Source organism: Netta rufina, assembly GCF_964035555.1.
Source record: "Netta rufina genome assembly, chromosome: 5".
Lineage (NCBI taxonomy): Eukaryota > Metazoa > Chordata > Aves > Anseriformes > Anatidae > Netta > Netta rufina.
Window position 1 is genome coordinate 39,316,619 of NC_140128.1, and position 144,179 is coordinate 39,460,797.

Genomic DNA, 144,179 nt, shown 5'->3' on the forward strand with positions numbered 1-144,179 from the left:
TGGGGACATGGCATTAACAGCTAAATGGATTTTTTTTAGGTGACAATGAGAGTGGGTTACTTGGTTCCAAGGAAACACACACCGGGGAGTTACCTTGTTTCAGAGCAGCAGGCTTCGTTCTTTCACGTGTGGAATAAATGGTATTATCTTTGCAAACTACCTATTGCCTGGAGCTGTCTCCTTCCAAGCTGTGATCTCATCTGATTGCAAAAGCAAAGTAGGTTGGGCCTGGTCAGCCCTTGGCTGGGATTCCTCAAGGGAAAAAGAGGTGCTAGAAGAAGCAGTGGTGGCAGTTTAATCGGTGATGCTGTTTCCTCCAAGTCAATACAGAGGTGATGTCCCAGGGGAAAGGTTAAACTAGCACAGGATGGCTGGAGGCTGCTGGATGAAATGTAAAGCACATCTCCTGACAATGTGTGGCACCTGTTGTGGGCAGATGATGATCTTGATGTCCTAGGCAAACAAATTGTATCAACCTAAGTTCCTCTGATAGCTATCACAGAAAACCACACTCCATTCATGGTCCCCCAGAAAGGCTGAAATTTTGGTTGAAGAAAGATTGACTGCTGCAGTTATCTGCAAAGGTGCTGCAGTGAGGTGGAAATGACTGCTCATAAGTAAATATTTTGTCGTGTTTGGAATTCTTCATCTCTTTGGAGAACAAAGAGTCTCATTACAAAATATCCAAAACTCCTCCTGAGCCCGGTTTTCCTATGGAGCAAGCTCCTATTTATTTCCAGTCTGAAATTAATTCTCAAATACAAACAAATGAATAGAAAATTAAAGTGATAAAATATTTACAGTGAACATGTGTAAGAGGAGATGTCTGGTGTGCCAGTGCTCTAGGGCAGACTGATGTGGTCCTCTCTCTCAGACTGTCCCAGCTCCCACTCAGTCACTAGTTCTGAGGATACCTCCGTGAAGAGATGGTCCCAATCCCAGGTGACATCATCCTACCAGGAGGAAAACGATTAAACATGCTGTAACATTACTGGTGACTCCCAAACTAGTGACTCGCTCTGAATGATGCCCCTGCCATGGAAGGCAAAGACTTTGTTGGCTATGATATGAACCTTAGTGAGAATGAAAGGTAAATCCATGCTACAATTTAAAGATTTTGACAGAATGATGCATGTTCTCAAATCCAGTAAAGGACACATTTTTGGTATTGTTAATCTTAGATACTCTCAGGCAGAGTACAAGGAGGAGCCATAAAAATCTTCCACCCTTCTACATGCCTACTGAAGCATCTGCAGTTCTGGGCTGCAGAAATCCTTTGTTTCACGTCCCAAGCTTCTGCCTGTCCATTTGTTCCAAGGTTCTTCTGTCCTGATTTAAAATTGCCCTCTGCCCCAACCCTAAATGCTGTCTGCCTGGTTCTTCTGTACCACTCTGCAGAACCACCTGGAGAACATGGTGGCTACCAAGACCATACAACAAAGCACTGTTTCTCTAGGGATCTGTGGCAGTACTAGGCTCTTCACATGCTCCTTACTAGCTCTTTCAGACTGAAGGAGGTCAATCACACACACAGAAACACCTATAAACCTTTAAAATAATCTGCTGGGGAAATCAGACCTCCATCAACTTTAACAAGCTTCTTTTCACAGGCTCCTCCTCACATCTCTCTCCCCCATCGCACCAACAGAGGCCTAATTTCAGAGTACAACCTGAGAAATATAAGAAGCTTTTATCTTACTGGTGTTTACAGAAAAGTCTCACCTCTCGTAGTTCATGTTCTGGAGCCAAAACTTTGGTGAGAAGCTTCAGGTCAACCTCGCCATCCTATGAAAACACACACAGTCAGTCTTACAGACACAGAGAAAGCATCATTTCACCTGAGATGGTGTTGCTAGAGATACAGACACAATATTTTGCCCCATAAGCGATATAAGCCTTATCTAGAACAGGACCTCATACAAGGTGCCTCATATGAGCAACAGATACTATACCCACACCATCTGCAGGCACTAAGAAACCTGAAAAGCACCTTGCAGAAAGAAAAAGACTTACAGGCAGACCAGAAGGTGTTTGGATCATAAGCTGTGCATTTTATGCAGCTGAGTATCACTGTTGAGGATGAAGGAGAACTGAAGGAGAGGAAGTTGCACTGGTCACCCCACAGCAACAACCACTTACCAGAGTCTGAAAGGCTGCAAACTTCATCAGATCTTTGTCCAGGTCATGGTAGGTCATCACTCGGTTCACCTGCACACTGCAATCAGAAATAGGCAAAACACAAGCCTGGGTAAGTGTGGAATCACATTTGAGGAGAACGGTGGCTTGAACAGGAGTCTGGGGACACCCGTCTCAAGCACCCATATTCATCACCCAACGTGGACACTTGTGCTTCTGTCTGTGGACATTGACCTCATCTCATTCAGCAAATGAATGGTCATTGACAAATCGGTGTGCTGGGTTGTATAGATGCATAAAAAAGGGTGTGAGGATTCCTTTCGAGAAGCCGGCATGCCAGAGAGGAAATCCACAAACTAGCTGCAAGGACCAAAAGGAAAACAGGAAGGTACAAAACATTCAAACATACATACCCAGAAAATAACAGCCAAAATGACTCTCCTAGCTTCCCAGCATGTAAAGCATCCCCTAAGAGCCTCACCATACAAGCTTTGGAACAGTAGGGACTTTGAAATTTCCACGTCTGAGCTAAGTAACAGCTATCAAATACAATTTCTTAAAATGTAGGCTCCAAAGATGGTCAGGGGGTAGGAAGGCAATATACTGGCATGCCATGCTTCCCTTTGCAGGTTATGCAATCCTGAGACCTGTATTAATTTATCTTCTGTTCATGTTTGTCCCTGAAAATTGCTTGTCTTCTATTGCAGAGTGACTGTGGATACAGGAAGAACAGATGGGATTATACAAAAGCGAGAAAACAAATAAATGAACTCTGGTGAGAGAAAAAGTCATTTTTGATTCACTATTGTAAAGCATCGTTTAATTATATTAACAGCTATTTAATTACAATACCCACTCCATACTTGTAAGAGAGGCATCTGTGGTCAGGAGGAAGATATCCACCTCTCCAGACAAGGCTCAACAGAAATCCTAGGCCATGATTTTGGCCATAGGCCCAATAGAAGAAAGAAGAATTTCATGATACTTTTAAATAAAAAACGCCAAACTTCCATTTATTTTTTTTTTTAACTGACTGGTCTCTTAAGAGCTAATCCCAAGACTACTGTGATAATACCTTCAAACAGGATTGCACTTTGCAAATTAACCAGGCACTTGAGTGAGAAGGCTATCGTGTGGAGGGCAAAACAGTGTGTAATCAAAATGTGCGTGAAAATACGTGTGTACCGGAGGCATTTGTTATACACGCAACCTTAAATCAAGCAACTCCTAACTTTTCAGTTACATTTTGCAATATCAAATGTGTTGCTCTAATGTATTTTTTGTATATAGAGAGAGAACATGCAGTAATTTCTATCTCTGTGTAGTAGGAACGAAGTTTCCCCTGTTCAGCCTGGAGCCCCACTGTCACAACACATGGCATCGATTGCTGCTGAATGGCCATGCCACCGACATCCACAGCACATGAGATGAAATGGAGTTTAATTTCAACCAGCCATTTCGCACTGCAGATGAGAGCCTCCAGAGCACCTGGCAGTGCTTTTACCTGGGGGGAGCTGCCACTTGCATGGCCAGATCTTCCTCCTGGACTTCCTCCAAGTCGGGGATCACAGGAATGTCTGCAACAAGAGAAAGCAGCAGCTGTAAGTGGGAAGTGTTGTGCTCTCCTCTCACTAGACAAAGGCTCCCTTGCTTCACAGATATCAAACAGCCTGTCTCTTGTTAGAGGAAAACATGAGGCAGTTATTTAGCAATGATTAAAAATATATTGTTTAATATTAAAAAGAAGGTAATAAAGCTTTAATGCTTGGAGTCAAAAGAAATCTGACCAGAGAAGCAAATTCAGGCTGGGTAGAACTCAATAGCCATGGACTGAATTTGAAGACAACCTTAAAGCTGAAAAAAGCTGGCTGCCTACCTGCCATCATCCTAAGACTGGCAACAACTTGCCTCCTATGCATGATTGTTTGCTCAGCTCAGCCACCAGTTTCCTAGAATCTGTTAGGAATGAAACATGGGACAGAAACTGGGAGAAGCCATGTGAACCTGCATGTTGAAGGGGATGCTGGCGGGGTCTCAGACTGTGCAGTGGACTTTGATCTTTCTGATAGCTGAGGAAGGAAGTGCAGGTGGTCCAGCTGATACAAAGCCTAGGGAAGATGCACTGTGTTGTAATGTCAGAAATCTTTTCATTTTTTCCAGTGTGAATCCGGAATAGCTGATAAAGGTCACTAGATATTCCCAGCTTGAGGACTGTGGCTACTCCACCTAAAAAAGGATGCTAGAAACAAAAGAAGGGAGGAGAGCAGAAAAAAAACGGGTGCACAGTGAATCCTGCTAAAAGAGCAAGGCTCGGGGAACACTGGATGCTTTTTGGTCTAAGTTCTGTAAACATTTGGAGATAGAGCAAAAAGGGAGAGGGGCAAAAAAAGTAACTGGAGGAGCAAATATGCTAGCACAGAGCTTCTTTCAAGAGTGAAGGCTATTAAGTTCTCCGTGGTCCCTGAGCACTCAGACTGTGGAGATGGTCAGCTCTGGGAAGAGGTTTCCCTCACACACGGTGGGGACAAAGCTGACCCCTCAGAGTGCTGGGGCAGGCAGGCTGCTCCTTCCTCTGCCAGCAGCGTGGGGCCGTGTTACTGCCGGGCCACAGCAGGCGGCCGGGCCTGCCTTTGCCCAGTTCTGCAGCCCAGGCTGCGATGAATATTCAGGAGCTGGAGAGATGTCCCCACCTGTGGCGCTCTGGGCAGGGTCTTGCTGAAGAGCCCCTTGTCCGGCCGCCTGTCAGAGCTCTGCAGGCTCTCAGCTGCCCTCTCCTGCCTGCCGTCCCCTCCCGGGCTCACCGGGGTGGGAGGCAGCCGTGGCCCAGCTGCACGGGGCATGGGTCAGCCCGGGCTTCATCGCCGTGGCCGTTCGGTGCCGCCACACAGTGGGATTTCTCACTAATTGGCTGCCGGGTGGAGGGGCTGAGCGGGACGGCGGCTGCAGCGAGAGCCAGGCCGAGGCGAACGGCGGTGACAGCTTGGACGATCTCAGCAGAGCTGTGCCTTCGAGCTCCCCAGCCACCCGAGGAACAGGTGCCTGCAAAGCGGCTTTCTGGCTACGGCGAACTTGCCAAAGACGTTTAAAGGAAAACTGCAGCAACAGGCCTCCAGGATGGTGCGTGCAAGAAATGCCTCGCCACGGTGAGAAACAGCCCAGTCTCTCCAGATCTATTTCACCCCTTTCATCGGGAGATTGCGAAGGCTGCTCAGCAAACAAAAGGAAATGAAGAGCTACCTGGGAGCAGAGCTACCCCCAGCCACCAGGCAGCATTTCCTATAGGAGAGGGTCAGATCCTTCTCCTCTTTTGGCAGCACAAGGGTGGAAGGTGTTCAGAGCAAACTGAATTTCTTCACTCAGTGCTCTTTTTGGGGTCCCTTCTTCCTGTTTTTTGCCTTTGTTGATCTCTTTTTGAACTAGAGAAAACTGTAAAGTTCGTGTTCTCATCTGTGATGCACCCTCCATTTTTGCAGGTTCCTGAAGAGTCCTGGATTTGCCAGAACTGATTTTATCTCATTGCTGTCAAATTCCATGGAGAGATTCCTAAGCACCCTGCCCAGTATCCTCTACTCTGTATTTCCAAAATGCAGGCAATCACATAGAAATTCTTTCCAAAAGAAATTCAAGGCTCCAATATTTTATAGGTGCTTTGAAAATACTACAGACAGAAAAAGTAGAAATGCTTTGGGGGCTCCTTCCAGCCCCTCCAACAAAGGCAACTGCACGATTGTTCTTACTGCAAAGTGCAGGTGATTTTGTCCATTTCTAGGCTGAGGCAATGCCCTTTAGGACTGTCAGACTGACAGGAAACAGAACAAAAACATGGCAAATTATAAGAAAATATCAGCTCCCTAAGCTAACTGCTATCAGTAGCAAATCAGGCCTGAAATATCTGGGTCTTAATTTCACTTGTTGCTCATAACCTCCCCTTCCCTCTGCCAATTCCTGTGGTGCCACATCTCCACAATCCCTCTCCTTTCTGTCTCCTTACAGTTCTCAAAGTATCTCCTTTCTCACCTTATTAGCAAGTAGCCAACTTGCCCCCTCACTCGGTCTCCAGCCCCCTAATCACTCTTGTTACTCTTCTTAGGGTTTACATCTTTTTTTTTTTTCCAGTAAGCGTTTTCTCATAACACAGCCAAGTCATGGCACTATGTCAGCTGTACCACACGGGCTACAGTGCTGCAAGAATATAGGCATATTATTTAATATTCCCATTAGGTGTAGTGAGACTACATATATGTAATAGTAGTACCTACAGAAATTTCACAGGACCATGTTCTCACAGCCTTGCAGTGCAGCACACATTCAGCTGGAAAAGGTTTTAGGTTTTTCCAACAACAAGGCCCCATTACAAACTCTCATTCTGTGTTCTTTGCCCTGTGACCCACTGTTTTCCCTCCTGTTGAGTGTGTGGGTTTCAGCTCATTCCCCAGAACACTGACAAGCCTGTGTTTTTGGTGGGGAATCTTACCACATAATTTACTGCCAGGCTCCCATGCCTGGATTCAGTCCCCATGTACATAAGCTTTAGAAATAATTTCACAACATACCTACATGCCAAGGAGCTGCCTGTGTGCAAAAGGGAACACTTTCATGGCTATCACGTCTCTGCAAGCAAGTGAACTCATGGCCTGGGCATTACGAAAACAAAATGTTTTGAACATGAAAAGAAGGGATAGCCTCAAAACCTGGAAACAAAAGGTGATTCTCTGCAGACTAGCTTTAGGTTTTTCTTTTTTCTTTTTCTTTCTGCATAATTTGGCTGCATTTGGAAAAGAGAGAAGACTCCATATCATTTTTAAACAACTATTTTTTATCAAAACTGTAGGCAAATCTCAGAAACCACATGAAAATCTCACAGCTTCAGCTTTTCTTCCCCCACTTTCACATTATTTCCTGCAGACTTTGAAATCAGAACAAACTGATATGATAATAATAGTAAGAAACGTTAAAATAAAACTTGAACTACTAGTGAAGAATTTAAAATAGGGCAACAAACTGGGTACAAAACACATTACTGACCTTGGTTTTCCAGCTGGCCTACGAGCCCTGTGCTATAGAGGAATGCTTCCTATGCAGCCCCCCTCAGATGGTCTTCCCCAGGCAGAACTCCTCTGAATCCCCATTTCATATGACAGATAACGGGGAGAACATTCCTACAAATAGCACTCAACTCCCCCTGAGTATCCTAGTTTCATTTGAGCTGAAGGGAAGGGAGAACAGGCGGGCACACCTGCCAGGTAGTGCTTTAGAAGCAGAAGAGATGTGTATGCAATAGAAAGTGGAGGGGGTAACAAAAAACAATCAGTGTGTACAGTCACCTTAAAGAGAAATGGATGAGGCTTCTCTTTATTGCTCAAAATAACTGGGAACACAATAAAACAAAGCCTTCCCCCATAGATTTCTCAGACCCAAAAAAAGAAACAAGATATTAGCTTCAGCAACAGCTCATGGTGGAGATGTAAAATACTGAGCACTAAATGCTGGATGACCATTGCAGACTCCCCTCTATCTCCTAGGTGATGGTGAACAATAGCGAACCGTCAAAAAATGAAACCAAAATCAGTGCATCCACAAAGACTTAGGAGACACCAGGACCAATTATTGGCTAACAGGGGAGTTGCAATGTACTGCACCAAACAATAAACAAGGAATAGCCATTTTTAAAGTCATACATAAAGCAGGGCTCTGCATGTTCATGTCAGAGTGCATGCAGTACCAGCACCTTTTTGCCCCTTACCAAATGACTTACTGACAGCTGAGGACAGCAATGGAAGAAGGTGACAAGCAGGAGAGGGAAGAGCCTGCACCACCCTACAGCCCCATTGCTCCTGCAGGTTGTGGAGTTGCACTTCCCCTCCCAGGCAGAGCTGATTTTTGGTTTAGTAGCAACACCTGCAGGCTGGGTCCCTCAAAGTGCTGCAAGCTCACGGTAAGATCTGGTCCTGGCCCCACAGAACCAAATTCGTTGTTAGAGACAAAGTGGGGACAGGCAGAATCTGTTCAAGGGCAGGCAATAAATCAGTGTATGTAAAAAGCATGTCCCAGGTCAGGCCTGCAGTTATTCAGCTGTGTGGCTGCCACTTACTTGCTCACCGAGCTGCTTGAAGAGCCAAAACCCTGCCACACCTCAAAATGCCTCCAAAAGAATGCCTCCATCACACTTCATCTGATCCAGCTTCTTCCAGCCAGGTGAGCCTTCCAGAGGCCAGCACAGAGCAGGCATTCCAGCAGCAGGGACTGAGCTGTCCTCTCTGTTCATTGCCACATCCAGAGAACAAAAAGGGCAGCGGCTTCTGGAGCTTGCAGTCCCCTGCCGCTAAGCAGGCATGAGAATGAAACTAACTTTAGTTTAAGTTACTCGCTCCTAAAATGTAAAAACGAGATAATTACAATATCTCTGTTGCTGCAAAACTTTGTTTTACTGAACGCTGTTACCTTCTGCATCACGTTTGGGGAATTTTAAACAGGCAAATGGAAGAAGGTCTGATTGAAGATGAAGTTAAGTGAAAGAAATTGGTCTCATTTAGCACATGACAGGATTCATCTGTGTTCTCAAGTCCACTGAGGTAGCATCATGGGCGTTTCATATTCATGAGCTGCTGCGACACTGTGTCCCCTCATTTACAAAGCACCGTGTTCAGCAAATTCTGTCCCTGTGGACACTCCGTGCATTTCATGGTCTTGTCAGAGAGACATCAAACACTTCAGTAACCAAATACCAGAAAATGGCTTTAATTAGCGCATCTCAATGCAATAAATAATTTTTCTCTCTAAGTGGAATAATGGAGAATTAAAAAAAAAAAAAAAAAAAAAGGATTTTTTAAAGAAAAAAGTGGAAAGCAACAGGCAAAAAAAATCTTCAAAAAAACATAAGGAACAAGGGACACATACAGCTTCTGCTGAACACACAAACAAGCTTGAAGCCTCTTGGAAGCTTTCTCAAGAGAGCAGCAGGCAAATGGAGAAGATAAAGAATACATCTTTGGACGCTGGGACATTAATTTCATAGGGATACCTTTCCCTGATTGAAACTGCCCTAGCAGCGGGCTGATACTGAACAGCGTACGTGCCTGATCAGCCAGCAGGGAGATGAAAACAGCAGGGTAAAAAAGCAGGCGGTACCACAGCTGCTACGGCGCTGCCTTAAAAGCTGAGACAAGCAGAGGATAACCTGCCTGTCCCATGCCCCAAAACGCCCTTTAGAGAAGAGAATGGTAACAGCACAACCTAGGCAGCTGAAGGGAAAAGTCACCCAGTGGGCAGTTGTCAGGGGAGGCACAGGATGTGTGTGGGTCATGCAGTAGATGCAGTGACGACCCTCCAGCCTTACCTTACAGAGGCACCAGACAAAATCATTTTTAAGTCAGCCACAATGCTCTGACGATACTGCCAGCTAGATGGAGGGCTGCCTGGGAGGTCGGGTGGTTCACCGAGACATCCCGCTTGCTTTGATAAAGCACCTTGCTGTCTCAGACTGCTCAGCACAGTGTGACTCGCGCCTCACGTGACACTTTGCTGGGGCAGGCGTCAGGCACATTTGCTGCTGCCACAAAGCCTCTGCTCGGTTTCAGTCCCTGGGAAGCATGAAGAGAGATAGAGAGACATTGCTGCAATGCCAGGAGCAAACCAAGGAACGGTTTGCTGCGATGCAAACCAAGGAACAGTGTCAGATGAGTCTCTGAGCTCTGTGCTGGGCTTCACCAGGCAGTAGCCTGTGCTGTATTGTGCAAGAAGACCAGGCACCAGCAGCTTGAAAAGACGAGGAACCTCATAATGTGCGGGGTTTTCACCAGCAGCAGAAGACAAGTGGACTGGAGGTCAGGCTCAGGACCCAGCATCCAACATATTCCTGAGGTTATCAGCATCTGCAGTGGCCAGACACCTCCTAGCCTCACCAGCAGCCCACTGACAGCGTACTGTCCCTGCCCTCCTTTCTGTAACATCTGTTTTCCTCATTTCAAAGCTGTTCCCAGCTCCTTTGCAGTATTCCCCCACTGAGACGCACTTAGGAGGTGGTGGGGCAGCAAACCAGAAGGCACGAGGTACCAAGGGAGGGTCTGTTGAACTCAGGAGCACAAAATCCTCCCCAATAACACCGGAGATGAGTGATTTTGTGTTAGAGCTTTAGTGTGGCAGAGAAAGAAGCTTCTCAAATGCTCCTGTGGAAGTATGTTCAGGAGCAGCCGTTTCTGATTCTATTTCATCCTCTTCATGTAACGCTGGAAAAACAAGACAAACTACATTTCTTTTATGCTAAATCCTTCAGTTTTTTATTTTTTCTTATATATATTTATTAAAAAATGCCTCTTTGATCGGCGGCACCCATGACATTTCCACATCCAGCAACTCCTCAGAAGCCTCCCTCCCTCCACACAAGGCCACCGCTGCTGACAGCCAGCTGGGTTTGATCAGAGCCACTCAGAATCGGATTTTCATAAGACAGATGAGGAATCTTACTGCTGCTCTCTCTCATATCAGATGAGAAACTAAGGGGGAGGGGGAACGGGTCCTGAGGGAACGACACTACAATCAAGGGCTACGCGGTTCTCTCTCTGTCCCTCCACTGCTGCAATTTTCAAAGAAGTTTGCCTTAGGCAGTTTTAAATGATGGTGTCTCAATTCTGTAATCATCTTTCAAGAGCTTTTTCTTAAAGGGTATTTTAGGTAAACCTAGTCCGTCAACGACACTTATGGACTCAGCAATCACAGGACCAATATGGCTCTGTACCTACCATGTCGCAGAATTTAGTGGAGGAAGATGCTTAGCCAGAGGATTTTTTCAGCCCCAAACAAGCTGTGCTTCCTCCCTTGCAATTAAACTGCCCACTGTCCCCTGACAAGTGGTTAGTCACTCCAAACAGCACTTCAGCCACATCCCCTGGGGATATGTTATCTGCTCCACCCCATCCACTCTGCCTGCCAAGACAGAGACTTCCTCGAACACCAGAGGCTCTAGATCCCCATGTTGTCAGCAGTCCCTGAAGGACTTCAGGCTGGACCAGTGGTAGAGGGGAAACCTTCAGGTTGGTCTGAGTTTGACCTTCACTGCCCTTGCGCAGAGATTCAGGGCAGTGCTGTAGGGGAGCAGCCAAGGGGAGCAGCCGGTGTGCTCACAGCACCACACACAGTCACGGTGCAGAATCCAGGAAACTCAGCCGTTTCTGTCACCCTGCCCCAGGCTCCTCTCAGCCCACTCACACAACGTCCCAAACACCTTGTTTTCCTCTCGGTCTCCATTGCACTGATGCTCAGCACGTTGAGTCCATTCAGCTCTGCCCAAACTGTTCCCAGTGCCGTCTCCTGAGCCTCTGAAGCTCCCGCTCACCATCTCCCTGACAGTTCCTGCAGTTCCTCTCACGCTTCTGCCTAATGCTTGGTCAGTAGAGCTGCTTCCTCTGTCACAAACTCCTTGCAGCCACAGTCCCTGGAATCCACCAGCATTTGGTGGATTAAAACAGCAGCTCTCCAGGGAAGCAACCACCAAACTTTGTCAGGAGTGATGCAGGCAGCAATAACCCACGCCCTGCTCTTACTCTCAGTTCTGTTTAGAGCAATTTCATCGTTGGTGCGTATCTGCATGCAGTTTGTGAGGTGTTTGGTTTTTTTATGGCTGTGTTTATTCCAGGTGCCAGATATCCTGTGAGGGCCGCCTCCCACCTGACAGGCAGATGTCACTTCCCAGGAAGATGCAGGGACCACGGCATGTGCCCATTTCTTTCTCTATTTTTTTTTTCTTTCTTTCTCTCTCTCTTTTTCTTTTTTTTTTTTTTTTTTTCATCCTGTTCAAATGCAAAGGAGCTACTGCCACATGCTAGAAGGGTAAGAAGTCCTTCTAAAGGTTTGACATTGTATAAAGAGGTCTCACCGTTAGCTCTGCTTCCTTCAGGAGGCTTCCCAGCAGGCAGGAAGGGGTTTTGCCTTGAGGGCACAGATCTAGTGACTGCCTCCCTGCAGCTTACCTCACCTGCAGGTCAGGTTCAGGTCGTCTGCATAGCACAGGCAAGCTTTCATTTCAATCAGCTCTCTCATTCACACACACTATCTGCTTTAAAATAACAAGCTGTTGTTCCCACAGACAGAGAATCGCACGTGTCACAGCCCAGTCCTCCAAGGGAAGCCCTGTACTGGGAGCTGTGCATCCCCCGAGTAAGAGAAAGAAAAGGGGAAGGGACTTCTGAAGGAAACAGTCCGTGCAGAAAGGGGAGCTTGCAGAGAGGTGCCGATCTTAGCTAACAAGCCCACACTGCAGTGCCGAGGGGAAAAGTCCAAGGGTGATGTAGTGAAGAGACAGGCGTTGAGGGAGTGCAACCCAGCAGTGCAGAACAGGTGGACGAGAATGGAACAAAGGGGAAGCTTGTAGCCAGCATGATGAAGTAGTTTGCTGACGGAGAGCTAGAAAGAAATGCCAATACTTCTCACCCCAACAGGAAACAGCCCATTGTAGCTGCATGTCAGAATGAGACACACAAACCGAGTTAAGCCAAATGAAATACCCAAGCAAAGCAGAAGCGGTGTCTCTACTATCCTGCTGGAGAAAGGAGCAAAGGGAGGGAAAAGCCCTCTGACGTGAACTCAGTCATCCTGTCCTCCTCCCACTTTATGACAAAGAATAGTTTATACTGGGGAGAAGCAGATCTTGGATGCCACTGAAAAGGAAATGGCGCTCTGCAGATAGCACTTCTTAAATTCTGCTGATAGTCTCCCATCTCACACAGTTTCCCTGCTGCTCAGCGCTCAGTCACTGCTGCCCATTTTCCCTGTTGACATGGACAGAAAATTGAGCAATTACCCTTAAACTCCTCTCTCTCAGATTGCCCAGATTGCTACATACATAGCATTAAGCCCTCAATTGCCCCTGGCCAAAACTGACTCAACTGGGCCTGTCCTCTAGGAATTAAACACCTTTTTGTTGCTTATGAAGGTTTATTATTCCTCAAGTTGTGCTGCATTAAATCCTGTTAAAGCAGGAGCCCATGGTGCCGAGGAGCTGGGCCCCACCATGCCAGGGTTTAGCTGGACACACATCAGCCTAGCAAAAATAGGTTATCCATTTTCTGTGCCTACGTACTAACAGGTCCCAGTGTCTGTTCAGGAGGATGGGCACTGAGCTCAGAGCAGGAGCTGTAGGAAACCCAAACACCCACCAACTAGACACACCAGAACTAGTGCTGGAGAGACACTGCACTTTTTCAAATCAGTCTTTCCAGATTGGAGTTTTACAGGAGCATATGGTGCTGTTTTTAGTCAAACACATTTATTTGTTTCCTATAAACTCAAACCTGGCTCCTTTTTAAAATGGTTCTCTTGTCCTGGGCAAGAAGAATTCCTACATTAATTCCTATCTTCCTATATGAAGAAAAAAAATGGATTAAAGAAAATGGATTCTGAGCAAAGCCTGAACCAAGGTACTTACTTCATTTGTAGGATTTTGACAGTCTGTATTGTGCATTATGGATGACTTGCACCTTCTGGGTTTTCCTGTGCACCTGCAAGGAGTGGCCAGAACTGCACATGGTTCCGTGCTTGTCCCTGTCTGGACCACCCACTTACCTTCCAGGTTATTTTAGCTTTTCCCCAGCCTTCCCACAGCCTGTGAAGCAACCGTCCTCTCCCCAGATTCCATGGAGATGAGTACTCAGATGCTATTTGATGCACAGTGTGAATGGTAGTGAGAGAATTCTAGTTTTACTTCTGAAACTACAAGGCATAATAAAACCAAGTCTCCACTTGGCTGTGTGACCTTCCCTCTGTTCTCCACACGCCGAACTGTAGGCTCTCTCCAGGGCCTCTGCTTTTTTAATGCTTCCTCCAAAAGACTCCAAATTCCGAGCCTCTGGTCATTAGTGCCATACAAATGATCACAACCGAGCACACTTCAGATACGTAGGGCTATCTTTTTAAGTGCATGCAGTTTTGTCTTTGTTTCTTTCAATAAAAAGGTTGGACAGGGGGCAAGCAATGTTAATGGAATGGTAGAGCTAACCTTTCTAACGGGTTAAAGGAAGGCAATCCAAACGTCTTGGTTGTCAGCAGCAATCAGCAGGCAACCACACCTGTTCACATTAAGGCGTACAAGCTAACACATTATGCAGCACAAAATAACCATGACCCATCCTTGAGGACCCACACGCCAGGAAGGGCTGTGTGAAGGGGAGGCCTCCATGGCTCAGTTTACAGCACAACTGCACAGTGCTGCTCCCTGCCTTCTACACTGGGCAGTTATTTATATCTCTCAGCTTATTCACAAAATTAGTTTTAATTAGGTTCTGGAGTTCGTTTGTACGTCAGTTTTCTTCAGTGCAATTACTAAGCCCACACGGAGAGCAGCTCTCCCAGAATTAGGCTGTTTGCAGTCCCTGTAGATATAGGACCACAAGCATGCAATGCACTGATCATTTAGAGATTTTCCATATGGAAATTAGATCTACAACCCAGTGTACCTGACTACTAGAAACTGCCTGGGTAAGAACCACAATAAGATTAGCAGGATCCTTCTTCTAACCCATACATATCATCTAAAAATGAATTTTGATTAGCAAACAATCCAAAATCAACCATTAACTATAGGTTAGGTACAGCTAAATAAGTGTAGTATGACTTACTGTGTCTTCACAGCACACTCTGTATCAGTTCTAGTCTGTGCTTATTACCCAAGGTTTGGGAGCACTAAAAATCACATGCTGCTACCATGTAGCAAGCATTTTTACATTTAGTAAATAAAGTTGTACTCTGAATATAAGCCCAAGTTTCAACAAGAAGGACAGCAGGTATGCAAACAGCCAAACAGCTATTTAGAACAGACTATCAGCCTCACTGGTATACGCTGAAGTCTATGAAGCCCAAGAAACTTCCCAGGGGGAAATCAAGTCTATTCTGAAGATGCCAGTGCTGTAAAGGTGCCACTTGTGGCAGTCATATGTTGTAATGCTTAATTTGTCTGGAAGACCCAAATAAGCCTTCTACTTAGTCTCATTAACAATACTGATGTCTGATCATTTGTGACTCCTACTAATACCTCAAATACTTGGAGATATTTTACAGATGCAACGTTTTATAGACAGTATAAAATCCTTAGTCCTTGAAAATTTAGGTAGCTCCGAGAAACTTCAAAGAATTTCTACGTCTTACGGGCTTATATCTCTGGAGCTTCATACTGTGGATTTTTCCTGAGCATTTTCTTGGTTTATCCAGTTCTAAAAGAGTAAACGATATAAGCTATAAAGAAAACTAGTATTAAGGCAGGAGTCCAGTAGATTTCATAGCAGCCTGTAGAGGGATGGGGTGGAATAACCTACCAGTACATACGTTTAGCTTATGACCTCAGATATTGCATTTGGCAAGTGGATTCTTTAAATGAAGAATTCTCTCATGACAGAGGCCCCAAGAGAACTGTGCAGGCACTCGTCCTGACTGGCACAAGACTGGGGTGTTACCATAAAACACAAGAGGGACTTTAAGTAGAGCCTGCTCTCACCTAAACTAGGGGACAGCAGTACTTTCTATCCCTGCCCTGAATCTTTTATTGGTCCCTCTTCTTACCCCAGTGCACTATTCTCCATATGGAGGTAATCACAGAGAAAAGTGTTCCCTTGACGCTTTCCTTCTTCCCCAAGGCTTTTTATTATTCTGTTTTAATGAAGAACCAGACTTAGACTACAGACTCACTTCCTCATCCTCCTCTCTATCTCTTTTGCTCTCTCTCCCCCTTTCAGCAGCTGGGGAACTTCAGCAGCTACCACATGTTTCCCCTCCAGGGTGGTTCATTCCCTTGCCATTTCTAACCAGATGCCTCTGCTCACTTTACTGGAGAACCCCCAGACATGCATGAAGGCAATTCTTGCAGTCAAGTAGGTAATACCTTACCTCCTCCATCACTTGATACCTCCAGGCTCTGCTGCCTGAGACGATGGCTGCAGCAAAACACAAGGAAATAATTTCAAATGCAAGGCCAGAAAAGCACCTGCGTTCCCTTTTTCCCCACTAGCCTTGTACCTGATACAAACCCCTAGGTTACTACACATGGCTTAGACAGCAGTGGCTGGGGTGAGTCTGCTGGGAAAGCAGATGCTTCTCCCTCTTTCCATCATATGGGAGTGACAGAGCCATCACCTTCCTCCACACCCAGGGAACTACAGAGTGACAAGTACTGACCCACACTGGGACACACAACATGAATTCATCCCAAGTAGTTCCAGATCTTGGTGTACATGAATTTAGAGTTTCATGCCCCTTCTCCGTGAAACCAGATGTAGAAGTTGTAAAGGAAGTCTTAGCAACAACGGGAACTTACTCTTCTACTTCTTCCGCATGCTTTTTTCCTAACCTGTAAGACAAGGAAAGGTTTATGTTTAGAAAAGGCTAGAAAAAAACTTATAAAAAGCACACCTTTCCCTATATAAGTCTTACTGTGCAAAACAGTTCCTGTACCCAGGTCTGATATCACACATCCCACATTTCAAAAATTCTGAGTAACCACTGAGCCAAAGTCCCTGAATGCATCAGGTTAATGCTGAATCATTTAGATCCCAAAGACAGCCAGATATCCCAGATACAGTGAGAGCCACACAAACTTGTTTTTTGTTTTTGTTTTTGTTTTTGTTTTGAGTTTCTCAGATCCTTTTTCATCCTCTCTGCCATCAGCTGTGGGTAAAGTTTGCCTTACCTGAGTACAGAGGTCAGCACATCAGCAATGAAGAAGGCATACTTTTTTTTTTTATCTACCCCTGAGAGATCAACAGGTTCTTCCTGCCCCTGGTTGTGCTTAAAGATTATCTGGTTGCCTTTGTAGGCTAGGAGCCCCACTTGAGCTGGCCAAGTTGAGGTCAGACACGCTGTCGCTGCAGTAAATCAGGGTTGATCCAGCTGAGTTAACAGGAGTTCATAATAATAACGTGGAGGGGGAGAGGCACTGGCAAATGGCAGCTCCCTTGCTCTCCACCCCAGCAAGCCCAGAAGTAATTCAGTTCCGATTAGGGACGCTTGTTCAATATTCAAAATGTAAAACATGGAGATTGCTGAACCAGCACTTTGAAAAGTTAATTAAATGCCAGGTTTCTTTTTAGCAGATACTCCATCACTCGCTGATTGCTTTGGCCATTTTGCAGAGTGAAGTTTCATCTCTATGCGTTGGGAATAAATATTCTCCCCTCCCTTAAGTCAGGGCACCATGACAAGGGATACAAGGGGCTCTCCCCTACCACATACACTGTCCCAAGACACGCCAAGATGCAAGAGAAGCTGCTTCATTGCCTGGCACGGCTCCTTTCAAAGCAGTTGCATGATATGGAGCAGACTTTTCATCAGTTCTCTGTTCCAGCAGGCCACCATCCTCTTCTAGTTCTCCTGTGAATAGTCTGCTCTTGTAAGAGCAAGGAGCAGGACACAGAGGATGTCTGGCTATGAGAAGGAGAAAGCCCCTTGTCTCCACTGCTCTCCTTGGAGCTTGCAGTCTGTGAGAAGCTAAAAATGAGACAGAATCAGTGATCTGAGCTCTATAATATCCACTGCTATGGTCAGAACTGCAGCCATATAAGTGACATCTGCACCCAAGCTTTCAGCTATATCTGCAGGCTTCTGTTCATGACAAGGCAGAAGCACAATGGAGTTGGGGAATTCAGGAGTGTTCTTTCAGTAAGAAACATTTGTCCATTTGCCTCCTTTTCCCCGGTTTGTGAACCCCCTAATACTATGGAGAGAGGAAGGGATGGCTCTAGAGAGCCCACTGCCAGCTCATGCTGGTGTATGGAATCTGAAAAGACAGATATGAAAAGATGATGCAAGATTCATCTTATTTTATCTCTCTCCCTCCTTCCTTCACAGAACTGCTTCCCAGACCCTGTCTTCAGACCCTTGCCCTCACAGTGGGATCATTTCCTGGAGGTTCAATCTAACCTCTTCTTAGCACGATCCCATACTCTTGATAATTGTCCAGCCCCAAATAACCCTTTTCTTTCCATCAGTACTCACGCTTCTTACATCCTTCTTCATTGCCTGTCCCCAGGCAAGAGTGCAACACTCCACATGCTTATACTTCCCAGGAGAGGGCCTTGCTATCCCCATAAGCAATTTCTCTTTCCTGAACTCCCTGTCATGGCAGGTATCCAGCTGGCCCAATGGGAAGGCAGTCGTAAGTTACTCCTAGAGGCAGAGACTATTATGTGCATTCTCAGACTTAAAACATTCCCAGCTTTTCCTAGTTATGTTAGAAAAGGACTCATTGAGGGCAATAAGCTAACATACACCGTGACAATTCACCTTACTGATCTAGATGACTCCAAATCTGGGCAGCTTTGCTGTGGGTCCCAATGCCCTTGCTTGGGTTTAATATTCTGCCCTCACATTTTCATATTTTGTACAATGCACTCAGACATCTGCACAATTCTAGAATAGTGTAGTTTCAGCATTCCCAAAACCATCTGCAGATTTGCCAAATAGCTTTACTTCATTATGAAATAGCTGCACTGTATTGGAGAAAATCGTAATTTGTGGAAAAAAGTCATAAGCAAGGAGAGGACAAGAGTAGTGCCTGCTTTAATGCTAGAGTCTGGGTGTTAGGACTCCCATCAAACAGGACAGTTCTTTCCTGGGCAAGCTAAAGCTCACTGTCAGCCCCTCCAGGGGAATGCCCCAGCCCCCATGCTTCAGGACACAAAGGTGGCAGTGGGTGATGCCAGTCTCTCATTTTGACAGTACCGTGGTTTACACAGAGCATTTAACTACCAGGGGAAGTAGAGCAGGAGCTAGAAATGACTGCTGTTCTGTTTAGGAGACACCTGCTTTCAGTCACCTGCTCTACAGTGGTTTGTTAATATATGACTTGGAACAGCATCAATTGATGAAACTGGCATTTCAAACCAGCTCACAGGTAGAGGACTATCTGGGATTTATGGCATGAAATTTCTGGAGTGCCAGCAGGAATTGCAGGAAACCCTATGTTGCCTTGATGACCAAGCTATCAGGTAAAGAAGACACCAACCAGCTTACTATTCCCTTTTCTTTTTTTTTATGGAGCCTTAAACCCAAAGTCTTCCTTTTGTTTTGTTTAATGGCATGTTACTTTGTAATTCCTTGTTTCAAGCTGGAAAATAAAATTACAAAATATTCTTGGTTTGTTCCTAACTAGCGTTTCGCTTTTTTTGGCCCAACTGCATTATCTAAATCCACCTAACAAAGTGACCCTGAGAGAAAAGACAAGCTTTGCCCCCATGTCTTAAAGTTAAAAACCTTCAAGGCAGTAAGAGAAGAAAGATGTTAACAGACCCTCAAAATGTGCTCTGCCTCCAACCCTGTGGACTTCATAAGCTTAGCTGAGGGCTAAGCAATAAACGGAGATACTACTCCTGCAGAACCAGCCCCCTGCCTGTCCCTGTGGTCTCCAGGTGTATTGGAAGCCCTGCAGGCATTCTTTGTGAAGTTACCACACTGTTTTAAGTATGGTGTTGTACCGAGTCCTGAGAACTGGCTCAGCTTATCAATGCCAACTGCACCATGCTGAGACCAACATTTCATCCTGCAGGAATATCAGGCCTGGCTACACAGCATCCTCCCCATCCACAAGGGCACAGCTTTCTAGCGATGAGTGGAAGCAGGCACTGAAGAAAACGGACTGTAAACTCAAGACAGAATCGACAGATCTCCTACTCTTTTCTTGTGCTCTCAGCAGCAAGTGTGCTGCCCTGGTCTGCTTGCTCCAGCAGGAGGCACAGTGCAGGGAAGGCAGCAAAAACATCCACAGAATGAACAACTGTGTAAGAACTATAGAATACAACACAATACAGTACAATAGCTCTGCTGGAAGGGACCTCCAAAGATCATTGAGTCCAACTGCCACTTCAGGGCTAACCAAAGTTAAAGCAGATAATTAAGGGCATTCTCCAAGTGCCTCTTGAACATTGACAGGCATGGGGCATCAACTACCTCACAAGGCAGCCTGTTGCAGTGTTTGACCACCCTTGTGGTAACAATTTTTTTCTTACATCCAGCCTGAATCTGCTGTGGCATGGCTTTGTGCTGTATGGATACAACCAGTTAATTAAGGGCAAATAAAATAATGCAATCCCGTGAGCAGTGCTCAGAAACGCACTGCTGTATTATTTTCCCAGTTGACTGGCGGCTAGCAAATGTGACGCCCATCTACAAGAAGGGCCGGAGGGCAGACCCAGGAAACCACAGGCCTGTCAGTTTGACCTCAGTGCCAGGGAAGCTCATGGAGCAGATCCTCCTGAGAGTCATCACGCAGCACTTGCAGGGCAAGCAGGCGATCAGGCCCAGTCAGCATGGGTTTATGAAAGGCAGGTCCTGCTTGACGAACCTGATCTCCTTCTATGACAAAGTGACGCGCTGGGTGGACGAGGGAAAGGCTGTGGATGTGGTCTACCTTGACTTCAGCAAGGCTTTTGACACTGTCTCCCACAGCATTCTCCTCAAGAAACTGGCTGCTCTTGGCTTGGACTGGCGCACGCTTTGTTGGGTTAGAAACTGGCTGGATAGCTGGGCCCAAAGAGTCGTGGTGAATGGAGTCAAGTCCAGTTGGAGGCCAGTCACTAGTGGCGTCCCCCAGGGCTCGGTGCTGGGGCCGGTCCTCTTTAATATCTTCATCGATGATCTGGACGAGGGCATCGAGTGCACCCTCAGTAAGTTCGCAGATGACACCAAGTTAGGTGCGTGTGTCGATCTGCTTGAGGGTAGGAAAGCTCTGCAGGAGGATCTGGATAGGCTGCACCGATGGGCTGAGGTCAACTGCATGAAGTTCAACAAGGCCAAGTGCCAGGTCCTGCACCTGGGGCGCAATAACCCCAAGCAGAGCTACAGGCTGGGAGAGGAATGGTTGGAGAGCTGCCAGGCAGAGAAGGACCTGGGAGCGATGGTGGATAGTCGGCTGAATATGAGCCAGCAGTGTGCTCAGGTGGCCAAGAAGGCCAATGGCATCCTGGCTTGTATCAGGAACAGTGTGACCAGCAGGGCTAGGGAGGTGATCGTCCCCCTGTACTCAGCTCTGGTGAGGCCGCACCTTGAGTACTGTGTTCAGTTTTGGGCCCCTTGCTACAAGGACATCGAGGTGCTTGAGCGGGTGCAGAGAAGGGCGACGAAGCTGGTGAGGGGCCTGGAGAACAAGTCCTACGAGGAGCGGCTGAGGGAGCTGGGCTTGTTCAGCCTGGAGAAGAGGAGGCTCAGGGCGACCTTATCGCTCTCTATAGGTACCTCAAAGGAGGCTGTAGTGAGGTGGGGGTTGGCCTGTTCTCCCACATGCCTGGTGACAGGACGAGGGGGAATGGGCTTAAGTTGCGCCAGGGGAGTTTTAGGTTAGATGTTAGGAAGAACTTCTTCACTGAAAGGGTTGTGAGGCACTGGAACAGGCTGCCCAGGGAAGTGGTGGAGTCACCATCCCTGGAAGTCTTCAAAAGACGTTTAGATGTAGAGCTTAGGGATATGGTTTAGTGGGGACTGCTAGCGTCAGGTCAGAGGTTGGACTCAATGATCTTGAGGTCTCTTCCAACCTAGAAATTCTGTGATTCTGCGTATTATACACCAACTGTCTGCTGCATTATACACCAACGAACATCGTTTTTTGTGAGGGTGATACCTCTGTTTCTCTCATTCCTTCCAGTAGATTCTGGATGGCCAAAGAACATGGACTGACCCTGTCACCCTTACACTTCATTTCACTTCCAGACTGTCTGTGCTCCCAAACAGGACCAAAACCTTAGAGTATTCCCTCAGGCTTTGGCCAGCTGCTGATCCCCTCTCTGTTTCATGGTGTTGAATAAAAAAGAAATTGGGCAGAAGACCCCCGACAGACCACAGTTCACCTTGCTTTACAACTCCTACTACACAGCACCTATTTCTCTCCAAGCTGTGTGCTGGGGCAGAAGATATAAATCCGATTGTGCTCTCGAGCACTGAGTTTGCTCAGTTGTGGCCAGCAGGAATCCTCCCTCTATGTTAATGCCAGGGGGTTGAGCCTCAAAAACGAGGCTTTCCCCCACCACCACCCCAGCGCCCAGCTCAGCCGGGTGGGAGCTTCCTAGCACCGTGCTGAGGGGTGAAAGGCAGGTCTAATGTAGACATGATCTCCCTTAAACTGTTTCTTTCTCATTTAATGGCCTACCACGGAGATCTAAATGGAGATAAAGTAGCCGGGCTCAGAGAACCGCCAGGACGCTATCTTTATGCGGCATGACAATGTGTAGTGCTTAATTACACACCGTTAACCTATTTTAGCAGGGGACATCACTGGGACGAACGGGGGGGAAATGTCCTTGAAACCTCCTAATGCCCACAGCTCGCGGGGGCCGCGGCTGGCGGAGGGGGGCCGGACACCGGCCCCTCACCCTACAGGGCTCCCCCAGCTCCTCCCCGGGGCATGGGGGCAGCGGGGCCCCGGGGAGGGGGGTACCGGGCCGGGCTGAGCCCCGTGAGGCGGCGGAGGCCTGAGGCGGGCCGCGGCCGCCCTCTGGCGGGCCGTGAGGGGCCCTGTTGCCGTGGGGTGGGCGCTGCACGGGGCCTGGCGTGTCTGAACGGCTTCTAGACTAAAAGGGGAAAAAAAAAAAAAAATGTCCTGGTGTTGGAGATGTGTCTTGTTGGGAGAGAGCGGAGCAGACAGAGGGGCTGTTCTGGGCAGCGTGCTGCCTGTGTGCTTCCACCCAAACCGTACCCACCGGTGTGGCTTGGCGCAATCTGCAGGGAGACACGAAGCCTTTCGCCTCAGGGGCACTGACTGTAACTCAGGTCTAGGCCTGAGGGAGGGGAAAAACATGATTAAAAAAAAAAAAAAAAGGACATTGTACTCTCTTGCTCAAGTATTTTTTTGGTGCCCATCACCGCAGCAAGTGGGTGGTGAGCCACGAGTTGCAGCTTGTTCAATAGCCTAAGGCACAGCTGGTTACACAGCCCAAATGACGCACAGGCGCGAACTGATCGGCTCTCCCAGCTCTCCAAGTGTGGGCCTCGGCCACTGCTTGTTTGCTGAGGCACAGGGAGTGAAAAACGCTCATCAGAGCTGTACAGAACTACAGCCTGTGCTGGAAAGCACTACCACAACCTGCCGTCTCCCCTATGCCATTTCACCTTCCTTGGGGCTTTCTTCAGTTGTTCAAGTTCCTACCCCCTCTCCCTGGGCTGTGGCAGCCTGGAGAAGGCAGGTTTGCTACAATAAAATCAGGGAGTTAAATCTTCACATCTTCTAAATCAAGGCAGGCTTTGCCGTCAACTTCAGCAGAGCCAGGACTACAACAAGCCTTTATTTTTGTCATTGCATGGCACCTCACCGCCCTCTGTTTCCAAACACTGGGGCACATGGATGTACATGTATGTCTGCATCTCCTCAGTGGGGTTTTGGGCAGACACACATTTGTGGTACCCACAATGGTCCCACTGATGACTTTCTAGCACCTCACAGGCTCCCTGGGGTGCCTGGCCCGCACTGCCCAGAGCACTGCATGGGCAGACGAAGGACCTGATAGATGCTGTGGTTAACCAGCTCCAGATGAAGCAAGCTTATGAGGCACTCATTATTCAAACTGTAACAAAAAATGTTGTTTCTCCTCATGTCCTAATACACAGGCTTGCTTTACAGAAGCAAGTAAGGAGGAAGGCTCTGTCAAGCAGGACTTTAGGAACTGGCACGAGGGAACAAGCGGACAGCCGGAGTTCACAGGGGTCACTGAACCTCAGCCTACTCACTGCAGCAGCCCCGTAACAGATGTTCCCAGGGCTCCCCAACTCGCTCACTGGTAAAGAGCTGACCAGCAGAGCTGCTCAGAGCTCCCACTGAGCAACAGAAAAAACAACAACACTCAATACAAATTCCTGCTGTGTGGGAAAACAGCACTGCAGTTTCTGGAGGTATCCACCACACATCTTCGTTCCCTGAGAACAGGGGCTCCTGTCCAAGAGATCACGTCTTCGGTCTCCAGTAACCACCAGGGCCAACTCTCACACCAAATGGCTCCTGAGGTTACGGGAGCACTGCAGTTTCCATTTAAAGGGAAACATACAGTGCTGATCCCCATGGTTACACAGAAAAACTGACTGCTAAAGGGGACAGAACTAGAAAGGAACGTAAAAGAACCCAAGCTTGTTTGCTTTTTTTTTTTTTTTTCCAAATCCCACAACAGAAAACAAACTCTTCAGCCTCTAGGACCTGGCCAAAGTCCCTTTATTTGTGATTGGCCTCATTGAAAACATTAAAAAAAAAAAAAAAGAGCTAGGTATTTGTTACTGAGTGGCACCTTGTGCTATCATCTGAGAGCCACAGTTCTGAAAGAGGGCATTTTAAGAACTTGGGTTAAGGACTTCAGAATAGTAGAGGGGTGATATGGGGTTGGGGAGGTCAGAGAGGGAGATAGGGTCAAAGCAGTAGATCACAGATCAGATCATCTTAGGTCTCTTTCCACAGGTAAACTGCATTAAGTCAGACTCCACAGTCAATTTAGAGGTGACTTACAAAGGCCAGACAAGATTTTAGCCTTGGCTTTGGTATATAGAAAAAGGTTGGTTGCAAATGGTCTTCAAGAGGATTTTGCTTTTTTAAATTCAAAATATTTGGGAGAACAAGGATGGTCTCCCGTGGGTGTGCTGGTAAATTCCTTGGAGATGCAGAGAACTAAGGAAGGAAAATCAGAGAGACTTTACCGTGAGCACACTTTGCCACCTCAGCAGCTTACCTGGACTGTTACCAAAATGTCAGACTCCCAAATTTGTCATGCAAACTCCATTGTCTAGGGTAGCTAGATTTTACAACCTTATTAGCTCTTCAGCTGCTCTGTGTCTTTCAGGAAAAAGCCAAAGAAAACTTCACTAATAAAGACAAACATCAGCAGAAATATAGCTTTAAAAAAAAAAAGTCCAACTCTTTTTCGAGGTTCCTCTGAGCACTGCAAAGACACAAGTATGGGCATAAGCCTAGCATTTTCTCTTTGCAGGAAACCCTTGCAAGGATTAAAAGGAAAAAAAAATCCCCCATCACAGCCATGCTACTGAGGGATTCTCAGGTGACTCTTTTGTCTTTTAGGGAGTTTCATTTTTCTGCCAGTTATCTTTCCTGAGTCTAAACAGAAACACCAAGGAGAGCTCACCCCAGCAATGACATGGAGGGACAAGAGGACAAGAGCCTGTTAGCATTCCTGGAACATCCAGCTTATTAAAAAAAAAAAAAAAAAAAAGAGAGAGAGGGAGAGAGAAGGAGAGGAAAAAACCCACCCTGGGCCTGCAGACTGCAGCTTAGCGCCATCTTGATGTCCTTGATGCGTGCCGATGGTGTGGAGGCGGCTGGCACCAGAACAGCCCAAGAGAAGGAATGAGAGGCCAATGGAGATTTATGTGAGGAGAGTGAGATGGACAAGGTAAAATTGTCAGGAGGAGTTGTTAGAAAGTAAAATATATTGTGACAATTCCACTCCTGCCGTTCATCAATAAACTGACAGATCATTTAGTGTCAATTAGGAGTGATAGATGGACAAGTCCCCATGATCCTGGGCCAAAATTAATGGCTGGGAGGGAGAGGGTGATTGAAAATGACGGCTGACATTGAGAGGAAAGTCCTGAAGGTCCCCAAGGGGCCATTACTTGCCTCATTCCCTTGCAGATCAATGCAGGGACAAACCCAAAAACAGACACTTCAAGACAAAACTTAATCAGACTTCCTTTTCTTTCGTCTCCTTCTAAGTTGTGCCCCCTCACTTGGTAGCCTCAAGCCTTTGTACCTCCACTGTTCTCATCTCTGAGGACATCCACAGATGGCTGCAGGATGCAGAGGGAAGCTGCTGTCTTCCCCACAGCCAGAAGCCTGGCTCTGCTCCTAACATGGCAGCGTCACAAGGAAGCCCAGCCTGAGATTTATCTCAACATTGCTGGACTGGGAGTAGAGGGCAGACACAATGACATGAGCTTTCCCCTGCCACACCAGATAAGAGAAACTCATGAGCTTTTACTACTCCCACTTGCAAGCCAGGGATGGCCAGAGGTTCTATAAACCAGACACTCTTGAGGATCATTTCATATAGATACGACACAGGATAGTTTAAGCCCATCTTTTTGAAACAGGAGGTTTTTAACCTTAGCTACCTCTAGAGACCCCGAATCATAAAAAACCTTAATCTCTTAAATAACTTTCCTCCAGCTCCAGGGTGCAATCTCACCATTGCCCACCCTCCAGAGCCCTAAATTATGTCTACACATTGCTTGGGTTACCAAAGCTGTTCCGCTCTAAAGGTCACCCCAACTGCATCCACTTCCTTCTGACAGGCCCTTGATATCCTGTGAAATGCATTCCTGGACACTGTACCAACACGTGTTCCAAAATGTTCTGGTTATTCTCCTAAACAAGCCTTGATTATTCCAACTCGGTATGACATACCCCTCAGAAAGGAGGAGAGATTTCAGCTGTGGCTGGAGCACCTGTTGCTAAAATGCCAGGATTCCTATAGAAGAAAGGAGACAAAAATGTAGGCACTAGAAGGGATTTCCTCCTGAAAGCAGCACTTGCTTTTTGCTTGGAGGGCCCACCTGAAATGAGCTGTGTTTATTCCACAACAACCCCATCTGCAGCCTAGAGAACTGCATGAAATTTAAGGGGCTCACCACAGGGAGGTTTCAAGACCAAAGGGAACAAGGACCCAGGTAAACTGCAAGTGTCCCTAGAAGAAAAGAGAAAAAACAAACAAACAAACAAAAAAACACATACTAACAGGGACAAAAAAATTGAAGAAATTCTATAAGGATAAGGAGCTATAAGTAGTCAGATAGATGAGATCAGCACAAGCTGGAATTAAACAGATCTTGGAAGCACCTCTCCTTTGTCAAATCCTCACCAGTGTGCAAAACTGAGTTCCCCTTTCCTTTTCCCATTGGCAGGCACTTTGTGTTTCTTCCTTCTGATGCAGGAGATAACTCGACAATAAAACCTCTGCTTTGCTTGTCACAAGTGTCAACACTGATGTCATTAAGGACATCAGCACAGCCTTCAGAATGGCACTTGGGCTCCATCCAGTGGTTGGAGAGCTGCTTCTCTAGAAAAAATCTGATGTAATTACTGTTATTTATATAATCTCAGCAGGGTACTAGGACCCAAGTGGCTGCCTAGGTTCTTGGCTGGTCCCCTTTCCTGTAACACTGCGGCTCCAATATTGCTGGGGCAGCCAGGGGACTGCCTCGTCTCACAGAGAGCTGTTCTCTCTCTGTACAAACTGAAGTAAGTCCAGCAGATTCAGTTGCAGAGGGCCCTGTCAGTAAGGAAAAAAAAGATGCTTCTGTCACTACTTTGCACCATTTATTTGCTGATAGCAGAGGCCAAGTCTGAGGGTTTGCTCAGACACTTATCTGCAGTGCTCACTATTCCCCATATTTACAAAACTGAACTCCTAGTAATGACAGATGTTTTACAGAGGTACTGGGAGTCCAAAGAAATCTCTACATGCCTGACTTTTGAAAACTTATCAAAAAAAAAAAGAAAAAGGAAAAGACATCATTTCAATAGTTCAGTAGTTCTTGGGAGTTTAAAATTCTGACACTATGCTATGGAGTCTTGTGATAAAATTACCTTATCTTACTTGCATACAATCTGTGCAAATTAATTTTAAAACCAGTTACAGGCTGGAAAACTTTGAGGGGTCTCCTCCTCTTCTTATCTTGCAATAGTCTGAGACAGCACTGGTCTGATGGAAGGAACAAGTAGGATGGAGAGAATATTTGCAAGTTTACCGAGGTATGACAAGATCTGGGCAAGTAAGGGACTAGGAGGGAGCAGCAAAGTTAGAAGAAAAAAAAAAAAAAAAAAAAAAAAAAAAAAAACAGAAAACCACATTGCAAATGAAATTTTACTCTAACACGTCCCAAATGGAAATAAAAAGAACAATTTCAAGTCATCATTTCACACTGATAAGACTTTGAACTAGAAATATAGGAGAAAAGGGTTTAAGTATCCCTGCAGGGAAAGCAACAAGTATGCAGTTGCAACTGGCTGAATCTGTCAGAAACAGAACTAAAAGCTTAGACCTCAAATAGAGAAGAGAACACACAGACAGTGACAAGACTGCTTCACAAGTGGCTGCAGCATCCCATCTGGCCCACAGCATATTCACACAACACAGAAAATCTAACTGCAGCCACTCTGCTCACCCTTTCTAAGCAAAAGATCACAGATTTCAATACTGGCAGTTCAAAATTACTTCGAGAAAATTACTGAAAGCAGTACGCTTCCCAAGCGTAGGCTCAGTTACACTGCCATAGGAGTCCTTACAGCTGCATCGGATGTATCAAAAGAAGCATGGTATTTTAGTGTGATTGCTTCTCTCATAGTGAAATTGGAGCAAGTCAGCTTGATGGGCTTCCAAACTGAGTCAGATTGGTAGAAAGCTGTGGGGAGATAAAGCCTGAGAAAACAGAAACAAGAAAGCTGCAGCAACATTGGTATGACATCAGCCGATGACTCAGACTTTTCACATGAAGGTTTTTACTCTGGGATATGTCACAAAGACAGCCTCACAGGCCAGCAGCTGAGACTTTTCTGAGGAAGAGGAGAGAGGGAAGAGATCACCGGGTTGAGAATCTGCCACTGAAGGAAAGAACTGAGAGGGAAGCGGTTTACAAAAGTCTCATCCCTCCCATGCCTAAAGAAAGTCAGAACAAGACTTGCCATCATAAAATGCATTCCATAAAAGCTCTTAATACAAAGGAAGAGAATGCTGTCAGATAAAGCATGAATTCATGTATGCATGAATGAGCAAGGGGCACGTCTTCATCTCACATCCCACTGGGCAGGGTCATACAGGTAGAAAGGGCTGCAGCCCCTAGCTCCTGTTCTGCTTCTTCAGCTGAATCGTGTCCAGCCTCATAGGAGCGTTTACTCCATGCACCTGCTGTATCTATAAACCATGCAATTGGGATGCCAGAGAAGTATCACTGACAGCTACTGCAATCTATCAGATGAGGCTGAAGTTAAACCATGGAAAACATCCTAGAGGAGCACACAGCACGGTGCCATTACATTAGGAACCCACACACTGTCCTTCAGGGCACATTAGGCTCAGTCCTGAATAAGTGTATTAGCTCCTATCCAGTCCCTCACGTAGCCACCAATTACATGATTTATTTTTCCTAAGCAATGCAATTCACCCTTGTTCTCTGCTATCACATTTCCATAAAGCTTCTACTTGGTTCTACAAAGAGCTGATTTATTCTTCAGAGACAAACAAAGAGCGATAATTTTCCCAGAAAAGTACTGTTTTCCTGAATATCGACCACCTTTCTCACCTCCTAAGAAATACTGGCTATGTAACAGGTCTCTGGATGTCTTGTCCCATTCTCATGGTTCCAGGAAAGAAAATATATAACTTTTCCAGAAATCTGAGTGCCTCCAAAGCACATGTTCAGACATACACACTCTTATTATAGGCTTTAATGTATACAAGCAATCTCACACCACTCCATGGCAGAGGCCTTCAGTTCAGTGAACAGAAAATATAACACCAGTGTAACTTCACAGCTTGAAAAATAATGAATAGATTGAAATCTCCTCCTAGTCTGAACTGTATTTTGGTTTTGATATTAGCATATCTGAATATTTCCTTTCTATTAGTTGTCCTTCATAAGCATCAGGCTTCTCAGCATACATTACGCAATTTGTAGTTTTTTTCTTCCATCTCTTCTCTCTGACCATCTCCATCCATCTCCATTATAGCACAACCCCATACACACATACACATTGACAAATTTGACCTTTACTGTCAAGGCTAATCACTAAATCCCGAACTGTTCATTGCACACTTGTCAGTGGGACACTGTCATGTGTCACTCTTCTGGAAAGGACGCAGGCAGTCAAATCCTACCCCCACCAGCTCCTGTATTTAACATGCTTGTTATGTTCTTGGGCTCCTTCCAGTTCCTATACCAGGTGAGGAACACACCGCCTCCCACAGACAGAGATGTGTACACACTTCTGAGCCCAGGCAGAAGAGTCAATTTATAAATTTAATAAAATATAAACATTTGCTAGTGGAACCATGCAAGAGCAACACTTCAAATGCTTTCAAGGAGTTACAAGGATAGTGGAGATACAGCCCATCTGCAAGACTCAGAATTTTTTTTTCCAATGCCTGCAGCAGCAAAGCGCAACCAGTGATGTTCAGTTAATCCACACCTAAGCTCTTAATAAAAAAAAAAGAGGTGAGTACTCACTTGGTAGGTGCCAGTACAGGATCATCTGCCCAGCCTCCTTGCCGGCGTGGGGGCTTAGGTGGTGGATCCTTTAGTAAAGAGAAGAGACACGTTACAGCCAGCTCCAGTCAAGCCAAAGTCAAGGCATTTCTGACACCAGGTTCACACATACTAAAGTAACAACTACTCAAACAGAGAGACAGTGTTTAAAATGCTGTTTAATCATAAATGAAAGGAAGAGAGATATTGCAGGACAGTTTTTAAGTGTCTTTGTAAGCAAAAGATGTACCACTCTAGTCAACATCTTGACAAGTTGCAGGTCTGCGTGCCTTTGACCTGCCCAAAGCACAAAGGAGATTAGATCCACAGAGGATGTGCTGTTCAAGGCATGTTTCACGGGAACACCTTCATTACCTATACTCACATTTCAGCTGGGAGCACCACATTTTACGTGTTTGCTAGGACACAGGTCAGTCAGCACATGTTTTAGACTACTCATTTTAGATGAGGAATTGTTCCCTTAAAGTGTCTGCTTTTCTCCACTGGCTAGAATAGGAAGTTAGATGACAAGTTCAGATACGGACAGACACACCAAAGACCTCTGAAATTAGGGGAGATGAACCCCGCCACCACCAGCACTTCTGAAACGCTAAAGGGAAAGTTCATTTGGAGCTTAAAGACACTCCCTGCTATGTTCTTGCACCGTCTTGTGTGCCACTCCGCCGCATGGCAAGAGAAAACAAGCCTTCAGCTTGGGGCTTACGATGGGAATTTTCAAAGACTGGGCGCTCCGTGTGGGACCTGCCCAGCGTCCTCTGCAGTTTGGGGCTCAGCCCCCTGCCTGAAGCACCTCGTGCAGCAGCAGCTTCAGTGTTTTGCGTGGCAGGCAGTGGTGAAAGCAGAGGAGCAAGGTGAACCCAGGGGGTGAACTTAAGTTTATGTAGCTCCCACTTGATGGTGCCCAGGTGGATGGACCTGTGAAAGGACCACTGGAAGAAGGGATAATTGGGTAAAGTGATGTCTGAAAGTGAGGAAAATATAGCCAATGCAAAGGTGTCTACGCTAGAGCAACGGAAAGGGGACATGTGGCTCCCACAGCTTTTAAGAAAGGGAACAGACTGGGTGACTCCTGAGGATTTCTGACTTGACAGAGGGGAACTTGCATGTGTGGTGGGGTCAGCCCCGAGCCAAAGCCGAATTGTCTCTTGCCACAGATGAGGAAGGGGCTGAGCTAACCCCTGATGGTAGGGGTCTCCCGTGTTTATTTCTTGAAGCAGAAGCATTGTTTGTGAGTGTGGGAAATGAAGAGAGCCTGCCAGGGGCAGCCGCTGCCTGCTGCAGGGAGGGGGCACGACCCCGCATAGCTCCCTGATAGGAGCAAAAATAGTCATTCTCCAAAAATAAACAGAGAGCAGGAATGAGGCAGGAGCCGCAGTCCCAAAATACCAGCTTTCTTCGGCAAAGGGAGCACAGGAGGGCAGAGGGACAGGCAGGGAGCGTGAAACGCAGGAAACAGGCTCCTTATATGGGCTCATCCGCAGGGGACAGAGCTCAGCCGACTGGAATGGCCATGTCACAGAATGTGAAGCCTTCGGGGGCCCAAGTGAATGGAGTTTTCTGATCTTTAAATGATTCCCCCAGATTCTTCAGATGCCAAACCAGAGAAGAGGCTGCAGTGCCAAAAAAGGAGCATTTTGAATTCGGTTGATCTGGACACACCCAGAGCCCAGGAAAAAGGGGAAAAACACACCACATATGGGCGTGCGTGCCCACATAAACATCCCTATTCCCATTACACACGCCCCTACCTCAAAAACACACTCCCTCCCACGCCGATCCTTCCCATGCAAACAACCCTTCTCCCTCCTCCCCGCATGCCATCCCCCCGATCGGCAGCAGCCTACGTTCCCTTACAACGCCTCGCAAAGGCACACCGAGGGACACACATGCCACCAAAGAGCTTGGGCAGAAGGCTGAGGGAAAACAGCACCTCCAGAGCATTCCCATGTACTTACAATTTCAAAAACCCCATCCCCAAAACTAATCTTTAACTCCAAGATAAGTCACGCTGGGCACTCCAGATGAAAGGGTGCTGAGAATGACTTCCGAGTGCTTGCACAGGCCATGACTCCGTTGTGATTAGGGGCTTGATTCCAATGTCTTCCCAATTTTATAATGTTTTCCCATTGATCATACGCATCAGGCAACCGTGAATGTCTGTCAGACCCTGACAAACAGCTCACATATACCTACAGGCCTTTTATTCCTCTTGCAATAAATCAGGCAATTCTTTCTGAACTGCCCACAGGAGCACTAGCAACAGGAAAGGCAATGTTAACTGTCAGCTGAGGATAAATAGTTTTTCTTCGTCGGTTGCCTGTAAAGTGCCATAATAAGGTCACACGCCACATGCACTTTTGTCAAGTAAATAAACTTACCTTCGTATGCCTACCCATTTCTAAAATGTAATTTACAATTGAGAATGCAACGTCGTGCATGGCGATAATATGGTCATGGTTAGGGACCTTGCAGCTGCAAGCAAGAGCTTGAGGCAGAAAGTGAGAAGAACGTCAAGCCCTGAGGGAGCAGAGCAGAAATGGTGGATGTAGTTCGTCTGTAATGGAGCAAATTAGCTCCTGAACACGCCTTTCTGATGAAAAAAGACAGTGGGCTTTAAATGATTAGCACCTGTGCTGTATCTTGGGCAAGTTTTATTATACAAAGCTATGAACCCAAGGCGATTCAGCATTCAAATCTCTGAGACTCCACCAGCTCCTGACAAGTGTCCTCTCTCATGTCCTCTCTCAACCACACCGCTAACTAACCACTTGTTTGCTGTGGTTTGCTTTCCTGTTTAAGTTTTGCCAGTTATCTCCGGAAGATTCTCCCTACCTTACTTTCTGCAGATTGTCTGCTTGTATGGGCATGTTGCCATGGTCTTGTGTTATTTCTCCTCAGAAATTCAGTTCAGTGCCATTTTCATGAAGGCAGGATTTCCCAAGCCTTCTTCCCAACAATTTCATACTACCACCGTAATCAGGGTTTTATCTCTGCCTTTGAAAAATGACTGGCCTCTCTCGGTGAGCCTGAATTCCATCTCTCTTGCATTAATGCAGAAACGCTACCTCCTTCTTTATCTGTAGTCAGGCCCCTTCTTATCAGACAGGTGTTCGATTCTAATTTGGCTTCCTCATTAAGACAGAAATTTCCAACGTACTTGTCAGATCATGTCTGCTGTTTTGAAGGTGCTAGTTGGGTATCGGTTCCCTCACAGAAGCAACTAACCTGTGTCTCTGTGGGTCCTGAGGATCCAGCAAAGTTTCTGGTAAGACCCACCACAACACAGGCAGATTATGGACAGGTTGGGTCCCTCAGATTCTTGGGAGGGTCTGGAAATGCGAATTAATTTACCTTCATCAACATGACAACTCCTTTGAAACAGCCAGCACCCTGTGCAGGGAAGCAGGGACTCAAATGACATTGATGGTATGCAACAGAGGACATACAATCTTTCTGTCATGCTGTACATCTCCTTAAAATGTCTGAGATCTGTGTTCTGCCCCTATGAAAACACGGTGAGATTTGTACATGGTTTGTGTCCTGTTTTCACCTGTTAATGACCATGGAGCAGAAAGAAAGGCGTATGTCCAGACTAGAGCTTCCTTTTCTCCAGTAGGTTGCCAGTTTCCCCTGACTGAGGAAAAGCAAACGTTCACAAACAAGCCTGATTAATTAGTTTTGACTGTTGCCAGTTAAGGAGCTGTAAATCAAATAGCTTCTAAGCAGCTACATAACACTCACAATCCACACAGATCTCAGAGCACAAATGATATCAAAAAGGGTTCAATTCCCAGATCTAGGCAAGCCTAGTTTTTTTTGCAAAGAGCAGCCCATCTCCGCTAGCCTTCTTTATCACATCCACAGACAGCAGAAATAACACATCTGATTGTGATGAATCCCCTCTAAGGACTTCTGCATGTCTTAAATGCCTAGTAGAAAACACTGGATTTTCATTTCTTCCACGATGTGTCATTCTTCTTAGTCACTGACCTTCCTTTATAAGGGAATCCGCCACTGAGATGGAAACAGTTCTTGGGGGGCTTCAAATATTCTCCATCATCCACCACAACAGGTAAAGGAGAAGCTCTCGACAATTGTCAAGAATTTCTTCCCTAAAATAATAGCTAATTAGTCCATTTACATGTATACCTGCTAAGAAATTGTCATATTGCAGCATTCGACACCTTGACCTGCCTCAAGAGTCATTGCTCTTTCCTGCATGAAACCACCACAGCGTCACACCACAATCTGATTCTGTGACGGGGATCTCCTGGTGGAAATCCCTCACAACCCACAGTTACAGGGCTATGCCCCTTCTGTCCCCACTAGATGGAAACATCTCTCACCCAATTTGCTCCTACCTTGTGCTACCTACTATCAGAAATGTTCCCATCCATCTACACCACCCCTTTTGCTCTTTTGCTTCCTTCAGGTGGGTCTGGGAGAACTCAAACCATGACATAAATGTGTGGAAAGAAAAGGAAAATCTTTCCATAAAATTATTTCCTATGCGATTGTCAGGGTCTGTCCCTAATCCACATCAAGGTAGCCAAGCAGGAAGGACACGACTAGAAAGGCTGGGAAACACGGCTGACCAGAAATGCTATTTCAGTAGATGTCATCAGAAGGGTAGCAGATAACCTCAGCAAGCTGAAAATAACTGCCCTGCCGGCCAGCCGCTTGGGGTGCACGGGAGAGAGGCAGCGCGAGGCCTTGGGGAGCTCCAGGCCACACAGTGCTGGGGCTCACACTGGGGAAGTTGGCCTAATTAGGGAACAAAAGTTCAGCTGCATTTTTGAGATTCCTCCTGGAGAATCTGGCCAACTTCCAGCTGAGCGGTCCCCGGGAACAGGCTCAGAGCTCGGCATTTCTACAAGCAACCAGAAGACCACTGGAAAAAAATAAAATAAAAAAGGAAAAGAAAAGACGCAATCGCTATATAAAGGAAGCAGGTAAAAAAGCCAATGCTTGCTTGGATGCCGGTTCCCATCAGTGGAGGGTGTTTAGCAACAAAATCCAAACAGGGGACAGAGACTCTTGGACACGGAGGGACAAATTCAGCCCAGCCCAGGACAAACATGCAAAAATGGCATTCAAAACGTGCACCAGCTACAGGAAAATGTGCCTCAGAGAGCCCTCCCAGGTTCCGAGAAAGGCCTGTCACTTCAACAGCTACCTACTGCCAGTCCCCCCGCTCCCAATTGCATGCCTAAGAAGGCAAACCCTGGCAACAAACCATACAGAGAAAGTAGCTATTCCCTGGTGAGAGCTGCTCTACAAGCTGAAGATCACAAGAGAGAACAGGATGCAAGAGAAAACACAGTAAGACTGCAGCGTCTTTGGGATGTGAACTTCTTGTCCACCATTCCCTAGATCTTACTGCCATGTGAGCCATGGATCCCAAAAGGGCTACAAGACTGTGTTACAATTATCCAGGTCCTCTTAGGTAACGAACTCTCTGACTAGTGGCTGGACAGTGCCTATTTTTGCATAAATAATGTCCCCCAGTGAACACACAGCTGAGTGTCGGGCTCCTCCATCCCACATCCTAAAGCAATACGCAGGAAATGTGGGGAAGATCACCTGGGGAGCGGCTGCTAGGCAGATTGAGACCAGACCAGACAAAGCAATGAGCGTTCGGAGCTGGGTGCCAACCGCTGTGCGGGGGTAAGAACTGGGTCAGGAAAATACCGCTCTGATTAAAGGCCCTGATCATACAAAGCCCAAGGCCATGTCTACACCACAGGTGCAGACACACCTGCAAGCAGGGGCCCTGTGAGTCAGCTCCAGTCTGGAAAGGCTCTGGCTTGAGTTGCTGCTGGTAACCACGCTTGTACCACCCCGCAGCACTGCCCAGCTGGTGCAGGTTGCTTCTCACCGGGGGACCCGTGCCCTCTGCCCCGTGTTTTACAATGCAAACACACAAACCTCACCAAGTAAGCCCACCACTGGCTTCACACTTCAGGGACTTAAATAGCTGATAACTGTTCTTCCAACTCATTGAAAACATTTGTTCCTGACATGTCTTCTTCACCTAAAACGCCACCGCTGGGATCTACAGCTACAGAAGGACTTCACTGCCCCTCCGGAAAGGTCAGATCCTCAAATTCTCTTTGCAATTGTCACTTTAAAATATGTCATCACTCAAACTTTGAGAGATAAAGAGCCACAGATGTCAGCATCCACCTAGATATGGGTCAGAAATCAGGTGTTCTCCCTGCCATAGCCCATGAAACACCTCCAGGCTACCTACGGCATGCCTGCCAAAACAGAACTACAGAGCAAAGTCCCAGCTGGATTCACTAGGACTAAACCAGATGTCTCCCTGCTCAAATGTTGCTACCTTGAGATTAGAAAGTCCTTGCCTGCGTCCCAAAACTTCTCTCAGTTCCCTTCTGCAAAGCAGAGCAGCTTCAAGAGAAGTGCCCAAGAGCCTGCTCAGACCAGAGCAGCTCACAGCTTTGTCATTAGACATCATATTCTCTAAGGAAGTGGGAAACATGGGTTTTAGACACACTGCAGTCCCCAGTCACTCTTTACCACCTTAACAGATCCATGGTCCCATCCTGACATCGCCTACATACTGCACAGTGTGGGGACCTAAATGGGCTAAAATAGTGGATTTTGCTGTTAGGGTTAGGGATCTAAATCCCTCCATGGATCTGTGTTCAGAGAATCCCCACTGCTTTCCTGCACCAAGGTCTATTCCTCCTTTCAGGCAGGAGCTAAAGTAAACTGGAGAAGGGACTTCTCAAAGGCCCCGGAGCAAATCTGTGGCAAAGCCAGGAAGAGAACCCAACAAAAATCTTGGCTCCCAGTCATGTTCGTACTCCTCCTGCTTATTCTGCCTCTGCAAATTAACTGAGATATTAGGATACACCCTTTATTATACCATTGATCAGCCTTACAGCCTTTGGCTAAATGTCCCAGGCAGCCTTGGAAGGTGCAGCCAAATGAGTGATTCAGCTGGCAAAAATTCAGATGCAAGATGAGTGGTTTGCCAGGGGATGCAAAATGAGTCTCAGAGCAGGCAGATGGCTGGAGGGCAGGACTTCAGCAGGTACGTTCCCATCAACGGCACAGATGGGGCTGCTGGCTGCTATTCGGGCAGCCACAAACTATCTTCACAGCAGCAAGAGGAAAGGGACCAAATCCAGGAAGAGTTCAGATTGTAACACTCAGCACTGCCCAAAGGGAGTTCAGGAAAGGGTTGCATGAGCCATCAGGGGGACAAAGGGGCCAACCTCGGACAGATGATTCAAGAAGCCAAGTATTTCAGCTTGGCCAGGCAATGACTAAGGGAGGGATATACTGCAACTAAACAAGTTCTGGATCACACTTTTTATTATAAAGTTCCACTAATAATTGGTTCGGAAGGGGCTTGCGATACAATTAATAGAAGTTAGTAAGCATTTTAAAGTCATAAGTATTAAAAGTTACAAGTTTGAGTGCTCTGTTAACCATTTTGTTACCCTTCACAGGCACTTACAAATGAAAAAATACTTTGAAGTGTGACTGTGCTGCTGAAGAGCATAAGCCTGAATAAAGGGTGCAGGAATTATTCAGACAGGAGGGGTTTCAAAGAGGAGATCACCTCATAACAAGGAAAATCTCCTTCCCAGGAACCATTGCACAACATCCGTGAAGCAACAACAATTGCTCATGCAGAAGTCACATCAGTTTAATTGTTTTGAAGAAATTTAACAGCCAGGAGGAAGAAGATACCTGCAGCATGTGACCAGGCACCACCCAGACTTCAGGAATCAATGAATTAGGACAAGGCATGGAGGTGAAATTAGTTCCAATGAAATGGCTGTAAGGACTGGTTACAGTGAGGTAAAAAAAAATTAAAAAAAGGAAGTTTAGGTCAAAATTTGGAAAAAAATAGGAAAAAAATCTACTGGGTAACCAGTCCCCAAAACTAGACCCATCCACAGGAGGTCTGTTTGTCTGATAAATGGAGAACTGCTCAAGATATAGTTGTGAACCATCCATCACTGATTAACAAACTCAGTGGATCTTTCTTACAGAGTCATCTCTGGCACTACCAAGAGAATCTGAATAGTCTTAACTCCTTGCAATAAGCATACCCCACTGAGGCCAGAAATAATGGATGGTTGGTACAGGTTTCTTTTCTGGGTTTTAAACTTCACAAATGGATCTAGTACACTACTACTGCAGGGCTGGTGCTTCAGCAGAAGGAATCAGTGTATGGGAAAGGATGCTTTAATTATCTAACATATAAAGAGAGCTACTCTAGCCAGGAAAATTCAGCAACAGCAATTCCATCCCTCAGAAGAGTGCAAGACTATTAGCATAGAGAATTTAATAGAAACAGGTATTAGTTTGCAGCTCATTCTGAACAGCACCACCATGTCTCCTAATGCCAAATGAATGCCGAGATGTATTTTAGCTTTGCTGTGTGATGAGAAAGGAGGAGTGTATTCCTTTCCTCGGTATTGCGGGAGGTAGTAAGAAGCACTATGCTATCCCACTAACCACAGCTATAAGCATTCCAGAGCAGGTACAGTAAAAAGGAAAGACTCACAGGAAATAGACAAGCACACATCCCTGTTACTACCAGCTGGCCTTCTCCTCTGGAGCACCAGCAGGACTCCATAATCCCTTAAGACAAGTTTTTGTGTTATGGGAGCGAGCTAAACATAGTGGACAGGGCACCTAGGTAGGCTCAGATAGGTTCTGTACTTCATTAGCTAATTGTTGCCCTGACTTTTAAATGAAAACAGAACATCTTTCCAGTGGCCACGTGTAGGTCTGTGACCTCAGTACAAGATGCAGCAGCTGATAATTATCTTTATAACAGCTGCTGTTAAAAACAAAAACAACAACAAGACTGTCAATAATAGGAACAGAAGATGCAGGAGAGGTACTGCATCTCAGGCATGATTTCGTCTTATTCTCCAGTGCTAGAGTCCCCTCTTAAAGTAATCTCCAGACACATGAATAGGTTGGTCCTACTAGTCCCCTTCAGAGGAGCCAGCATCTATCTAGAAAGCCTCTAGTCTTACATGGTCAACCTTTTCCTCAGGGTCTTCATCCTAGAAGGATAAGGAGGGAAGAAGAAAGAAAGAAGTTAAAAGGAAAAGCTACAAAACTCTACACAAAACAGTGTGGAAGATCGATGTGAATGGCAGTCCTGCAGCACACACTTCGCAACCTTCATCGCTTGAACAAAGTACAAAGTTGATCCCATTGTTGTAAGATTTTATATCCACAGTCATCTATGCATATACAAACTGTAATACTACAAAGCACGCCTGTTTGACTGCAGAGGCAGGAAAGTCTGCCGGTAGTCATATCCTTGAAAGGAATACTAAAGAAGAAAAAAAAAACTCAACTACAAATGACAGTGAGAGGAGAACAAACTTAGTTCTAGTAGCATGAGAAAACCCCAATTTTTCAGTCACATAGGATGCTAGAAAGGTTTGAATGGGCAGACACTGCAACCATGCCAGATCCCACAAAGGGTGCCAGACCAGTCATGCTGGGGTTATACACCACAGCAGGTTGCACCCCTATTTTCAGGAGCCACTGTTTCTCAGACCAAAGTCAGATCCTCCCCTGGGAGCAGGAGCTGTAGCCGTTAGCTTAAGTTAGCCTTAGCTGACAATAGCATTGTGTAAGTGCACGAACTTCAGTTAACCCCATTGTATAAGGGAGCAGCTTAGTTATGGGGCAGATGAGTAACTGCAGTAAAGCAGCCTGTTAATCACTGAGAAACTTGTGAGCTGGTTGAGAACATTTCTGAGGAGCAGACCACCAGAACCAGCAGCAGCAACCACTTGTTAGGCACCAAATACAAGGAGGAGGCAATTAAGAATCTGGTAATCTCCACACAATCCTAGAATAACAGCATTCAGAATCATTCAGGGCGAGACTATAACGTATCCCACAACCCTGCACCAGAACTACACACAGCATGGCTGGAACCACTATGCTAACCCAGCTTTCTTCTGGACTGCATCATCTCTCCTCTGGAACAGGGAAGTCATGTAATTTACAAATTCCACGTATCTCTGATTAAAGTGTTTTGGTATTTGAGTTCACTTGGTCTCTGTGCTGTCATTTGGTCCTACGGTCTTACCGTGACAAGAACAGAGGGAGGCTACATGCAGATTAGGGCAGCAGGGGTACAGAAGTGTCCGTATCAGTGAGCAGTGAACACCTAACTGGTAAAATCTGTCAGAACTGTGTATCTATCAACCAGGGACCCCTGATTTTCAGACCGGAGAGCCAAAAGTCTTCTGCAGGGCCCAACATGACCTAAACTTCTCTGGATGTACAGATCCCAGGCAGTACAGGACTTACAGTCACACGGAAGGAAATCCAGCTGGACAACACATGTTGAAAAAGCATTTAAATAAAAACATTTAAATAACCACCTATTTGAGCAATCTTCCATCTGGATTTCACCCTCAGCAACTGCTGAGTAGTTGTTTGTTCACTTGGGTTAGATAACCAGAGTGCTATTTAAATGCAGCTTGGATGTCAGCCTCAGGAACATGGCCAGAAGTCACTACCACGAATATCTGTAAGCTGGGTGGTAGAAATCCAAATAGCTTCTCTGCAAAAGTCACCTGTGGGAACATCCTTCCAACATGCAATGGAATCAGCTCGAGCTTTTGTCCGTCTGCATGAACCTTGCCTATATTTTTGCAGCACAGAAATACTCATTTTTAGCTATCACACACAGACCAGAACTGTATAAGCAGGCTTAAAGATATCAGGTAGGACAATAAGTGAAGAACATACTTCCAGGAGTGAGAGCACAGAGACTTTCCACAGGGCTTGGTGAAGCATGTAGAAGAAGCCCATCAGGGATCTTAGATTATTTTGAACAAACCCTAACATTAAGTGAAAGAGACCCTGTCCTACCTGTATGGAGATATTCTCAGCATAGCCTGGAAAACCCTCATCCTTTGGGCTGGTACATTGCCTGTTAAAAGCAGAGGATCTACAAAGTGCTGCCAGAGGGACATCAACAACACCATGTTGAATGCATAAGAGACAGAAACCCAAGGAAGTCTTGAACAAAGTCCCAAAAGAATCTCGTCACTGTAGGATAAAAAGAAAGCTGACTCTGGAAGCAGGATAATGTGAAAATCTTTTTGCATACTGATTTCTTATGGAACAACAAATAGTTCACTCTTGCTGAGAAGAGACACAGAAAAGGAAAAAATTGCTGATATAGTTAAATGAAATGGTTTTCCACTCAGCTTTCCAAATCAATCTCATCATGAGCTCCAAACCTGGCTGAACAACTTCTTTTGGTGGATGTCATCAAGCCAGCATTCAGGCTGTTGGACATAGTAACGCTAGAGCCAGGAAAAAGGTTTGACTTTTATTCTAGACAAGCGTCCAGAAGCCCTGGTAGAATGCGAGAGCAAAGATCTTCAATAGATCTCATTATGTGATCTGCCCCTCCCATTATACAAATAACATGGCCAGCTTGAGTCTGTCTGATTTTGTCAGAAACACGATAGCATCAAGATGAGTGAAAAGTAACACAGCAAGCCAAGGGATGGGAAAGGCCTCCCGATGGAAAAATGGCTATATTACCCCTCTGAAAATGAATGTTTGAAATGCAGAGTTCTGGCATGCTGCTAGCAGATTTATCTCTAGGAATTCCCATTTACGGCATATTCCCCAGGGTGCCCAAGAAGTGCCTGCTAATTTGCCAAGGAGCTGTAAAGGCCAGGAACACGCACAGCCATTGTTGCAGAAGGATGCTGACTGCACCAATTACAGCAAATAATCATGTTCCTTCTTGCCTCTTGAAATAATACATAGCTGCAATGTTGTTTGTTAGTACTTGTACTTCTGAAAAGGCAGGAATGCTCTGCGTGTCAGTGGCAGGCTATGAGCTTTCTGACACTGAGCTCTTTGAGGAGCCAGAGGTCTGAATTTGAAGGTAACGCAGATGCTTTCCCACAGGAATGGGAATTATCAAATAGAGATTTGGGCAAAGGAACCACAGAGGTACCCCTACAGTTAAGGAATTTATTGTGGGAGAGTAAGCACCATATATATACAACAGACACTCAAAAGAGTTAAAAAATATCATATTTTTATATTTTTATAGGGGTTGGGGGACATATAGCCTGCTACAAGGTACAAGAGATTGCAGCTGTGCCCTAGAAAAAAGGTTTTCACAACACAATAGTGAAAGACAACAGACAGGTGATGAGATGTACCGTTGTTTGGGGTCTCTTTTGGAAGAGAGTCCAGGTCAACAAGAAATCAGCAGTAATCCGATAAGATCTACACTCCAAGTCAGAAGATTTGCATATTGACTTGAAAACAAAGATCTTTTTAATTATGTTAAATGAGTTGTTCACACCTCAAAGTGATTTCCTTGTAATAAGCTCAAATGTTGAAATGCAGATAGACAGACAGGTACTTTCTGCTTCCTTCAAGTAAGCTGCTCTGACTGGAAAACACATCTAGGATGGTTCTCACTGTCAAGAAAAGACCAGAACATTAACATAAATGAGATGTTCATATCAAAAGTTTGAGCTAAGTGGAAGCTGAGTGGATTGACATGAAAATATAAAAAAAGAAGTCAAGATGAATACTAAAACAGTTTTAAAACCTTGAGGAACCACCAAGAACTGAATCACTATCCTGAATGTGAAACTGCCCATGAAGGTGTCAATAGGCAAAGGTTTAGGACAAATCTCTTTGTTTTCAAAATCACCAATAGGAATAAAACCTCCTGTTATTAAATTATTTACTGGCCACTATTGCCAGTTCTAGTAAAAAGTATGGGTTTTATTTATTTATTTTGAGTTTCTTTTGGGAAGGTTCCTTGAAAGGGTTTCAGGATAACTGCATGAGATGTCCATTGCAACGACTGCCCCCACCAGTTGGAGGCAAGCCAAGGCCAAGCTTCCAGAAAAGTGAAAGGTGACTGCCAACCTAGGGTGAAGGAAAATGCAAGCTTAGATCTATTAAATGCTCGTTTTGATATCAAATATGACCGTGTATGAAAGGCCTCCAATTCTGAAGCAAAGGAAAAGGCTGAGGTTTATACATAGTAGATTTTGTCTCTTCTCCAGTAGCTCCAAGGTTTCCAGTTAACAGCAACACTTCACAACAAAGAGCTGTCTGAAGGGAGAATATTGACACAAACATTTCTTCCTGGTGGTTAAGATCCAGTAATAACATATTTGAATCGTTTAAGGCGTGGAAGGCCTCACCCTTCTGCTGCTGAAAAGCTCACTGCCTTCGGTCAGAAGATTCTAACTATTTCTTAGTCCTCTCCAGGGATGCCCAGGGACTGGAGCTGTTATGATCTCTTCACAGCTATTAGGATGGCTGTGATGTGAGACACACCAAGTACAACTGCAGTATGGTACAGTCAGTCAGTACCCCTACAACATGCCTTGGTCACTTTCTAACCACGGAATCAGTCCATAAATGAGGATGGGCAGTTCCAGCAGAGAACAACCTGACAGTGAGCTGCCTTCATCTGGAGGTTAACCAAGATTAACACCCACGTGCAGCACCAGCTATTTTTTTCAAGCCTTTCTTTACCTATGGGCCCCATTGCTATTTTGATTTTTAAATTACAAAAGATCCTACTACTAGGTGTGGATAAAGAGCTCCATTTGCTTTGCACAGACCTGACATTTCCTATCAGGCCTTTCCAGCGCTGCAAGGACAGATGGAAGAAAGCACAGGTGAAACCATCTGCTGTTAGGGTCCCTGTGTGCCTTGCTTAACAGGAGTTTCACGGGGCTCACTGATGAAGCACAGAGCCTGACCAGGGGAACACCTGAACTTTTGCGAAGGTATACTCAACTTCTTACGATGCAGGAGCTAAAATTTTAGAATAATTTCTGCTAGTCACATGAAACAGCCAGGACGAGGCTGGGCGTCACATCTAGGCAAGTATCAGTTATTCCACTTACTGTGAGCGCTCTTCCTCATTCTCTAGTACCCACAACTGTGCCAAAAGGAGTTGGTTTGATTTGCCTGTAGAAAGGGATTTAACCCCAGAAACCAGAGCACTCCATTTTTGCTAACATGGCAGAGAACTGCTAAATGAAAGGGGATGCACTCTGCAGAGTTTAGGTGACCTCTGAGCATGGGCCTTTCACTCCTTCCAGAAACTCCCTCACAGAGTTCCTCCTGAGCTCCTAATATTACTGGGGAAGAAGAGTGCATAGGTGGGAGGAGATGATTCTCTGTTACACCTATTAAAAGAGAAAACAGCATACTCTCTCCAGTGGGGAATAAAAAAAGCTACATGAGGTGTAATTGTAAGAGGAGCTGTAACAGTGTGTTTTCAGCAGAATAGAAGGGACTCCAGGGAAACAACCCCTAGAAACACATTTTGGCACAGATGACCAGGATGCAGCTACTCAAAGTGAGAGTTTTGTCATGCCACAGAGTATCAGAGCAGTAGCCACTCCTAAGACAGATTGTCCCAGGGCTGCCAGCACAGAAGCTTGAAGTACAGTTGGTGCCAGGGTAGTCAGCAGGGCAAAGTGGTTTTGCAGTTCAAAGAAACCAACGATGCAATATGTTGGAGAACACTGCTGGTATTGCAAAAAGCTAAGGATTATCTCACTTAAACAAATGCCACTGCCAATGTGCTGGAAGTCTGATGACCCTTTTATCCATGTGAAGGTGTAAGGGAAAACGTCTGAACGCCATTTCCTGACAGATAGATGCTCCTTTCAGAAGGAGATGCCTGTGGAGAGCAACAGAGAGCAAACTTCCAGGATTTAAGGATTCTGCAGCATTAAGCAAGAAAGTGAATCAAAAGGGTTCAGATCTTATCTTTCTGGGTATTCTAGGATGTTGCTTCACCCTCCTGTGAAAGAGGGGTTCTTTACAGCCTGCTGTTTTCCAAAGAGGTGCTGAAAGAACAGAACCTGAACACAAGTCTTTCTCCAGAGCCAAGCGGGAACTGAGTTTGCACATGACTGCCCATGAGACAAAGTCTCACGCTGCGAAGCTGGCTCCTAGCATGATCTTTGTGGCTGTGCATGGACGGAAGGAGAAGTAATGTTGCTGTACAAACCTGATGGTGACCACCAGGAGCTGTACTCTGCCTCTAGCAAAAGCGAAGTTCAAAGGAAAGGCATCTGCTCACCTGCATTCTGCCTCGCTACCACGGATGGTGGCAAAAGTGGTAACAAAGCAATCACCCTGCTCTTATTTTGATACCCGTGGGAGATATGTAGGGGAGGAGAGGCCCCAGGGCTGCTTGGTACAACTCTCCATGCATCTGAGAAACCACAGCCGCAGGGAAGAGCCTGTGTGGAAGGCGGCAGGGGGGAAGGGGCAGGGCAGCCTCTTGGGTGCTGACTCTTCGGATAAACTCCAACGGGCAGAGCACCCCGTGGGGGAGCCTCTCCGTGGGGACGGGTCCGGGCCGGCAGACACCCCCGGCTCCCCCGGCAGGAGGACACCCACCTCTCCGGCAGACGCAGAGGAGGAATTCTTCCTGCTGCCGCTCTCAGCGGGGGGGAGGTCCTGGCGTGCCCGGCGGCCCATCCTCGGCACCTGCGGCAGAGAGGGGAGGAGCACACGGTTACCGACGGGGCAGCTCCGGCCGAAGGGGCCGCTCCCAGCCCCGGCCCCGCTCACCCCCGGCCGGCGCGGGGCCGCCGCCCGCTGCCGCTCGGCCTCCATCCGCCGCCGCCGCCGCCGGGGTTTCCGGCCCGGCCCGGCCCGCCCCGCCCCGCCGGCCTCCCACCGGCCTCCAACCGGCACCGCAGCCCCGCAGCCGGCTCTGTGAAATCGTCATCTTCCAGATGATCGGCTCTTCTTTTTCGATTATACGGGTTCGGGTGCCCATCGGTGGAGTGGGCGCTGCTCCCCCAGCCCCGTGTTTCACCGCACGCGTCTCCCATCCACTCCTCCAAAGAGCTGGGGCTGTGCAGATGCAAGGAGAGGGAAGGGAATGCAGCCCCGGGTCGCACGAGCGACTGTGGGATGTCTGAGTGAAGGTGTGCCATCACAACTGGCTTCTTGCTCAGAAAATAGCACCTGAAGAGCGTGACTGTACCCACAGCAACGTCTGCTAAAGCAGCAGGCCCTGGGCAGTTGGGACCCCAAACTGGTGGCTGGTGGGGTGCTGCTACCAGAGGAAGGGCAGGAACAGAGAGGGCTGCCGCCTCGAGCTGACAGATCACAAAACAGCAGGACCCAGGAGTTGGCTCATCCCGAATTGTCCCTTCCCAGCCCTCTCCTCGTGATCTCTCCCAGGTCCTCACCCCAGCCATGACCCCACCAGCACACCCCAGCCCCTCCCAGAGACATGGGGTGCTGCCCACTGCAGGGACACCAGCCTCAGGCTGACTGAAGGAGGGTGACAGAAGCAGTCAACATGCGGGAAAGAAAACAACTGAGCAGTAGCAGAACTGAGCCTTGCCCCAGAACTTTGACTTGTGACTTCAGAAATCCTCCCTGGGAGAGAAGAGCAGATATGTAGAAAGAATGAAGCCTAAAATCCGTCCTGCCCTGCTTCTCTCCATGTTCCCACACAGACAAATCCACTCCTCAGAATGGGCTTTGTCACCCGCGCTGATATGTTTTTGCCTGCTTGGGGGAGACAACAGAGGAGAAAGAGTTTTCATCCCTCATTCTGTGCTGTGGTTAAAATGGGTCTTGCTTGCTTTAAATGTTGGTGTCACTCATTCTGAGCAGCATAATTCTCCCCTGTGTTTGATCCTGGCCCTAGATCAGCCCCTACTCAACCAAGAAGGAGAAAGAATGAACAGGACAAACCTCTGTTCCTTCTGTGGCTGTCTAAAACCACCTTCTGCACTTGTTTTTTGTTCAGCTTAGGTCTGCAGTGGCTGGGTTTCTCTTTTCCAGTGTATTCTCAACTCTCACCCTGCCTTACTTGTTTGGTTTTGTCCCCGCTATAAATCAAAGTGCAGCCACCCCCTCTGCTCTGAACAGCAAGAACTACGTAAGCATTCCTTTCACATACAAGTTCTCACACCTAAGCATGGACTCCATCCATCTGGTTTCAACCCAAATCCAATCACACAGAATAGGACTAACAGAGTCCTCCGCTAGCACCGTTTGCTGTTGATTACTTCTTGCCTGGACCTATGAATAGAGCTTGTGTCTAGTCCTCCTCCTGCCTAAGAGAAAGCCTGGAGAGCCTGGGAAAGCAATCACGCCTGAGCATTGCCACATGCTTCTGGTCCTAGACCACTTTTAAAGCAAGTGCACACACGTGCAGTTAAAGCTAGAGCCATGGTGGAAAGCCCACATGGTAGCACTACAGTGGGAGCGAACAATGACAACCTTATTCAGAGCAGCTAAAGGTTTTGTCAAGCAGCTCGCAGTCAGCTGCAGAATTTATGGGATGCAGGGCACCTCTAGGAGCAAGCAGTGACACAAAGTGCTTCGCCTTTCTTCCTCACCCTTCGCACAAGGCAGCTGGCCAGACCAGGTTTTGGCACAGGACAGTTCACCCTAAATGTTAAGCTCCCACTGGGAAGCAAATAGCCAAGCAAACGGTAGCTTGCTCCACCCTAGCAGCTCCAAGCACCTCACATTGATTTTTTTTTTTTGCATTTTTTTCTCTAAGCACTTGAAAATACGTACTCCATCTCTCAGGGTTTTTGGTGGAGGGGAAAAACTATGAATATTCTGTTACTCACACAGGTTCTGGGCCAGTATTTCCTACCATTGTGAAGCTTCAAAAATGAGATTCCTCCCTCTGAAAGGAGAGAAAAGGCCCATGCTTTCACCTGTCCTGATATCCATGAGAACAGCCGGTGTTCGAGTTACATCAGCCCCAGCTCAGACCGACAAACCCCCGGCAGGGTTGCCAAGTGTGAAATATTTCCTCCGATACTCACGTGCTCGGTAGCCCTGTCAGGCTCTCCCTCAGCCCAGCTGGATCCCAGCACGTCCAAGATGTGCAAACTGTTGGCGATTGCTCTTTGCAGCCACCAGCAGTGGTTCCAGCGTGTGTCAGACCATGGAGCTTCTTTTCCACCTCCTCACAACCTACAAAGACCAACACACCGAGCGGGAAGTAAGCGGCCTGATACTGGAACCGGCACTGCCCCCACATCCTTCTTCTGTGCTACTATTCCCAAGCAGTAAGACCCCACTGTCAATCCGCAACGGCAAAGTCAGCTCGCAGCCATTAGCAGCATAATCTCGCATTTTCTGCTATTGAATGTCATCCCATTTTTTCCATCTCAGCCATCAGAATTACCACCCCCTCCTGTAGGATATCCCAGTCCTCCCCTGTATTGACAAAGCCTCCCGACTTTGGACAAACAGCCAATTTCATTAGCACATTCATTTCAGCGTGCCAAGATCATTAATGAAAACTGGGCCCAGGACCAGCCATTGGGGAGCTCCTTTCATAATCTCTTATAATTCCTGCACTTATCTCCATCTTAACTAATAACTCACCATGTGGCACTGGAGCAAATGGATTGCTGCAGTGCAAAGCAATCAGTTCTACTGCATTTAGCAAAGTAACGCGTTGGATAGAGGAGTTCCCAGAGTGGAGAAGCATCCAGAATTCATCTCAGAACCATCTCATGAGCACTAGAAACTTCCATCCCCATCCCCATCCCGCGGACTGTTAATGGCAGTGCTCATTTGCAGTCTTGGTTTGCCTGCAGTCACTTTGGAGCCACCAGACCTTGTTCCACCTTCGTCTACTCGGTCATCTGAGGAACTGTCTTCCCAAATTGACCTTCCCCAAAGCCCAGACAAGCCATGTCCAGCTTGCCCTTCAGTCTCCTCTCTGAAGGGTCACACAGCCTGCATTCCTCAGGGAAAGCTGCTCAAATCCAGCGCTCCCAGCCACCCCGTGGATTTCCACCACACCTCTTCCACACTCGGTGTCTCCACCCGGAGCTGTGCTCCCCCCACAGCAGGACCCCAGGCATGCCCTGGTGTTTCCAGCCCCAGCTTCTTTGGGAAGGCAGCCAGTGGGCACGAAGCCCCTGACCCACCCCAAATCCCCAGACCCCTCATCCCCAGGAGGTCCCCAAGCGAAGGCCCGGCCGAGGGACACATCCCACCTCCCGGAGAGGTACCGCGGAGCCGGGACAGGGGACAGACGATGTCTCCAGGCAGCCCCAGGGTGGGCAGGGGGCCAACATTTTGTCTCCTGGCCCCCTTCGGAGGGCGGCGGGGCAGGTGCTGGGGGCTGCCACCCCCGGGCAAGACGCCGCACCAGGGAGCTCGGGGGGGCGCTTTCGGCCGCTTTTCCCTCGGTTAACGGGAGCGGCGCCCCCGGGGACCACCGCGAAGGGCTCGGCCCGGCCGCTCCCCGCTCGGCTCCAGCGGGGGGCGCCCGAGCTCCGCCGCCGCGGCTTCTGCGGCGGCCACGTCGGAGGGCGCCCGGTGCCGCCCCGCCGCCGGGGGACCCGGCACCGGGGCTCGGGGGGGGGGGGTGCCCGGTGCCGCCGGCCGTCCGGGGGGCCCCGACCGGCGGTGGTCGGGGTGGGGGGTGGCGGAGGGCGGCCGGGCGGGGAGCGCCGTAGCCGCGGTGCTGCGGGCGAAGGCCGGGCTTGGAGCTCCCCCCCCGGTGCCCCGTCCCGGGGACGTCATGGGAGGGAGGTATAAAACGGCGGCGGCGAGGCCGGCGGAGGGGCAGTGCGCGGCGGAGGGCAGGCCGGGGGACAGCGGGGGCAGCCCGGCTGCTGCTGGTGCCGCCGGTGCCGGTGCCGCCGGGGCGATGCCGGTGGCGGCGGGGGCATGAATGGTGCAGCGAGAGGGGCGGGCGCCGCTCTCCCCCCGCGGCGGCGGCGGCGGCGGCGGGGCGGCTCGGGCCGCTGCTGCTGCTGCTGCTGCTGCTGCTGCTGCTGACACGTGCGGCGGCGCGGCGCGGCGGGGCGCTCCCGGCTCCGCGGGGCGCGGGGCGGCGCATGGGGAAGGAGCCCGGCGCGGCGAGGCACGGCGCCCGCCGCCGCTTCTCCTCGCGGAGCGCTGCCAGCTCTTCCTGGAAGTCGTGAGCGGCGCTCGGCGCGGTGAGTTCATGCACCTCCTCGCCAAGCCTCAGCCCGCGGGATCTGGGGAGGCTGCCGCCGGAGCACCGCCCGGTCCCCCGCGCCCGCTCGCCGCCGCCGCCGCCGCCCGGGGGGCTCTCCCGGGGGCCGCCGCCGCCCCCTCGCCCATGAAGATGTACGTGCAAAGGGCTCTGGTGCTGCTCTCGCTGCTGAGCTTCGCCACCGTGAGCCTCGCGCTGTCCTCCTGCACCACCTTGGACCTCGACCACATCAAGAAGAAGCGGGTGGAAGCCATTCGGGGGCAGATCCTGAGCAAGCTGCGGCTCACCAGCCCCCCGGAGACCGTGGGGCCGGCTCATGTGCCCTACCAGATCCTGGCCCTCTACAACAGCACCCGGGAGCTGCTGGAGGAGATGGAGGAGGAGAAGGAGGAGAGCTGCTCGCAGGACAACACCGAGTCCGAATACTATGCCAAAGAGATCCATAAATTTGACATGATCCAGGGCCTCCCCGAGCACAGTAAGTGCCGGGCTCCCGTGCGCTCCGGCCCGGCGCGGGGTGCCGCACCCGGGGGCAGCCTGCCCGGCCGCACCGGGAGCCGAGGAGCGGCGCCCGCCGGGGATCCGGGGCATCGGGGCCGGGGCCGGGGTCCCGGAGGGGCTGGGGCGCGTCCCCGCCCGGCTGCGCGCTGGGGTGCGGGGGTGAAAGGGGCCGGGGGCGCGGGGCTCAGCACCCCGCAGGTGGAGGAGGCGGGGTGCTGAGAGCCGGCGGGGCACCCAAAGGGGTCCCCGGCTGGAGAGCTGCAAGGGAAGGCCGGGAGGGGAGGGAGGGCGAGGTGGGAAGGTGGCAGGAGAGGAGGAAGAGGGGGCTTAGGGGGAGTGTGGTGCATGGGGTGAGGGAAAAAAGCCCGGTCCCTGGTGCCGGGCGGGTGGCTGGGCTCGTCCCTGCCGCAGATCCAGGCAACCTGTTCGGTCAGCCGGCACCCGCCTGGCTCCAGAGAGGGTGGCGAGGCACTTGCTGGGAAGGCTCCTGCATGGAGGACGCCGTGGAGGATGTTACGCTGACAGCGGCGAGGGATCAGAGAGGGAGCAGGAGATAGCAGGGATGCTGAGCAGGTGCAAAGCAGACAGTGATGCACAGGGGACCCCCTAGGGAACGCAGGCACTGAGGAAACGTGACAGATGTTGAGCAGGTGCAGAGCAGATGATGAGCAGGCCCAGATGCAGACACTAAGCAGATTCAGGTGCAGAAGCTGAGCAGATGCAGATGCAAAGACAGAGAGTGAGCAGACATGAACCCCGAGTAGACTGCAGATGCTGAGCAGATGTAGGCACAAGCAGTGCTTTCGGTCTGTGCTTTGGATTCCTTCGGGTTGGAAGATGTTGGTGGGCATGCAGTCATACCCCATCCAGGGTGTCCTCTCGTGATGTAGTGCGGTGCTGGGGACTCTACTTGAACGCCTGCAGTTCTGGGGAGGAGCTGTGACTCGGTGCAGGCAGCCTCAGAATGCAGTTACTCTGCCAGGTTTATGTTAATCTTGACATATGATGAGCTGGAATAAGAGCTACAATGTGGTAATGCAACAAATTTCACTTAATCTCTAGCAGACGGCACTCCATATGGTTATATGATTAGCTCTTAGTCCAGGAGGCACCAAGACTCGAGGAACAGAAAGTGCACAGAGTACTAGCAGCTTACCCAGATTTCAACATTTTTGACCTACTAAAGTGCAATTCTAAAAATATGTGGGGAAACGAAGCGTCTGTGCAAAATACAGCTGCACTATGAACTGGTGTGTTTTGGGAAAGCCTAACAGTGGGAAATGAAGTCGGAGGAGTGGATTTGGATAAAGTAGAGGGGTAAGGTGAAGGAAGATGTGCACAAGAAGGAGTGGGGAGGCAGTGGGGCGGGTCTGTGAGTGCAAGGAGAGAGGAGAGCTCGGGGCAGTAGAAGTGGGTGCTGCAGGTGGGCATGGACATTGCCATAAGGAAAGTCCCACAGGTTCAGCCACTGTCCACCACGTGCAGAGTAACACCTCCATGCCTATGGAAGTGAACAGACCTGCCCCACGTCCCTCTAGGACACCACGGCAAGACCAAGTTGTGCTGAGATTGAATTCCTGGGAGTGGGCAACAGAAAGAGAAAGGGGGAACTTTGGAGTTGGGTCCCAGCAGGAGAGAAGAGCTGCAGACGGGCCGCGGTGTCAAGAGGCACGCTCCTCTTCAAACCTGGGGAGTTTCATCTCATACACCATGGCTGAATTTGGCCCCGTGTCTTCAAAAGTGGCTGATGTTCAACTTTCCCATGACTCTGTCACTGTGCCAGGCGGTGATCTCAGAGCATGTTCGGAGCCAAAGCCTGTCTCCTCCGGGGGGGAAGGGGAGCACGGCTCCATTGAGGGAACTGTGAAGATGATACAGACAAGGCTGAAATGCGTGTGCGCGCACACACGCTGTTCTAGCTCCAGAGTATTAGTCGAGCAGTTTGTTGGCTCAGAGAAGTCATCCTTCTCCAAGACTTAAGGCCCAACAGTGAGCAAAGTTGAGGAGCAAAAATAGCAGCAGGGAGAGCCTGATCCTTCTAGGAAGGAAGGATTTTCAGGAGCAGGTCCCTGTCCCCACCCTGAGCTGTCTGATGATTCAGGGAATGGTCTTCCTGCTGCTGTGCCTCTCGGGGATGTTGTCTAAATTATAAGGAATATTTTTTGAGAATAGCTCCCTCTTGATCAGCCACTCCAACTATCTTCTAAAACCCATGGGGGTTCAGACCCCCTTGAGCACTGATTGTTGGTTAGATTCAAGCTCAGAAAGCATCTGCAACAGTCCTACAAAGAGCTCTGCTTTGCTTCCCAAGGAAAACCATGCCATTTTCTAAGACAGCATGAGAGACAAGGCAATTAAAACAACTGGTCTTTTGGCCAAGCACCCCTTCCTTCCAAACCTGCCACCTGCAGTTCCAGAAGGATCGTTTTTTTTCTCTTGAGTTCTGCAGCTTTGACATTAAGCACCTTGAAGTACCAGTGCTATGACACTGAGTGAAGCAGCACCTGCCTGCAGCCAGCCTGCCCTTCCTTGACGTCAGACTGGAACCACACAGCGATCAGCTGCCTCGAGGCAGGCCAGAAACAGTAGCTGTGTGGGATTGGTGGCACATGGAGAACCTGCACCTTGCTGAGAGCAGTTGTAGGAAGAGGGGATTTCCCAAAGAACATGCTCCCTGCATCCCACCTGGCACTCCAGGAGGCTGCTGGTCTCATTTGTTCCATCAGCAGCTCTGAGGCTGGCTGAGCTCCACAGTAATAGCAGGGCCTGATTGTGAGGATGCATTCTGTCATATCAGAAACAGAGTGGCATGGGTACACAGGTGTCACAGATTCCCTGCCTCTAGGCTTTGTTACAGCCACTGGCTGTTGTGGACTTGCAGGAATACTGCCTCTAGGTTTTGATCCTTGCTGGTATCTGGACAAGTCCAGATTCCAGCATAGTTAATGCACCACGAGCTGGGACTGGACCCAATTCCCTGAAAACGTCACCTAGCTGCACTTGCCTGTGACCTCTTAAAATAAAGCCTTTGCCCCAAAGCAGACATCTTTCTGGGAGTGAGACGTGTTCTGGACATCCAGCTGTGGGAAGCGGGCTCCAACCTTGCAGTGCTGAGAACAAAACAATGCAGCTCTATCACCCCATTGCAGAGGGCTGGTTCCCAGAGTATGAAGGCAATAGGAAGCTTCTCCTTAGGAAAGGGAAAATAGCCATTACCGTTTCCACTAGGAAGGTCTCCAAAGACACCTCTGCCTTACTGGGGAAGGAAGTAGGTAGGTGGCAGCATGGAGATAGCAGGGAAGTGCAGGAGATGGCTATTTGTTACCAGCAAAGCTGCCTCACCTCTTAGGCAGAACATGGTAAGGAGTTGATGAACAATAAATCACTTTGTCTCTCAGCTGTGCTGTGCTGTGGGACCAGATTTGCAGTCTCTTAGTAGATTATCAGATAAAGTGCCAATGTTGTAAAAAGCTAGTGGGCTAGCCTGACCACTGATCTGATCTAGAAAGGCATTTTGATGGCTACTGGGACACCCCTCCTGGACAGGCAGTCGGCCCTGCAGTGGAAGGGCAGGCTGTCAGCAGCACTATTAATAGGGCTAGGATTACAAAACAGCTTAAGGGGGTACTAAAACGCAGTATCCACCTATGTCTGTGACACAGAACAGTTATGAGTGTTAGGCTTCAGCTATGAAGATGCCTTGGGGCATTTAATGAGATCAGAGCTTGCTGATCCGTGCTTTTCCATGGCACAAAACCTAGAAGTGGTCACAGTGGTGGAGTCCCCACAGTGGGTGTCCTCTCGTGGCTCGGTGCACTCTGTGCCGCAGGGCTGTCGGGTTGAGCATACCAGCTTGCAACTGCAATTGGGGTCTGGCCTCCTGGGGCTACCAAATATTCATGTCTTTAATAGCAGGCAGAGATGTTCCTGTACATAAATGCTGCTCCATTCAACAGCAGAAATGGCAAAAAACCCTCCGATCAAATCTCAATGGGAGCATCTGGTCATTAGCTTATTGAGTAAAATTTTTGCAGCCTAAGAACACATCTTTGTAAGCTGTCAGGCTCCTGCTTGCCAAATCTGGGTGTAGCACAAGAGGAAGACGTTCATCTTCATGGAGATGACTCCAGAAGTGCATCAGCATTGCTCAAAGCAGAATTTGGCACGGGAAGTGAACTTCTGCTCTCAGGCACTGTTCCACACTAGTCCCTCTTCAGAACCTGTTCCCCTTGGGAGACAGTGGTGCTATGAAGAGAGGGGCCAGCTCCAGGAATATAATTTCAAGGTTACCAGGACTTCCAGCCTATTTGTCACAGAGTGGAACTGTGGCTGGGAACAGGTGACAGTTTTTCTTTTTTTCTTCTTTAATATAAAATGAGAAAGGAAAGAGAAAAAAAAAAAAAAACAAACACACAAATATCAGCTGACATGAGAGCCTCGTGTTGCCTTGGACAACAGCCAGAGGTCATATGAAAAGCTTTGTAGAACTGCAAACAGATCTGCATGTGGGTGTAGAGCAGGAGTTGCTGTGCCTTATCTGCAGGAAACCTTAAAGCCTTAATGATGCTGAGCCTTGAAAGCTAACGGGTCAATAGGAGAGGAGCAACAGGAATCACAGCTTTTTCCATGGGACCAAGATGGTCCCAATGAAGAGAAGCTTTTTTTTTTCTTTTTTTTTTGAGAACTTTTTTGGACCTTGTGTTTTTTACCCACTGTCTTTTTGGGCATCTGCGAAGTGGATTTTTCTGCTCAGCAGGCACACATCCAGGCAGAGACTTGCTGTGCTATTTCCTGCCCATGTGTCTGATCTCCGCAGGCCTCTCAGCACTATTATTCTGTCCTTGAAGAACTCTCTGTCTGGTACTATCCATGAATTCCTCCTCCAGGTCATGGGTGAGAACTGACCTTAAAACCCAGTTCTTTTGGTACACAGAACAGTCACGGCTCCCAAGAACTCTTCCACACCTCATGCTTTGTGGACACTTGTCTGGCTTTCATTTTAGGAGACGATGTCAAGGTTTGTAACAGGATCACCTTCAATGTACCTTCATCTCTCCAGCATGAGCACAGGATCAGAGTGACACCACCACGACGACTGGGAATGGATCCTACTAGCTGCAAATGAGGTTGCCCCGTTGCCTTGGCTGGGGTTGTCATTTTGAATGCAGATTTAGGAGTACTAGCAATGTGCAATAAGCAGAGTTAGAAGAGAGGATTAAAAATACTGTTGTTGATCTGCAGTGATTCTCTGGTTTGCAACATTGAAATAACGGTGGCAGTAGTGGGAAGATCTTGCAAAATACTCCAAACGTAGAGCAAATCTGAGTGAATTCATCCTGTCTTATCTTTAGCCAGGTAACCATGCTTTTTAAAGGTGGTGAGACGTTTGAGTGGCAGGCCTCAGCTGGCAAGCTCTTTCTCAGTCTGTTTATTTGAGATCCCTCACCTCTGGCCTGAGGTTCTCAGTCTTTCCCTCTGTCTTTCTCCTAGATGAGTTGGGCATTTGCCCCAAAGGTGTCACCTCCAACGTGTTCCGCTTCAACGTGTCCTCGGCAGAGAAGAACAGCACCAACCTGTTCCGAGCCGAGTTCCGGGTGCTGCGTGTGCCCAACCCGAGCTCCAAACGCAGTGAGCAGCGCATTGAGCTCTTCCAGGTGGGTATCCTCCTCACCTTCCCCGGTGCCTGAGGCTCCTTAATCACTGCCTCAATTGATGTGTGCAAGGCGGTGCTGTCCTTTTTCACACTCACATGGCCCAGCTGCTCTGAGCACCCCTCTGTGGTGCCCGCTGCAGCTCTGTGCTGCACTGAGAAGGGGGTTGGAGGAGGCACCCCTCCCCAGTGGAGGATCCCTGACCCTTCTGTCACATCTGCATGCGTAGGTCCCTTGGCAGTTTTGTTCCTCTGACTATCGCAGCACAATGCAGTTGGTGCTAATCCAACGGGTGGAGCTCTCTGACTTGTCACAGGCTTACTGGAAAAGAAATGCTCGCTTTCAATGTTCCTTTCACCAGCAGTTGGGTGCACAGTTCCTGGCACCCTTAATGTAGATGCTTATCTGGTGTTTGGTTTGAACTCTTGGGCTCCCCTGGCACCATAAGGTCTGGTTCGGGTTTGGAAGTGGTCTCAGGCCAGGCCAAACCACCCAGCTAATGGCACAATTTAGCATCCAGGCAGCACGTTCCCACAGGCTGGTGTCTGTCCACTTTCTAGGAGGAATGCAGCTAAAATTGCCCTTTGCCTGTTAGCTCTTCAGGTCTTCCTGGAATTGAGCTTTAAAAGTCAGAGCAGTTCTCCACCAGATGAGAGCGCTGACAAGGAGGCAAGCCCCAAGCTTCTCCATGGGCTCTGTGTCCTGTGCAATGAACCCAGGGTGCTGCAGCAAGGTGCACTTTGCACAGACTGTGGTTGTCTGTCTGGAAATGGCAGGGAATATCAGAGCTGGGGGAGGGAGTTCTCCAAATCTTATCAGCCCTGATGTTTTTTGGTAGAAGCTAAAGAGTGGAGGACACATGAAAACACCACTTTGTAGGACTCGACAGGCTTGCAGGGCAAGAAACCCACAGCAAGGTGTTCTGTTACCCACATCTGGGTCTACCTTGAAATCCAGATCCACATCCCACACATGAATACAGAAATAAAACCACCTGTTCCATCTGTTGCTGCATGCTTCTGCTGCTGGATATGTATCCTGAAACAAGGATGGGCTGGGAGAGGTGAGCCGCGTAGGACACAGAAATAGATGCTGTGTAGCTCTGGAGTTCAGGTTGGTTTTGAAGTGTTCCTCTCACTTGTGCCAGGGTATTCTGCTGTCTCATGTGTTGGGCCACACCTGAATTTGTTTGTAGCAAGCTGTGGAAGAAAAAAAAGCCACAAGGCTGTTCCTTCCTCATGCATGGCACTGGCTGATTCTCTCTACCACTCCTTCCAACGCAGATCCTTCGGCCGGATGAGCACATAGCAAAGCAGCGCTACCTCAGCGGCAGGAACGTGCAGACACGGGGCTCCCCTGAGTGGCTGTCCTTCGATGTCACCGAGACTGTGCGCGAGTGGCTCCTGCACAGAGGTAGGGGTCTTACCACAACTGGGTGTCAAGACATCCATAGAAATGTGGATCAGTGCTGGCAGGAGCATGTATTTGCTCCTAGTTTTGCAGGAGCACTGCTCAAATAGAGGGCAGCTTCTCTGAGCTTGGGAACGAACCTTCCCCCGGAGAGCCACCTCGGTGTGTGACATTTGCAGCCTCCCAGATCTGGTCTGGAGTCCCCGCTGGGTAGCTCTGTGGGCTGAGTCGGAATAAGGTTTCGTCCTGTGGAGGAGGAAATTGTTTTTGCTGAGAGATGCTGGAACTTCTTTTGTTTCTTTGATTCTAAGCCCAGGGGGACCTCTCCGCTGGTCTAATCTATCATCTGCAACTCATAGAAAATGAGGATTGCTCTGCTTTAACTTTCCTGTGAGCTAGAGCACATCTAGTAGGAAAAAACAGCATGGATCCCGATTTCTTTAGCTGTTTACAGCTTGGCAGGTATAAAGGTGAGGAAATACCAGAGGCTGACACACCTAGACAGAACATACCTCTGCCACCACTGGGCAGCCCTACAGATAGCTACGGGGCAGCTCCCAGCAAGAACACTGACCCCATTCACAGCTGGAGCGTAGGCACCGTGACTCACAGCTGGATTGGCCTCACAGATAGAAGCTAGGTGCCACTGAAAACTGGAATGCAGGCACTGGCAAGCAGCCGCTGCCTGGAAGGATAAGCTGTGAGCTTGTAGGCTCCTCCTTTTTGAAGCGCTCCCAGTTGTGTCCTGATGGCTGGAGTTCAGCGCTGGAACTGCGGCGAGCTCTCTCTGGCTGACAGACACCACGGAGTATGCTGCGCTTAGGAAAAAAGGTGCTAGGCACCTTGTCAATGCCCCAGGGAGCCAGATGTTTCAATTCATGACACAACATAGAAAAAAAAAAAAAAGAGCTTTCATAAGAGTCTTATGTTCCCTGGGTCAGGCCCACACAGCATGACTGGTCCAGGAAGTTATTATGAAAATAGATTTGCCTCTGGAAAGTCTGTGTGAATGAGACCGCTAGCGGCTCAACCAAACAGGAGGCTGCAGCTGCTGAGAAAAACGCTTCCAGTGAAATTACTTGTCCATATCCAACTCGCTTAGTTTCAGATCTCTCCTTCAGACACTAACCAGAAGCCAGATAGCAGACAGGTACTGAGGACGGCAAAACTAATCCAACACAGACACCACAAAGCCAGCTCTTCAAAATACTAATTTTCTAGTGGAACTCTTCAAAGCTCACAAATGTTTTTGGGTGCTGAATAGACTAAAAAACCTAACCAGAAGCACCAGGTCATCAGGAGCATGGCTTTTGGCACAAGTGAGGCCACAAAATTCTGCTTCCTGCTCTCCTTCCCAAGTCAGCTCCTGTGCCCCAGCTCTGGTAGCACCCCTCGCTTTGAGACTGACCCCACAGACGAGGAGTTCAGCACAGTCCTCATCCCAGCCGAGGAAAGCAGTTTCTTACAGAGTCCTCTCTTTCTTTGCAGAGTCCAACCTTGGCCTGGAAATTAGCATACACTGCCCTTGCCATACTTTTCAGCCCAATGGGGACATCTTGGAGAACTTGCATGAGGTGTTGGAGATCAAATTCAAAGGTGATAAAATGCTGGATTAGGGGAGGCCGTTGGAGAAGGGAAGGCTTGGGGTGTCTAAAGAAAAAAATGTGGTCTTCCTTTGTATAATTGAGGATTTTACCTTGCATAACATTTGTTGTACAGAATACACCTCTGGGTTTGCATGCTGATCATACAGGTATACCCATTTTGTAGATAGATTTGAAATGGGGGAAAGCAAGCGCCGGCTGGGTGGGTTTGCACGCGTGTCTGCAGAAAGGAGCAATTTTGTATTTCAGTGTCTCTCTGGGAAGCTCAGCTTGATGCCTTCTCAGATTTCCACAGAGGCTCTGCTTTCCAGTTAGGGTGACTGGAACACAAGGAAGTCAGGCATCCTGTGTGAGGTGGCCCAGAGAGTCAGTGGCTTGGCTGGCCTAAGAAGTAGGAACCTCCTGGCTTGCAGCCCTGGGCTGCAGCCACTGGCCCCCACAGGCTCCATTTCTGAGGCTGTTCTGCAGAGTGCCAATGATCTGACATCTTCTTTAAACCATTCATCTTCCTGCCTGTCCTGGGACTGAAGCCAGGAGCGAGTGGGATGGATTAATGGCCCCACCAGCAGTTTACAAATGGTAAAACAGGTGGCCCGCAAGACTCTATTTCAGGCCTGCAGCAGTCAGATTCACTGGGAGTACAGGGGTCCCTGGGAGGGAAGAAGTCCAAGCATAAGTGGAAATGGTGCCTGAGTCCCTTTTGCCTTAGTCCAAGGGCAGGCATGAAAGCGTTGAATGAAAAATCTTGTTGTGTCCTCCACTTTCACACTGACATCTTCTCTGTGGATCCCGTTTCTCTCCGAAGGCATTGACAACGAGGATGACTATGGCCGTGGGGACTTAGGGCGCCTGAAGAAGCAGAAGGACTTGCATAATCCCCACCTCATCTTGATGATGTTACCCCCACACCGCCTGGAGAGCCCAACGCTGGGGGGCCAGAGGAAGAAACGGGCCCTGGATACCAACTACTGCTTTCGGTAAGTGAGAATCCTGCTGTTGTCACCGGGACCCACGCCTGAGGTTGGTTAAGTGTGGCAACACTTCTCACCTCCGGGAAAGGCAGTGCTGTCCGAGGGGCTGTGGGTCACTGCGGTGCTGCAGGGGCCATGTGAGGGGTGCTGCTCAGCCGACTGCTCCTCGTGGTGTCCAAGAAGGACACTGGCCAGCTCAGCAGAGTCACTGTGAGCTTCTGGCTGAGTTTCAGCAGCCCCTTGCCAGCCCTGGGTGTGGGACAGCAGGGAGGTGCTGCCCCCAAGGGCTAGCAGCAGGGTTGCCTGTCAGTGTGTGGGCAGAGCCAGGCGGCTGACTTGCCTGCCTCTGCCACTTCTCCACTCCCAGAGCAGGCCAGCACCGTGTCCCACTGATCGTAGCCCTTCTCTTTGGGAAGCTGCATCATGCAAGCACATTTAAGGCCCTTCTCTAGATTCACTGTGTGCCGATGCTGTGTTTCAGGAACCTGGAGGAGAACTGCTGCGTGCGTCCTCTTTACATTGACTTCCGACAGGACCTGGGCTGGAAGTGGGTCCACGAGCCTAAAGGCTACTTTGCTAACTTCTGTTCGGGCCCTTGTCCGTACCTGCGCAGCGCAGACACCACTCACAGCACGGTACATCCAGCGTCTTTTCCTTGGGGCTCTGTCTCCCCCTTCCTTCCTCAGTCTTATCACATCTGGTCTCTTCAAAGCAGCAGAAGCAGTTCAGATTAATACTTGTAAAAAACTCCAAGGAAACTGCAGGAAAAAGTCTAGGAGGTTCGGGGGGAAGATGTTCTTCATAGGGAATCAGTACAGAGTCCATGCTTCCAGCCAAACACTGAGGAGTATGCTGTATCTTGGGTGAGATGGGTAACAGGACTCACAGTTTTAGGGTACCTATTTGGTAAGGGCCAGAGTGTTAACCAAATCCCTCAAATCTAATGTCAACCCTGGTCATTATGTTCTGCCTAAATTTTTCCTGCGTTTTTCAATGGATAGAGGATTTTTGTACACTCGGTATCAGGTTGTCATGCAAAGCTGCTGAGCCATGGCACACACATGCTGTCTACTCCTACAGGGGCAGCTGTAGTCCAGAAGTAAGGGGGAGTCCACGTCCAGAAGTGAACAAGGCTATGCAGCAAGCTTCCCCTTTCTGCACTGCCATCCTTTCCAGCTGTATAAATCCCACCTGGCCTATGGGAGGGAGGAACCCACTAGGCAGTGAAATTCACAAATACGACTGACTGAAAGCAAATATTTTCATGTAACTTCCACATAACCTCTGTTTAACATATGTACACTGGGCAGTCTTCGGGAAGAGTGCCACCTGAGCCCCACTACTGTCTAGAGCATAAGAAAAAAGGCAAAAGGCTAATGGAGGAAGTACAGAGGAGCAGACAAACTAATCAACTGACAGTCCATTGCTAAAACTAGAAAAGACAGAGGAGAATCCTGTGCTTCTGTCCACAGAAGAGAAAAGGCAGCAAGTCAGAGAATGCAGCAACTCACTTGAAAATTAGCTTCAGGTTTCACTAAAAAAGTCACTGGAAAAATGCTGACTTGGCAGAAGAATAATTGACTGGGTAAAGATGATATTGCAGGAAAGATGCTAACATTTTCTTGACAGCTTAAGAGTCTGCAAGGCTCGCTAAGGCTAAAGGACTGGTATGAGTGGGAGTAGTTGATCTAAGGGAATGAAGGAGTGGACAGGTGCTGGGCAAGGCAAGTAAACGAACAGCTTAGGAAGGGTAATATGCATGCAAGGTGGTACATATACCATCTAGTTGTCCTGGGAAATTCTCTAATAGATACTGGGATGAACGAGCATGAGAGAAAGGGGAATTTAGTACAGTCCCTAATGTTCTCATCTTGATCAAGAAAGGAAATGCTCAAGCAGTAAGTTCAGCTGAGTGATCTGAGCAATTTTCAGAACAATACCACTGCTGACAGGAAAAAAACTAGGAAAAACATGGCAAAAAGCAGATTTCTCACCAGTTTGTTTAACTTACTCTGCTGAGGACAGCAGCCCCAGAGGATGTGGTAACCATGTGGTACAGCCAGGGCCTTCGCTCAGTATTCCAGAGAGTTTCTACCAAAATAACTGGAATTATGTGGATCTGGATGATAGAACAGGATGCCTCCTTAAAACCCCTGATCCCCCAGGACCATAGTTAACAGACAAGGTGCTGGACCTTGTCATATAACCCAGAGAAATGCTAATGAGACTGCGGTAGCACAGGTGAGATCATGTTTTGGCCCCATGATTCAGCAAGTTGCGTATCACTGAGAAGTGGCCACCTCTGGGAAGAAACATGGCAATTCTTTTGTGGAGGCTGCGTGGCCAGAGTGTACAGTCATCTGTGGGACAGGGCCAGCTGGGAGAAGGAATCCAGGGCGGTCCCACAGGACACTGTCCTGGCTCCAGCATTATAGTGTAATGACTTGGAGGAGGGAGTGGAGAGCGAGAGCATGAGACGGTTCAAAGCTGGGAGGGAACCGTGGATACTCAAGATGACGGGCATCCATCCAGTGCTATCTAGAGATGTTAGCTGAAATAAGCAGCACTGGTTTTCTTTCTTCTGGTTTCTGTAATGGAACCGCAAAAATTGTGACGTTATACCCCACACCTAATCAGAAATTAAAGGAGTGAATTACTCCTTGCACTTCTTCAACCCTTAGGCATTGGCCAGGGGCTACACTAAAGTTAAAGAGAAAAATGTCTTTGGGTCAGGCCCAGGTAGGTGATACCTCTTAGGAATAGGCCATGCTCAGGACATGATGAGTATGACTCACATCAGGGAAAAGCCCTCTGATGAGCATAGTCCAAATACCTAGAGACCAAATACCTTCCTGTCCTCAACCAGCTTAAATGGATTCCTGGCTCTGTCACCACATTTATGTGCTTCCACAGGTGCTGGGCTTATACAACACGCTGAACCCTGAGGCGTCTGCCTCGCCCTGCTGTGTCCCCCAGGACCTGGAGCCACTCACCATCTTGTACTACGTCGGGAGGACCCCCAAAGTGGAGCAGCTCTCCAACATGGTGGTGAAATCCTGCAAGTGCAGCTGAAAGGCACCCTGGCCCGCCCAAAGCCAAGAGAGAAACTGTCAGCACCCACTCTCCTGCTCCCAGGCTAACACAAAAGGAACCGGGGGTCAGAGACTCCGCATGCAGAGGGCCGAGCACCAAACCCTGGGGCTTAGGGTCTGGTAGCCCTCGAGAATCTCTTCTGGAACATTTCTCGGTCTTGTTGGCAATGTCGCCTTCCCTCTGGGAGCTACTTTGGTGTCACGAAGGCCACACTCTCCAAAATGGCTGGACAGTTGGTGCAGAAGAGAAGGACAGAGTGGAGGAACTGCTGTGTATTTGAATGCTGGGGTAGTTGAACTGGGAAGGCAAGGAATGAGAAAGAGCATTTGAAAGGGGGAGTGGAAATGGGGCAGCATTTCCTTTTCTAGCTGTAGCTATCTTGGGACCTCAGCCCTCCCCACTGGCCTGAAGAATTATTTTCTCCTGCAGGACAAAATCTTGGAATTTTCTTCAGAGAAAGAAAATGCACCAAGAAGGGAAGCTGCTCAAAGAGGAGATGCTCAGAGATGCACACAGACTTTTGTTCCTCAGAGTTGTGATCCAGGAGTCGTGCAATTGTCACTGTGCTTCTGCCAAACCTGTAAGATCAGATGGCAGATCCTGGCTATTGGTTTCTGAATGCAAACTGCAGGGCTCCCAGTCAGCCTGCTGAGGGTGGGCAAATACAAGCAAAGAGGGTGCTGAGTCCGTTTTTAGAAGGACTGATGCCTCCATTCAGCTCTTTTCCCTTCCTGGAAGTTTCTGAATGATGGTTTCTGGGTCAGGGCAAGAGCAGTATCTGTGGGTACCTGAATTTTGGGCCCATTAGCTGATACATCCTGAGGACCTTTTGTCTGTTGTGGTTTGTGAGGTGCTTTGGGGAGTTCTGCACAATGATCTCAACGTGGCCCAGGCCTCACCTGCCAAGACTTAAAAAATATTAATCTCAAAAACATTGTAAAAAATAAATATTTGTGGGGGAAAATGGTCTTTTTTTTTTTTTTTTTTTCCCACAAGGAAGTTACTTGTTGAAGGGCTAGATGCTTTGTTGTTTTTAAAGTGCTACTGCTGTAGCATACTCGATCACTTTGAAATCTTTCCCCTTTCCAGGATGTCTCTTCAAGGGAATGGGTACGATTTAGGTTAGCCAGAGAGCCCCAGAATGGAAATCCCTTCATACCTTCAAAGAATGCCTGGTGTGCATCTGCTCTGCCCTTCCCTCATCCTTCAGACGTACACATCACCTCTGCCATCTGATTTTGATAGACTCATATAAAGCTCCCCTCAAATGTAAAACTTCTTACAGTCCTGTTTAAGTAATCAGGGAATTGCAGTTGTCACAGCTGACAAATGCCCTATGTTCAGTGGAATATATATGGGCTGCCAGTACAGACTTGCACACAAAGGTAAATAATCCCCCTCAGATTTGCCATAAACATTGGAGATATTCATAAAAAGTTCTCAGATGTGGCCTAGGCAAGTAATGAATATACTCTTTCTAAAAAGTATGTTATTTTCAGCCACAGATATTCCCAAAAGTACAAATCTCAAGTACTTGCATGTCACGTGAGATTCAGAGGCTGCCTCTCTGACTCCCTCAACCACAACTACTTAAAGCCATGTACTAAAGACCACAGAGGTTCCTTCCTGTCCCCTCCCAGTTCCTGGTCCCCAGCAGCTGAGTGTCAAGTGACACCTAGCTGCTTAATAGCTTGTGGCCAGGGCTCTCCGTGGGCAGCTCAGGCTGCAGCTCTTCCAGCCAACCCTCTGCATTTGTGGCTGCTTCCATACACCTCACTGAGATGCTGCCATAGTGTGTAATCTCAAACATCGTAAAAAAACCCTAAACAAGTCCTTCATCACCAGCTGGCTAGAGATTAGGAAGGGTGGGTCAGTGGAGGGAGCCTGCCAACCTTGGTGACATTTTGGCTGGGGCACACGTGCTTTGATAGAGGCACTCCCCAGCACTCAGCTGTATCCCTTTCATCTCTCAGGGGCTCCTTGACCTGTCTTTGGTGTTATGACGAAATGTACAGCTCTGATCAGTCCTGCAGCACTAATTTATTGCTGTACAGCTCCATACCCATGCTTCCCCCTTGCCTGCCAAAGGAGGGAGCAGATAAATGCATTGCAACTACACTACCATGCTGATACGCCAGAAATTTAGTGGCTGTGCTGGGTGGAGGGGGGGGGGGAAGAGAAATCCAGATGCCAATTGGCGCAGGAATTCTCACTAATCTCCTTTTAGCAGCATTCCCTGGGGAGGTTTTGGTTTACAAGCTGCAGTCTGTTCTTTGGTCATTGTTCCTCGTGAGCCCTGGGTTGGCTCTGCTGCCCATCCAATTGAAGGGCTTTCTCGCTAGTAAGGGGAAAAAAAAAAAAAAAAAAAAAAAAAACACAGGGAGGGGGAGCTGCAAAGAGCCGAGCAAGAACATGAGCTTCACAATCATACGTGGCACTTGGAGCACGCCAGAACCACCCACAGATTAACCCTGGCAAGCCCCTTGAGGTGGGTCTGTCTCACTAGCCCTTGTTCACTGCTGCTCCTCAGGGTAGGGAGGGGTGGCAGAGGGATGGGACCATGTCTAACAGCTGCTGGGAAAGGAGACAAAATGGAAAGGGGGGATCAGGGGAGAAGCGTCTTGGGGTGTCCAGTCAGTAAAGATACAGGTAACCTCCTGGGTACAGCAATCCACAATGTCAAATGCTCCTTTCAGTTGCTCTTGTCTCCAGACTTCAGTTTTCCCAGCTGCGTTTGAGAATTAGGTTTGTGAGATAGGATCTGAATTCATTTTCTTACAGTCAAAATAACTTCCCTAGGGCTGTTTTATCTATAAACCAACAACAAACTCTACTACCTATATGGGGTTAATAACAGACTGAACACACTCCTGGACCCAGGCTTACCAAAACATTTCAGGACACTTGTGTGGGAAGGAGGAGAGGCAGAGAGCAGTTCCCTATATGCTGTGTTACTAGGTGGCAAACTGAGGAAGACAATGGGAAAGAAAAGTGGGCTCTTCGCTGTCAACAATGAATACAGCTCCCAACAGTTCCCTTTTGTTGCTCCCAGGAACAAACAAAAGCTGATGAAAACAATCCCAGCACACTTTCCCTCTCTTTAACAAAGATCAGTGGTTAGAAAGAGTTAAAAAAAACAATTCTGCACTGCAATAGGGAAGATCCTACACAGCCGATCAAATGGCCATCTTTGTAGTCCCTGTTTCTCTGTGGCATACTCTGACAGCATGCCAGAGGCCTAGACCTGAACTTGAACACCTTGTTTTTCAGGCTACAGTGTAATGTAGAGCTCTGCAAGGAATACTGCTTCAGTAAATACAGGCACATACCCTCATATTTCAGCAAATAATACACTCTTTGCAGACTAAATGAGTCTTTATCCCCTGGTCTTTGTGATGGATGGTCTCTGGCTATCTTGCTGCCCTTACAAAAAAGCAGCAGCACATTCCTGTTCCTGCTGTGTGAACTCGGATATGGTGCTTTGTTCTTCAGCCTTCCATAACCAAGAGGCATCAGAACAAACAGTAAACCAGACAGACCATGTCGAAAAGCAATGAAAGATATAAAAGACAAACATACCTGTCCGCTCCTCTGGTAACATCGTGGCTCTGTTCTGCTCTGTCCTATGTCTTACAGCTCCTTCTGTTGTGATGATCAAATCTCCATTCTCTCCGTTTGCAGATTCCTTACCTGTGATTAGGGTGTCCTCATCAGGGCAGAAATAAAGGAGGCTTCCTGGCTCAGATTACTTTTGTCAATGAAATCACTACAGCCATTCCATGGCAGACGAGGATCCCTTGCCAACACTGTCTTATGATGCAGATGTCTTCAGCATCATCCAGGGTCCAGAGCAAGACAGGTTCAGTACCACAGGGTGCGCAGGATACAGCCCTAGGGCCAGGTCCATTGAACAGAAAAGGCTCTTTATGCACTGCAAGTGTTTCTAGTAGCATGCAAATCATCAACGCTATAGTACTAGGTTGTCTTCTCTTAAAAAGTGGCTGGAAGGCAATTAAATCTATCAAGAAAACAGTTTTCATTGAACATGGAACCAACAGGGTGGTATCTATACACTTGCAAAGCTATACTGATTTGCAAGTGTGAAGAAAAATAGATGGCTGTTTGGGCTGCCTATAACCTACATTAATTGTGGTTTAGAATAACAGCAAAGATTTGAATAAAGTACAAGGAAGAATGCATGCCTTATAATTATTTAAAAATAATATCTATTAATATTTTTTACAATAAAAATCACTAGAATATATTGGTTGAAAGCTGTATAAAATTAATAACTAGTGTGTGCACTACGATATTTAGTAAAAGAACCTGGATTTTCGGGTCCTTGATTTACAAATATTTTCTTTCATTTTTTATTTCATTTAAGCTCTGGTTCATTCTTGACGCAGCTCCACAACTGACAGACAGAAGCAAGTATGTTCAGTGTCCTTTGTCTTCTTTTGAAGAGAGGCTTCAGATGCCCTGTACAAATGTAAGATCCTTTATCATGCAGCAAGTAAAAACAGAAGAGGCAGCTTTACTCACTGGGAAACAGACCGTCATTGAAATGACTTCAGACACATCAGCGAGAAATATAGCAAGTGAAAATTGCTAATTAATGGTTGTCATTTCTCACACTTCTCTAAATAACAGTATTGCACTTGAAACGCCACTTATGCCCACAGTTTCAGAAACAACATTATACAGTACTTTGGATGTCACAGTATGTTTCCTGGAAAGACCAATTTCAAAGATTACAGACTTTAGTATTCTATGATTCTAGGATTTAACAGCTACTCATCTGCTTTTCAAACATCCTTATCTAGGGCTAGGTTGCACAGGAAAGATGACAGAAATGGTCTGAAGGCATTCAACCAAGCAGCCGGTCCTTCCCCAGTACTGGGCTATGATTCCATGAAAAATGCACTTAAGGATAAGGACCTTTATATCTAGTAAAGAATAGAGGTTCTTTACAGCTGTGGTTTGTGGCAAAACAAAAAAAAACAAAACACACACATTATGGTTTCCCACTTCCTGCAGACTTAGTGAACAGCTTTCAGGCAACAGCTCTGCTCCCTGTGGTATATGCTGGCACTGCTCAGTTACACCAGGGAATACCAATCTTTCAAACAGCATCTTCTGAAGACAGAGATTTATTTCTCCCCCTTTAAAGGAGGTAGTGTTCTTTGTGCAGGGTGATAGTTTTCACCTCTCATTCCACTTAATTGGCTAGGCAAGATGATGCCTCATTGCTGTCCACAAAGACTGATGCAAGAAGTAATTCCACGTAGGGGCAATGCATGTGGCAGAAAGCGAAAGTGACTTTCTTCTGTGGTTTGTCAACACCCGGACATTTTTCACTAGCTGTGTACAGATGTTCATTGATCACATACAGAAATTAGCACGAGGCATTGTAATAATGTGTCAGAACCGCTGCATGTACCTGAGTTGATGAAAGAAGCCAGCTGGGTCATATCAAACCAGAGATTTCCTGACATTCTTCAGGAAGGATTTCTTTTTTCTTCTGAGGTTATTATCCCCTTCAGGAAGCTGACAAAGCAAAGATTTGCTATACAGCCTGGCGCAAAACTTACAGGATCTGTGCAATGCATGTAGTGTAATGACTGGGGAATGTCTTGGTAACCACGTTCTGAGTGTTTCTTGAAACAAAATTATGTATTGTCTTTTGAAGTGCTGAAACCCTGTTATAGGTAGCCTACACGCTTAGGAGATCTCCATTGCTTTCAAGGATTTGTAAGAAACTTCACTTTTTGGAGAAGGCAGTAGCAGACAGCCTGGCTTGCAACAACAGTCTACAGAAGATGCCTGGCTTGCAACAAGCTGCTTTGAGTGACACAATTTGATATTTTCCCCATCAAAGCACACTTGTTACAGAAATCTCTATACTTTAGGATCTGAAGAACCCATCTGAGTACTATTACACTAAGCATTCTCTGGTGCTAATCTGAAGAGCTGGAAACAAAAAGAACAGAGAGAAAATAAAGGATATGATGACAATCTCAGGGAAGCATGGCCTTGCAGCAGTTACAACGTGCTGACTACGCTCGTGAAATCGTCATGCATCAATGTTGTCACCTGAACTCAACCAAGTCATTCAGAAGACCTAAGAAAACTTGCACAGCCACAATTTGGCAGGAAGAGCCACCGATCTTCATTCTTAGATGTTTTTTTTCAAGAGAAATTATCAGTAGACATACAGATATGAGTTTTGTATGTCTGTAGACAAGAAAAAAATTCCTGGCTGATATCAAAGACAAAATGTCTTTGATACACGCTGAATTTCTAAAGTTAGAAATGGTAGAGATAATACTCTTTCAGGAGGGAAGACATCCCTGATTTGAATGGGGGAAACAACACGGAACTGGAAGCATAAGATCTGTGACTAGTGACACTAATGCGATGGCTACAGCTTCACTTGCCCTGCTGGGAGATTCACAGCTGTCTGTCTGCACACCTTAAAGAATGGCACAGACATCCCAGGTGTATTAGATAGATCTGATACAGCATGTACTTTTCAGAAAGTCACATAAATAAGGCAAAATCGCTTGAAATATATGAAATGAATCCTATTTAGTAATTACTGGAAAGAGCTAGGAAAAATCCCTTCTCATTTTTCTTTGCCCATCTCAATGAAAAGGCAATTTTTTCTATATAGTGGAATGAGGGAACAATGACAGCCAGACATTTGGACTTGGTAGTAAAGGAACTTCTCAAAAATCCCTTCATGACTTTGACATGGTCTTACTCGTGACACAGGGATTAATTAGATCAATAAGCCCAACACATTTTTTCTAAGGAGACTTTATGACTCAAACATAACTACGCTGAGCACAGTAACCTGTCTCCTCTTAAGCCAGGGGAAGGAGGCTACACTTTACCATTGCTATATCTGCGGTGAAATGATATTTTCTAAAATACTCTTGCAGGGACACCAAACTAAACAAATTTTCTGGGTTTGTCTCGTGTTGCACATCCCAGAATGCCAGTAAGCAAAAGGCCAAATACAATGCTGAAATTTCTTTCAGAGATGACACCACCTCCACCTGCCTCAAGTAAACGTTTAAAATTCTAGTAATAAAAGATAGATTTTGAACTACCCCAAAATTCCTAATAATTACATCTTTTTTTTTTTTTTATAAGGCCATTTTTTTTTTATTTTTTTTTTGTCCAATAGGTCAGATAAAGAAGCGATCCCTTTTCAAAGAATGTAAGATTTCTCGAGTTCATTGTGTGCACTGTAGGCGTGGACTTTTAGAGAAGAGGCCCTGTTAAGTATACTCTTTTCCCCAGGGAACCACTATGATTCACTGAATACCACTGGCAAAGACTTCACACCAGGGTCTCCACAGTCATCAGTGATTCTTTCCTTTAAATTGGAAACAGCAGTGAAAACTCATTTTCAATGAGTGCCAATAAAATCCTTTTTTGGTAAGGTAACAGACAGAGCAGACTCCTTGTGGCAGGCTTGGTGCCTTGTTTGTCACCTTTAGTTCAGTGGAGTTTGTCCTCTTTGTTGAAACTGCACAGAGAGGCTGCTTCAAAAACCTGGGAATCCGACAATTTTGCAGTTTGTGTTTCCTAACTACTCATCTCTAAGGCAGCAAGGAAACTTGATCTCATTTTTTGGAAAGGGCAGGAGTGCTCTAAAGTGAGAAGAAAAGTTACCAGGTACTGTAATTCTTTAAGATGTGCTGTGATTGTGCACATTCACCTTGAATGTGCTTTGCACTCAAGCACTTTAGAAGGCAAAGACTGTAAGAAGTGAATGTGTGCATATACAAGGTAACTTGACTTGGCTATTCTAGTAGGCTGTACTGCAACAGACAAAATAAAACATCCATACAAAGGCAGACTACAAGACGATCTAGCCCACACCTTGCTTCTGACAGTGGTCAACAGCATATAGTTCATAGACAAGCTAAGAACTGGAAAATTTCATTGTGATGCTTTCCCAGAACAGTCATTTGAAAAGGCTTAGAAATACTCTGCTGGTTTTTTGACTTTAATATTTAATATGCCCCAATAGATTTATTTTCCGTCTATTTGTCTACTTGCCTTTTCAAACTACACTTTTTTTTGCCTCCACAACATCTTGTGACAATACTGTCCATTATATACTGTGAGAAAAAATCACCACCACCACTTTTTTCTTTGAATCTGTTATTTGCTAATTTCATTTGATGATCCTACTTCTTTTAGTGGGCAAGACTGGAACAATCATTCCTTTTTCTCCTTCTCCCTTACACTCCTCATCTATCTCTTTTCCTATTTAATGGTTCCTGCCTGAAAAGAACTATGAATGCTAAGTTCTGTGCTCACGATATAACCAATCTCAAGGACTCTCTGACAGATCTGATTCTGTAGGGATAAAATAAGGTTTTATTTATGATGTTTAGCATAAGCAGGGATGTCTTAGCTCTAGAAACATGAGACTCTAGAAAGAAGAAAAGGAGGTCAAGTCCCATGTTTAAGTAAAGCTCAGAAGTTTCTTTTGGAAGAAACTCATGACAGATTCACAGGAATAATGTGTCCACAAGGAAGTGATATGAACAGGACCAATCAGCCAGTTACTGAAACAGCAACAACAACAAAAAAAATCCAACTATTTAAATAGCACCAAATAACCCATATGGGTTCAAACAGTAAGCCCAGGATTATCATGAGCAGCAAATGTAGGACAGACTGAGAAAAAAAGTCCTTGGCAGTTTGATCAAGTAAACCTTAACAAAAATAAGTCAGCAGCCAGATTACTTTAGTTTCCAGCAAATAATCCAAAACGACTGGAACTGTTATATTAGTACAAGGTACAGCCCTGAGAGAATGCAAGCTGAGATTCCAGGCTGTTCTATAAACTCATCTATAAGCTGATGATCTCCTTCACAGCTCAAGAAGAGGAATGGTCTCTCACTGCCAGCCATTCAAATCCATCCATACAGAGACTCCACAGACACAGCACTGGAATTCCTTCTAGCAAACAGACATCCTGATACCAAAACCTCCTCATGGAAAAAGTATCACAGATATGTATGGTGGCCTTCAAGGCCTCAGAATGAGGAGTCTATCCAACAAAACACGTTTGTCCGAGAGAACATCTGGTCTTGTGAATACAAATTCCAGTATGTCTCATTGGCATCAAAGTCCAAGTGGTCTACACCTAGTATCAGAGCATGATCTTCCACTGATGGTACTCACACCACCCATAAGGCTGTTGTAAAGGCTAAGATGAACAACCTAAATATGAGCTTAATACATCATGTACCGAGAACCAGTCAGCTACTTCTGGAAGGGAGGGCATCTCATATTCTTCTCTTAATATGTATGTTGTGATGTGCTCCTAGCCTGAACACAGTATAAAAGGCTTGCATGAACTCTGTATGAACCTCTCCCTTGTGGCCTCTAGTGTGCACCCTAATCCATTCAAAACCAACAAGCCCCATTCTCTGTCATGGAAAAGACTCTGTAACTTACAAGTGATGCCAACACCACCGAGTAGGAGAGGAGAAGAGAGGACGCCTTGGTTACATTATGCTGTCTCACCACCAAAGCAGATGCTGAATGATTGTTGGGGGTGCTGTACTGGCAATTTTCTTTTCTTATGGTAAACAAAGGCACTTTTGATGAAACTCATTGGTGAGCGCAGGGATATAAGTGTCATAAAAGCAGAGAGAGACAAACTAATACCCACTTGAAGAAAATTTATATAATTGTACTCCCCTCACGTGCAATTATTATAAAGTCAGAATGCTTTGCCATTCTTTTGTCTCTCTTGTACCAGAAAACACTTTCCACAAAATGCATTCTCTCTGAGCCGTGGGGAAAACAGTTTTATGCCTCCCTCTTGAATTACTTAACTGAAACACTCTTTGAGAGAGGTTTTTGAAAAGAGACAGACATGGAAGTAGCAGGCCTGCAAAGAGACAAAATACATGCTACATTCAGTTCACAGTATCCAGCAGGCACAAATACATATGTGGACTCCAGGTTGATGAGTATAAGGAAGTAGGAAAAATAACAAGCTGGAATTGCAGGATTTATTCCTGATTCTCTATTGCATCGCTGCACATGCTCTCAAGATAACAGCAGCCGTGCTCAGAGCTAGGATCAGCAGATGCCCTAGGCAAAGTAATACTGCCATTTCCTTTGAAGATCTGGCTGCCCTAACATATCTCGAGGCTGAACAGGAGTTCAAAAATGAAGTGTTTGGCTGGAGGTAAAGGACCAGTCTTGATATCTCTGGATTTTTCATTTGTTGGAAGCAGAAGTAAAATTTTTCAAGGACAAACGATGCATGACTTCACTGCTCCTAAAGCTGACAAAACTCATCCCTTCAAAAGGATGGTCTTAGATTGCAACGTGCATTTCTCTGAATATTTAAAAAATCATAGAGGAAAGATGTCTGATATACTTCCACTAAGCCATCATAGTTACAGATGTGGTGTTGGCTACGTTTAACATACAATGCAAAGAAGTTCAGAAGACGTGGGCTACAACTGAGTACAACTTGTTATCCCAAAATCAGTGGGCGGGAGACTAGCAAAACTGACAAAAAAAATAACTTACTTTCATAATAAGCCAGCACTAACTGGTAAATTGCCAGACAAAGATATAAGAATGTTGTTTCTGTTAATGATACTCTGAAGACAATCACCTTTCCTGAGCTATCATCCAAACCTCTGTACAGTTTTCAGTGGTGGCTGTGACAACCTGAATGAAGAAACTAGAGAGAAAAACCAGATGAGATGAGAATTCCACAAGGATGCATATCCTACAGCTACTCGATCCTGCACATGAAACCCAGTGGAATAAAGGACAACTTGGATCCCCTGGGAGGAAGCAAGGAATGGAATCAGTTATCTACTGAAGTTAAATCTTGTAGGGAAATAGCACCTTAGTTCTGGAACAGAGCTGAAGGCTATAGCCAACACCAAACATGGCAGAGTAGGCTATGAGAAGACAGACCCAAGGTCTTGAAGCCCACAGCAGCTGAGGATGTGCAGCAGCTGAGGATGTGCAGAAGTTTGAAATAAAAAACATCTGTAACTGAATTTTCACTAATGATGAGCCAACAACGTGATGCACCGGTAGAAACAGTAGAAACCTTTATCTTAAACATCCCTAAAAATTCGATGAGTACAGAAGTGACATAATCTGGTAGTAACTTCACAAGATTCTACAGAACTCCTGGTCACTGGTGATATATCATGGTGGAACAGGCAGCAGACAAGCACTGCAGAGATTCTTGAAGAACAGAGCTGAAAAATGCAGAGAAAGCGAATTAGATCATGACTGTCTAGGAACTGAAACATAAGCCAATGAATTAAGAAGAGGAACGCTACATCAGAGAACTGGATTTTGGACAAATGAAGTATTTGATCTTTGTCATATGTGTGAACGAAAGAGAAATAGTAAAATGCATGTTCTGTCCTATGAGTTTATGCCTGGAGCAAGTGATAGTTAAACTAATGGGGTACGAACCTAATTGTTTCATCCTCTCACAATTTATCTGGTCTTGAATGACAAGAAGTATGCACAACCCAAGAGTGAACATGAACACAAACACTCTTTTCAAGAGAAAACACTTTTGCCCTCTGACACTATTTCTGTCAGCCGTTTGGATTGATCATTATCTAATTTGCCAGCACATCAGAATGATCTCTTAACACTGATTATACAGGGTAGATGTGACAGGGGAGTTGTGGAATAAGAGAACAGATCAAACAGGCTGTTAGAATCCAATCCCTGAGGGCTCCAACACAAGCAATAGGAAACACTGTACTCTTTGAGAATTGCAATCATACCGAGTGCTGTTTGACAAGGGAGAAGTTGGAAAACACCACGAAAATAGTTTTCCTTTAACCTGGCACCAACAAAGAGCCAGAGCTGAAGCTGCTTCCTGTTCATTTTAAGGATGGGTGGATCTTCTCTCCAATACATTTTCCAGCTGCTGAAGTTGTTTGCTAACACAAGCAAATTAATTTTCATAACATTAAGCAAATTCTAACTGGAGTACTTCACTAAGCCACTATTGCAACTGATAAAAGCCACCTGGACCTTAGGGTTCAACCTTGGGTCTAAACACATCAGCCAATTAAAAAAGTTTATATAGCCTAAACAAACAGAAATCAAAATACAAAAATAAGCCACACAGAACATAAGCACCCAACAGTGAAACATAAAGACAAATTTTAAATCCTGTCCAATATAGCAAAAGCAAATATTTTGAGGGTGTGAATTAATAACCGAAATTATAACCAAAACAAACAAATGAAATGACTTTATTCAAATTGAGCATTTTCATGGCTCTGTGCCAAAATTCAAGTCGGCGACTAACAAGGATGTCTCTGCTCATATGGTCTAATATTTTTCTCTGCTGTTGGTTGCCATGTGATGACAGCAGAGAATATTGGCTGTTACTGGACTAGGACAGACTGAAATGGCTGAGCAAAGAAGTTTGAGACTTTATGTTCAAACTTGGACCTTGGGAAGAACGATACAGACAGTTGGAGGACCTCTGCCTTATAGAAAGATCTCACAGTTAGTGATCGGGAAGAGATTGGAGGAAAGACCCCAAGGCTCAGCACCAGAAGCTCTCACAGACAGTCATTCACCTCAGCCTACAGCTGTATCACCAGCTTCTGCAGATGTTCAGGTACTCTCCTCAGTGGGTTGTCCTCTCAGCAGGGACCTGTTCACCGTCCCCTGGGTGTTACGGGTGTGTGGTGGTCTGAAGTCACTGCTGCTTTTTCCTTTGCCCCATACTTGAAGCAACACCCTGGATTCCTCACCTGATGTTCAGTGTTAGTCCTTCTCTGCAAGCAGAGGCTGGAAAAAAACAAAACACAAAGCAAAGCTTTTGAGTAATCACAGGACTGTTTTATTTAAAATACTGCTGAACTGCTCTGCAAATCTCAGCCACCACCAGAAATCTGGATCTCCCCACCATATACCCTTTCTCTGCGCTACAAGATGAGATCACAGTATGACAAACCTAACTTAATAAGCTACTGTCCGAAAAAGTGTTCTTGATATTCCTCTCAAAACTTTATCTGCACTTCCCTAATCCAGCTCATCTCTTCACATGCTCCTCCAGTAACTAACTCTAAACCCTCTCCCATATCAGCATGCTTTGCCTTTTTCTTTCTGCATCTTTTATTCATTTGCTTGCAGGGAAATCTACTCCCCCACTCCAAAAGATGCTGAGTGCCTTGGTGCAGAAGAGGTGGGGATGTGAAAAAGTTGATCTTTAAAAGAAACGAGATGGGGATAAGAAAGATTTTCTTTTCATTATTAGAGAGACATATTGCATATAGAGACATAAAGAGAGACATACTGCAATATTTTCCTTCTTAGGAAAGTTATGGGAAAAAGTCAATGTCATTGTCACTTCTTTTATGTCAAAAACCTTAGATATTCCCTTAAGAGAAAAATTCAAAACACTTAGAAATGTAAAAAGTTTATTTTGGACAGTTTGCATTGTCCTGTGTATTTAGCCCATCAGCTTGCTCCTAAATACGACTGACACTTGTTGAGAGCTGAGTTTATTAAAAATATTGCTATATTTTTAAAAATACACTCTCCTTGAAATCCCAGCATAGAGCCAAACACCACACAGTACAGAGGATCTGGAAAGATGTTTAGAAAGCAGTATTGCCAGCAATGGCCCTGCACAGAAAGTTTGGAACCTGAATTAGGCACCAAACTGTCAACTATGTGTATGAAGATAGGATACCAGAGCAGAACACTGTCCCTTGGCAATATGCTGATATTAAGAAAACAAAGGCACATGAAAGAAGCAGCCAACTTCAACCTCATCTTCCTGTTTTGAAGTGTTTTTTTGAGCCTTCCTTGTCTTATAGAAATGCACAATACAGTTTCTCTTTTCTCACAAACTGAATTAAAATCACCTAATATGAGTTCTTCCTGTGTGGCTACCTTCAGGACTCAGCACAGAGGGGCATTCCCATGTCTACATGTAAATAGGTGCATTCTGACCATGAGTCCAACTCATGGCCATTGCTATGATTTAATTATTTCATAAATCTTAATGTAAATGACCCTATGAAGTTTTATCATTTCAGAGCTACTTGTGAGCACTCTACCTCCTTTTAAGTTCTGGTTGAGTAGGGGGAACAAAAACCTCAGATGATTACTGACAGCAGCCAACATGAAGTGTTGATTCCCTCTTGCGATGAGCGTCATTGCAGTGAATCACCACATAAAACAGAATGAATTTCCTTTATCCCTTGCCTGCCAGGAGGTGTTAAAACAAAGTATCTGCCTGTGTGTCTGTCCACATGTTTACATACTATTATGTCATCCATGACTACACCTCAAAAACATTAACACTTTGGTACTTTGAACAGTCACATGGGGGCAAAAAGTATTATCTCCACTTTCTGGATAAGACTGAGTCACAAAGAAATCACAGGAGTTGTTTAAATGTGATGATATGTGTACGCTATAATCCAGTGCTATACAGACTTTCTCAGCACAGGTTTACAGAGTTCTGGTCAGATACCAGCACCTCATCTACTCTGCTTCCAAACTGCAGGAATGAGAGCAGAATACTGGGTTAGTCTGACAGCACTGGGTCAGGGACCTGCGCTAAGATTTTTTAGTGCTAGTTTGAGCTGTTCCATCATACCCATAGCAAGTCTATAGCAGAACGGTGAAGCATGTCCAAATCTCTTGAATCCAGCGTTGAAAACAGGAACTTCCTCTCTTCCTGAAAAGCTCTGATAATCCTAGAAATTCAGATCTTTTATCCCAGAGCAGAGGGAATTTCTAATCCCAGAGTGATGCCCAGCATTCTCTCGATAATATATAGTACAACTAAGAAAGGCAATAAATAGATGGTGTTTATTTATATCCTTGGGTGACTGACACTAGCAAGCCAGGACAGCTGACAACTGAAGACCAGCCTTCCCTCCCCCTTTTACTTATGGGCACAATTTCAAGTTGGCTTGCTGGACTGGGCAGACAAAGGAAAGCAGCAGTTCCCAGTCACAAAAAAATACTGGGGGGACACACACACAAACAGCACACACACAGCTGCATTCATTAGAGTGAAGTCTCTCTGCATTAAAAGAGCAGTGAGCAGCCTCGTTAACAAATGGACACATGGTGGGGGAAGCCAGCATGAGGCTCCCTCCTCCTTGTGTTACGGAGAAGAGGCTGGGTGGGCTCCTCACCCCGACTGCTAAGGGCCTTCTGCATTTGACAGGCCTCATTCTGATTTCTCTTACTCAGTTTCCTACTCCCTGGTTTGTTGTGGCTCTCTGTTCTCTGGCTCTTCCACACATTTCATTTCATAACTTTAGACACTGCTTTTACTCTATTCACACAAAGTTTGGCTTCTATTTTTAGTCTCAATAAAGTAATGCCAGATTAAAACAAAATCCAATTTGGATGGGCAAAGTCATCCTCTCTATAGGTAGCTTAATGCCAAAGGGCCAGATGTGAGACAGGCATAGCCAAGATATTATATAACCTCTCCCCAGCCTTTGCACACCTGATCTTGAATGACATTTCCAACCCAGCAAGGAAATACAGGCAGTTCGCCATCACCTCACTACTGAGAACAAGCAAAGCTCAGCCTCCAGTCAGGCAAAAATGCCAGCTGCCTGAAGTCATTACTTATCCTGCTTCAGAGTTTTCTCGGAGTCTGTCAGAAGCGAAAGCTCCTAAAATTCAAGCTGAGCTCTAGTTCTCAAAAAGGGAAGCCAATTTCTAGAGGCTCTCCTTTCCTTTTTCTCCTGCTTTCCCAGTGTTCCTGAAACTTGGAATGGCCTTTCCATGAGGCTGTGGCATGAGACCAGGAGCAACAGGAAAAAGACTTTCATAAAAGGCTTTCTTTCATAAAAGAACGGCAAAAGGTTGACTAAAGGTGTGAGAGGTGGGCTGTTGTCATAAGTTAAGCACTAAATGTAATTTCTGATCATCAGAAGCGAACACAGACCCTCGGCTCTAGCTGAGAGGCGATTGAGAGACAAGATCTTGTTAACATCTGAGAAGGGCTGAAAATGCTGCTTTCGGCAGGGCTTTATACTCTGCTGAGATTCAATGAGACTGCCACATTTTTCTGACATCAAACATAGTCAGGCCCTGTTTCAAATTTTAGGAGTACACCTTTATAGTGCATCTATTCTGCATGTACGTGTTAGACATACCAATATATGCTTATTGCAAGCCATAAGGGAATGGTTCCCTGCTTCTTCAAAGAATACCAAGAAATAGCTTAAGGAGAAGGTCTTTCTTCACCTCTCTCCTTTCGCTTTTGGTCCATCTGGTAAATACAGGCTTATCTGTCATTATCTGATATGGGATAACTACAACAACTATGCCAGGGAGAAAAATGATCTTTTCCCCCATTCCATCTTTTTATCCCATCTTCTTTTTTTTGTGTCTCCCTTTTGGGAGACAATAGGATTCACCTCATCTTTCTTTTCTCTTTTGCCCAAAGAAGCTGTGGATGCCCCATGCCTGGAGGTGTTCAAGACTGTGATTATGGGGCTTTAAGCAACCTGATCTAGTGGGAGATGTCCCTGCCCATAGCAGGGGCATTGGGATTAGATGGTCTTTAAGGTCTCTTCCAAACCATTCTATGATTCTATGGTATTTTACCTCAAGCTCCACTGCTTTTCAAAATGTGATACAACAAACTGATTATGTTTCTCAGTAAGCCTTTCTCTGAGTGGAGATGGGACTACAGAGAGGACAGAGAAAGGTGCTGACAGAATGTTATTGCTGCTGTTGCCAATGGCTGTATAAGGGGTGAAAAGCAGCACTGGACGTTCGATGCAAGGTGCTGGATATCAGACCAATGATCCCTTTCAGTAACCCACCGAGAGCTCCTCAGCCAGACAGGTGGTTGTGGAAGGATTTATGTGGAAAAGTTTGTTATTCTATTCCTGGATGAGGATAAGCAATGAGATGACAGCCACCAAAAGTTGCTCTTTTGTGTCACAAGATATCTTTTGCCTGAGTAGCCAAAGTAGTCTGAGGTAGAGGTTATTCGAGGTGCCCGTTTGAAGGTCACCTTTCAAAGTCAAGACCACTTGTGCAGTCAGTCACAGCAACAAGAGAGAACCAGGAGAGTGGCAAACGAAGACTGGAATTAACAGGATTAGTGGGAGGGTGGAGGCGTACCAGCAATGCTCTGTGCAGAAACCTGAGTGACTTCTCCCAGCTGCTCCTGATGAAGGATTTGGACAGTGTGGTGAGACCAGCTGAAATCGTACCCAAGGTTCCTCTCGGGAATGTGGTATCAACATAAAAATAAATACATTGGTGCTCAACAATCTATTGCCTCCCCATGCTACAGGGGAGCCTGGCAGAATCTGAGGAAGCCTGGACAAGACTGGGCAGCTGGGAATTCCACCCTACTGCAGCAAATGGCTGGGTGTCTGACACAGGCCATGCACAGTGGCAACAGTACACATCCCATTCCATCCCATCACCAGCCTTTGTACTACAGGAGAGTAGAGAGACAATGGCTGATAAATGAATCTTCAATTTCCAGGCATTTTCTTTGTGAAGATCTGGCAAATAATACAAAATGATTGTACACACCATGTTTAAGTGCCTGTTGTGTGTAGCTGACTTTTTTTTTTCTGATGCAGAACAATTTTGAAGCTTGTACATTTACATGCCTGCTAAAATGATCTCCCTCCCCCAGCCTTATACAAAAGAGTCTGCATTTCAAGAATGATGTTAATTCAGGCAGCGGGTAGCCAACAGCCAGTTACAGCTGAGCATCTCCACCATCAACTCTAATTTCAGGTCTCTGATGACAAGATGTACGTGACCTTCTAATGAAGAACCATACAACATTCCTAGATATAAAAAAGTCTTTAGAAGTGTGCAGTCTACCTGTATATTTCCTGTAAAATGAAAAATTCTGGAGTTGTGGAAGATGCAAAGAAGAGCAAGTAAAAAAGTGCTCTTTCTTATCCTTGTGGCAAGCAGGTTCTATTCATTGCTCTACACCTGACCACACTGCTTGCACGTTCATCTTACTTGGATAACATTCAGATACCTTAGCCTGAAGAAGGAAATCACTAGAAAACTAAGAACAGCAGCCTGCCTTCTATGTGGATGAAGTCCAAAACAACTTACCAATCCCCTTATTCTTCAACGTGTCTCTTGGCAGTGCAGGATCCAGCTCTAAATCCTTACAGATGATGATGATACATTATTTCAAAGAGTTGCATACCTTCAGTTGGCAACTGAAGTTGGCATTTATGCACATATGGGGACCAGGTGAATGTCCAAAGTAAACTGCCAATTGTACATCATCCTGCAGCTAAGCTCAGATACAGGCCTAGGAACCACAGTGAGCAAAATCAACTGCCTAACACAAGAAGTTTCCTTACTAGCTTCAGATGAAGTTCTGACATTCACCTTCTCTATGAAGTATTCTCAGAGAACTCAAATACACAGAAATCAGTTTGGGACTCATGCTTTAAGCCATGCTAGGTAGAGATCTGAGACTTTATATGAACTGGCAGTCTTCTCTACTGTCAAACATGGATAGCATATTATTAACTTTCTTATTATTAACTTTCTCCCCTAGTCAGTAGCCCTAATACCCTTTTCTTCTCTCACCACACTCCGTGTAAGAGCCATGAGGACACTAGTAATATAAACTAGCATAATAAAACTGCATCGCTGTTAATCAGCCTGAGAATAAAAAGGTGAAAGTACTGACAAGGGTGGAGCCAGGCATCAGTCTTGCCCAGTTTTAATCATGATTCATGCTTGTTTGCAATTACATATGTAAGTTATTAGCATATTATTTATATTTTTGCCACAGCAAACCAGAACCCCATAAGCATTCTGTGTTCAGAAGCTTTTAAAATGCAAAGAAACAAATAAATAAAGATTTCATGAACACTCAAGAAGCTGGCAGCATAGGAAAGAGAGAAACGTGATAACAGAAGAGAGATTTCACTCACAGTTGCTGTTACCGTTACAAATCAAATCAGCTGGGGTCAGTACCTTGTAGGTCCACACCCCAATTGCACTGAGGAGTTAACTATACTTTCAAATCACTTCTGTGTCCAGGCTCTCGCATACAGGAGTCCAACTTAGGTACAGAGAAACTGCCTGGAACTGTGCTGTTATGTTTTCAAAAAGTAAAACTTTACTTTTTCTTCTATTCTCCCTAAAACTTGTTTTGTGTTAGCATTTTCAAAAAGGATGAATAATAAATATATTAAGTATCTAACTACATGGTCTTTAAAGTTGCTACAGCACTTCCTGGATGTTTCTTGCCAGCTGTTGAAAAGCTAAATTCTAATTGAAAAAATACACCTTTTTATCTAGAATTCCACTTAAAAAAATCATGCAATATTCACCTAATGCCTCTACAGAGCAGTAGAAAGTAAAACAGCAAATCATCTCCATACAGCCTTGCATTGTTAACATACAGAATAAAAAATGACCAACCCATAGGTTCCTTCCTTCATCATCATATCAAATACATCCTCATAAAGACAGCCTGGAGCTGAACAACCCACTATACTACTTAGTTTAGCCTTCTGTTACTCAGCAAACTATAGTCTTGGAAGACTTGGAGAAGAGGAAGACTTGAAAAGAGAACTGATTTCTTCATTTAAAATCACCCTATTGCACTAATACTAATTGAACTGTAAAGTTTCATGAAGCAGAAAGCAATCAGCACAATGCTGAGAGACCCTCAAAGTAATGCAGGATGCAAACAAACAAACAACAATGATCATGGCTGTAGGTACAGCTTTGTTTTCAGAATGACTGACAACCCAGTACACTAGGCAACTGGGTGTTCAATTTCACTGAAAAATTGGGTCAGAAGCATTTTGAGTGTTCCCCAGAGGTAGTAATTCCTGGTACTTCTTTAGTAGAATAAATTCCCTTCAACTTCCAGTAACTTTGATAGGGAACTGTCTGTTCAGAAAATACAAATAACCCCCAAGTGATAGCATGCAGGTTTTGATATTTAGATCTTCCCCTCTAGATTTAAATATCAACCCCCCTCCAGTAGATACTCAAGAGAACCTGTGCCTTATCTCTCATTACCCCAGTGGCATACAGCTCACATAGAACTCATCTGTCCATGAAATGAGGATGAGGCCATGGGGATGAGAGGCTGGGCCACTTATCTTGTAATGGTGCTGTTTTTCAGAGTCCTGAGCTGCTTTGCAGAAATGCTGACTTTTAGTCTTCCTCTTATTTCATCTCATGAAATCTGTACTTTAGAGCTTGAGCCCACTGCACAACACTCCTTGAGCCCACTCCTACAACTGCAGTACTAACCACCAGGGAACTGTTCTATGAACAATTTGGTTAAAAGTTTCCATACTATCTGACTCGCTGTTCCTTTGAGCGTCATCCTCACTTTTGGTTAGCTCATTTGTGACATCTTTATGCTTCTCTGCAAAGCTTCAATATTTGCTATTCCTTGGACAGACTATTAGAGTAGATGAAAAGAAGAATGGACTAGGAGCCTGAAGGGCATCTGCCAAAGTCAGACAAGGGCCCAGTTCAATAGCAGACAAGCCTATGGTACTCAAATGACTTCCTCAGTCTGCCAGGATGTTTTCTTCACAGAAGCTGTCTGATAAAATAGTATGAAATGGTTGTGCCATCTCGGCGATTAATCATCCCACAGACCTTTATTCAAATAAGGCCTATTCAAACTTCTCAAACATTTTGAACATTCCTGTGCATGTTTATATGGAGGTTCTGCCCAATTCTTCTATCTCCACAACTTTTCACAGCCTGCTATCTTTGAATGTTTGCAGTTTATTCTGTAATCTGCTTTATGACTTGTATCTCCAATTCCTCTAGTTGGTATCTAGGATACCAAATACATGCAGAACAGTAACCCCAAGTAAGTTGTTGATGAGGAAAATCAGGGCCCTAGTGTAAGCAATCGATGAAAAGAGTGAAGAAGAAAAACATCTGTTCCTGCAGGAAGGACCAAAGTAGTCTCTGAGACACACAGACTGGGCACAACAGCCTCTGACGCATACCAGTGGCTTGGTGCAAAGCTGAAAAAAATATAATTCCCCCAGTTTCCAAGAACAAACATTTTGCTCTACTTACTTCAATCGCAGCAAAATTTAGCCCTGTTCTTGGAGCTATATACCTTTTCTAGGGACAAGCTTTGAGTAACCTGCTCACTAGATCCTGGTTCTGCTAACCTACCCCTAAAATTACAGGGTGACAACTGTGAAGTGCTCTTAAAATTGTTAAAAAGAGGGCAGAATTCGGCACACAAATGCCTTCATGTAAATCCACTTAGCAAAACAGTTTGGTCATATATTGAGAACTACATTTTTACATTTACTTGTAAACTTGTGTGCAACCTTCCTTTATATACTGTATGAAAAACTCAACTTGAATGATGCAGTAAACCAGAACTTTTGTCTCAACTGCACATATAATACAATGTTGACAAAATTGTATTTTGATTATTCCATTATATTGCATTCCTACGCTGTCGTGTTCCAATGTGCTGTAGGGTCTTTTTTATTGACTCTCGCTATTCATCCTATAAAATCTCTGGTAGGATAGCTGAAGTTTTTGGCAGGTGGTAAAGCGTGGGAGGCAGTTTGGAATTGTACAATAAGTGCATTAGCTGAATGTTTGTGCTAGAGGATCAGCAATAAAATCACTGACATTAATACTGGAAATGTCATCTTGAAGTTTCAGAGCTAAATATCCACAAGATGAATTAGGCAGTTCACCCCTGCACTAACTTTTGTTTCAGCTTGTGAAAACATACAGAACACTGCTTCAGTGATACTCAAGTCACGTTTTCAAGGTTTTCGCAGCAAAACTAAAGGTCAGAAACATAATTCTTTCAAGGCACTCTAGACGATAATTTGCCCATATATTCCATTACAGCATCATCACAGATTACTGCAGGCCATGGGCAACATGGGTTCATCACAACCACACTCTTCTGCAAATATGTCTGTGCCAATGAAAAATGGATTGGGTCCTCATTTACTAAGATCCTCACTGAACAAATTAATCACTAGGGAGGGATGAAGATCTGATTCTATAGGCCTCAGTGATTTTTCTTTGGGAGGTTTCACCTCTACTGACTGACTTCACTATGTAGCTGATTCACAAGTCTCAACTATGTCTTCCTGAACTAAAGCACTTTTCTGCAAGACTGAAGAAAAATGTAAAGAATGTCCTGGCCCTTTATTACAGCCCAAGCTTAAACAACAGAGCATCTTTGAGCCAAAGCCTAAAGCAAACAGGGGCCATTATAGCCAAGTTTTTTTCCCAGCCACATTTTTAGGGATCTTCCTCTTCCAACTCTACAAAATTCAGCCTTTGCTCCCTTCTGTTTAGTCTTCTTTGTCCCAGGAGGAATAAATTCCCTACACAGCTGAACCCAGGCTGTTACCTAGGAACCACTATGTGCAGGGTAGACAGCTGTGTTTCTTCCTCTTGCTGAGGTTTTTTTCCCTGCCAGTTCTTGAGAAAGATAAAAGCATCCCAGCATGCCCACCCCCCCCACTTCCTGGTCTTCAGCACTGGCACTCACCTGCGGAATTTGACCCTGGCTCACAGGATGCAGCACTGTGAAGGCTGTTCTGGAATCCGTTCAGTTGCCTTTCAGTGGAGGCCACCCTAGCAGGTAAAAGCATCAGATTAGAAAGGATGAATGAGAAAGGATATACCAAGGACGCGTAATGGTCTTGAACGTAAAAGTTATAATTCTCCTAGTTCACATAATTTCATTAGGACTGCAGCTATGAACATGATATGAGATAGGCAGTGACAGCAACTGGCTCCAAGAAGGCAGGGGATGGCAGACAAACACTCGAGCTGCCAGCAAGACTTCAATGTGCCTAAAGCTTTTGTCCCATGTGCCTTGCAAGATGATTCTGAAGGATAAAGGAAATGGTAAATAACATTGGTCTACCAATGCACAACTCAACTAGTAATGCTGTGGTATACTTTCTCCAGTGATCTGAAGCAAAATGATTAAGCAACCTTAAAACAAAAATGAACATGAGAAGGGGGCTAGCCACAAGATGCTGCTCTCAAAATCTAAGAAAATCTAAGTCCTTGTATCTTCTCTCAACAGAGACAACTGATCTGGGCAAGATTTCTCACTTGCCTCAGAAACTGAGACCCACAGGACGTGTATAGTCTCCAGCAGTGTAGCACAAATCCTCTAGCAGACACTTTATGCAAATCCTCTTGCATTTAGCTCAGCATTTGAATTACAGCAAAGCAATACTCTGTGGAGTACAACCACACTCTCTGTAGCTATTATAAAGATTCATTACCAAAATGAGACCATTCTCTCCTACATAAAAAAAAAAGTGTCTACTCACAAAAGTAGGTCAAGTTGTACAGCTGCAATGACCTTTTCTGTCCTTAAAATCTACACAATCAATCCACCTATTCTTGGTTTATCCTCTCTTCTCTTATCCCTCCTTGCCTTTCCTCCCTGCCCAACTCTGTTCTGATCACTACAGACTTCTGTGTGTACACTCCTGTCTCTCTGCCACAGTGCTTTTCCCTCACTCATTCACCTCTGCCATGAAATACAGTTCCTGTGAGCTCTTCCCCAGAAGAACACTGTGATCTCCAATCCCCACGTGATGCCATGATGACTAACAGACCCAGGCACATATGTGCAGTTGCTGTATTTTTTTTTCCTGAAACATTCTGCCTTCAAATTTTGAAGTCAGCAAGTTGCCAGCAATCCAGGTGCTCCTGGCAGCTGAAAGGCCAGTGAGGGACTCCTGTATTTTATCTTAGCTGGACTTGAGTAAAATAAATCAGAGTCCATATGGGAAGGGAAGGGGAAGCAGATATGACATTTGCAAAGCACAACGCCTTACTTCAATCAGCTGTAATTTGAAATGCTGTTGTCAAATGAGGTGCCTGTTTCTATGTTTATTGCCTCTTGGAGAGAATTTTGGATCTGTATTTATGGTTTCTTTTGCTGCATGGATACTGCATGGTCCATCTGGGGGTGGAGAATCCAGATGGATCTTTATCCTTTTTACATAAACATTCCATGCTCATAATTAGCTGGTCCACTTCATTAATACAGCACAGTTGACAGCCAAAACTAGTTCACCCTTCTGTAGGTAGAATGCAAGACTGGCAGTTGAAAATATCAGGGATGTTGGCCAGTACAACAACAACAAAAATATCAGGGAACAGTTACCCTTCTATCTTTATGTCTGCTTTACATGTAGAGACTCTATTTCCCTCTCCAGACTCGCCCATCCTCTCTTCTTTCTGCCCACACTGTATACCGATTGTTGCAGTTTCAACTGTCACCTCCACACAGCTCATTCTCAGATCTACCCCACAACCTTGACCTCCCACCATGCTAAGATCACCCCTCAAGTTCTCTCTTCCCTCAGCTGTCCTGATAGGATCTCCAGTCCCAGAATATATTTACTGCTTAAACTGAATTAATCCCTTTCCACTTTCTTCCTCCTTGGGTTAGCTGAAACCCCATTACCTTTCTAATTTTCCTACTTTTAATGTCTGTGGAGTTTTTGTTTCTGCTTCTGCAATGAAATCCTTTGTTACATTCTCAATTTCTTCCTCTTTAAAATGAACAAAACCAGCCATTTCTCCGCTGTCCCCCTCCAACTATTTGCCATTGGCCTTTTCTCTCTCTTATGCAGCAAAGCTCTTCTTGAAATTGATACTGATGTTTCTTAATGCAGGCACTAAACCACCTCTAAGCTGCCCAGCCTGGAGGGTGCTCTTGTTCTAGAGGTGACAAAGAAATATTTTATTGACTGAAGTCTGAACACCTTTAAAAAAAACAATTCTTGGGATATCACGAAATGCATCTAATGTTCCGTGGGGACAGGACTGACACTAACAAATTCACATCACACAAAGCCCAGGTTTGACTAGAGGACAGCAACAGATGTGAAGAGCCAGAGCCAGGAAGGCTTGTTCCCCTGTTGCTCTTGGCCAGGGTATCTCCACATGTGTATCTGCGTGTAAGATCTGAGGCTAGCCAAGGGCTAAGAGCTGCAGGCCCAGTGAGCCCAGCTGTGTCAGGGTGTTAAATCAAGGCACGTCTCTCAGATGCACTGCTTTTGCTGCCAAAAATGTCTAAGGGTCAGGCAGCCTGATTAACCCAGATGCTCAGGAGCTAAAAAAACAAGTATGCCTCAGTACAGCAGTAGCAAAAAAGTAAAAGTGGTCTCAGTAACTGCTACATGTTTGCTCCCCTGATGCTTGTCCTCTTTTTAGTGGGCACTCAGACTGTATACATGATCAGCTCATTTGAGACGCTTCACACATGCCTGTGAATAAGCACACATGGGCAAGACAGGATACAAAACAGAACCATAGCGTTTTACAGAGCTTGCTTTGTGGCCATTCTTCTATTTTTGGCATATTTGCCAAGCTTGGCCAGCCTGTCCTGTAACAGCTGGCTGCTGCCATATCTGACTATAGTCAGGACTCCACCCATCTGTGGGATGGAGTTCCTGAACCCTGGAGAAATGCATCACCTCTCCCCTATTTCTGTACTAGCTACAATAGAGCAGAACTTTGGATCTTCTGCTGCTGGCACCATGCAAAGCAAATATACAAAAGAAGAACAAGGTAGAAAGACTATGTGCTATGGTGTTGGGACTTGAAGGAAATACTTGTTCTGAAAGGTTTCCTGAGCAGAGTTGTTGGGAATAACATTTATAGAGAAGTTCAGTAAACATGCCATGAAGAAATTATGCTGTATTGTTTAACATCTCCAATAGTTTTTGATGTTTCAGTCTATTCAGTCTACTGCTGGTAAAGTCAGCAATTTCTTGGGCTTACTCTCTTCCAGATAAAATATTGAACTGTATGTTCCTTCTCTCTACCAGGCATTTTTTTTCTTTGCATGCAGTGATCTAACATTGACAGCCGTATTTTTTCTGAGATCTTTCCTTTGACTATCTGTTCACAGGCTGCCCAAGCCTTGCCCTACCTGATGCTTTTACAGTTAGAGTGCAGCAAGTTAGTGTAGGAATGATGCAGAAATCTGTGTTTATTGTGATTTATTCATTACTAAAAGCAGAAAGATTTTCTATCTGCCACCTGTACAAAATCACTCTTGAATTCTCACAGTTGTGCTAATATATTTCCCTGCTTTGCATGCTGTCATCTGTAATGAAGGTCCTACCCACCAAATGCTGCTTCCAGGGATATCTGCTTCATCCTGTGGCTTACAAATACTATTTCAGTGACCTCTGCCTCAAGATATTGCTGACAGTTAGCAGCAGGTCCCTTTATGGTTCACAGACATGCCAGTAACAGTGGCAACACAAGGACCCAATCTGACTCTTGGAAAGAAAGAAGAGTTTGTTGTGTTAGCTGTTCAAAAAATTATCTTACTACCTGTAATCTGAGTATGTTTAATCAAAACTATGGAGCCCCAGGAGACCATTTCATGAGTATACATTTCTGAGTAGAGCTACGTATTAAACCATTTCTCCCAGTTACTATAGTCTTTTTCCACACCTTAACGTGGGCCCCAGTTTTCCACTCTGTTAGCTTAAGCAAGGAGTCTGCTTTGGACACAATCCATTATAAAGTCAACCTACCACCTTTTACAAGTTGAGAGACTGTGAAAACAAGAGAGGCCAGGAACTGAAAAGACAAAACTGAATTGTCTGGCTGTTGCATTACTTTTTTCCTTTATGTTTTAACCAGAGAAGCATCAAAGTTACTAGACTCCTTTTAAATTAGTCAGTATTGTTCATTTTAGCATCTCGCTCTGTTTGTAGTCAAGCTTTCTACTACTACTTATTCTTTTCCTTCTCTTCTGGAAGCCATGTGTGCAGCTAGGAGAGAAATGATAACGCATGCAAAGAAGAGATAGGTCAAAGAGACAAAGTTGATTTTAGTTTGTCTTCATGGTCCAGTCTCTAGAGGGCTTCTACAAACAACTTGAAAAAGAAGGTCTTTATTAAGATGTTAAACAAAAGCCAGGCAGTGCAAGAGCAGACAGAGAAATAAGGTCTGGTTTACTGAAAAATATGAAAGAAAAAAAAAGAGAGAGAGACACGAGAGCTTTAACAGAACAGGATTAGTTTCAGTGAGCCTTGTGGAAATAATATATATCAGTGAGATCTTCTTTGAGGAAAGAGGTCAGGAAAACAGCCAACAGGAATTAGGGGGTGAAAGCTAGCAGCAGCAAATCAAAGATGACCTTACAGAGGAATGAAGCAGCCAAAAGCCAAAATTAGATTAGATGTTATGGAGAGGGATATTTGCTATGTTATAACCTAAGGATCCAGTAGTCCCACACTGGAAAAGTACAATTCTAGGTGCCACAATTGCAAGCATCCTCACTGAAGAAAACACAGTAAATTCAAGACAATTAAAAACTTGGCAGGTGGAACTACTATCTGAGGTTAACAAAACCTCAACAAGTCTAAACAACATTAGGAAACTCCAAGAAGCAGAAGTTATTCAAAAGACGGAAAGTATTTGCAAGGGAAAATGTTGAGGGTGGTTCAGGAAGGAGAAACAAGGTACAATAGGATGAAACAAAGGAAAAACTCAGATTGCACATCAGGAGAAACTTTCTAATAATAAGGTTATTTAGATTCTTAAAAGGTCTTATATAGCACATGATGGGGCTTCTGCCACTCGAGTTATTTGAAGGCAGGCTATACACAGTGTCTGAAAGTATTCTGCACAGAATAACCAGGGACTGTAAAGAACAGGCTGGAGCATGCAAGACATCTTTTTCATCTCTAATCTAGATTCAATTGAGGCAGAGGCTTGTCTTCATCAACTCTCATATGTAAATGCACCTCTGGTCTATTCCTGACAACAAAGGATGGGTTAAATTAGGCTGAGACACAGCAGTTTTTAAATTATTAGCTCTCAGTATGCTGGAAATATAGCTGGGCACTGCTGCTTTCCATGTAAGTGAAAAAATGTTACTGCAAGATCCCATGAATGGCAAGAATGGGTTCAGAGCCTCGTACTGGAGTCTGAAAGGCAACTTGGAAAGTATTTCCGGAGTGGCTCCTTGCAGCCTTCAATACTTGGATTAGTTTTCTAAAATTCTGAAGGAATCTTTTGCTTTTTTTCCCCCTTCTGTGCATTTTTGGTGCTGAACTTTTTCCGGTTTTCCCACACTCCTGCCTGTCACAGAGCAGAAACCACAAAAATGCAGCAAAGTAAAGTCTGTCCAAGGAGCTGCAATTCCATCTCACAAGGATAAACATTTCTTCTGCCAACAAGTGAGCACAGCACACCGGCATCTTCAAATACACATCCCTGCTGCCCAGCAGAGAAACCCACTGACACAGCCTGTCACCTGTACTAACATGAGCTATCCAACATAAAAGACATCAGATAGCAAACCCACCAGCATATACCTGCCAGACCTTACGCTCACTTCTGCATTTGCTGAGTTGACAAAGTCTACTGCCATTTTATTTTCCTTTTAGATAGTTTTGGGGGATCTGTTTAATGTGCTAGCTCTTAGAATAGCAAGAGTAGAAGCAGGAAATACACAAGCTTCCCCAGCACAGTTCTGTCCAAGTTCCTTAAATATGCCTTGCAGTTCCAGATTTGATCCCCACACACTGACAGTGCCCCAGCAGCTTCACAAGGTGTCTTTCATTCGTGATCTTTTACTAAGCCTCCCCTCTTTAAACCAGGAAGGAAACAAAGAACCAGGAAACCTCACAGGAACCTGTTAAAGTTTTACAACTCTTCTGGCCATACAGTATAAGGGAGGAAGTTACGACTGCAATTTTTACCCTTCAGCATTCAGGGATGAAATACATCTGAGGATATATGAGGAAAAACCTGATGAAGAATTTAAATGGCAGAACTTCTTTAGACAAAGAAGAGATAAACAGAGAGCTGAGGGAGTTAACAAGAAATGTAAAGAATAAGAAAAAAAGAAAACAGAAGCCTTGCTCACATTCTCTCATAATGCACAGAAGAAGAGACACAAAGAAATGGAAAGGAAGGAAACTTAAAATCAGTAAACAACATTTGAAGGTGAGTGTTGTATTTTGTTTTTAAAGATAACACATGAAAAACTCATCTTCTTTATAATGTCAAGTGCTATAACTAAAAGATTAGTAAAAATTAGAAGGGTAGACATTTTTACAGATAATGAAGAAAGCTATTATTACATTAGACACATAAACAATTTGAATGAAATAAAAACTTGTGCCTAAAGGCATGAGTCAATGTTCATGTGTTAAGTTTACAGGAAAGCTTGGCTAAAGGGCAAATTAGCTTGTTAAGGATATTGGTGGGTTCAGGGTGGTTTTTTTTTGGCAGCCTTTTCTGACCCACCAGACTCTGGCCTCCATCAAAGATTAAACATGAAGCGAGTGACTCAAGTGCCTAAACACAGCTGTCTAGTACCATACATGATACTTGCAAGATTTCTGAGACTTCTGCATGGGACTGGCAGATTCAGCAAGGTTTGCAGAAGACTTGTGCTTAACTGGAGCAGCAGCTACAGCCAGGTAGGATAGCCTTAGGCATCTAACATCGCACTATTAACCAGTGTTTAGGTAACTGAATCCCAGCCTGGACCACACACTTCTCTGATTCAATCTGGCAGTTACATCCCTATGTTTGTATGATGCTACAGTCCTGTTTACCTTACCATTGTAAAAGATGAAAATGCACGACAGTACACATTTACTTCAGCTCACACAGGTCGAGCTGTTCTGAGATTTATCTTGAACAAAACAGCCTGAAAGGCCTATGTCTGAATCACACGTAGACAGGTTCTTCACCCGTACTCCTGAGAGGAACCAGTGCCAACTCCCTGTTGTAGATGGGAAGAGATAAAACTTACTTGGAAATCCTCTGGGCTGCAGCCTTTCTGGCTACTGTCTGTCTGTGGTTTGCTGGAGGCTTTGGAACCAGCTGAGAAGGCGTACTCTGGGATGGCATCACTTTGTGCAAACTGGCTGCCTTCTGGAGACTAGAAGTGGCACTTGATGTCTTGCGGGCACCAGAGCCAGTTGGCATAGATATATGGCTGGTGCTGGATTGCGAGTAGTTGGCAAAGAGAGCCTGGTAAAAACAGAACAAAATAATAGTAATCGGTGATTGTCTCTCTGAATACTGCTGAGAGAGCTGATGGAAGTGGGTGATGTTATCTGTCTGGTGAAGGCAACCCCCAGGGCTCCAGGGACAGTCCCAAGCACAAAAAGAAGATATAAGGGATCAAGTCAGTGAAGTGGTTTTAAGAACTGAATTGTATACCCTTGGAAGCTGGAACTAGCTTCTAGGAGGCCTATTACTGCCATATAACAATACTATCCTGGAAGAAAAAAAACAAAAACAAAAAACAAGAGGTCATATCCCCAACCTAAGCATGCGGTGGGCTCAAAAACATAAAGTTTTTATTGCTTTGACTGACTCTTGCACTTACCCAGGTAAGCTATTCTTTGTGGGGGAGCTGGGATTGAGACAAAGTTCAAGGAAAAAAAAAATATGAGGAAGATGTTACAATGCCAGTTCTTCAGTCCAACCCTGCAGGTGCTTGGAATAACAGGAAGGCTCTAAGCTACCTTCTCTGTAAAAGGGGACTTGAGGTCAGCAGCTAGCAAAATGGAAATCCCCTAGTCATACCAGGGAACAGAAAATATTTCTATTCCTAAAGCAGGTGGGAGAGTAAGGATGTTGCAGATTTGATCCAGGGAACAAAAGAACCTGCATTGTGTGAGACACCAGAGACCGGGGCAGTGGACTGGCCCAGCAGGGAGCAGGCAATGGTTCCCTTGGGGAGCTCAGCAGACTGCTAGGCTCTTTTCACAAAGGAGCAACCTGCTGGGAGTTCTGCCTTGCCTTTCCTCGAAGTTTCTTAGTCAGTTTCCCAGGGCAAAGAGGCAATACCATAACCCTGTAATTTGGCAGCTAGAGGTCAGTGATAGGAGCTGAGGGGAACAGCTGAGCAACTGCCAGGCACCTTGGTGTGACCTTGGGAGCAGCGCACTTCACTGCAGTTGCCCTCAGTTTCTTCTCCGGTGAAAAACACAACAAAGCCACAGAGAGTGGGCTCCAGGCTCCAGAGAAAACCACAGTCTGAGGGCTGGCTGCGTCTCAGCACACAGACAGGAAAAGCCCCTCTCCCCCGCAATTCTCTGGCAAATGGCAGGGCAGTGGTGTGTGGGAAGGCGTTTCTGACAGGCAGAGCTCTAGGGAGAAAAGGAAGTGCGGGAGCCAAAACAGGCCTGTTTCCTAACCAGAGCTCACTGACAAGATCCCCTTGAGCTCCCAAGCTTTTCTTAACCTCTCCCTCCCCTGAAGCCCTACCTTGATGGCAGCTTTCAGGTTTTGAAATAAGTAGCTGGTGCAAAAGCAGAAGTCTGGAAAATAGCAGTCACACCCCACCTCTCCCCACAAAACAAACTAAAACGAAACTCGGTTCTGTTGCATCTTAGAGTCTCAAGCAGTACGGGGTTGGGATGGAGCCCCTCAAGTCACTGCACCCCTTTCTGCTCTTTCTTATTCAGGGGTGCCATTTCACTGTGTGCTGCTCGACATGATGCATATTTCCTGTAAGTTTGTTTTTTTTTCTTGTTATTAAAATCATTATGATCCTGGTGTCTGCAAAGCACACAGTCTTTACCCTTTCCATGTGTTAACATGCACAGGCAGGGAGGTCTGTGACTCTAAAGAAAGAATAAGAATGGATGCTCAAATAAAGCCTGATTAGCAAAAGCTGGGCTGATACCTGCCTACAGAAAGGTCACGGATGTTTATCTTGGGGTTAATGGACTTCCAAAACGGCCTTTGTCTCCATGCTGTGCTGAGATCCTGGCTGCCTTCCAGGCAAGGATGGAGAGAGTGGAAGCTGACACGGACCACGGCTTCTGGATTCAGCTACAAAGCACACTGCCCTGCTGGGAACTCCACGGGGACAGGACAGGAAACCAGGAGAAGCTACTGTGCAAACAAAAGGGGCAGCTGGGGAAAGCAAAGCCTGACCACACAAAGGAGAGGTTGGGAACAGATTCCAGAGATAACCAAAATGCGGGAGACACACCTCATCGCTCAGGATCCTGACTGCTCAGGACCTAGGGAGAGCAGAAACCTAGAGAAACCCTGACAGAGACATTTCTAAAGCAGGTAGCACCCTGCAACTGTTGGTGCTGCAAGTAAATAATCTGGACCCACACTTTCCAGGCTGGCAGATTTAATTTAATTCTGAGAAGACATTTGCTTCCCCCGCAAATTCTTCAGGCTACAAATCTGAAAGTCCTTAAACACTAGCAGATTTTTTCGCTAAAAATCACCTAAAGCATTAGTGAGCTAATTCTCTTGCATAATTCTCTGGGGAGATAGGACCATTCAGAAAAGGACAGCATTAACCCTGTTGTGCACACAAAGCATGTTAGGCACTGACCTAGTGATCTTCCCCAAGCCACAGACTGAAGCAATATGAACTGCTAGGTTGTGAGCTCAGAGAGGATCCTGAGTCCTGATCCCCAATTTGCCTCGTTATAACTCACCTCTCCTTACATCCACATCTACACTGCACTGCATAGATGAAGTTATCTGCACAAAAATAGTCATTTTTAATTAGAAAATCTCAACATGTACAGCTTATCAGTAATGACAATACACGTCTAAGGGTATTATTCGCCGGTAGCAACTGAGCTTGGGCTGCTCGTGAATAAAAGCAGGGAGGTACTGTGGTACTTTGAAGAAAAGCAGATATATTAATGATCTTTAAAAACAGAAGGAATGTTCCTGGCACTTACCATTCCTGTATCTAACACCCATCCCTAGCACAGTAACGGAACAAATGTTGCAAGCAAAAACATGCTCATTCTGTGACCAGAGGAGCTAATGAAGCTCATTTCCTGTGAATCTGTCTTGGGGCTGAATCTTACAGTATGTAATATAAAGCATGCCCCAAATTATGCTTCCCTTCATGGGTTTGAGGCATTTGTGTGTGGATTTCTGCTGTATAATTATGAGTGCCCCGATGCTGCAGCTTTGCCTTAATGGAAACAGTAGCTGAGTTGCCTTCCCAGATTCATAAGTCTTTATTTTCATGAATTTTGTATGAAATGTAGCTTTGAGATTTCTACACCATAGTTGTTCAGTTTAAATTGAATAAGCAAGACCGAAAGTGATGAGAGACTCAGCAGTGTGTGAGAACTGACAGATATACATGCACATGGACTGCACAAAGATCTGTGCAGCTAGGCAGCCAGTTCCAAATCTCTACTTCCAGAAAGGAAGATGTTGATATGGAATAAAAAATGACGAGGATTTAATTTAAAAAAAAAAAAATCCAAAAAACTTTTAGAAATTTTAGGAAACTGCATTTCCAATGACTTTGCAAAAATACAGGGATTCAAAAGGCTTTGATGAGCTTTGGATTTATACAAATTGTTTAGTGCAGGTTCCTTTGAATACATATTAATATGATCAGTTAAGTAAGTTTGGATGCAACAATCAGTTGAGTTGAAAATTCACAAAATTAAGATAATAGCACATTTTGACCCTGTTATTTAACTGCCACGGTGTTAAATTCCATTAAAAGGAGCATCTTGGGGTCATCAAAAAAGTAAAGGAAGGAGAGCAAAGTCATGGCATTCATAGAATGTCATGAAGCAAGTCTTCCTTGGTAAATTCTTCATAGAGGCATTAAAATATACTGAAATAAATTGACTTGGTGCTTTCTTCTTTGTCTCTCTTCTTGTATATGGTTTATCTTTTTAACCTGGGAGCTCTCTGAGGAAAGATTTGGGCCATATCATTGTATTGCAAAGACACTTAATACATCTGGGCGTTACCATAATTCTAATAATAGCGATGGGATTGGAAACATGGGGACAAAGTTTCAGCTGGTATAAATCAGCACAGTCTACTGCTTTCAGAACAGTTGTCCTGCTTTACTTAGTCTAAGTCTTTGACTCATCAGTATCACAAGATTCAAATAGGAAAATGGCAGTTAGCACATCTAGAGGGAAAACAGTCTGAGGGAGAAGGCTGCAAAACAAGAAAGAATGAGAGACTCAAGGGGAAGAGAGACTGCAAATCTGACAGCAGTCCAATATATAATAGTTCAGAAAACAGTTAATGATGTTTAAGGCTGCACTCAAAGAGGTCCTGTATCCTCAGGCCAGAATAATGTAGTTCTAGGAATACTAGGAATATTATTTTAAACATTCATTAATCCCAGTAAGGTTTAAATAAATGGCAGGAAATTTGGAGTCGCATATGTTGAAAGGAATAATGTTTGCTGAACTTCACAAAGTAAGGAATATTTCAGAGTACGTACCATGACCTTTCAAATATTCAAATGATTAAAAGAGGAGAATTATTTAAGATTTATTTAGCCCAATGTTTCGTAGTATAAAATCTACTTAAACTTCTGATTCAAAATGTGATCACAACTGACCACACAACTCATTAACAGGATTTATGACTTGCTTAACATGACCTTTTTTGATATAAGTAGGACTGATGGGGATCGTTCCACTATACGACTGAACTTCTCTTGTTTTAATTTAGCTTTTTTTCCCATGTGAAATGTTTGGCATACAACTCTAAACCCAGTAGATGCTAGGCTAAGCAGACAGAATATAGCCACACAGAGAAAGAGGAACCTCCCTAACAGCTAATGGCATCTTTCCAGTACAGGAAACAATTAGAGAATAAACAATGATGGTATATTAACTGCCTTGCCAACTGCAGCAGTGATACTAATATCTAGGTCATAACATGTCACATGGAGCCTCCTTTAAACATTAAAAAATACTGCTATAAACCTGTTTTTATTGTCTTTTGGTATGATTTTGTAATTCTTTTTCCTTGATTTTATTGATATCAGATTTAAGCTTCTTGTCTCCACTTTCAAACTCTGTCCCTTTTTATTTTTTTTTTTCCCCTCAGGCTTTGTATTGTCTCTGTTCCTGGTCCCTATCACTGCAGAGCTTTATCCATTTGTTTTCTCGATTCTCATTCAGTCTGGTGCTTCTCTTTTTGTCCAGGGAACAAAATACCTATTCTGGCACTGAAGATTTATTTCCACCCTACTGCATGGTATGAACTAACTTTCATATACAATGAGTGGAAATTATCGGTTATTATCCTTTTATCCACCTCCATAGTACGTGCTGCCCTGCAAATCGTGAAATGCTTGGAGGAGAAATCATCATTCTTAAGTGTCTGGAAAGCACTCATCCAAGAGTGGGCGCTACCACAAAGAAATATGCAATAAGCCCTCATGATCAGATACATCCACTGCATGGCAGCGGGGAGTATTCCTATTACACAAATACTTGGCTACAACTCTTTTGCTTCCCAACACATCTAGCTCATCTCCAACATATCGAACTGGTTAACATACAGGCAAAAGCATCTGGCTGTGTTATTAATCATAGTGCTTCTGTTATTTGTTCACATGCTATCCATATACATACAACCAGTTCATTTGTCACAGACAGAAGGAAAGATGTGCAGCTAATCGTGTTGTATGGTCATGCCACACTCACAGTGTAGCTTGAGGTATCTGAATAAATACACTTCAGCTACTGACGAATGGCTAGTCTGCCTTCCAACAAGAACTTGAACAATGAGATGAAACGCATGGTTTGGAGACGTCCTGCATGCATTTCCCAAAGCAGAGAGATCATGACACCCTCTCAAGTAACAAACCCTCTCCTTTTTGTGATATATTTGTTCTGTTGATGGAAATAGGCTTTCACAACTGCAAAGCGTTTCATGGAGGGGATCAGTGTGAATCTGAGAAACTGACCACACAGGGTGGAGGTCATTTTCTAAGGATCATCCAGTAACTGCCTGACAGCAGCCAAGACCAAAACAATGGCCTCCCACACTCCAGAGCAGTGTTCTGGCCAAGTAGCCTTTAATTCTAATTAAGATCATTAAGAAAAGATCCAGGATCCACTAAAAAAGGGTGAATCCAAACTTGTGGATCCCACAGAGCTGACTTCTATGGTTTTCTGTTCATGAAATGGACAAGGTTGAGTCCTTGTTTTCCTCTTTATCATTCTTTCCCCTCACCACCAGTCTCTGACTGTGGCAGTCTCCCCAAATTGTTCTGCTAGATCCCCCTCCCTTCCATCACTTGCAGTGCTTTAAATATTTGGAGAAGCAATTTCCAAATGGATGTAGAATTTTTCCAAATCTTGTCCAATGTATTTTCTTAGATCAAAGTAACTAACAACTGTTAATTGTGTCCAGACCAGTCTGTCAGTGATGTGACTGAAAAATGTAGTCCTTAGTACCCTGCTGAAGGTTTCCCATAAAACATTCAATTTTTTCTAAACTCTGAATTCTCCCAGTTGCATGCATCTTGCAGAAGACCGGTATGCTTTTCCCATTTCCAGCATCAATGTAAAGCTGTTGGGGAAGAGTGAGTGGCAAAAAACATGATACCATATCAGAAAAAGGCCTTTATGGATGGCAATCTACAGCAGATGAGAAAGAGAGGGAATGTATGAGAAAAGAAAGACAGCAAAGAAGGAGATTTAAGGAGAAGCACTGAATTTGAGGTTCTTACGCTATGCAGAGCTCAGAATGAGAGACTTGCCTCTGGCTTCTCCTGTGTCCATAGTTTTCACTCTGATTAAGGAAACTAGAAACACTTTCCATACTTTCCTGGCATGATTTTCCTACAAGGGAGGTCAATGCCACTGACACAAGGATGCTTTATCATGGAAGTGAAGATAAGACAACAAAAACAGAAGGCAAGTTCCTGGAAAGGTCAAGTCAAAGGACTGAAGTCTGAGAAGGAAAAGGTCAATAACAACAAACTTGAGAGGGAGATGGGGATAAACAGATGAAGATGAGGGTAACGCAATCACTGGGAGTGGCATCAGAGCATCCATGCAACTGTGACTGGAAGGGGAGGTAGGGCTGGCTCCAAAAGAGACGGTCATGTTATTAAGATGTAGTTTACACTCCAGAAAGTCTGAAAGCCCCCATGTTCAGCAAATCCCTTTCTTCATTAATGGCAACTTCAGAGCAGCCTGAGCCCTGCGGTAAAGTAATAGCCTCAATACTGCAACTCTGAACTGCTTGGCTCAGAGAGAGGAGGGAGGGAAAGCTGTGAGGGGGATCTTGTGGGGGTGAGTGGAGGTTTAACAAAGAATCACTTTAACAGAAACTCCTGAGTAATGGCTCTACCCCAGGCCAAGAATAACATCAGCTCAATGTCAGCAATTAGAAGAAGGCTCAGCCAGGCCCCATGGCCAGCTCCAGCCTCCTCACAGGCACAAGCCAGCTTATAGTCCTTTCCTGAGCAGCCACTGCTGCCCACCCAGAGCCCTTTGGATGCAGATGAAAGGAAGACCTCCTGCTCCTGCTGAGGGGGGCTGCAAGTAGACTGTAGGTGGGGGAATTCAGGGACAGAAACCACATGGCTAAGTGAGGACCCTGAGAGAAGGAGCGTGAGGGGCAAAGGCAGAAGGGCCTCTTCTTCAAGACACTTTCAGAAAAGGATGGGGGCAATTTGCTTATAAGCTGTTCTCAAGGACTCTGACTCGTGACTCATCCACTTCATAGAAGGGAGAGTGGGTGTTCACATGTTAGCTCTGTTCATGGTCTTGCTGAAGTCCAGTTCTGCCAGACTGTCCAGCAAATAGTTCCAACCTATTTGAGAGCAGTCTCTTTTGAGTGGAGGCTTGTTCACGCAAACACTTCTCTTTAGCAAGAAAGCCTTTTGGCCACCACTCAGAAGAAAAAACATACCTCCTTCTCAATAATAACAAAGAAGAGAAAAGAGTGCATCAGTGAGCTCATTGTGACTTCAGAAGGTTCGCCAGGCAGGATGGAAATGGTGTTCCAGACACAGTGGTCTACCCTTGGCATCTAGAAATTGCTCAGAGCATCAATAATACAAAGCCATTTTCATATTTTCTCTGGCTCTTGGACATTCAGCCCATCTTTTCTCCTTACAGTTGTGACAAAGGAGTCATATGGCTGTCAGTGCAAAGCAGTGAAAGGAAATCTTAAGTGTAGTTATAACAAAATGTGTAGGAGGCTTTGAGAAGATTTTCAGGGTTGCAGAAAAACTTGCACCCTGCATCAGGGTCAGTGGCCATGTCTCCTGCGCACTGAAAGCTCTTAAAAGAAATTAACATATTTCTCCGAAAGAACGATGAAGATTCTCCAAAATATTTATGTAAGTCCATTAACATGCTATTTTTTGGTAACTGTATCTTATGAGAAGACATCCAGTAGGAGAGGAATTTAGTCAAGATGAACCCTTGATGGGGTCTGTTTGCCACAGAGTGCACAGTTGCCAACACAATTTCAAAACCCCACGTTTGGAAACATAACATTGAAATATAACAGTGACCCAGCCTGAAGCACTACCCAAGAGGAACGCAAGTCGAAGCAGAACCGTGTCACCCAGTGACGAGTGACAGAGCCATGGAGACTACGGACAGTTCTAAAGCTGTCTGAGGCACTGGAAGAGAATGCCTTGAACTGGTGCAGAAAAGCAAGCAGCACCATGCCACTAGCCAAATGAAGGAGGATGTCAATGTGGTATTAGAGGCCAAAGGGAACTGCAGATAATATAATTTTAATGCTCAGTGACTTTAATAATAGTTCTATTGTTGTAACACGCTGGAAGAGCTACTTCCATCACAAATGCTGTGCCACATGCACTGTTTTGGGTTGGTTCTGCACATGTAGGACTCAAGTCAGTACTGCTATTATGTCAGAGGCAGGATTTTTCTGAGTTACCTGGTGCCGGGCTTGGCTTTGCTCCAACAGCTGTCGTGACTGAAGTTTCTGCTGCTGAAGTTGCTGTACAGCAAAATGCAGCTGATAGTTGGGGTGTGTCAGTGGACTCCGTGTCACAGGGGTGCAGCCACTGTTCTCCATCTCTCCTTCCCAGGCAAACCGATCACTCTCTGGAGCCCTGAGGAAAGACAAGACATCACTCTTTCACCACTCTGCTTTTAAGGACTCCTGCTTACAAGGCACCATTGCTTCCTAAGACCCCCTTAATATTTAGCCAGCTACGAATTTGTTTTAAGTTGCTCTGACAAGCACAACACCTGATACAGGTTATCATGTGCTAACTGCCACCTTGCTGAGGGGTGTTTTGAATTCCAGGCCAGAACTGCATTACCAGCTGTAACACCATGCTTGAGGGGAACAAAGAAAGACAAAAGAGAAGAGAAATTCAAACCTGGAGCATGTCATTGTCTGTGGCTGATTAGCACTGAAAAGAGGCAGCATCTCAACAGAAAAAGAGCTGAAGATTCCCATCACTAACGAGATAAGTATTTATTTGGATTTGTAGAGATTTTGTTAATACACCAGAATAAGGCTTACACCAAGCACACACATGCTGCACTGAGGGGGGAATAAAAGAGAGGCATGTAAAATAATATCCACAGAAGGGATAAAGGACTGGGAGGATGAGGTTGCAACTAGGGCATATTTTGACTCCACACAGTTACAATCCACAAGACCTGAGGGGACTCATAGGTTCATTTCTTTCATCATTTCAGTCATGTAAGCCTTTCCCAGAGGAGAAAAGGCCTCCTGCAAAGAGGTAGGAGTTCTTACAACCCAGGCTTACGTGGTGGAAGTTCAGCTGTGGCCTGCAACATGATAAGTACCGCCAGGAACTCACTGCCTTGCTTTGAAGTTCGTAAGCTGCGGCAAGAAGGCAGCACCAGCACACTTATACATAGGGCCCAGGGGCTTTGCAGAGAACAGGTGGCAGACTGACAGGGCCACAAGGTGTCCTGAAGAGGCTATGATGGCCCAGCGACCCACACACCCTCTGCTCACAAGACAGGATGCCATATGGCCTACTGAATCCTGACACTCTGGCTAATAAAACCTTCAAGCCTCAGTGCTCAAGCTTCCCAAGTTTCTGCTGATCTCTGTCATGTTTCTCTCAGCCACTCTTTCCAAACATTTCCTTTTGTTTCCCAGAGCAGACTCCCATTGTATTTCCTGTGTATGTCATAACTATCTGGGATGTAAAAGACACCAAGTGTTTCGTGCCATGATTCAGAGTGTAGGTTATGGTTTTGACAAGAGAGTCAACAGCAACCTCCTTACTTCATGATACCATCAAAGCTTAGAACCTAGATTCTCCGAATGTGTCTCAGCTTCCCTTGTAATCTTCATTATCACACCAACCCCTTAAAAAGCTCTTCAAACACCACCAGAAATAACTGCCAGCACTACGTCCTCTCCCTCAAAAATAATCTAAAGTGTGCCTTTCAAAATAAATTGACGACAAGGACTCCAATTAGTAAAGGGTTCCTCTCCATGCTCATCTCCTCAACAACGGAGCATTAAGACAACCTTGAGGAAAAGACATTAAGCCACCAGTATTTCCACATGCTTTTCCTCTTACGGGCCGTTGGATATAAGTAACCTTCTCTAGACTTCTCTGTTCATGGGATCCCACCTTTGCTTCTTCACTGCTTTGCTTCCGTTGCAGCCCAGTGCAATGCTGGATGAACTACTCTTGCACTCTGCCATCTTTTGTCACACCTCCTCAAGATTCTCAGTCTTTGAGTTATTTTCTTCTCACCAGCTCTTGGAGAACTGCACTATTGCTGGCGGTACTCAGGCCTTAAAACCGAAGTTGTAGAGGTCTGAATCTGGCTCTGAGGTTCACTCCCTTGGGAGAGTTTCTCCCCTCTTCTGAACCTGCCTTTCCCCTTCTGCCCTCCTTATGGAGCAGGGATCACCTCCTCTTATTGCTTTATACCATAACAGTTCTCTAAGGTCAATTGATGTCTGAAAATACTATTAAAAAACTAAAATACATACACTTAATAAATATCTCAGTTTTTCAGCATTCCTCAGTTTCCCCTCCTATAAAGACTGATTTTTTTTCTCTTTCTTTCCTTCTAAGACTCTCTCAGGTGTTCCTTTTACTCTTAATTCTGTGAAAGAATCTCAGATACTTCCTCCTTTCTCTCTCCATCCTCAAACAAGATGAGCACTGGGTAACCTCTGCAGTGGTTACATTCAGGCCATGTGTATTCTTTTAACCTCCCCTAGGACAGTAATGGGGTCGTGGTTCTCTGCTACTGTGCTTTCATCTGCAATTGTTCAGCTATGGATCCATGTGTGCTGCTGGCCTTCCAGCACTGTCCCCTGCTGGGCACAGGATGCCACAAAAAGCACAGCTTAAAAGAAGAACATGACAAGGCACAAGGAATCTCTGAAATACTCACCAGCTGTCTCCTCTCCGATCCCAGCAGCTCACCACATGGGTTATCAGCAGGTTGGACTCAACTCCCACCCCAAGGGGAATATCTGGTCCTTCCATGGCACGGATACTGATTCCATCACCCACCCACCCACATATTACAGCTCCCTGGACTTCTCCCTTGTATGAAGCAGCTGCAGTCTCTGTTACCTTCCAGTAAAGTTAGGGTACACTCACAGCTGAAAAGCACAAAGGACTGTGCTGAGGTGCCCTTTGGAAGATAGCTGGCAGTTACTGCAGGCCAGGCCTGGAAACAAACATCAACTACAACAGGTACAAAGACGAAAAGCATTCAGGAGCTTCATTAAAGTCACTGTAGTGCTCAGTAAACAGTCTGATTAATTACTCATCAGCACTACTGAGAGATCATGACCTTCAATACCTCTGTTTTGAGCTAAACAATGTTCATTTGTCAATTTGCCTTGAGTCTTTTTCACACCACCAATTCCTCACTTGAGAAAAATTTGATAAGGTCACTCAAAATGTTCCTGAAGAAAGTAAGCCAACATGGGATAAAGGGGATCCCTCTCATGGATCTAATAACTAGTTAAAGCATGTGAAACAAGAGCTAGAATGAAAGGACAGTTTCCACTAGGGTCCCATAAGAATCTGTGCTATGGTCTCTCCTGTTCAAAACACTTACCAATGGTTTCAGAATATGGAAATAAATAAATAAATGGAAGTCTGCTGCTGGAAAAGTGAGAGTCACTGAGAACTGTGAAAAAACATCACATTACTAGATGATCAGACATCAAATCACTAGATGACATTCAACTTCACTACAAAGTTGTGCAGCCAGAGAAATGCAATCCTAGCTTTACACAGTAAGGGAATTTGAACCAGTTACTTCATGAAAAGACCTTATAACTATTGTAGCTTTTTCTTTGAAAACATCAGTAAAATACACTCAAAAAGGAAATGCAATTTGGGCTTATGTTGTAGCAATCTCTTGATACTGAGGATAATTCTTCCCCATGTTTCTCCTCCCATCTCAGAAAACATACAGTAGGACTGGAAAAACTACAGAGAAATGATGATGTAAAGATGATCAAAGGTATGGAACAACTTATGCATTGAGGAATGACTAAATAAATAAGGACTCTTCAGCATGGAAAAAAAGACAACTGAAAGGAAGTATGAAAAATACCTTTAAAATCATGAGCTTCAGGGAGGAGAATGGGAAACAATTACTCCTTACACTACAAAACATAGGGAAAAACAAATGAAGACATCAGGTGGGCAGGTTAAAACAAATGAAAGGAGCTACTTTTTCTCAGCACATAATAAAACTGTGGATGCCTTCTTACTACAGGAAGCTAAGGATGCCAAAAATGTACAGGGGTTCAAAAATGAATAGACAAACTAATGGAAGCAAGAGCCACTAATGCTATTTCTACACAAAGATACCAACTCCTAGCCAGAAAACCACTGAGTCCCACAGAGTACTGGGGAATTACCATCATGAATGTCATCTACTGCTCTTCCCTCGGGATCTGCCATAGGGCACTGTCTGAACAGGGTACTGAACCACAGTACTCCTGCTCTGAGGCAATGCAACCAGTTTTGTTTATGCTTCAGGGGTCTGAAACTAAACCTGTCTCAGGTCTCAATCAGAAGTTAAAGAATTCAGTCAAGGTACACGATTCATTCTAGAAATCGGTATCTGTTCCAATGTCTCTCATATCTACCTCCAACTCAGAACCTGCAATGCATAAATTCAATCCTTTGATCCAAAAGAATGCTTGGGAAGCTAAAGATTGAGGCAAGATGAAATGAAGGAGAAAAAATTGATGTAAATGAAAACTACACTGAAGGTGGACCTGCTGATAGCCAAACTGGCTTTGTGCCGCAGATGTGGTATACGGTGACTGCAGTCTGTAGTACTGAGGGCCGCTGACAGAATGGCAAAACTTCAGTATCATTTCCTTGATCCTTATTTCTTTTGTTTTGATATACCAAGCTAGGGATTAACTGTTAGAGGAAGACAAACAATGCAGACTGATGAACCAGTTTTTAAAAATGCACTGAGATTGCTGCCTGGATCTAACATTTGTTCACTTACATGGATTCTGAAATGCTTTTGTTTAGTTTCTAACCAGTTTTAATACTTTTTTTTCTAACTAATACATGATTTATAGACTACAATATTTTTTTAGGATAGAATATTGCCCAGGTAAGCTTAGTTTAAACTACCTAAGAGAACACTCTTGAAACTATGCCTCCAAATCTTTAGGAAGAATTAAATTAAAAAAAAATAATAACACAAAACAAATCCCCCAAAACCACCTAACCTTTTTGTGCAGTGTAGACAGGCTCATATGCAACTGCCTGCAGTTCCAATACTTCTATTCCACGCAATGCAGCACAAAAGCACTTACTTTTTCCTAGATATGCTACTGAAAACAGTTGCTTGCCTGAACAGATTTCATTCTCATGGCCTGCAAAATCCTCCTTTATTGAACATAATTGTTAGATACCAGGGGTTTTCCTTCTTTATAGATGGAATTCAATATAAATTCATTGTACTAAACTTCAAACATCTTTAACGTAAGCATTAAATACCTGACAACAGAAAGCTTGCGTATTTGCAAGTCTTCAGATCCCTTTCATATATAGGTAGTTCATCAGCAGTTTTGGAAAGTCCCCATATAGGATATTACATCTGAAGGACAAGCTTCCCTTGGTACAGAAGAACTGGGCTTATGGTCTGAGACTCAATGTGCTGCTACCAGCGACGTGCTCCAGCCCTCAGTCTATTTGCCATGCTCACAGGAATGCCTCCATGGTGCGGATCCTCAGGCTCTGCCTGTCAGATGATTTATCAAAGCATGATAGCACCTTTGTGCCCTTCCTGAAGTCAGCTTCTCTGCCGAGGGAAATCTGCAACAGACTCAGCACAGTAATGAAGGCTGGAAAAATGCTGTAGAGAACCTCACAGCTTAATAGATCCTAAAGAGTTTGCATGGCAAAGAGACTCTAAAAATGCCCCAGCTGATGGAAAAGCTTTTTCACAACTCACACCTTTTTAGGCAAAGTTAAAAATGACCAGAAGAAAACTCACACCCCCAGTGGAAACGAGGCTTCATTAGAGCTGGTACACACAGGCCTTCTTGCTTTCAGTTAGGGATTATTGCTTGAACATTAATGATTCCCTGAATATGGATTTGCTCACATGTACAGATGACAGATATAGGCATAGATGCACACACACGCAAATGGGAAACAGAAATTCCTGCCTCTGCCACCAGAAGAGATTGGGTTTCATTCTGTCAGCCAGGCTGGTTGTGAGCAATCTTCTCACAGCTTGCTCAGGATTATTTATGGGTTGCTTAGTTTAGAGACCTGGCCAGGATTCAGACCTTCACTATGTACAGGAAATCTCAGCCTCGGCATTATGGCCCATCCTTTGTAAGCAAGATTTTGTCCTTCCAGCAGCTCTTAGGGCTACTCAGTATTTTTGGCAAGAAAGCCACTGTGTTCCTTTCTTTGAACTGCAGTTTTCATAAAGCCTGGGCCAGAATTCTCTCTTCCTCTTCACTGACAGCACAAGACCTTTCTGCTGCAAACTTTCTGCCTCACAAAAGGCACAGGTTTGCTTTCCAGAGCAATTTCAACAGAACTCCATGCTAGTATGAGCACAGCTCAGCCTAAAAGTGCTAGAACACCACGGACCAACCTTCAGGTTCACTGCTTCCAAATTCCCTTTCCTGCTTTGTTTCTCTACAAGGACTCTTTCCCGATTCATTACCCCCTTCGATGTACGCTACCCTTTCACAAACAACTACCTACACCTCAAATACTAAATGTTAATGCATTTCTTCTCTAAGGAAGAGATGAGGCGATCAGCTCTTACAAAAAAAGGAGGATGCTGGCTTCTGTCCCCACTTCAAATGGATTTAAAGGGAATACCAAGGATTGAAGCTGTAGTCAAGACCTCAGAATGCCATTTTCTGAGAATCCTGTAGTTACTATCTGACATGCAGCAAGACCCTACTGAAAGAATGACTTCATTTACTTTAATTTCTGTTTCAGCTGAAGCCTTCTTCCCATGGCACAGCTGGGCACTTGTTTGATAGCGACTCCTGTGTGGCAGGCAACAATACCAATTCATGCAGTATGCTGGTGTTCCCCATATATCACTTACTAAGCAGGAACTTTTGAAACATTTGAAAAGTGCCTACATCCTACTGAAAGGCAATGCAAACTATGCTCAAATTACTTGTGAAAATGGCGCTTCAGCGGTCCTGAAAAAAATCCTTTATGTTTAACCCTGCTTAGTTTGTAAGAATTGATAGGATCGCAGCAGGAATCAGTAGAGCGGGAGGTCTGGCAAACAGAGAAAAAAATGATCCTCCTTTTAGACGAGGAAACAAGCTGACAATGATCTTTTACATCCTTTCCTCTAAAGGCTGGAGCTAAGGAATAGCAAGGGCCCTTGCTGGCAATAAGTGAACTCAGTGCATTTATAAATCAGTGCTCCCACCTTGCCAAGGAATGCAAGACAATCTCAGGCAGTAGTTTCTTACCCACAGGGCATTCAGGTGGTATGACACGTCCAGGAAGCTTCCAGTACAAAGCTCTGGTGGGCACCAGCTGCTAGAAAGTAGTTGGAATAATAACTAATGACTCTGTCTAGCGTGGCAGCTCCCAGCATCCTGCTGACTTATGTTCAGGCACTCAGAAAAACACAGAACATTTTCTTTGGCACACTAAAAGCTTCTTCCATCCCTAACAATAGGCCCTAGATTGGGGCTGGCTATGGAGCAATGATAAACATAGTGGGACAAAGCCCAGGACGCTGGGGGCCTGGCTGGGGTGCAGGACTGTCGGGCCTCTCACAGCGCCGCTTGCCTCAAGGCCTTTCTTTGTCTCTTCTCCCTCTTTCCCTCCCCTAAGCTTCAAAAGCAATAAATTACAAATTTAAAAACAGAGCAACAAGCCTTTCAGAGTGGCTTGCTCCTGTCCTTTGCTGTTATCAGGAGTGTCGATGAAAGTATCTTTGGTATGGTTTGGTCAGCAACAGCCTGTGTTTTAGCATGGTCTGTAGGTGTGACTGCTGGAACGTGCCAGCCCTAAAACACAGAGGGTAAAGAAAGTTAGCTTTCCAAAAATCTATGGGGGAACAAAGCATTTTTGATATTCCTAAATGAGCTCTGCCTGGGGCTTTGGAGGCCTCCTGAAGGCCAGGGAGGTGTCCAGACCTCTCCCTGGCAGAGGTACCTCCAGCCGAGGAAGGGGCAGGAAGCAGCTGGCCCATATAAAAGGAGGGTGCCATCACGTGGCCTGCAATCTGCTTTCAGGCTCTGCAAGAGAAGCCAAGGAAAAACTTTCAAAGTTAATGTGCAGCCTGTGAAGGCTGCATTGGTACAGTAAACGTGTGGAACAGCATTTTGGGTTCAAATCCAGTTCAAAGTGACAAATACAATCTCCCACAGTGAAGGTGTTGCAGAGATGCAGAAGAGTTTCTGTCCCAGACCATCAATCAAGCGTTTGCTTCTTTAGTGATGAGGCACAGATGCAGGCAACTTGTAATAGGTTCAGCCTTAGCTCTTTGGCTCCCTGCTTTCTTAGCAATCCAGCCTGCCTCTACCTACACAGCAGGTAGGAGAGGCACCAGGACATCTGCTGTCCCATGGCACAAAGACACAAGGCCTGTGTGAAAAGCTGGTTTAGGGAAAGAACTGTGGATTTAATACAATTCCCAGATCTAGATCCATTCACAGGTTAACTGTAATAGCTACCAGAGGCACAATTCAAACATCCCAGAACATTTTAATGTGCCTAATTATTAGCAAATGTCAGGAGTCCCCCTCTGCTATTCCCACAATTCCTCCTTTCCACTGAGAGACTTGATGTTGTCACAAGAATTTTATTCAAAAACAAAGATGTGAGCAACAGCATCCAACTCATCTCCTTGTGGTGCAAGATTAGCACATGTTCCAGTAGCTGGAGGAGTTCCTGTGTCGCACCCTCAGCTGCACACCATCGGAGGCAGGTACACATTCAAAGTCCAGAATTTTTCCTGAGATTCCCCATTAAACTTAGATTTTCATTGTTTTACTGTAAAACCTTCTCCTTACTTTGGGTCTAAACCTTCCCTCCTAGCCTGATGCCTCCTTTGAGCTTAGCCAGCCTTGGCAACCTTAACTCCATCTTCTTCCTTAACTCAGACCCTTCAGACCTTTGATCGTACATTGCTTTTCTCTGCACTTTCCCCACTTTATCACTATTTGGGGCTAGGAGGGTGCTCAAACCTGAACACATTATTCCAGGTGTGCACACACAACAGCTATAGAGGGAAAGCCCATTACCTTCCTGCTTCTTTATTTTATTCTGTAAGTACTATCCAAGTTACTGAGCTTTCTTCTTTTCTGGAATATGCTGATATATAATATAATATGCTTTATTTCCTGCTCCCCAGCTTCTGTAAACTATTCCTGCTTTTTCCTTGCCTTTGAGTAACCTGAGTTTTTGGAGCAAAACGAGGTTCTTATAACAAGTACAAGGTACTGCCTGCTAAATTCTTCTGCAGATCAGGAATTAAGTGCACTTTAGGGTCCTGGATCTCTGTGTACAGGCAAGGCCATGAGGGTAGCAGGTTTGAAATCAGATGCATCCAACAGCTTTGTGGCAGCCTAGCAGAAGAAGAACAGGCTGTGATTATGGAACACCAGCAAACCTCTGCAGGTGAGCCCTAATCTACTTCAACTATTCCAAGATTTAGCTGGCATTATCAACCTGTTATTTAGAGGAGCATTAAACTTGCCAGTCTTAGTAAATGAAATGAAACATTTTACCCTTCTGTAGAGCTGTTTTTTTTTCTGCTGGGCCCCTGGCAGTGTTTCTGGCTCCAGTCTCTCTGATCTGGGGAATATGTGGCAGGTAAAAAACAGCTTGTTTTTCTTCTCTTTACACATGGCAGCTTTGAAATTCACAAGTAGAAAGACTAAATCAAGAAGAAAACCAGCAGCCAGCTGGCTGTAAAGTTCAATGCCTCCATGCTGTTGCGGTTCAGCAAGCCACTGGAGAAGCAATGAAGGCAACAGAGTGCATCTCCTCTGTGTGACCTAGTTTAACAAGATCACGTAGCCTCAGTTAGTACAAACACTGGGGTGAACCATATTGAGGGGAAGGTGCTGGCCTCATGATCCCTGCACATACTTTCATACCTGCAAATGCAAGCAAGGCCCGCAAAAATGTTTTAATAACAAGATAAACTAACACAGAAGCCTGGTATCATCCTGCTCTTGTAAGGGGAATCTTGGTGAAGATTATTTACTTAAATTTCTGACATGAATTTCTGATATGAAATTCAGATAGAGCAGATAAACTCTGAGTGAATTCACCTCGCTACTGTCTTGCTCTGCTTAGACTACAATACATAATTCAGAATTGGAGAAAGGGCTATGTTAGTACTCATTACTTACTTAAATTACTTAAATTTTCTCATTTGTCCTAGTCCATGGAGTTTCTGGGGTGAATACACAAACACACACACCACACAGTTCAACGCACCACAAACTCAAATGCAATGCTGTGCCACTTACAAAGATGGGAAAGGTATTCCTTGCTTCAGACGTTCCACTGTAAAATCCTAGCATCAAGTGGCTCAAAACAAATCATGGCTTGCACAGGCAGTTGGTAACCCTACTGAAAACCAAACTGGAAGAGACTGATGGGCTCTGTTCCTGACTATATGTTTGTTAGTGCTTTATCCAAGCAGATTTTGCATTTCGGGATAGCAGCAGTATCACAAGAGGATGAAAACATAATAAATGGGCACCACTATCTGTCTAGAATATGCTTATGACTGGCTCTGTAATTGAAGATATTACTCTGTAACTCCCCTAGAAATGCATATTCCCTACCTCTCTCCAGAGGTGCAAGGGTTAAGCCGGGACCAGTAGGTTAGCCCTGCACCCTGTAATGCCTCCTTTGAAAAGCCGCTCACAGTTTACAGGGAAAGAGTGAGTGCAGCTGCTGTCCCAGCCAACATTTGGTTTCTATTACAGTGAATAAAAATCTCCCCCTCCCCCTTTTCTTTTTTTTTTTTTCCCCTTTTATATTAAAAGTCCATCAAACACGTTTTTTTTTCTCCTTAATATTTTCCATTAAGTTTCCTCCTGCGTAGGCTTTCCCAGAGTGCTGTGCTCCTTGCTCTATGTGCTCAAGCAGCAGCTGCAAGATCCCACTGGATCAGAGAATGGGGAACGAAGGGAGCAGCTCAGGCCCCTCATTCAGGTCTCAAGAGGCAAATGAAAACTTATAATTGGGCTAAACTGGTGAAATCCAGAGCATTTGAGAAGAATAAACAAAACAGGCTGCTGAGTTTGGTAGGATTAGGATGCGTGAGATGGGAGAGAGTGCTCAAAGCACTCTGCCCCTGCTCAAGAGCAGAAATACCCTGCAGAGCTGAACAACTCTGCCACTACTGACCTCCCAGAAGATGCAGGGCAGGATGGCATTACACTGCAGGGCTTCAAGGGTTCCTCCACGGTTGTCTTGTCCAAGTCTCATACCTCTCAAGGCCCAAACGATTTTCTAGTTGTGTCATATGACCACAGAGTAGAAATGTCATGCTCTTTGTTACCTAAATATTTTAAAATAATAATAATAATAATCTAAAGAATATCACAAGCCTCTAAATTCTAAAAGAAATTGCACTGAAGTTCATGAAAGCTTTGAGTTCATCAACTTTGTTTAACATCCAGTGCACCTATCACCTTGTTCTGTGTTAGATGGAGACACTCTGATGTGCTTCTTTTAGAGAAGCCTTGATAAATCTCATAGCTTAGAAGGCCTGGTTATGGAGACAAAGCATGCTGAAGTATGGAGTTTCCTGACATCATGCCACTACAATTTCAAGGCCAAGAATCATAGCCAGGTAACAGAATTTCATGAGAGAAGCAACACTTCTATATTTATAATCTGTATTCCTAGAGGGAAGGCCAGAATCAGTTCTGCACTTCCAGAGCAAAGATGTGGAAATTCAGCTAATCAGGGATTATGGAAAGTGTCATCTGAAAGCTGGCTGGGCAACAGTACTGTTAGGAGGAACTTTTCACTCCAGTGAAAAGTGAGTAGCAATATGGCACCAACAAGAGACATCTGGTGTAACATAAGTGAAGCTGTACAACATTTAGCTGCTGAAAAACAAGAAAAGAAATTTCTCTGGGTCCTTGCGGTGAGGCTGTATGCCTGTGGTTAACAGTTTCTTGTTATTCCCCAATCAATTGATCAAATCCCAAGTATTGATACGTTGGCAAAGTAAAGTTCCTCAAAAGATCTTTTTCCTAAAAAAGAAACAAACAAACAACTAAAAATCATCAACCTAGTTCCAATGTAATGAAGCTAAAGGGATTTCCCAGTAAAAAAGAGGATATATTCACATAGTCCCACAAACCTGAGGTAGTTTATGTGCTCACCAAAGAGGCATCTCAAGCATTCCTATCTTCCCCGTGTTATACCTTTGTTTTCTTACGTAGTTTCTGCTCTCCTCATCCCCCAGATAGATTTAGATACTGTAATAAGGTACGGCAACAAATGGACTGGATTTGAGTGGCAACAACAAAAACCCCACTGCACTGCTTCCTCAAAACTTCTATGTATCTGTCCACCACTACAGCCACCAGAAACTGGTGATGACTTACCAGGTCTGGCCTATAAGGAACTGCAAGAACAGAGTGGAAACACTTATTTTTATAAAGCCTCACCTTAAAAAGCAAGCTGTTAAGTACTGCACAGCAAGAATCTCCTCATCTCTGGCACTTTGTCCCCCCAAGGATTAATACCACAGAAGCACATTCCCTTGCAGAGGAGACTATTCCAGTTTATGACAGTTTTGGCCTCCTTGCTGTCCTTTTGTTTTAAGCTATACAGAAGGCAGCCCCCCATTTCACTCCCAATATTGCTCCATAAATTGCCAGCTCCCGTTGGGAGCACCTACCTTTACTTCTGCAGAAAAGAACAGAGCTGAAAACAGCCTACAGCATCTCCAGTAACCCAATGTCTCGATAAGAAAAATCACTGAGGAGTTCACATCATCATAAAGGAGTTCAATATTCAGCGGAATAAACAGAATTACAGCACATCCCTTCTGGCAGAGGAAAGCGAGTGAAGGGGAAGCTCCCAGCAGACTGCCTCCAGCAGTGAATGGTGTCTGTCCCTGCTTTGACAGAGCCTTTATGAGGTCCCTGTTCAGCCACCACATTTCTCTCTGTCTCAGTTTCCCTCACTGGAAAGATGATCTGGTCCCTCTGGTTTCAGCAGGGAGTTCTAGGGTACCATGGATGTAAAATTCTGCCTATTTTATGTGGCCAACTCAGAACAAAACATTAAAATTACTATGATTATTGAGGGGGGGACCACTGTCCTGGTGTAACTATTTAACTATTTCCTGGCTGGAATAGTTAAAGCACAAGAGAGGCAGGGAAACAGTAAGTGGGAAAGCAAAGAAAACTAAAGTGAAACAAATTTATTACTCTAATAGGCCCAAGCAAGCGCAAGGTGCTTCACTGTGGCATGAAGCACTCTAACCCAAAGGGTACAATAAAGCAACGCTATTGCTAACAAGCACACTCTTGGTTTAATTAATCTTATTTGATTTCCCCTCTCTCCATCCTGGCACGTGTAAAGAAGAACGCAACGCACAAAGCTGGGGGCAGAAGTGCTGCACCAGGCTGAGGCAGCATACCTGGCAGCTGCTAAAACAAAACTTCAAAGTCTCAGCTGCCTTTGAAAACCCATCAGGCAAGAAGCACTCCTCCCCTTCAGCTTCTTTAGGAGCTGGTACACTTAACCACTTCAGCATGTTTGGCAGTTCTACTGCTGCTTCCAAAGCAGGTGCTGCAGTGGAAAATTGTGGGAGAGCCCCAAATCACTCAGTTGTCTCCCTTTTTCCCCAGCTGGCAGCAGTGCGTGTGCTGACCAAGCAGTCCAGCTGACGGACCACAATTAGGTGCAGCTAACAGGGTATTTGTGATTACACCACTGAAAACACAGAAAAAGGCCCACGTTCATCTGGGTTGGCAGTATCTTTCTCCAGGAAACTGCCAAATCTGATGACAGACAAAGTCTGTCATTAAAGGAAAGTAAATAAAAGGATGTTCAGATAGTTACATTGTACGGTACAAAGAACTGGCATGCTCTAGGAGACAGTTCCCAGACTTGTCTAGGATTTGTTGAAAGATCCCACTCTGTCAGACCCTGTTTGCAACAGATGCTCGAGTTGCACAAAAACTTATTTAGATCACCTAGCACTTGAAGTCTTACACACAAACATTCTGCCTCTGCATACAACTGCAGGCTAGGAGACTAAGCACTGGTTTAATTTGCAGCACCTATAAAAAGGTTTTAGATTCAGTCCATTTGATAAAGCACATATTTTTGTGATGCTTTCTCCTCCAGTGTGGCCAGAAGAGCCTACTCTACAGTTGTGCCAGCTCTGCTGGTCATCACAACTGCACACTACATCCATTTTTTCCACCCTCAGGGGTTTGAGAAGGATAGAAACCTAGGGATGATGCTGTTCTCTAGGGGATACAACTTTGTTGCCTTAATGACTGATTCTCAGCAGGCTTTCAATTGCTTCTAGACTGTACATTGGTGTTGAATATTTCTAATGACAGTGAAAACCAAAAGCCAGAAGCAGGTATCTTCAGAGAAATGCAATAACTTTCTTAGGAATTTGTGGTTGAAGATGAAAAAAAGTTATGCAATCCTATATTTCAGTCCAACCCAAACCCTTTTTCTAGAGCCAAAATGGAATTGTTTCCTACAGCTTACAGAGAAAATTGTATAATTAGTCAGAAGCTCCCAGACTCAGGAACACAGATGGGAACCATGGAATCAGTACCTCAGGAATTTCACCGAGTGATTGCATGTAATGCTAAGCATGAGCACATCAAAGATGCAGCTGCAAATGCTAAACCCTTATAAGGCCAGATTAAATATCCCAGCCACTTAGAGGAATAACACTCTTTCAAGATTCCCCTCCTAGCACAGATAAGGCACACCAGGAGAAAACAACAACAACAGTGTCAAATGTCCAAACAAGAAGTCTCTGTTACATGTCACGTCTTTATACTCGATGCCTTTTGTGTTGTTTCAGCCAATGCTCTAAACAGAGTGGGCTTTTCTCAAAACAGCAGAACCTCTACATAACTACAGGCTCATTTTCTGTGAAAAGACAAACATGGCCTCCAGATGGCTTGAGCTGAACCTGGTAACATTTGCAAGGAGGATAATCTTCCAGTTTTGGTGTACTGTGCTTATGGCTCTCTAGAGACTAGTCAGAGAGTAAGACAGTAAGCAACCTCTCATAGTGGACACCAGAAAAAAAGCTGAAAGTAAATCAAAAGAATAGGTGTTACCTGGTTTTGCTACCTAACAATGTATACAAGTGACACAATGTATGAAGTTATGTGATATCAGGAATTTAGATAATTTCCAAGTGCAGACAAACGAACAAACAAAAAAACCAGCACAGTTCTTTCCTTCCACAGAAATGCTATTCAATAACACAAGCCTAATGATATCTATGCTCATGTATTCAGGTTCCACAATGAGGTCATAATGTTTACAAAGAATTTATTCTACTTAGAAAACATCAGTAACAAAAATCACTGCATTACATGAATCATTCTGTCCCATATGCATCATACCAGTCTAGAAATCTGTGCATAACTTTAGTTCCCTTTACTAGCAGAGGATACTTTCATATTTAAATCATTTAGGTGAGCATCAGGAAAGGAGAATTTTACAAAGAATTGGAAAGATGACTGTGACCTTCAGAAAATAACAAATGTTATGCAAAAACAAAGTCCCGAACAGAAAGACAAAATATTTTTAAAAATAAAAATGGATTGGATCTAAATTTCTTGAAATATACCAAAATAACCCAACTATTAAAACTGGGCAGCCTTTTGTTTCATGAGGGATAAGCTCTAACATTGATATTTTGATAAGGAATTTTGAAAACAGAATCCTAGTGGGATCACTGTCAGTAAGAACCAAAATCTCACTCTCATGGAGAAAATTATTAGAAAAGAACTGCATACAGTATTTCCAGAAGGAGATGAATTTATCAATGCATAACATCTTAAGAACAACAGCAAAGTCTCTTGACTGTCTCTTCTTGGAGAGTTTCTAGAGCCTGTGCTTAGATTTTCCACATACACCTTTTTCCCTGTTTGTTTTCCTCACAGTGACTGAGATTGTGTTTCTCTTTACCATGTTGGCTGCTTAAGTTGGACAGCCCTTTACTACTCATCCACCTGAAAGTATTTATGGAGAAACCCAAGTCTTCAGCATCATAAGTCTGTCAAAGAATCTTACAGCCAAGTGCCTGCTAGTGGAGCTGAGATCAGAAACATATTGAATACAAACACACTTTCAAACCAAAGTTACTTCAAGCTTTTTCCTTAAACCACAGTTTCACGTCTTTCAGGGAACAGCCATGGGAAACAGAAGTCACAACACAGCAAGCTGTATGTTGTCTTCATTAAGTACTGGAAAGTCTTCATTTGAAATTCAGAATTATTGCTTGTAAGTGTCAGAAGCCATAAATCCTAGATGGTTATTCATCAGGACTATAAAAGACTAACATGGGTGTCTAACCTGACCTTCTGACTAATGCGAAGAATATTATTCCAGTTATGCTGTCCTGTGGCTAAAATCTGAAGTGTGGATGTAAAAGTTCAAAGAGCTTCTACAGATGCCAAGCCTTCACTGCTATGAACGTTCCCTCCTTGTGGATCTACACTCAGTCAGCAGCAACAGCAAGGAAAAGTACTTGAACTTAATTCATTTCGGGTCTCAGCATCTGCAGCTTTTCAAAACACTGACTGAAGAGAAGCTGACACCTCTCTGCTCATCAGCATCATTTTCCCAATACCAAAACAAAGCAACAACAACAAAACAAATAAACAAACAAACAAGATGGTCCAGACCCAAGACTCTTCAGACAGTCTACCAAACTGGAAGTTTTCTGAGACAGATTTTGACAAAACTGCATTTCCAACTTTAAAGACATGCACAGCTCAGCCTGGCTACAGTCTTCACAGGGCAGATTATCATCAAATGTGTTTTTTCTCCCCAGTAACAAGCAAATAAAGACTTTTTTTTTTCTGCATACAAAAGGTTAAGACCACATAAGCCACAGCTGCTTTGTTCAAAAGGGTGACTCTTGCCCAGGCTGAGCATCCCTGACAGACAGCTGCCAAGTAGCATGCACAGCACTGCCAGACACAATCTTCTTGGACTAACTTTTTCGTCAGGTCCCACGTGCCAGACAGCAGATAGAAGAAAGGGCAGTGAAAGACATTTACTGAGCCAGATACAATCTATAACTCAGGCAAAGAAGCCTTGCAACATCATGGATACCAGCATCTGGAAACAAACAGCGTCTCTGATAAGGCCCTCTCACTTTGAAATTCTTCTTACTAAAGGCTGTTGTCCCAGGGCCAGCTTTCAGTAGACTTGGATCAGCCAGGCTGCCTTGGCCTCTCCCCACCTGGTTTGCTGTGGACAGTAATTGGATGAGAAACGTTAATAAAAGTTCAGAGAGTGCAACAGGAGAGTGTCTGGAAACTGCAGTATCTTTAAACATTACCTGGTGGGTTTGCTTGACTTTTGTTGTTTGGGGGATGAAGGGAGGGTGGAGGTGTTTTGTTTCGTTTTTCCATCCTCTAAAAGAGGATATCCAGCTTTCAACTACTGGTACAGAACAACTAGAAACAACTGCTTGTGCTAAATGACCCTGGATACATTGGTATTTCTATATAAGACTTAATTTATCCTGCTATTGCAGAACCTACCTTTACCAGAGCACTTAAAAATCTTTGCAATTGGTGCTGGTTCTGGACAGTCCAATATATCCAGCCTTCCTGAGCCACTGAAACACATTCTGGCTTATCACCAATCAAATCCTCCTGCCCACAACATTTTGGTCAAACTACTCACCGTCTGAGAGCATACAGCGCTGGGTAAAGACTAAGAAAATACTACTAATCACCAGTGTTACTCAGTATTATAAATTCACTTTACTCCCCAAACAAAAATCTGGCATTCCACCATGGAGTTCTGGTTGCCCCATCTTCTTCAGCTTACACAATGTATGTACAACTTCAAACACCTATGAGCTAGTGAACAGCATCTCCAACAAAGCTGTCACCACGTACACAGGAGAGCTGAAATACTTCCCAACTTCTTTATGCTTTTATTTTCCCCTCCTCCTCTATTTTCAAAAGAGGTTTTTGTTAAATGCTGGAGTCCTGCATGGCTCACAAACAGCTGCTGACTGATACCTGCAGCCCAGAGAAGCCCCAGAGAATAACAGGCTGTCACGAAGCCAACCACATACATTCACAAACTCCTGTGTCAGCTACAAAACTTCCCCAGTCTGAAAGGTGGGGAGAATTAGGTGACAAAGCAGGATCTCCATAGGAAGGGCTGACTAACACTTTCAGGGATAGGAAAGGGGTTTCTTTGTGCTCTTGGAAGGGAATTCCCGTTTATATCACAGGATGAAACACCAAAAAGAGTGTTGTGTTCACCCTGAGTAAGCCAAGCCTGGGCTGGATGGAAAATGTGAACATGCATTGGTGGTGGAAACTTCACTGCACGAGGGAAAGTAGCCCCAAGACAAAGCCTAACAGGAAGGAGGAAAAGCCTTTGGCCCCTTTTGCTACCTCCTGCTCTGGCTTTCTTACTTGGTCACTGAAACTTGATTTTATCTGAACTTGACTTCAGGCTCTTCAGCTGCTGACTTCCAAGAGTTGTCCAGGGACTGCACCACATGAGGGCTGCCTTCTGGAAAGGCTTTCCACATGGATCTTAGATCACACCCTGCTCCCAGCATCTGACAGGCTTCCTGAGATTATAGAATACCAGTAGCTCCAACACCAGAGAGACCTTTCAAGACCTTTGCACTTACCAGTAACCAAACTTTCAACAAACCTTCTTTTTAACACTAAGACAACCTTTATTTTCATCCTCTAAGCATTTTTATTTATTTATTTATTTATTAAGTGAAAAGGTATAGGGCAGACCCAGAAACCTCCAAAACACAAAATAATCACAAAGAGTTCAGCCTCAGGACAGCCCTGGAGAGCATGAGGCAAATGAAGGAAAGGTTGCTAACCTGTCTTGTCCGTTGTAAGACTGGTTTACAAAGGGACTTTCCATTTTCACAAACGTTGTGTGTCTGGTAGGGAGGATACTGAACATGCAGCTTGGAGGTTTCGAGTGCCTCGCTGTGACCCACAGGAATAGCACAGTTCAAAGATGGGCCCGTTCAATCCCTCTGTTCTTAGGCCAGATGGACCTGCCCTACGATCAATGCCAGAAAGGACACTCTTCTGGGAAACTTCCCAGTGCCCTTCTCAGCTGCACAATGGTGAACTAATTCCAATGGCTGTGGCATGGTAGCATGGCTTTCATTTCCATCTCACTACCTGCAAGGCAAAGCAATCAACAAAACCTGAGGTCCCTGTGTGAGAAAGAGCCAGGGATGGATAAAAATATTGCTGAAAAACTTCAGAAAGGGGAGAAACCAGACATTCGTGGGATTCCCTGACAGCTCCGTGCAGAAGGAAGGGCTGGGCTGGAAAAAACAGGGCCCCAGGTTCCTGCCAAGCTGTCTGAGGCCCGTCCTTTCCAAATAGCTCAAAGAAACAGCCAAGGCTCCCTTGTAACCCTTTCAGAGCTCCTCTAGAAAGAAAGAATGCTCTGGGCAGAGCAGCCCCCAAAGAGCACCAGGCTATTGGGGTTCCCTCTTTCCTAGAAAGCTGCGGGCAGCAGAGTTCTCCCCACAAACTACCGAAGTGAGAGGTACGGCCACATTAACCCTCTGAATGCCACTCTAAAACTACTGTAATGGCAATTGGAGGTTTAACTAAATGCAGAGAAAAGGGAGATCTGCTGATCACTTGGCAATATGAAATATCTAGAACCTAAACAGGGTATTTCAAAGAGATCTAAGATCAGGGGTGGCTGGGGGCGAGGATATGAGGGAAGTAGTGCAAGACACTAAAAGATTTCAACAAGCTCTATATTAAATTAAATGCTTACTAGAACGGAAAACAGCACGTGACTTCCATCACAGCCAACAAAATCCACTGGTGGCAGCTAAAAGCCAGGAAGAGGAGAGTTCACGGGTGAGGAATCAAAAAAAGAATTGTATCAGCATGAACTGCCTATACCTGTTGCTCAGTTTTACATTAATTGCAGTAGTCAAAGAAAAACAACTGCATATTAATAATAAAATCCAGTGTTTAATATGGTCAGAAGCCAGCAAGGTGTAAGCATATGGAAGTTATGAGAGATAAAAGCTAAAAATGATAGTGTCACATAAAATCTATGTTTTACTCCTACTTGATGTGCTGTTTTCGTTTCTTGTCATCTCCATAAAGACAGAGAGCTAATTATTAGAGGGTTGGAAGATTTCCATTTAGAACTTGAAGAGAATGGTACTGTTTAGTTTAGGAGAGACAAATAAGAAGGGAGATGATAGAAACATACAGAATAAATAGCGCAGAAAATAAATCAAGCATTTCTGTCTGCCTTCACATAATAAGGGGGCAGAGACTTTTAGCAAATTTGGAAAAAATCCAAAAAATTAAAGAGGAAACGTCTGCATAATATGGAATTTACCTGTGGGACTCACTGCTACAGCTCATGAATGAGGCAACAATATTCCCAGAAAATAAAAATATGATTAATGATAACACCCACAGCTAGACTATGTAGAACAGAAAATATGGTGAGATCTACAAGTCAGCTGTTTGCAGCTGGGGGGCAAAAGCAAGCTTCCCCTAGAGGCTGGGAATTTCTTTACTGCCAATCAAAAAGACTCTCTGCTTTCACTGAAGACATTGGTGATAGTTACTCTGAAACACAGGACAGGAGAACCAAAAAGATTAGCAGCCCAATCCAGAATAGTAAACCCTACATTTACGCTGGGGGTAAGGTCAGTTTGTGTAGGCAGCTGAAACGAAAAAAACAAGAACCATTATGCAGCACTGCCTTCAGGGAAGGTATAAAACCCCTGTCACTCCCCTCCACCTACCAACATGGGCTGCTCGCTGGGAATAATGGGAAAGGTTGTCATACCTTCTCTGAAATGAAGTCATGCAGTCAGAGCCAGGTGCAGGAAGAGAAACCTGTCCCCTCACATCACTAGAACTACTTGCAAAAAGCCCAGCTGCCCAGGCCCAGTAGACAGGTGGAGGCGATGCCAAGGCTGTGTCCACTTTGCTCAGCTGGAGCCAGCCCAAGGGAGGCCCCCAGGCTGCGGCTCCAGAGCAGCCTCCAGCAGCAGCTGAGCAGAGGCCACGCTCGCACGAGTTGTGCCCTGCTATGCCCTGCTGCAAGGCCCCAGCTCTCGCCTCCAGCTCCCAGCCCCGGCACTGGCTCCTACGCTCTCTCCCTGCGCTCAGCCCAAACCCCCTTCGCCTCTGGAAAGGGTCCTGCGATTAATCTCACTTATTACCTCGGAAAAGTAACAGCACGGCGGCTGCCAGCCAAGTCCGACTCAACAGCGTCTGGGGAGCCGAGGCTGCAGGGCCAGGCCTCAGACTGTCTGGGCAAGTCACGAGCTTTCCGCCTTTCCTCTCCCGGAGGCTCCAGGCAGCCAGAGCCAAGGCCTGGCTGTGGGAAGCAGGGATCCTTCAAGACGGTGCCAACCCGTGGTGCGGAGGCTCAGGGCAATTTCCAAGCAGGATGGAGAGTAATTGGACCTGCCATCACAAGTTTCATTAGCACGACCAAAATCTCTCTCTATAAGAAGTAACACAAGGCAAAACACGTACTTCTGAAGTTTAAGTCAGCCAATTCACTTCCACAGTTAACAAGTTGTCACCAGTGACCCTGGGAGACATGTAAAAAAAGGTAAGAGGTTACCGGGGCAGGAAGGCTGTTATGCGTACAAATATGTGGGGATGGAGAAAGAACATGCACGAACTAGAGACAGGAGGAGCTGCAAGAACATACAGCTACAGGCAGCATTTCTGTTTTTCATCCTCCCTCCTCATCCTTCCTCTGAATAGGAGGTGATAATAGATCAACCCACAGCTTCAGGACTGTCAGAAATGCTGCTTCTCAAGGGCCACAAACATATGTTGTATGACAGAGCTGCCAAGGGGAAGTGGACAGGGGACTGGTCACAGAAAAAAAGAAAAATCACTACACCCACCCTCATTTACTCTTCCATCACGAATAAAGAAATTGAATTAACTTAGGCATTAAGATAACACAGGCCTGCCATAAGGAAAAAAATCAGGAAACAGGAATCAACCTCATATGTCTGCCCTACTGCAAATAGCCACTCTGGCTGAAAAGAAACTGTTCTTCCTAAGTCTTCCTAATACAGCATTCATCCCTGCAAGCAGCAGCATGAAAGGACACTGTGAGCTGGGGTCCCTCCCAGTGATTTAACTAAAACAGAGAAGAATCAAAGGTAGCAGCATTAGAATAACCCATGTTAGATTTACTTCATGCTCAAGACTCTTCTGCCCCTCAGCAAGAATGAGGACAGCACATTCTGCTAGTGCTGGGTATTAGAAAAAACATCTTTACACCAGGAAGGAAAGAAAAAGACCGTATGGTAATTATGAAGCCTGCAGAAAATGCAGTGTAGTGCAGATGACTGAGCTCACAATCAGACATTTCCTCTAAGAGGGAAAGTGAAGGGGACAAGTTGTATCAGGAGGAAGGAACAGACACATGGCAGTGCTGGCACAGGACTGCACTCAGTCGTGTTGGTCTACTGCTGCTCTGGCACTTCTGTGCAGTCTAGCTGGAAGCGTAAGGTCAGCACAGACTTTCCTGAAACTGAAAGCCTGTTGTGTAGCCCTCAGTGCCTGCTGTTTTCTCCCTTCATTTCCTCCAGAGGTATCAGTACAGCACAGACTCTTCAGCATTAGCCTGCACCTAGCTGCTGAGCAAGCACACTTGGCAAGCAGGGCACAGGACGGAGAATGGACAGTCTCTGCCTGGCAAGTGACTGCAAGGAGCTTGAATCAAGCAACTTGGAAGAGTGTAAAGTCACTACTAACCCTTCAGATGCAGAACTGCATGGCAACAAAGAAAAAGAGATCTGTTCTTACAAAAACTTGTCATTAGCTGTCAAGATTACTAGGAATTCTCTCCTCCTTACCTCTAGCTGCAAGCCTATATGTAGTTAGTTCTTTCCCTGAGTCCCTGCTGCAAGATCCATGCTAAGCCCACCTTAGCACGAGTCTTGCAAAAAAACAAGACAATCCCATCAACTTCTCACCCTCTAGCACTGTGAGAACCACCTTGTACATTAGCACATCCCTTGGCTATTCTAGTATGATTCCACTCGTAGCTCTTCATATCCTGTCTAGTCAAGGTCCAACCACTTGCCTGATTTCATATTTTTACCTTCTACATCTTGAAAATTAAAAATAAAAAATTGAGCAAACAGTGAAGCCACTTTCACCTTCCCTTTATGTAAAACAAGCTACCCCTTTGACACAGAAAACCAGGATTTTCAGACCTGAGGCATACAGTTTGGGGTTCCTGAAAGCCTGAGATGCCAAACGTCTGTGTGGAATCTTCTAGTTTCCCATTCCAATTGAGATTTCCAGGCAAGAGAAAAAAATAAAATGAAAACACACAAAGTAGAACTTGTTTGGGAACCTGAACATATGGCCACTATATGCACACAGCCCACAATGCTCTGAGTTGTTACTACCATTAATAATGACAACAGAGCGAATTCAACCTATAAACTCCTAGATCAGAAAATCTAAACTCTGTTTTTATACTGTTTAACCCAGATTAGGGAGCCTGCCAACAAAACGTCATTTTCTGATGAACCTGAGCACCTTGGCTCAATGTGTGAGCAAAGAAGTATTTTGAGCATGTTAAATAACAAGAAGAGCAGAACCCTTTGTTTCTGACTGCGGTAGCCCTCCCCAGCTGCCTGATAAAATTTGGACTGCCATTCTACCCTCTCAACGGTGATAGAGAAGCTTGCTTGCCTGCCTCCCCTGACCAAGTTAGATAAATCTGTCAGAAGATCCAAGGCAACCATATGCTAAGCTGGGTTGATTTTGTCTTTAGTTTTGAGAAAGATGTCATGAAAGAACAAGAAGCTAATGAAACAGAGGTGTGGGAAAACAGTGACCGAATCACCACTGAGTTCTTGCCAGCAGACTGTTTGTATGAGTTCAAAAAGGTGAACCTGGAAAAGGGTGGCTATTGTTGAATCCAAGGTGCCCGCTGAAAACACAGAAATCTGTACCAATTAGAAAAAAAAATTCATTAGCTTTGATTCAGGTCTTGGACAAAAAGTGATTTGCAGAGTCCAAGTGATTCTTTGAGGAGAATTTCAAAAACAAGTGAGACAGCAGCTGCAGATTCCAGTGACAGAAGCTTCTAGGAAAGTTGACCATCCTCATCACTAGTGCAACTATTTGCCAATGGGTACTGAGAAATTAGTTCAGGTTCTGAACAACAACTTTCATTCTCTTAAACACTACTTTCTACCTTTATCGTGCAACTGAGAATGCTTTCAAGAGCTGCACAATGCCCCAGTTCTAGTAAGGTCTTAGCATCCATGTCTGGACATGAGTTCCAAAGGATAATAAGGAATCATTTTCATATTTGTTGTCCTTAGGTTACATTATTAATATTGTGAAAAATTATCAATGGTAATCTTAAATTACAAAACATGTAACTGTAACATGTTAATGCCTTTACAGCAGAAAGTAAATAAGTGAAAATTCTGCCTGATAGAGTGAGAAGATGAGACAGAACTGAAATAAGGCCCTCAGGACTAGAGTTAAAGAATGAAAGAGCAGATTTAGTATAGCTGCAGGGAGCTTCAAGGGGCAATAAAGGCTGGGCTGTTACAAACATGGTAGAGGGTCTTGGACAGCTCTATTACGATAATGCAACTTCGGAACATCTCACCTCTTGTACAGCCCTGCAGGCTTCTTTGTCCGGGGCATGGCAAAAGCCTAAATCACACGCTGAGTGGAAATAGAGACAAAGTTCAAAGAAAGTGACTAAAACAAAAAAGTCTCAAAAGGGACAGCACTACAGATTCGTACAATAACTTTTTAATGTATCCAGAACTGTTCCCTGTGTATTACAAACTCAAGATCTCCTTTGCCTCTTGGCAACCAGACTATTGATTGGGCAACCTTTCTCATACAGCCAAAGGAATTCAACAAAAGAATGGAGAACTAACTTCTGTTCAGAAAAAAAAATTAGATAAGTCAGTACTGGGAGAGTGGGAATTAAAGAGGAGGAAGATTTGTCATTAATAGCCTGAATCCCATAGCTCAAAAGCGTCAAAATCAAATTTTCAAACCTCAGAAGCACTAAGATGGCTCAGATTTACCATAGAGCCATACAAAAGCTGTAGGGACTGAGCTTCAGAGGCAGATGTTTGAACTGGAGCCAAGCGCAAGCCAGATAAGAGACCCATTGACAAAATATTTCCATCCCTGCTGAATTCTACAACAGATAGACCAGAACCTCAATGGAACAAAACAGGAAGCTTTTCTTCAAACAGTCATCTAGTACAGAGCACAGGCTGACACCCATCAGATGACCCTCTGTGAACTGCTGAGCTCCAATGTAACAGACTGAGTAGCAAAAAAGGCATTTGCAACACAAGATAGCCATCCCCATATATAACCTTAATACTCCTTTTGGAATTCTTTCATTAAATACAAGTTCACAGCTCACGGAATCTAGCACTGCCTCAAGAATTATTTTTTTTCATTTCCATTTTTATGTAAAACTTTTAACTCCCGGCAAATTCTGGCCATTTGACATAAGCAGCCACAAAGATAAAATAATTCAACAAAGGCTCTTAAGATATCTTTCTTTGTCTTACTCTGAGAATAATAACAGAATAATTCAAGTACTGAAAGCCCAAATGTTTCATCAAAAGTTTGAAGATGGAATCACCAGCTGTGGTCAGACACTTCTGAAGTATTTTGGATCTTTGTATGAAATAAAACAAATTTCTTCACTGAACTACAAGTACAATGCTAGATGAGGCACGGCTCTGGAAATGGTTCAGAGTGGAGCTCTGGACATTAGAAATTGGGCTACAGGTAGTGACATAACAGAAATGGTTTCAGAAAAATGTGGTAATTACAATGCCTTCCGCAGAGATCCACAACAGAAGATTTTGACTGAGTAATTTCTTTCCAGCCATATCTGAATCCATGCAGAGTTGCAGAGATGAGAAACGAACAGAAGCTCCAGGCCAGCCTGCACGCTGCTGCTCTCTAAAACTGTGTAGAAGGGGAAGGCAGCTTACACCTGTTGGATAGGTTCTTTATTTGGATTAGGTAATAGCTCCCCTGGCTCAGCTCCAAGAACAGAATCACCACCTCTCTCAATAACTCCAAACCCCAGAGGCAAACATTGTGCTGGAACAGAAACAGGCCAGGAATTCATTTCTCACATTCCTCTTCTCTAGGCAGGACAAAAAGCAGTGACTGATGAAATAAGAACAATTTTACTTGAGCTTTCCAAAACCCATTCCACTCCTCCTATTGAAGGACCCGTTTGGGAAAGGATGACCACCCAGGTCACATATTCCTTCTGTACTGCATATCTGTCCTCCTTATCTCCCTCCATTTTCCAGTAGCATTCAGGTACCAATGGCAAGAATCAATATTTTAATGTACACAGCAAATTAAAGTCCTAAACTTGTGTTGTGGAAGCCCTGCCTCATTATTCTATTTAAAAGGACAAGAAGGCAAACTCAGGCAAAGTAAGAAATCAGAAATCCCAAGTGGTTCTGGGCCTGTGTTAGGCCCAGCCTTCTGCAGCAAGCTCACCTTGCTCTTAGCTTCCAAGATCCAGAATCCTTGGAGTAAATATTGCTGCTCTTTCAGTCCCAGAAAGAATAGTTTTTCTAACTGCAAAATCATAGTCCCTGAGTCCAATGAGTGTATCAGACACAAAAATTCCAATATCCAAAATTAATAAAGAGCAGAAGGAAGCCACAAAAGGAAACTTAGTATAACATTACAGGATGTTGCTCTATCTTTGAACAACTTAAACTTGATATTCTAGGAAAACACATGAAGATGAAGCCTTGGTGGTGATTTCTGCAGTATCAGGAATAGGTTTGTACTCTGCATGTCTCAACAGCAGTGAACCCAGACTCACAAATACCAGGATAAGAAATAATCAGGAAAGAGAAACAGACATTTCCCTTCCATTCCACATGTTCATTTATTTCTTTATTTCACCATGAACCTGCCAGCACTGGAAACAAATTCGGTTTTGTAGGCCTAGTGTCTAGGATAGACATGAAAAGAACTGGCCCTTAGATGTTATCTTCTGAGCAAGAGGATAAACACAAGTTATGAATGAGCTCCTGAGTGCCATGCATTCTCCTTCAAAAATCTGGAACACCAGCTTTATCTTACCTGACTGCTGAAGATCTTCTGTCAGCTGCATGAGTGTCTGACTGAACAGCCCACAGTGACCCTTTCCTGTTGACTGTTGACCGGTAGCTCTGGGGCCCAGCTGCATTCCCCTTGCTTACAGCTCCACTTGCCAAGTTTAAGCTTGTTAACTGAAGAGGCAAAGAAAAAGACATGAGAAACCATTAAAAGCCAAGAAATGAACAAAAGGTGACATGAAGTAAACTGGAGAGAGTATGTACTAAAGACTGCTAAAGAAGTCAATCTTCAGATGCAGAAGAATTTTGCTAGCTACATAAAGGAGCCAGAGATGACACCAACAGCAACCATGCTTGAGATGAATTCACATACCAGCATTAAAACTACAATCCTTCCATTCACAGAAGCACAAAGGAGGATGAGAACAAGAATCGGGCAAAAATCCTAAAGCACAAAAGCATTTCCTGCCATAGAACAAATAACAAGGATGCAGTAAAAAATATTAAATATACAATCAAAAGCTAGATGCTTATATTACTCTTTCTGAGCAGGGCTCGGTGTATCTGCCCTTTCATCATGAGCTGTGTCACCAAACCATCTGTATACATCTGTCTCCTCTCTACCGTCCCCATCTATGCACAGAGATATACCTCGGATATAAAACGTAGTATCAAACTACACCACACATAAATAAAACTTCTCACCCAAACCACCTCCAAAGTGTTCACACTTGTAACTATACAAGTTAGTTAATGACAGCCAGTAATCATGTTTGGTAGATGTTTGGTAAATCAAACTGCAAAGCAAGTATCAATGTGTTTTTAAGCATATAAAATGCATTCCATTGTTTCTTTCTCCGAGCATTCTCGTTGTGCTGCTTATCTTCTAAAAAGATCACACTCTTCAAGCATACTCTACCTGTTGGTTTACTGAATGGAGACACCATTCATAAGGTAATGGTATCCATTATAGAAGCGTAAATGATAGTTTATATTTAAAGAACATTTTATGAAGGTTACAAAACACTATAAAGGTTGACTGCCTTTACACGATCACATCTTGCTTTTTTAGGATCACAGAACAGACCTGCTTCTGCACCAAGATTAAGGTTGCATGCTAAACAAGACTTGTTTGTATTGCCCGTGCTCATTTCTGTGGCAACTGGAAAGCACATAGCCTGTGAGACACAGGGCAACCAGAAAGAAGAGCCTGAAGACTAGCCCTACAGCTGCTCCAGATCTCAAAGGTGATGCTCATTAAGTCACTCAAGTGTGACCTAACTTCCTTTAAATGCTTAAGCATAGTTTGTGAATTCCCAGCTTTGCTATCTTAACAATACTCTTTTACCAGAATTCATGCGAAATTGTACTAAAACAAATGTATACAAGCTTCATCACATAATACTACACTCATACCTACAACAGTCTTACGCAGGCCTGCAGACTTCATATCCTCTGACTGAACTCTGGAATGTGAACTAACATTGGATCTGGAAACACTACAGGCTGTCACCCCCTCAGTGGTTTTGTAGTACAAGACACCTAGGCTTTTCCTGACTTCAGAATTCTTAACTTCTACTTCAAATTCTGGACAGAGTTAAATTATTATGGTTGCACGCTATTTTTCTGCCCACGTCTCCAGAAGGAGCCCTTCTGTCTCATCCATTCCCAGTTCGATCCTTTCCCATTCGTCTTCCTTGTCAGTGCATCGTTTTTCTCATCCAGTCCCAGTTTCCACACTTCATACATCATTCTCCTTTTTCTGCTCATTCCAGTTTCAGTCTTCCTAACTTCCAGCACTGGCGTCCACAATACTACTGGCCTTTGAGCCACACCATTCCTGACCTTGGAACTTTCCACAGGATTAGCTCATTTGATCTTTCTCCCCACGCTTCTGTTCTTAGTTCCTCTTCCAGTTGCTCACGCACCCTATCCAAGTTGTTCTAGTTTTTATTCCCCTCCCCAGCCTGCTCATTTTGCCAACCTATTTGTTCACCCAGTCCTAACATCTGGGTTCCCCTTTGGATCACGTATACCACACGTCCTTCAATTTCTGTCTTTTCACCCTAATAATTCTCAGCATCCTCTCCCATGCTGTGTCCAGGTCCAAATTTTACAAGACCCCTTGTTCAAGCTGTTCTCCACACCTTTGTGGAATTTCTCTTTATTCTGCATTCAAGTCAGCCAGGTTGCAAGCACAACACAGACCAGGCCACTGAAAACAGAACAGAAAAGTGTCTCAAAACTCAGTACTCAAGAAGCGCAAGAAATTCTAGTCTGCAGAGAAATTCAGCTTAGCATCCTCAGTGTGGAGGGAACCTCTAAGACTTTAAAACAAGGTCTTACGGTGGGACATACTGGGCAGACTTTAATATAAAGCCTTTTCATTGCAACAGTAAAAACAATCAAATTAGATCTAGGTCTAAGTGTGCCAGGCACCATACAAATACCTAACAGTTTCCGGCCACAAATTGTTTATGATGGAGAGAAAAAAAAGGCAAGAATGGCAAATGAGGCAGGGGCCAACATGGTAAGTGAAATAGGATCTATAAAATTCTTAGCTTGTCAGCAACAGCAATCACAACTTTGCAAACACAGTCATGTGTGAACATAGGATAACTTTATCCAATCTTCTGTCCTCATCATCCTGATACCAAGATGCATTTAGTCTGATGAATTACCAACTCACCCCTGCTCTATTAATGTGGTATGCTTTCTTCTCTCGTACTGTATCATTGTTTATTTGAAAGCTGTCTTTCCAACCAAAGCAGGTGAGCCGATAACTTAGCATAGGTAAAGGGACATTTCACACATTCCAGAGAGACAGGTGTTTAAATTACAACAGGATTAAAAACAGGCAAGGGATTCAGAACGAGGGAGAGAAGATCAGCAAGAGAGTAAGGTTTAGCAGCAGCCAGCCCACCCAGATGGGTGTTACTGCTTGATACTGTGCCATGTGTTGAGACATTCCAGCTGCTATAATTAGCTCGCCAGGATGTTTTGGTGGATTGCCGAGGGACCCCCAACACATCTGCACAGAGTGGGTTCATTTTCCAGACATGAGCCCTCCTGTATATCTGATGCAATGGTATTCTTCTCTTCGTAAAAAGAGAAATACTTAGCAACAAATCAATGGCTTCTTTGGCTTAGAAGATAATGTACAGTACCTGGACCAAAGCAGATACCAAAAACTCTGTATATTTTGAAGCCTGCAGCTTCAAAAATAGGAGTAGTGGGAAAAAAATAAACAAACAATGAAAAAAGAAATGCAGTGGAGCTCAAAAGGAAGATAGTTATTCATGAGGATCTACAACAAAAAAAGTTAGTGTGTTTGTTGTTTATTTTTAATAAAGTGTTTCAAGGTGAGCAATGCATTTGCCCTCTTGACAGTAGAAATGCATAAGCTTAAAAGAATCAGGTCTCTACGGTCTTGCTTTATTCAGAGAAATATATTTCTGAATAAATTTAAGATTGAAACCAAGATCAAAGAATGATACCCAAAAGTGCCAGATACAAGAGTTGACGGTTTTGGTTTTGTTAATCTGCTTTATAACTGAGAAATTACAAACGTGAAATATTCAAATATAGGTAGGAAGAATGAAAGCTCCAATATAGAACTTGTTTCTAAAAAAAATAGTATTCTATAGACAAAGAACCTTTAAAATAAATCACAAGCAAAAGTCAGAAGAGAAGCTTAATAACTTTCACGTTCCTAATCTACATTACACCATTCTTTCAACAGTTTCCCATTATCATATTCAAGAACTTGAATAAAACACATCATTTTCATTTTGATCTCATTTCAAATAGGCTAAAGCATAAAGCAGCAGACATTCTGATTTTTCCAAAGTAGCAACTGTTAACAATGACACCAAAAAACAAAAACAAACAAACAAAAAAAAAAAACAGTGCTGCAGATTCCTTCAAGGATGCAGGAAAAAGTTCACAAAAGGTCAAGTGTTTCTCTTGCTGCTTTGCAGGAGCCAGTATATGAATAGGGACACATAATCATCAGATATTGTTACTCTGTCCCTCTTGGCAGTGGAAAAATGTCTTAAAAAGTTTCATTACCAACATCCTGAACAGCAGATCCTGCATTTCACTGGTCACTGTGTTACAACATTAAGCAAGCAATGCAGTACAAAAAATGCCTACTTTGCACTCCCCAGTTGACAGCTTAAATATTTTTCTGCCAGAGGCCAATCCTATCCTTTTACCTATAAAAAGTGTGCTGACGACTAAAGATCTACAGAATCTAAGGCTATTTCTTCTACTTGGAGCCACGCTTCCATCTTCTCCAGTTCACACATCTCAGATTTCCATCTGGGTCTTTCTGATTAGTGAGGAAGAAAAAGGATCCAGGCAGTCAAGACATATTTCAAAGATCAAAACTAAGATGGGCCAAAGATGCAGTGACCATAGTCCTACTTCATTCCTTCCAGAAAAACCTCCAGTATGATGAAAATCTCAGGCTGAAACAGGAAGAGACCTAATGTCACAGTTTTTGGCACAATGTCTATAACCAGTAAGTTTCCAAGTTGGTTGGTTCAACAGTTCATTGAGGAACCCTTTTCCTTTAAAGAAAGATTGGACAGGGATCATGGTAAGACACATGTTAGGCAGAAAGAAGAGCACTGGCTTTATGATCAGACCAGAACATTTAAGCTTTGATGCCTCAGATAGGAGAAGATAACACTGTACCATAAGCTCAAAGAAGGAATCATTCCATTAGAAAACTAATGAAAAATATGCAAAATGTCTAATCATTTGTGGGATCTTCTCTTTTGTCTTTTGATCTACTTTTTCCTTTGTGCTCACTCTGACTTCTTCAAGACCCCCCAGTCAATCCCTAATTTCCCATTTTATTACTTACTAATCCATTCCATCCATCAATGCCATCTTTATATCCAATAGCTTGTAAAACAAATGTTTCTTTTCTTTCATTACCTGGCTCGCATAGTGACTTTATTTTCACCTGCCAAGCTTTCCCTAGACACATATCCCCCAGAGCTTTTGAGATCAGTGAAATATTTATATCCCCAGGAACTGAGGGTAAGAGCTAACAACTTGCCATTAAAAAAAAAAAAGTATTTTGCTACATTCTTTCAATGATTTCTCTTTGTTCAGCCTTCAGAGACGACTGACTACATACTGCAATAACATAAATATTCATTATTAATCAGTCCCCTCATCAGCCTTTGTGCTGCATTTTCTTGTCTTCACCACAGAGCTCCCATGTACATTTGATCTAGCCCAGGCCCACACGATGTGGTCTAACAAAGCACCCAGGTCTTCTAGAGCTATTGGGCACAGTCCATCTGCCTTGCAGTCCATCCTCCTTAATATATTGAGAGGCTGGAATCCAACAGGCAATCCCAGTATGGGAAACATCAGTGGACCTTAACGTGCCTCTTTTCTGAAATGGCAAAGGAAACCCCAAACCACAATCTCAAACACGTGCACTTCCACTGGCTGAACAGTGGCACAGAACACACCTACTACAGGTTCCTTGGAGAAACCACACAACACAAACATTTTTCTAGGGCCACCTTCTTGTGACCCAGGTCAGCTTGCTGACCACACCCCATACTAAAACAGCTTCGTTTCACGCACAAATTTGAATTTGCAGGAGCAGCCAGCAAGAAGGGAAGAACTGGGGCTAACAGCAGGCTGGGAAGTGTGAAATCTGTGTGTGTACCAAGGCTAATCTGGCCAAAGGCCTGTGACATTCCTTTGCTGCTTGCTGAGCTTACCAGCTTACAGGATATACATATGCATACAGAGCACAACTGTTCCAGTCTCCAGAAAATGTTCCAGACAAAGACCTGCCAGAGACATTCCTGGGAAACCTGACAAACTTGCAAATTCCTTTGTAGTGTCTCCAGCGTATGCATCCACTTAACAATGAAAAAAAAAGGTTAGTACTGCTGCTGTGGATGACTGAACTCCTCTCCTCCTCCTCCTGAAAAAGTCAGGCTTTCATTTAGACACACTCTGCCTCAAAACTTCCCAGTGGGAGTGATTTTGATAAGACATAGTCCTGCCAAACATTTGATGACCAGGGTGTAATCTTTCCCATAAGATGAGTTCTAGCTGCTCAGCCTGGCCCGTTTAGATCTGCAAATGCTGCTGCACCAAAACAAAAGCCTCTGCTCCTAGTCCCTCTGGAGTCCCAGAGCAAAAGGGTTCAACCCCTGCTCTGCAGAAGCCACACTGACATTTTTGCTTCCTACAGCCTCTGCTGTACCCAGGTGTAGTATTGCTGATGCTACAAGTCTTAGAAGCAGTTCTAAATCTTGCGTCAGCAGTGTGGGGATGAGGAGGAGATGGGGCCCTGAGATGAAGACCTCAGACTTCATCTCCTGTCTTCTTGCTCCTCTTCCTGGTTACAGAGCAAGATGCCTTTTTCCTCTACAATTCCCTTCCACTCTATCAGTGTAAAGGTAAAAGCCAACCAAACAGTTACGTAATGAAATCAAATCAGACTAAGACTCAGATAAAGGGAGTTGAGTCAAAGCAAGGGACTAACTCTGGAGAAAAAAAAAAGGAAAAAAAAATTTGGTGGGGAAAATACCCCCAGAGATCTGAAAGTATTTACTGCAGTCTTTGTAGTCACCATGTTGCACTGCTCAGGTCCAGAACTGAAAGTGATGACCACTGGGACCTGTATAGGGTTTTCACACACTGGCAGTTGGCTTTGTGACACTTTTCCTCTGCTGAGGACAATGCAGGCCAAGGTACCAAGCTGTGTAGTTGAGACGGGTAACAGAGGAGGAATGATATGGGTTCAAGTTTTGCTGTAACTGATGTTAAGTTGAAGCTTTTCATTTTGAGATTCCAGTGGCAAACAATTCCCACAAAGGCAATCCGGGGCACTGCAAACTGCCCGTTCCATTTCTTCCTCACCTCCTCTCCACTGTCCTAATGCTCAGTAAACTCACCTTCGTCCTAGTTTCCACTTTCTGTCCAAATAAAAAATGCAGAATGAAGTGAGCGCCCCGTCCTCCTATGGGCCTGTCAGCATGTTTGCAGGAATCCTAGCTGCTAGATTCTGGGCACTGACTGGTTGCATAGCTGAGATGGAGACAGCTGGGTCTAGCCCTTGCCTGGGTGGTCTGATGTTATCCCTATGATTGAACTCCCTGGCTAGAAGAATTGGAGCTATTCCTAATGATAGGTGGGTCCTGAAATCTCACTCTCCTCCTCACAGAGAAGGGCAGAGCTCCCACAAGGCTTCCCCTCCTCCTTCTCTTCCTCCTCCTCCTAGTGAAGCTGGCCAATTCAACACATTCTTCTGTTCACTAGCATTAATAACTATAAAGTACTCCAGCCTGGCAGCTATCAGCTGCAGCCCCTCCACACCAGCCAGTGATAGGGACCTCACACAGACCCAGCACTGCAGGAGAAAACCCTCCTTTTACCTTATGGTGTATTTCAGAGAGAAGTAGCATGCTATTCACAAAGGAAAGCATATACATATCCAGGATCCAGCCACCTGGTGCCAGATCTACACACGTGCTGTGCATTTTAACATTCTCCCTGTAGAAAGTCCTACAATACAAGCACACAGAAGTATTTTATGCTAAACACACATTAAGTACAGACTTCGGGATTAATGCCTGGTAAGGAATACAGCAGAGGAAAAATAAATCTAGATTATTTTTGTCACAGCCTTCATCCACCAATTCATCAGGTAAGACCAATCACTGACAGTAGGTACAACCAAAAAAAACCCTTAGTTCAGCTGTCCAGAAGTAGCATAGGAGCCAGTAAGGACCTTGTATTACAAGCCAAGCCAACAAAAGCAATTCATTCCCTAATACAGCTTAGTAAGCCTTTTTCACTGTATCTTCAGACTTCATTCCCAGATTCACTAATGTATCTGCCTTCATTCTCCAATGCTACTCTTACTGTCCTAGGCTCATGCTTGGCAATGGGCAAACCAAACAAGTAAAACTTTTGGACAATCTGAAAGAGTATTATTCTGAGGCAATTATTCCATTTCGTCTTGTCCACATACATGTAAATAGGCAGTATAGCTCTGGATCCTGTTAAGCTTTTTACCTTAATTGCATCTTGTTGCAGGTCATTTCAGACAATAAGCATGTTCTGTGACAGTAGCTATTTACTGTTACCAGTTTTTAGTCAGATGTCTTCCTACTGAACTTCCTTCTTCTATTATGAGAAACATGAATAAAAATCAACACTATTTACCTTGTCATCCACTGCTGTGTATAATTCATTCATATTACTTCCTTCCTAAACAACCTATCTTGCATTTTTAATGAGAAAGTGAAAATAGCATTATGTATTTAACCATTGCAGTCATTCATCTATGCATCCCAGATATTTTCCTAAATTCACTTTAGAAACGGCAACCAGAATTGTAAACTGTTCTTTGAGGGAGGGAATGTATTAATTTTCACATAATTGCATACTATTTCCTATCCTGTTCCTAAAACAGGCAATTATTTTTGTTTGTTGTTATTTTATGCAATTGAGGTTATTGCTCATCATGCAATCAGTTGTTTGTAGACACTGAACTTCATCTAGCATTGTGCTGCACTTAATGAAGTTAGATTTCTCTTTGCTTTTCTCATAATAATCAACAGAAGAATCCAGATATACTGACAAATTCCAAGAGTTAGGCTAGAGTTCAAGTTTACAGCACATACAGCTTCACAGCAAATGAACGTCTGGACACTTCTAGCCCACTTTATACAGAAGATAACAAGAGTTGCCTCACATAGTAAACATAAGCTGCACAAGTATGTGTTCACATGGATGAACACTACAGAGCAGTTAATCTACTGTAAATTCACACCCTATATTACCTTGCAATAACTTGCTTTTATATTCACACTTTGGGTAGTAATTTGCCAGTCATTATTAACCTCCTCCTTTCAAATTTAATGTTACGCTCCATCTTGTGCATTCTGTATTTTCTAACTTCAGTTAGCCACTTGCTGAGCTGAAAAGTGGCCAGATACTCATTTACTTGCTTTTTGTTTCCAATCTACATACTCCTCACCCTGAAACACCTGGCTTAACAGTCCTTGCTGAAAGATCGCCAAAAACTCTTTTGTAAGTGTAAACAACAAGGCTCAGTTCCACAACTTACCACTTTTCTCAGTTCAAAGAATTATAACAGACCAAGACATGGGAAGGTTGTTTTTGTTGGTGGTGATAGTGGTTTGTTTGTTTATATTATGTTTGTGTGAATTAATTTTTTTTTTGTGTTTTTTTTTTTTGTTTGTTTCAGTGCCTGGTCATCTGGTTCTGGAGTAAGACTCCCTACTTTAGTTTAATGGAAACTTTTAGAGCCTTTGTTACAGAAAAGTATATTTGCTACATTTTTGTCTTCTGTAACAATGTCACCACCAACCACACCTTTTGTTAGAAACTTTGTCACTTGTTTCATTTCTTCATAACATTCAGCCTCACTAAACATTTTTTTGCCTATCCTATCTTTTCTTCTGGTAGGAGTCTAACTTCGTTACCTGGAAAGAAAACGCATCTATTACAGTGAAGAAAAAATAATACAAAGGAAATGTAATCTCTCTAATGCCCTTATCCTCCAAGACTTGTTTCCACAGACCTAGACTATATCCCCAATACGTTAATAATCTACCAATAGCAGAATAAAGAAAATCTGGTTTCTGTGGCATCCTTGAAAATCTCCCTGGCCAATAACCACACCTTTTACAAGCCTGTTCCCTGTGACACCAAGATCTCACCTCCCTACAGCCAGTAACTTAGAAGCAAGATGCTGCACACGTTGCAGGTAGTTCCAAATTAGTCCTGTTCACTGCTAATTAATACATGCATTTTGTTTGGTTAGTCAAAAATCCAAACAACACAGGTACAGTTGAACTGCAGTTGCTTGTAGCCCTTGACTGAAACATTCATTTGCCTTGTACTTCTATGCACTTAACATTTTCATGAAAGAAATAAGGACATTCTATTTTTTAAGACAAATTTAGTTGAATCTCAGGGGATTTGGACAGGGTTTCTCAACTGCATACTTGTTTTCTTGTGACCTTTGTAGCTCAGATGCCTCCTTATTAGCTCACTTAGCCAGGAATTTATCGGGGTAATGCTGGACCCTGGATGGCACATATCTTCCACAGATACCTCCACACTACGTGCTTACAGGACTTAGTGGGAGTTTGCAAGAGGAACACCTTGTTGTTCTTGGGTACTATGGAGTACCGAACTTAGATGGTGACTACTGCAAAAATCAGGAAGTGTTTTAAAGATTTCATATGGATGGAGGTACAGAATTCTCACTGTTTTTCAAAACCTCACAATTGGCTTTATTATTAGACTTCATGTAAGTCTGTGTAAAGTAAATAAAATGGAATAAAACTCCATAGAACGTGTTAACAGTGAATGTTAGCTTTATGTTTAACTATAAGGATTCTCCCTTGCAGCTTCAGTGTATTATTCATTTGTAAAACTGAACATTTATTTTTCATAACTTAACTTGAGGCTGTCATTCTCTGGTGTGTCCTTAAGGAACATCTTTCCTGCAGTTATCGTTAATGACAGTTACACAAGTCACCCATCTGGTGTTTCAGAAGCAAATGGAGAGGACTGACAAGACAGTCGGATGATATAATCACAAAATCTTGTTTTCTGAAAACAGATGTTACATTTGTTCAAAGTTCTTCAGCTACTTACATATAAAATTTGCCCTTTGAACATTGTCCTTTCAGTAGCCAATGGATTTAAATTAAATTCATTTAATACAGACGGTAGAATATAGGAGTGTGAGAGAAAATGTGAAGCAGGGGCTGCAGGCATGGATAGGAAACAGTGAGCAACAGCAGGGATTAGAGAACCGGAGATGGACTCCCAACCAGAATGGCAACATCATTCAAATCACAGCTGTTGAGGCTACATTCCCAGGAACCCCAGAGACCCAGGATAGTACTTGGATAGTAGAAGCAATTCTCACAAGAACTGGAATGGAAAACAAGCTTCCCAGCTGCTCTTGGAAGGATGCATTGGATTAGAGTACCCCCACCCCCAAGACACAGCTGGGTACAACACAGAGAACCAAGGCACAGTCAAAAGGCACCCAACTCACATAAAAGTTCTTGCCCTTGGAAAAGCAGAAGGCCACAGCAGTAGTAATATTTTCAACAGTTTTTCTCCCCATCCCACACCCAATAATCAATAGTCTTAATCTTGCCATTAAACATCATTAAATCCAAATATCAAGTCCCTTTCATACCAGTCAGGTACTTTCAAACCAGGTACACTAACTCTAGTTTGCTGAACTGGCTTTAAACAACTGTACTATTTTTATTATTTCGGTAAGTGATGATATCCTCCAGGGGTTTTCACAACAATTTGTTTTAAAATACTTCTACTTCAAAAAGACTGTGATATTTCAAGAGGCTTAAATGGAAAAGTAAAAAAGGGAAAGCATCAATTCAGAGTACCCTGACTAGAAACATATAGGAAGGTAATGCAGTACTATAGAATTGCCTTAATTGTAGATTGTACATTCTCTTAAAAGAATAGAATTAAATTGTCCTCAACTAAACTATCCACATTTTCATACTAATCAGGCTTCAGATTTAATCTGTCCAGAGGGATTATTACTAAAACATGGCCTAGAGAATTACAGTAGAGAACGATGTCTAGAGACAAATAGATGCAAACCTGGGAAAGAAACTCATTGCTGGACAGAGCCCCAGCTCTAAACTTTTCATTGATTCATTAAACCCCTTCTTCATTCTGACATAAGACCACCAACACAACCCAAACCATGTTCTGAATTTCAATATAGAAGCAAAGCCTATACAAACAGTGTGTAGCCTAATGCAAAAATGTATCAAGGTCACTGAGAAAAATCTGCACTTCCTGCTACCTTCTGAGGTCTTCATTGTTTGCTTGTCACAAAGAAGGGAACACTTGAGGAATGAGGAAGCAATTCTCATGGAAGCACAAATCTGAGAAGACTTGGTTTGTTTAATAAAACCAAGCATGGGTCTGTTGTTTTTTCACAACATATTTTCTATTCTTCTGCCCAGGCTCACTTTCTTCTACAAAAAGGACTTTAGCAATGTTCTTGTCATCTCACAGAAAATCAAAATTCTGGTCAATGTAAACACTTCCAATTAACAACATGACAAAAAATCAATTTTCATGAGATTTACTCTTTCCAGCATACCTCAGTGCTGACACAGAAGTTTGTGATAGATTTTTCTGTTGTCACGGGGACTGCAGCTTACATACCTGCTGTGTAAGGAGACTGATGTGGCTTGGTGGGGAGTACTGACAAGCTGCTTGCTTTTCTGCCAGCTGTTGCAGTTCTGCTGCTACCATACTAGGGCTGTAACGTTTGCCCTGAGAAGTAGCATCTTCTGTATCTTTGTGCATCCCGGCTGGGCCCACATGCTGTCCACCTGGACTGCGATGGCACAAACCTACCAAACAAACATCTGGTCATGCTTAGTTAGCAGTATCATAAAGATTAAACCATTCTATGATTCTGAGGTCCCTTCCAACTCATCTAGTTCCAACCCCCAACATGAGCAGGGATACCTTCCAGTAGATTAGGTTGCTCAAAGTCCCATCCTTGAACACTTCCAGGAAAGAGGCATCAACAACCTCTCTGAACAACCTGTTCTAGTATTTAATCACCCTCATAGTAAAGAGTTTCTTCTTTAAATTTAATCTAAACCTACCGTCTTCTAGTTTAAAACCATTACCCCTTGTCCTATCACCACACACTGGTAAAGAAGGTATAGTCTCTCCATCTATCTTGCAGGCCCTCTTTAGGTATTGGAAGGCTACAAGAAGATCTCCCCAAAGCCTTCTCTTCTCTAGGCTGAACAACCCTAACTCTGACAGGAGAGATGCTCCAGCCCTCTGAACATTTTTGTGACCCTCCTCTGGATCTACCCTAATAGTATGTCAGACTCTTTCTCAGCCTGCTGATCACGGATGAAAAAGCAGGTATGATACTTCTTAGAGATTTTAAGGGGAATACAGCTTTCTGTTCTGCACAGGTATTACCTATATGAGCTTTTGTCAATGCCAAACCTCCATTCTTCTTATTATAATGAATCTAATAGCACCCACTGCCAGAGAATGCTGTCTGGCTATTATGTAAGTTAAATCTATAATGCTTTTCCTTGAAAACAACTGGATTCCTTTAAATAACGTACTCAGTTGGAAAGTCAGATTTATTTTAATGCTAGAAAGCTTGTCACTATATAGAGTTGCTGCATAGCAACTCTAGTGAAAGTGTGCTGACTGATGTATAACCCAAAGCAAAAGCACATCAAAGAAAAGCATGTTACCAGGAGCACAGCTGTTAGCCTCTGTATGCTTCCTAAAACTTTCTTAGCATGTTACAGTCTGCATCCATAAATTTCTACGGTTTCTTCCACCCTTCAGATTCCTTACACTCTAAAGATGCCTTGCTTAACTATGTCCTATCTTAGAACAGTAAATGTGTAGTTTCTGGGTCTTGTTTTTGAGATACTCTTTATTACATAAGTTCTGAAAGGTCCTAGAGAATAGGATACAATACCAATCCACTCATATCTTTCTTTCTTTAGAGGTCTTTACACACCTTTAAGTATTAAAAAATCATGGTTTCATTAGCAGATTTTCTGTGTGAGAGGAATATAAGGCACGAAGAACAACACAGGCTAAGACTTCTGCTAAACAAAACTACATTAAAATCACTAAAGATAACAATAGATCAGTAATACAATCAAGTATACAATACTTCATTTCCAACTTTTTCAGAAGTTCAATTCCATGTTTATACGCTCCATAAAAGGGCATCTTTGGCAAACAAGAGATGCTTCCTGCATTCTTCCCTTCCATGAGGAATTTATCACCATTGGAACAAGACTCATAATTCTAGAAATGTGAAATTACCACCTATTCCAGAAGAGAGATTACAAAATCTGTATAGTGAATTAGCTGGTTATCAAACAACATAGAACACTCACCTGCTTTTGCAGATGATGGGCGGGACAATCTTTGGCTGTAGATCTGAGCAGCTCTCTGCAAAGACGAGAATGGCCCAATGGTGTAGCTACCAGAACGACAACGATGTAACCCTGCAAGGCTAGAAGCCTCACTGGACACTGGATTTGTGAAGACAGAAGAGCTGTCAGGTGCTGCGCTCTGGGAGGAAGGTAGAGAAGATGAAGACTGAAACAGCCTGGGACCAACTGGGGGAACCGGCAATGAATGGTAACCAGGCACCTGTGGATTTCCAGATGCTGCAGGTTGAGATGGTAACTGGGAACTGGTACTTCTCTGGAACATAGTACCAGAAACAGAGGAAGAAGCACTAGAAGGGCTGCACCGAGGTAATTTCAGTTCAGTATTTAAGGAGAAGGTGGGTCCTTCTGGAACTAGAAAGAGATGGTGAATACACTACATGAGAAAAGCTGCCTCTGAGGTCCTTCAGATAACAACATACTTGAGCTGCCTCTATTCATAGACCCATTGAAGCCAAGATGACCTCATCTATCAGTAAAGACAAGAGGCAGCTCTACATGATGAATATCCTCCTTCAATGACTGCCATATCTAGATTATTCCCCACAGAAGAGGAGATAATTCACTTGTACTGCTCACCCTACGGTACCTGTCTTAGGTCTAAAATAAAAAAAAAAAAATGCAGAATCTTCCCCAGAAGTGGTCATTCAAATACCTCAGTTTGAACCCACAGATTCTAACCTCTATTTAAAACCATATTAAAAATAGTAGATTAATTATTTTTTTTCTTGATGATGAATGAAGCCAGTTCACTTACGGGTTGATTTAACTTCTTTGGTTTATAGCCTCTTGCTTGTCCTTCTGCAGGCAAATCTGCAACTGAACTTCTGGGCTGATCACCTTTTATTTTTTTCGTCACTTCAGGATGCTCTATAACACAATCCAGGAGTTAAGAATTAGAAT

General features: G+C 44.7%; 3 protein-coding genes across 5 annotated transcripts in view; 1 reads left to right on the top strand and 2 right to left on the bottom strand.

Annotated features, from left to right (window-relative positions):
• Positions 1–226: 226 nt before the first annotated feature.
• Positions 227–46,046, bottom strand: IFT43 (intraflagellar transport 43). Of its 3 annotated transcripts, XM_084287110.1 has the most exons (11): positions 45,976–46,046; positions 45,802–45,891; positions 39,384–39,413; positions 30,316–30,383; positions 16,433–16,465; positions 16,006–16,052; positions 3,641–3,713; positions 2,140–2,215; positions 1,723–1,785; positions 802–953; positions 227–453 (listed from the first exon to the last, which is right to left on the bottom strand). In XM_084287110.1, the coding sequence occupies exons 1-10, from the start codon at positions 46,018–46,020 to the stop codon at positions 843–845; spliced, it is 636 nt and encodes a 211-aa protein (XP_084143236.1). In that variant the 5' UTR covers positions 46,021–46,046; the 3' UTR covers positions 227–453; positions 802–842. The 3 variants fall into 3 exon arrangements, with proteins under 3 accessions (XP_084143236.1, XP_084143235.1, XP_084143237.1); XM_084287109.1 differs by lacking the exon at positions 227–453 and having other exon boundaries at positions 583–953; XM_084287111.1 differs by lacking the exons at positions 227–453; positions 39,384–39,413 and having other exon boundaries at positions 583–953.
• Positions 46,047–49,981: 3,935 nt separating this feature from the next.
• Positions 49,982–64,782, top strand: TGFB3 (transforming growth factor beta 3). The gene is made up of 7 exons (XM_084287545.1): positions 49,982–50,846; positions 56,360–56,523; positions 57,804–57,933; positions 59,419–59,526; positions 60,340–60,511; positions 60,987–61,140; positions 63,419–64,782. The coding sequence occupies exons 1-7, from the start codon at positions 50,081–50,083 to the stop codon at positions 63,575–63,577; spliced, it is 1,653 nt and encodes a 550-aa protein (XP_084143671.1). The 5' UTR covers positions 49,982–50,080; the 3' UTR covers positions 63,578–64,782.
• Positions 64,783–75,944: 11,162 nt separating this feature from the next.
• Positions 75,945–144,179, bottom strand: part of TTLL5 (tubulin tyrosine ligase like 5) — a gene marked incomplete at its 5' end in the record, with an annotated part of 124,988 nt that continues 56,753 nt past the window's right edge. Inside the window, 9 exon segments of the mRNA XM_084287921.1 lie at positions 75,945–76,438; positions 86,163–86,248; positions 93,441–93,661; positions 102,329–102,506; positions 129,263–129,411; positions 141,487–141,677; positions 143,220–143,630; positions 144,034–144,045; positions 144,048–144,146. Coding sequence (XP_084144047.1) covers positions 76,398–76,438; positions 86,163–86,248; positions 93,441–93,661; positions 102,329–102,506; positions 129,263–129,411; positions 141,487–141,677; positions 143,220–143,630; positions 144,034–144,045; positions 144,048–144,146 — 1,388 coding nt within the window. The 3' untranslated portion in view covers positions 75,945–76,397.

Bases quoted from the DNA above. Each gene is read 5' to 3' on its own strand.
- IFT43 (XM_084287110.1), bottom strand. From the start codon at position 46,020: ATGGAGGCCGAGCGGCAGCGGGCGGCGGCCCCGCGCCGGCCGGGG. The intron at 39,414-45,801 runs GTGGGTGTCCTC...TTATCCTTCTAG, and splicing joins CCTCTGCGTCTGCCGGAGAG to GATGAAGACCCTGAGGAAAA. The intron at 1,786-2,139 runs GTAAGTGGTTGT...GTGTTTTCATAG, and splicing joins TTGCAGCCTTTCAGACTCTG to GATGGCGAGGTTGACCTGAA.
- TGFB3 (XM_084287545.1), top strand. From the start codon at position 50,081: ATGGTGCAGCGAGAGGGGCGGGCGCCGCTCTCCCCCCGCGGCGGCGGC. The intron at 59,527-60,339 runs GTGATAAAATGC...TTCTCTCCGAAG, and splicing joins GTTGGAGATCAAATTCAAAG to GCATTGACAACGAGGATGAC. The intron at 60,512-60,986 runs GTAAGTGAGAAT...GCTGTGTTTCAG, and splicing joins GATACCAACTACTGCTTTCG to GAACCTGGAGGAGAACTGCT.